The sequence below is a fragment of the Protomyctophum bolini genome (genome assembly GCF_963924005.1).
Source record: "Protomyctophum bolini genome assembly, chromosome: 15".
In the NCBI taxonomy this organism is placed as follows: Eukaryota; Metazoa; Chordata; class Actinopteri; order Myctophiformes; family Myctophidae; genus Protomyctophum; species Protomyctophum bolini.
In genome coordinates this window covers 12,320,119-12,464,297 of record NC_137876.1, presented here as the reverse complement: position 1 = coordinate 12,464,297, position 144,179 = coordinate 12,320,119, and the positions used below count along the sequence as shown (strand labels likewise).

The following is a 144,179-nucleotide window of genomic DNA, read 5'->3' as shown; positions in this document are numbered from 1 at the left end:
TTCTAGATTTGAGATCTAGCCAGTTGAGGGTCTCATACATGGTACAGTGATGGGTCATATAAGGACACCTAAGTATGAATCTGCAGAGGATATTGTAAGTGACATTGAGAGGATAGAGGTGTGTTTCAGATGTATTTTGATAAACAGTGTCAGTATAGTCTATTATTGTAAGTATTTGTTGTGTGATAATTATTCTTCTGACCTGAAGGGTGAAGCAGTTAATGGATCGGTATAGAATTTTCAAGCTGAAATTAACTTTTTGGATAACAGAGGTGATATGGGATTTAAATGAGAGTTGAGGGTCGAGCCGGAGGCCTAGATATTTGAATTAATCCACCTTTTCCATTTGTGTGCCATCTGCAAATGTGATAGATAACGGTAGGGGGGTTGGTCGTGTGGAGAAAAGCATGCTAAAGGATTTATTTTTATTTAATATGAGCTTGTTGAGGTAGAACCATTTTTGGACTGCAGCAAAGTCAGCCTGTAGTGAGCACTGAATTTGGGTATAGTTCAACTAGCCAATCTACATGTTGTGAGCTTGTAGACTGGCCATTTTAACTATTCGAAAATGTTTTGCAAAATAGTAAAAAAGGCAAAGAAGTTTAGGGATAAGGGGTTTAGCAGTGACAAAAATGGAGCCCAAAGTGTGTTTGTGGGTGGACCGCACTACTGCAAGTGCTGCCAGTTCACATATCTTAAATAGTCTTCTCCAACCAATCACCAGAAGCAAGGGCGGTTGGCAGCCAGCAATCAGATGATGGTCAGCACGTGGAAGTGAATACTCAGACTCACACTAAACCAACCCACACATACACTGACACAAAACCCGCACACACTCTGCCACACAATCACACCATACTCACACCCGTAACAGGTGTAGAGAGACGGGAAAGGTGGGAGAGTGTGTATGGTGACATGAAGCTAAAGCCGGCTGGTCTGGGAATCTAACGATAACTACACTGCCAGAGAGCTATAGAGCTTATGTGGTACATGCCCTCACCCAGCTTTACCTTCTTTACCACTGGTAAAGAAGGTAAAAAAGTTAGATGTAGCCAGTGAAGAATTGCAGCAATAGGATGATTCTGTATAGTCAGAGGTAAGGTTTCCTACAAAGTCTGATGTAATTTACATATCCTATCTAGGTTTTCTTTTTGTGTGTGTTCCAAAAATAAACACATGATTGTGGTGGTATGACTCATATATATTAAGCATCAACTGATCGCAAGAAAACACTAATGTTACTACCACCGAATTGTATATTTTTGGCCAGAAACAGACTGCTCTGAATCGTTTACGTTGTGCAGTCACTCGTATTTGATACAGATACCTTCTGCTGCTCAGCCTGGTATTCCTAAACGTGACCTAAGTAAACTATACTTGAACGGTTAAATCTAACCGTATTCCTAACTTTAACCTAATTTAACACCTAACCCTATTCCTAAACTTAAACCCAGTAAAACTATGCCTAACCCTAAACGTATTCATAACCTTATTTTCAGTAAAACAAGAATACAAGAACCGCCCCACCGGTCGGCGCGAGGTCAGCGGAAAGAAATAAGGGCGACCGTGTTTTAAAGGTGAGCATTCCTGTTACCTTCAGAGCCACCTCTCCGACAATATTGTAGAGACAGTTTGTTTATTTTTGGACCACAATGCCGATATGAGACGATTTTAAGATGACCCAATGTTATTCTCCATACACGTCCGTGACCCAGGGGCTGAACGACTGACGTCAGGACTTTGGTACTCAAAGCACATCACCACATAAGCATCAAGGCATTTCATGTATGGCCATGGTGTAAAGTGGCTCCATGATGTCATGCATGCAGTGCAACTTAATGTACCCAACAAGTGTAGGAATGTCACCCACGTCCGTCCTCATCCCCAAAGGACATTCATCTGCAATGTGGTGGACCTCATGTCGACCACACAGACCCGAGTCTCACTTTGAGCTTGCGTTCTTTCATCCTTGTTTATCTCTCTCCTTTTTGACATCGGCGCATGACTAATGATTTCCAGAGGTGAAGACTCATTTCGATGCGGGAGGCAACCGGTGAGACCACCGAACAACCCTGTTAGCATGACATTCCCTGTCACAGTCTGGCTGAGAAGGGCCTTTGTGCGACTTTTAACATGGTGACACCACGGTATTGTGGACAGAAGAATGTGTGGAGCCTGCGCTGCAGAGGCGTGGAATCTTTTGATGTCAGAGACTCTTTTGTGTGGAAGGCTTTTAATGAGCCAACCTGACTCATTATCGGAAGCCGCGTGGAGGAACCTGACATGACCACACCACGGGACCGCCTCTCCTCACCGCTCTGAAGCCACAAATTACAGCAGCTTAGCCCCTCGCTGAGCTCTGGGGGGCCCAACCTCATCGCCCTCCCTAATGGCTCCCGAGGGACTTTAACGGTTGTAAACAACATCCACCCGGGGTCGGCCTAATGGGGGATGTTTTTTTGTAAAGCCCTTCAAAGGGGGCAAAGTGTTGTGAATTCAGGATACAGTTTTTTATCGACCAAGCATAAATATTCAGTACGTTGAACACAGTCTGAGGCGGCGTTCTGCACCTGCAGCACCGCAGCTCTCTCCTGGGTTTGTTTGCAGCATTGCAGGTAATCTCCAGCCCCTGTAAGGTAGAATGAGCTCCCGCTGTCATGGTCAGATGTCGACACACTTTTAATTAGACCCTGTGTGACGGCTCGGAAAGCACCGAACTGCATCAGCAGATTCAAGTTGGTTTATTTCACCCCTTTCATACGTTCACATTCAAAGGATGCCATTACCTAGCTAGGCCGTCGGTATACTACGACTGACCTTTTAAAAAGTTTAATGAACTTTAAGTAAATATCTGTTTCGTCTCTTCAACATTGTTATTATTTTCTATTTCAAACTTGAGTGCAGTGCAGTGACGGTTTAATTAACTCCTCTGATGTTTGGCTGCAGCACAAATGAATTGAGGATAACTCAAACCTTACAAGTTATACATTAAGTTCTAATAGGAAACATGACACACACACTCTCTCTCTCTCTCTCTGCTTTATCACTTCTCTCACCTTACTCTCTTTCTCTTGTCCATACACATTATTTTATGCTGAATGATAGGAAATGTAATTGGTAACCAAAAACAAAACAGAACATTCACTGTCCTCCAATGACAATGCCACGCACCAAATACATGTGCCATGAGTCACGCTACCTGTCGTCACGTCGCATTTCTTCCCTCCCAAATCCCGCTCCGTTTTAAAGGTTGACCGTTAATTAGAAACATTGTGACACAGCTGAATGTTTACAGGAATGCAATGCGGCACACACAATCAGATTGTAATGTCATTGCTGGCAATGTCCTTCCTCCCTGTGTGGCTGAGATAAACTAGCGGTTCCCAAAGTGGGGGTCCGGGAAGCCGATTGTGTTAAACATTGGCTTTTCTAAAATCTTGATTGATTTTGAAAATATGGTGGGTGGGGGCCAAATGCATATAAATGTTGGGGGTCCTTCACAGGAAAATGTTTGAGCACACATGAAACGTGGCACACTGTCAGATAGCAATGTCATTACCGGCACAGGGATGTTACTCCTCCCTGCATGTGTGAGTGAGATAAACTAATCCAGCCCACATCCTGAGAACTGTGGAACTTGTTTGGGGGGGGGGGGGGGGGGGGGGGTTCCATGGATGTCCGCTTATTATAAACGACTTTGGGCTTGTTTTTCTGTAAAGATGCTTGTAAATATTGGTACTGTGGTTATGGGTTGTGTTTTTTTGTGTGTTTTGATATTCTACTGTTATAGAATCTATTTTATAGGGGGTTATATGTGACCATACCATTAACAATATATAGCATGTGACGTGTCAAACTACGGGGTTTTCATGATTCTGAATCCATTCAAAGCTAATTCCATTCCAAATGTGCTGACGGCGTTTTGTGCAAAACTAACACTAACACAATATTTTAGGCCAATAAAAAAAACTTTATACCAAATGTCCCAGTATTTCCAATTTCTGCTCCACTACATCTCAGAAGAAAATATTGTACTTTTACTGCACTACATTTATTTGAACATGTTAGTTACTAGTTACTTTGTAGATTTTGATTATTATTACAAAACATACAGTAAACACTTCAGCCCTGTATACATTTCGGTCCAATTTAAAATAGCAGATCTACAAGCTCACAATGCGTTGCGATGCATTGTGAGCTTGTAGATCTGCTATTTTCAAAAGATTTGTATACATTTGAAAACTTGAAATGAGACATTTCACACGCAATTGCGGACTTGTACTTGTAACAGAGTATTTCTACATTGCAGTATTGATACTTTAACTTAAGTAAAACATTTGAGTACTTTCTCTGCCACTGCCTGGCGCCAGGCCCCGTGGTGAGACATGTCGTTGTGCCAGGGTCTTATGGCGAGGGCACAGATCGACTGGTGCTGTTAAAACTGGAGCCGCACCGGGATGTGACAAGTGGACACCATGTCACATCATCATGCCACACAGCCGTCAAACGTGACTTTACACCTTCATGCCAAGTGGTGGTCTGGGGACCGCCAGGTGTGTCCATCATCCAGCTTGAATGGAGCCAGTCGCACCAATAAGAAATCGCACACGTGACTCAAAATGTGATTGTTTGCATCTCTGTGGTGTGTGAACTCAGTAGGCCTGCTCTTAACACATATTGAAGTTGACTTTAACTCCAGTGGTTAAGTTCCAACCTTTTCACTCCGCGGCCCTCCAAAATGTGAACTGGGGACGTTGTCGTGTTTGCCTCGGTTCCACAGATAAATAAATACCAGATCTACAAAGCTTGAAGATTGGCTATCTGAGAGATTAACAAAAAATAAAGAGAACAAAAAAAGAAACGTAAAAAGTTCTGCCCGACAGCAAAGACAGCTTGGTACGTTCCACCAGGAAATAGCCGTGCTCCTCTAGTCTAGACATTTATTTTGTGTCATCTCCCATGAGTCCCTTTGTTTCCTCCATTTGCACACGTTGTGCTCTATATTGCCTCAAACCAGCCTTGCCATATGGCTGAATTTTCACAGATGTGCATGCAAATTGCGGTCGTTCACACATGTATAATTCCGCTGGTCTTATGGCGAGCACTGCTATTGGAGGCGGCGAGCAACCTGTGAATGTGCAAGCAGGGAGCATGTAAGGGATACGGCATGCTGTTCTTGTAAATTCTTTATTAGGGATTAAGCCCTCTGAGATGTATAGCAGCTTGTTTTCAAGTGTGTCCTCAAAATGCTTCTTTGCCACCAAACCCACTCTCCACTCCACTCCACTCTGAGCTAGAACTGTCCGACATGCATTTATATCTTCCAGGTTAGACTACTGTAATTCACTTTTCACCTGTCTCAACAAAACATCCATTGACAAACTGCAACTGGTTCACAATGCAGCCGCCAGATTACTCACCAGGTCAAAAAAGTCATGTCACATTACACCCATTCTAGCCTCACTGCATTGGCTCCCGGTACAATACAGAATACATTTCAAAATCCTCACTTTCACCCACAAAGCACTCCACGGCCAAGCCCCTGCCTACATCACCGAACTGATTCAACCCTACACAAACACACGTTCACTCCGATCAGCCGATCAGCACCTCCTCGTGGTCCCCAGGACCAGATTAAAAACAAAGGGTGACCGAGCCTTTGTAGTGACAGCCCCCAGACTGTGGAACGCCCTCCCCCTGGACCTAAGAACTGTCCTTTCTGAGGCCTCTTTTAAAAAACAATTAAAAACATTCATGTTCAGACAGGCATTTGGTCACATATAATCACTGTTTCTACTGTTTGTGTTTTTATCTGTGTGTTTTTATTGTCCTTTTTGTTGCTATGTTTTTTTTCACTGTTGACCCTGTGAAAATGGCTGCCTGCTGTTTTTATAGTTTTAATTTTGTACTATTGTAAAGCACCCTGTGCACTCGTGCTGAGAAGGGTGCTATATAAATAAAGGTCATTCATTCATTCATTCAAACCGTTTCAGCATCCTCAATCATGATGACCTGAAGCATTATATACACTACAAGAGAGAGAGGGAGAGAGCAAGCACGAGAGAACAAGACAGACAAGCATCTGTGTCATTTCAGATTTTTGCTATATATACACAGCACATTGGTTGGCTATTCAAAAATAGTAGATCTACAAGCTCACAGCGTGACACTTCGTGCCGTGCTATGAGCTTGTAGATCTGTAGATTTTTGAAAAACGTGAACATTTTGTGCATTTTCTGGTCCTTGACAGGAAAGGTTTGAGAACCTCTGATATATAGCAACATTATACTGTATACTATAGGTTGTACTTCAGAAGACATTTTGTAGAATCGGCCTGCAGGTCTTATAATAGTAATAAATAATCCACAGCAGAGAGAAAGAGAGAGGGATCATTAGACACTCACCACCCCAGCCTCAGTCAGTCTGTTCATAGTGCTATACAGGCGATACAGTCAGCGGTATCAGTGCTACAGTATACCGCCAGGCAGGCGATACAGCAGTATCAGTATCAGATGCACAACTATGAACAACAGACTGAAGGGACCGTTTCCATAGCCAGGTCATCCGACTGCTGAACAGACACTGAGCGCTGTCTGTCGCCACCATGTCGGTCTTACATGCTCCCGTTACACTGCCACTATAACTGTGTGTCGTCACTGTTGGGCAGAAACATCGCATCTCCATATTTTAACCTTTGGTGTGTGTTTTTATTTCTTTATTTTATTTTTTCTTTGTAAGGTAATGCCCTGCCTCAGTGGTTTTCAACCAGTGGTCCTTGAGGGGGTTAATTCCAGGTGGTCCCCAGCCAACTGATGGAGAGTTGGTAACCAAATGGACTCTTTAACTCTTCAGAGTGTAACATTTTTATTAATTATTCTTAACCTTCTGCATTACTTAATTTACGAAAACTCTACACAATTAGAGCATGTAGAATATTTGTACCATCAATACAGCATGGAATTGTGGACAAAATCTTATCCAAAGACAACAAAATATGAATTGGATCTGAGAGGCTAAAATCTCATCAAATGGTGGTCGGTCGGTGGCTCAAATGTCAAATAAATAATGTACCGTGATATGAAAAGGGTTGAAAACCACTGCCCTACTTGATCATGCTACATTGAGTCACACAAAAGCATCAAAACAAAAGCAGCCGATCTACTGCAAGCTCGAAATGCGACGGCAAGCAAACACGCATGTTTGGCTTGTAAGATCTGCTATTATTGCCATTTTGTTTTTATTTAAATCCTGAAAAGTACAAAACAGTTCAGTTTTGTACATATGAGGTTTCCACCCGACAGAGACGATGTGACTGCGTATAGATAGCGGTACACTCCAATTTCCAGAGAAAGAGAGAGAGAGAAGTTGTATTGATTGACGGAAAATGTACCCGGACGGTTTCGCTTGCAGCTGAGACCTCCTGATATCAGCTGGCAGAAGCATGACGCTGTTGTAAATATTAAAAGTGACACAGTCACTGATATTTATGGAGGTTGACTCCAGGCTATTATTCCAAACGTGACACTGGACTTGTCGGTAGTTCCAAAATGCTGCACCGAATCACACAGGTGCGCCGTGAAACACATTATTATTACAATATACAACTATAAAGTCTATTTTTTGGTTTACAATTCAGGCAGTACTACTCAGTTTGAGTGTGTGGGCTGGTATCCACACAGTACAAATGTTGATGTGTAAATTCAGACGGTAGTACTCTATTTGAAGTGTGGTTGCTGGTATTCAGACGGTAGTACTCTATTTGAAGTGTGGTTGCTGGAATTCAGACACACAGTCACTCTTAGAAGCGAAACTTAAACATATAGGCCTATACTTGAATAACTACTTTGAATCTGGGATCACTATTTTGGGTATGTCAGGTAAAATAATAAGTTTGTCAATTCACTACGACTTGCATATTGGTATTATCTTGGGCACAAAAAGTTTGCAAAGCACTGCTCAATCTTTAATTAGCATCTGAAATAAGTCAGCATGGTTTATTGATGAGGTTCTGTTTCCTCTGGTGCCGTGGGCTAATTGGGGTGCATGGGTCCTGCTGGGAAGATACGCTGGATTCATTTTGGGATATATTCAGTGGTGGAAAGTATAACTATAAGTACATTTACTTAAGTATTGTACTTCCAATACTTGATTGCTACTCTGCTACATCTCGGATCCAAACATTGTACTTTCATTCCATTACAATCATTAAAAACTAGCGTGAGCACTGTGCAGCGGGCTGCACACATATGAAACCATACTGGCTCAACACCATGAAGCAACGAAGACAAAAAGAGGAATAAAACAACAAGACATCAACACCATCAACAACTCTGGGACGGGACCGGCAAAGCAAAGTTACCATGTTTACCCAGGGTAACTGGACTAAGCTCAAGAACTTGTTTACAGCCAGGCCCTGCTCATAGAACATATCATGGTAGAGGTTCAATGCCTTGTCCAAGGGCACTTCAGCGGTGGTAATTTGAACGTGCCGGTCCGGGGATACGAACTAGCGACCTTCCGATATCAAGACCGCTCCGCAAACCGTTTGGCCACCGCTGCCCCAATGTGTGTAATCTGTGGCCGAGTCTCCCTCTCGCATAGTGGACTAGCCTACTGTAATTGCACCCGACCTACTGTTGATTGCCTTACCAACTCCATCAACACCACTGAATTTTATCTGGTCGATCTAAAACCATATTACCGTCCATTATCACATTATTATTTTCAGAATCCGAATCCACTTTATTGTCACATCCACAGATTTACAAAGTGAAAGAGTGGGTGAAATTCGATTTTTGTGCATATGGTTCCCATCGTAGCAACCTAGCAACAAAAATCTTTGAGTATCTTTGAGAACTGAGAAAGTAGTGAAAGCAGTTAATAGTAAAATCATGTGTCACTAATGTTGACAAAGAAATCCAAGGACCATGCTGTGTAGGACAACACCTTGTATTAAATAATCTCAGACATGGACTCAAATAATAATTAAAAGACTGAAAAAAGTATTATGTTGAGCTGTAATGATGATACCAAATTCCTAAAATGAGTTCATGTTAAATCACTGCAAAGAAAGAAAGGAGGAAAGGCTGTGTATTTGAAGTCTGATGACGCGGCTTCGATCGTACCACTAGAATAGCCGTGATATTCTATACATTTTACATATTCCATATATGGCACACACATGCTTTTCAGAGTATAATTCTAATTTGCAGCGCTCCATGTGTATTCAACCAATAATTAACTGCTGAGACTTGGGGTCAGCTGTGACTTAACGAACACCTGGTACCGAGGCTAGCTGTGACTTGATCGTCATCTAATTTCAAGTTGGGGCAGAAAACATTGTAATTAACGACAGTGTTGGCTGACATAAAAGCACTCGGCATCGACCAGGCATGAGGTGGCCATGGACCATTGCCGGTGGAAGAAAGCCATAGCGAGAATCCAGTCCAACCTAGTGTTGCCTGGAAAGCTGAATAAATTTAAACCGATGATGCTCGGTTGATTCTCACTTTGAAAATCTAATTCTGTACCAGTACACTCAGTATGTGTCAGCTCAGATCCGTGATATTATTAAGCGTAAATGGAGTCGTAGCCTGGGGTCCACCCTATGCTTTCTATGGCATAGGCAGCTCCCGGCAGGATCCGCCGGGAGAATCTAGACGCAGCTGCGCGACATGAGACTAATTAATTAGAGCGACAGAGAGAGAGAGAGGGAGGAGTGTGTGTGTGTGTGTGTGTGTGTGTGTGTGTGTGTGTACGTGTGCGTCAATTTAACAAAGGTGCAGACGATCAGAAATCAGCAGAGAGTGATCGACGTTTGTGCTACTCTATGCTGAATTGAAGTGGACTTTTGTTTCTCCCTGGAAATAAAAACGTCTGGGTTTCCCAGGCTAGTTACATAGTGACCCAGCCATGAAAGAGATCTTCCCTGCACTACCCACCTTTGTCAATAGGAGGGCACCTACCCTACAGATAGAATAGAATAGACTAATGCGCAGTCACTTGCCACCAAACTCTTCCTGGCTCCAGAACTAACACCACCTGCACCACGGGGTAACATTCCCTGTGGCCATTGCACTCATTGTGCCAACTTTCCTAAAACAAATGCATTTATTGATGTGTTCACCAATCACACATATAAAATCAATCACTTTGGTTTATCGCCTTGAATGTCCCTGTGGGTGTTTCTACATGGGGAGAACAAAACATAGATTTAAGGGCGGATTGTAAGTAACGGCAATTCATACCAATAATCCCAACTACCCGATAGCTGTCCATTATCATGAAAAAGGGCACGGTAGCCCCTTCTCTCTGAAAGCCACAGAAGCTATCAGTGACATCAGAGGCAGCGATAGACTCAAAAAACCTCTCGCCATTTGGATAGTAACTCTAAAAACCACAATGTTTCCTGGCCTAAACGATGAGGTTGATGAGGTTACCGGTATTTATTTTTCCCTTCGATTTTCCTTCATGTTTTCGTAACAATTATTTTATTGTTCACTTGATGCTGGTCACTCTGGGTGCTTTTTGATTTATTTGAGTAATTTGTTTGTCATTAGATCTATTTGTCATTGAAATGAAATATGTCATTGAAATTAAATGATAATAATGTAATAACATAACATAATTGGAACATCACCTGGAGGTATTTAAGGGTGACTGATTAGCCAAGCTGTTAGATAGACCATGACGTTGAAAGGTGAGATACACAAATGAAACAAAACTCACCAGCATGTAGTTTGTGCTTTGCTTTGCCAGGTGTCGCTCGAAGCAGTCTGTGAAAAAAAGTAAAACAATAATAATGATGAATAATTTTAAAATAAATTAAATCAAATGCCTGGTGGCTCAGTCAGGACCCGTTTAATTTGAACCAGTTGAAACATAGCAAAATCTGCTTCTGCTCAGGAATTGTGGATGGTGGCTCGCTCGCTTGCGTGCATGCATGCGTGCGTGCGTGCGAGCGAGCGAGAGAGCCATGGTTTATTTACGCTCCATCCATTCTCCAGGTCTATGGTGTTACTGAGAAGATGGTGCAGATGATAGAGCTAGGCAAGCAGCAAAAGCTGGACTCGAGCCAAGTTTCTGACAATGGTGAGATTCTCGTGGCCGTCCAATAGGGTGATACACTGGCCCCCTTCCTGTTCCGATCGACCATGCTCTGAGACTCGCAATCAGTAGCAGGGACGAGATACTGTTATTCACGTTGGTCCCAAGGCAGACTAAAGTATGTAGAACTAGTAGGAAATCGAAGTTTGAAATCTGTGGGCGAGCCCACAATAAAGTGTTACAGTTACTAGAGTCTGGTTGCCCTTTGGGCAACCACACTAATAAAGTGTTACAGTTACTAGAGTATGGCAACCACACTAATTATCATAATTAAATAACATATATTTCATGAACTAAAAATAAATTCAATGATTCCTTTCTAAGTAATTTGAATAAATGAAAGAAAAATCCATACATTTTATTTAGAAGACAAATGTTTTAAGAGGCTGTTATTTTCAGTTTTCACTAGTCTGGTTAGTGGCAAACTTTCTACTCGAGTTAAAAGGTTTGGGAACCAGCTGGTGCAGAGCTTAATCAGCACTCCATGGCATGACTGTGTCACTTGCTGACAATAACTGATTTAACACCACCACCTGCACCACGGGGTATCATTATCAATTAGGCATATAGTTCTCCAGCCTTGAGATGTCACCGCAAACAGTACAATATCCTTTTGACTTTGAAACTTTTTGTGCCAACACCACGCTTGAGTTTGATAAGACACACCAACGTGGATTAATTGATCTGGTATACAGAGACTTATCGTTGTCCACACACTGCTGTGCACTGCTGGCTGCCTTCCATCCCTATTTTATGTCGGAGCGGTCGAATCAAAATGCCAGCGTTCAACTGTGAAGGCTGACAGTTCCACTTCACCCCCCCCTTATATACATGCACACCTTGCAAGCAGGCGTCTGCAACAGGTCAGGGGGACGCTAGAGATACTACAGACAGGCAGACAAATCTTTGTAGATCAGCTCTTTTCAAGCTTGTAGATCAGCTCTTCAAGCTTGTAGATCAGCTCTTTTTGTTTTGACGGTTTAAGATCTTTTTTAAGACCCCCCCCCCTCCCCCCAATCATTTCACAAATAGATATATTTGCATTGTTTTCCGCATTGTGGGCTTTTTGTGAGATATTTTCACTACATAACACCATCGTACAATGAAGGATAACATAGCAAGTGGTTAGACCTACAGAATGACCTCAAGCATGCTGAAGCACAAATGGAAAAGTGGGTTGTGCTTTTGGCAAATTGCAGTGAAATATTGTCCTTTGGACATTAAAGGTCAAAACCTTGTGTATGAGATGGAGAGATTTTAACTTGAAACGACAGATACAGGACAGATACAGTGACAATTCAACAAATCATAATTATGAAACCAAAACTCGCTACAGTATACCGTTAGTAGATCCACCATTACGAATTAAAGGCTGTCGTCAACTTGATAACTTGATAGCACAATATTGAATAGAAAGCAATAGCCTACTTGCTGTATTTGCTATTGCACTCTTTTATTTTGAACATAATTTATCAGAACTGTACTAAATAAAATGAACAGTTTAAAATAAATCTATGCGGGAGGCGCTCTTCATAGCATGATATATCCTTGCGGTCGGGCAGAAACCTCTTATCTCCACATTTGTTTGAGCTTTCTCATAAATGAATGCCCTCCTTGATCACACTACAGTGTCAAACAAAAGTATAAAAACTAGCAAGCTACAACCTTTAACCCATTCTGACCTGGCACCCATTTTGGTGTTAGCATCATGTTATGCTTTACCTATTGAAAAATAGCAGATCTACAAGCTCATATCGCGCCACCGAGTGGCGCGATACGAGCTTGTAGGTCTGCTATTTTTGAAAAATTCGAAGAACGACTGACATTTTTAGAATCTGATCTCAGGTCAGAATGGGTTAATCAGACCAGTGTGTGTCCCGTGGAAACCTCGTATGAATCTGATCTCAGGTCAGAATGGGTTAAATGTGGCGTGTGTGAAGCGACGCAACAACGTATTACAGTATGCCCAGGTTATCGATCCGCTGCTCTATTTTTGAATTTGAATCCTGAAATGTAAACGTTTTGGACATACTGTATGAGGTTTCCAGCCGACAGAGATGATATATAGATGGATGTCTCTTGCAAACTGTAGTAGTAGGATAACAGGGTACTGACGGGGTACCCAGGGTCAGACATCAGAACAGTTTGAGAACTTCTGCTATAGGCCTACATCAGATCTGAAAGTGGGGTCCTTGAGGGGGTCCCCAGCTATCATAGTTGAACCAAATTGGTCTTTAATTCAGTGTACAAAATGTGTTCTCTCTGTTTTCGATTGTGAAAAGGGGCATTACAAAAAACACCAAAAGTTCAAATTACGTCTTACAACTCTGTTCTCTTTGGAGTGATCACAGTAGGATATAATATCTTTACTCACACACTGTGCTTGTAAATGATGTTTTCCGGGTTCACAACTCACTACAGGACCAATATCCATCCAACCATTACGAATAAAATCGTAATTTAAAATTGGGTCATTTTTACGGCCTCTCATTTAAAACAGCATGCACCAACATCACTCAGAGGACCAATTACAGCTCATTAACTCTGAAACCAAACAAGGATTTTGAGTGTTTTGTTTTGGGGGAAAAAACGATGACATTATAAGCAGAACAATTTAGCTATAGCTCTCATGAAAGTGTGTTGAAAAAAGTATAAAACCACAGGAAAACTGTGTTTTCCATTCTCCTATAGGCATTTGAAGTACAGCCTTTCCTGCAAAATGGACCATAGCAATGAGACACCCCCTCTCATCAGTGGAGAACTAGAGCAGAGAGGAGCCCATGATTGCAAAACATCCCCTGCTGCAGCATTCACAGTGGTGGAAAAAGCACTCACATTCTTTTACTTAAGTAAAAGTATCAACACAATGCAATGTAGAACTACTCCTTTACAAGTAAAAGTCCCGGAAATCTACGCAAATGTACAAAGTACTCATGATGCAGAATGTCCCATTTCAAGATTTCAAATGGTCGAAATGTATATAGGGCTGAAGTGGTTAATGTACTTTTTGTAATAATAATCAAAAGCCAAGTAAATAGAAATACTCAAGTCCAAATACCTCCAAATTGTACTTACTGTAAGTAGAGCACTTCACTTATTAGTAAATGTTACTTTTCACCACTGTTCATTCACAAGCACCGTGAAAGGGCTTACGGTATATAGACAAGACAGCCACAATGGGATGTGTGCAGTGACTCACCTGCGGCGTGAGTCACTGAAATGCACAGCGCCTTGGAGGATTTCACACATTAAAAACGGGCCTTTCCATCAAGGTTGAACATGACACAGTCAAAATGGAATAGGAAAAAAAGAAAATGTCCCAGGGACAGACACGGGAACTAATCTCACCAAGGATAATCATGGCGTTGGAACGTTTGAGAACTCATGGACCCAGCGGTCACTACGTTAACCCATTAAGACCGGAGGGTGATTTATACAAGATGCCTTCTAAATCAGTAGTTTTTCGTGCCAAGGACCACCCAGATGTACCTATAGTTGGCCGCAAACGTCCCATCTGAAAAGGTGTTGTGCCATGCAGCCCCAGAAGAGATCTAAATGATCCAGAATGTGAAAAATAGCAGATGTACAGTATAAGCACACAGCGCTGCACGAAGTAACACACTGTGAGCTTGTAGATCTGCTGTTTTTAAACCGCTATTCTAAAGAGTTTTTTTCTGAAACACTTCCAAAATCTAAAATGACATGGATGCTTTCCCGCTTTTAGTGGCTTAATACAAGAAGAATGAATTGGGAATAAATGCAGTCCCTCATATTGGCAGTAATTTGATGTCCACAGAGAAACGGTCCACAGAGAATGATTTATCATAATCCCTTTGGTTTGTAGGATCAATGTCTCACCTCAGAATGAGAGAGGCAGATGGGAGAGGATACAGCAGGTGGGCTGAATAAGAGTAATATACGGACACGGGAAGCTCCATGTCAACGACTCCATCACATAGTTATATATAAGGTCCGTCATGACAGCAGGATGGCAGGCAGGCAGGCAGGCAGGCAGGCAGACAGACAGACAGACAGACAGACAGACAGACAGACAGACAGACAGAACGAGTTTGAGTAATTAATATTGAACGGCCTTCTCAGATGAGCCCCCCTCTGAAAAGGTGTTTTTTTCCTTGACATAGTGGGAGTTGTTCTTATCGGCTGTCGCTGATAAGATTTCACTGCCACACTGGCCCTTAGCTCATCTGGAGCCTTGACACCCTTCTTTGTGGCCAATAAATCAGAGGGACCTGCACGACTGGACAACCTGATAGGGAGTCTGCACATATTGTCCACAATGTCCCATCTGCCTGCCTTAGTAATAGTTAGTATGCACACCAACACACAGGCCTATGTCAACACGCTTGCCTAAACAAGGACATTGGCGACGGACACTCAAGGGTAGGCGAGAAATGTAACACCGCTCATTAGACAGTGATTATGCAGATCCTCTTTCAGCTCTGGCCAATGATATTTTGAAGTTGCGTTCTTGTGTAAGTGTAAGAAACTTTTTCTATCTTGAATCGGCTTTTGTATCTTTGATCGGCTCCCTCAGAGACTTCTTACACTAGTTGTCGGGAGAACACTACTTGTCAGAAGAACTGGTACTTATCTCTGTCACAACACAAATCGCTCACACAGCTTGTGTGCTCCACGCACGTCACATGAACACAGTGTCCAGACAACACGAGGTCATGGTAATTGACATAGGAGTGTCTGGGGAGGCGTTACCGTGTTGGATGTCAGCCGTAGAACCACAACAACATAAGCAGCTCAATCACGATACATCCCGTCAATCCGACATTAAAGTTGCATCAAAGAGGGACATGGGACTTATCCCATTGCTACTCTGTCATGTGAATGCTTAATTACCTCATTGGCCATTGCAGTGCCTCAGTGACGTACTGTACGTATGCGGTAGATGCCGCTGAATTTATACTCTGTGGTACGACGGTGTACTATGTCGGGAAATAGCCGACATAGAAGCTCACAGTACATCGCACCGTGATGCGAGCTTCTAGATCAGCTATGATGACAGAAGCATACATGTTGGGCAGACAATCACTGTGTTATTCATGAGGCTAACATGGGTTTCCCTGAAAGGCATGGATTCAGTACTAGATACCGTTTCTTTTCTATTTGGCAAGAGTGGCCGCTTGGGAACCAGCAGGTTCATGGTTCAATCCCCAAACTGAACCACTGAACCCCGGCCTAAGCATAATGCTCCCGTCGGTGGACAGGTTTGTACCTTGCACGGTTGCCTTCATGTCACGGTCAACGTGTGGATATAAAACGCTTTGGCTGAAGGCAGCTATAGAAATGCAGGTCCTTTAGCGTTTAATTAAAGCTAAAATTCTCAAAAGTTTTGTTTAATTTTGTTTTCTTCTTTGCTGCAGCAAATTGGCAGAGGCAGCTAGAAGGCAGTGCGGCTAGAGTGCCAAACAAAATATAACTCTCCTTTCAGCCTGGGGGATGAAAGGGAAGGTACCTCAGGGGGAACGCAGGCCCAGGTTTCAGAGAATCAATATCTCAGCAAATAGATTTTTAGACACCATCATTTTATAGTGCAGCACAGGGATTCACAGACTTTATCATTTTATAGTGCAGCACAGGGATTCACAGACTTTATCATTTTATAGTGCAGTACAGGGATTCCCAGACGTTTTGAAACCCGAGTCCCAAAATGTAAATGATCTGTATATGGCGAGGACCCACACGTACCAAAATACTGCATGAATTTCTTTTGAAAAATGTTAGACCATCTCTAGGGCATTAAAATGGGTTGGTCCCATTGTTTTGGAAGCGACCGCGTTTTCTGCCCCACGAAGGGAGGGGCTGGAAGGAGCTCCGCGGCTTGTGATTGGGTGAGACGTGCCGTCAGTGGGGTAGGGAGCTTTCCGCTGTGTTCATTGAGGATTTACTACTCTGTGCCTATCGGATCGCAACTCGAACGGGGACGAGTCGGCTCAAGCTAACTTCGCAACGTCAGACACGGCAACTATAGGGACGGTACCCCTCCATCACAGTCTAAAACTATAGGGACGGTACCCCTCCCTCCATCACAGTCTAAAACTATAGGGACGGTACCCCTCCATCACAGTCTAAAACTATAGGGACGGTACCCCTCCATCACAGTCTAAAACTATAGGGACGGTACCCCTCCATCACAGTCTAAAACTATAGGGACGGTACCCCTCCATCACAGTCTAAAACTATAGGGACGGTACCCCTCCATCACGGTCTAAAACTATAGGGACGGTACCCCTCCATCACAGTCTAAAACTATAGGGACGGTACCCCTCCATCACAGTCTAAAACTATAGGGACGGTACCCCTCCATCACGGTCTAAAACTATAGGGACGGTACCCCTCCATCACTGTCTAAAACTATAGGGACGGTACCCCTCCATCACAGTCTAAAACTATAGGGACGGTACCCCTCCATCACAGTCTAAAACTATAGGGACGGTACCCCTCCATCACAGTCTAAAACTATAGGGACGGTACCCCTCCATCACAGTCTAAAACTATAGGGACGGTACCCCTCCATCACCGTCTAAAACTATAGGGACGGTACCCCTCCATCACTGTTAAAACTATAGGGACGGTACCCCTCCATCACAGTCTAAAACTATAGGGACGGTACCCCTCCATCACAGTCTAAAACTATAGGGACGGTACCCCTCCATCACAGTCTAAAACTATAGGGACGGTACCCCTCCATCACAGTCTAAAACTATAGGGACGGTACCCCTCCATCACAGTCTAAAACTATAGGGACGGTACCCCTCCATCACAGTCTAAAACTATAGGGACGGTACCCCTCCATCACAGTCTAAAACTATAGGGACGGTACCCCTCCATCACAGTCTAAGACTATAGGGACGGTACCCCTCCATCACAGTCTAAAACTATAGGGACGGTACCCCTCCATCACAGTCTAAAACTATAGGGACGGTACCCCTCCATCACAGTCTAAAACTATAGGGACGGTACCCCTCCATCACAGTCTAAAACTATAGGGACGGTACCCCTCCATCAGTCTAAAACTATAGGGACGGTACCCCTCCATCACAGTCTAAAACTATAGGGACGGTACCCCTCCATCACTGTCTAAAACTATAGGGACGGTACCCCTCCATCACAGTCTAAAACTATAGGGACGGTACCCCTCCATCACCGTCTAAAACTATAGGGACGGTACCCCTCCATCACAGTCTAAAACTATAGGGACGGTACCCCTCCATCAGTCTAAAACTATAGGGACGGTACCCCTCCATCACAGTCTAAAACTATAGGGACGGTACCCCTCCATCACAGTCTAAAACTATAGGGACGGTACCCCTCCATCACAGTCTAAAACTATAGGACAGAGGACAGACGGTACCCCTCCATCACAGTCTAAAACTATAGGACAGAGGACAGACGGTACCCCTCCATCACGGTCTAAGACTATAGGGTGAAAGTCCCTCTTTCAGGGCAGAAAACTGTGTTGCATTTGAGAACCACAGGTGCAGCATATCAAGGGTCTGAACAATAGAGGACAACAGAGGCAGTTGGAATGGAGAGACATTCTGTGGATCAACTAGATTAGTTTAGAAATGTCGAATATCGAGGAATATCGCCAGAATGAAGTCCTTCCTGTCAACCGTGGACCTTGAAAAGGTCATGCATGTCGTCATCTAATGAATCAAGCTTAGATGACTGTAATTACCTTTACTCTGGCCTTATAAGAAAGCAACACCATCTCAATCCCTGAATCCCTGGTTCAGCGGTTCTCAACGTTTTTGGCTGGGGACCCCTGGAAATGCTTTGGCCGTGTCTCGCGACCCCCGGCCCGCCACCCTTCCCACCCCCAATACAAATTGACCGCTACAATAACCTTAATAATAGCGAAAATACATCATAAATAAATACTGAAACCAGATATTAATCATTAAGGAAAGTGTATGCATGCCCTACTATATGTAAACTCTTAATTTCCATTTTTCCAGCCATTCAGTTGCAAAAAATATATTTTATTTAAATTTTGTTTTTTTTGGGGAACCTCCAAAATAATTTGGCGACCCCCTGGGGGGTCACGGCCCACGGGTTGAGAACCCTTGTGCTAGACAACTAATATGAAACATGGCCATATCACAGCCATCATGGCTGCTCTCCACTGGTTGCCTAGGAAGATTCAGAAGTGATTTTAAGATTTTACTGGTCACTTTTAACCAGTGGTGAAAGTACTGTACTTAATTACAATTTTGAGGTACTTTAACTTTACTTGAGCATTTCCAATTTGCAATACTTACGGTATACTTTAACTCCACTACATCTCAGAGGGAAATATTGTACTTTTACGTCATTCAATTCAATTATTATTAACAGCTCACGGCGTTGAGCTTGTAGATCTGCCATTTTCAAAAGATTTGAATACAATTTCATACATACATAGGATACCTTGTGAAGCAGGACATTCTGCATAATGAGTTATTTTACTTTTGGTACTTTAAGTATATTTTGATGCCAATATGTTGTACCTTTACTCTAGTAGTAGTATAGTGTTTAAGTAGCCTAGTATTTTAGTTTATTAGTATTTCTACATTGCCGTATTGATACTTTTACTTAAGTAAAAAACTACTTTTTCCACCTATAAGCCTCTGCGTGGTCGCTATAGATTGCTCCTCAGACTTGCCTTGTTACCCGGGGTGATCAGTCTTGGCTAAAAGAGCCTGCAAAAATCAGTGTCATCTTTAAAATCACTTCTGAAAACACACGTCTATATGTTAAGTGTTTATTTGCCTATGGCTACGGTTTCATAACTTCTGCAGCGCATAAAAACAGAGATTACGGCTATGTATTCAAGAATGTAAACGAGATGTAGATGCAGTGAAGTTATGCGTGTTTACATGAGAAACACATACCCTGTAACTTCACATTTACTGGCCCACAAACACCAGTAATGTACAGTTAAAGTATGCATGACTTACGCCCTATGGGGTATTCTGCCAGAGAATCACACCTTGTTTTGTTTGCACGTTGTAACTTTGTTTAGAAACGTGCTACACAAATAAATTCATCATCATTATTTATCATAATTGAATAAGATTAACGAGACCAAGGGACTATAGAAGCCCCACTAGCAGCCCCTAGAGGCTGTGATGTTCCTTTTCATCCGATGCAAATGTTGGGCCGAAGGAAAGTCCATGGGGTTCATCCTGCAATTTTAAGATTATGAGAGATTGTGCACAAAGCTGACAGTTTGGCCCGAGAGGGTGGTGCTAAAAGGAAATGTCAGGGGGTTAATGTTATTGTTAACGTTAACAATATTCAGGAGCTTCATAATATCCCCTGTAAGTACATTATAACACCTGCCTCTCTCTCCCCTCCCCTATACGTTGCTGAGACTATATTTTAGCATTATTTTAACGTTCAATTATGTATTTCAGGTATTGTTGAATGACAATACAGCTGCTCAATCGCAAATAAACTGGGCGGTGTACTAGCCTTGCATATAGTTTAACAAAAACGTTAAAACTAATACTTGAAGACGCCTCATTCGGACGACTTCTAGCCTTCTCAGCATGTGAAGCTATGGTAGCCACAGCTCGAACACACCCCAACCTCACACCACTGTCTTTCACTAAGTAAGACAAGGAATGTGCCATTTTATAGCAACCTTAATGCCCCTACTATATCAAAGATTTACAAATATCTCATATAAAGACCTCCTGGGCTTTGTAGCACTAGTAAATGGGCCTTATACATGCCATTCACTCTTTATACCCAACCTCTTAGGAGACCCAGATCATTTCACGCTTGGTGAATTCACTTGTCACTCCTCCACACATTAAACAACATTAGGAAACAAGCTTAAATAAGCAACTATACTCTTTCGAAAAAGCCCAAAATGCCGCAACACGCAACTACCAATGACTTTACAGAAAAACAAGCCCAACGTCTCTTTTAAGCAGACTTGGCATTGGAAACACTGAATGTAACTCCCTGTCATGTGTTACTGCTTGAACAATGCTCACGGGGGCTGATCTTTCACCAGCGTGTGTGAATGCACAATTGGGTCAGGAGGAGATAGCAAGGCAGGGCCCTGTGGATGACAGACACATGCAATGTGTGACTGTGTTGATGTCACCCCACTCTCTCTGACTGAGGTCTGGACCATGGTCCCCAGGGGCCAATTGGAAAGGAGAAAAAAAGGGGGAAAAATAATTTATAAATATTTCAGTGCCCATCAGTGCCCATACCCTTGGTGGGGTTGGCGAAATGGCCTTTCTGTGTGGAGTTTGCATGTTCTCCCCATGTCCCCTAGGGTAGGTACCCTCATTAAAAATATGCAGTAGTCCTGGTCTCTATGCGGCCTCCCCCTGGCCAGCCGGGGCGCCTGATGGAGGGGAAAGGAACTGGTTGGAATAATTTTCAACCGGGGAAACTCCCCCGTCAGGTGAAAAAAAAGTAGCTCGGACTCCTCATGCATTGAAGGAAGCATGAGAACAGTCCGTTGCTCTCCCCAGGTTGGCAGATGGAGTGTAGACCCCAGGATTACATTAGACAATTTACACCGGGTGATGGTGTAAAAAAATGGTTACAAAAATTGTGGGATAAAAAAATAATAATACATATTGTTTTTGCCATTTCACAATGGGGCTGTGGTCAGATGGTTTGGGAGCCCTTAACTCTCTCACCATCTTTCCATGTCGCTCTGTCACTGTGATATGGAGATTAATGAGTCATTTCTTCTGCCTTTTATAACAGACTGCAGACTGGATTATTGGAAATCCATCATTGGTGTGTTTAAATGCCAAAGGTCATTTGATCCATTTAACTTCCATCCTTCCGTGCGTGGACATTACTCATTTATTTTTAAAACCACTGATCTGTTTTCAATTGGAACACCTATTGGCCAAGTTAATAATGCATCCCCTGGTCAATATCTCAAATAGACTTTTGTAACATAATCAATAGCTGACACAGCAGAAGCTTGGGAGGTGGAAATTCATCACCATGAAAGCGCTTCCGGGGTGACATGTGAGTGAGCTCGCCTGTGCTCGCGTATAATGTGCGCGTTTATATTTGTGCGTGTACTCTTATAAAACGATATGGCCGCGCTGTAAACTTTGTGCCGGTCAGCGATTCATCGTCGATGATGAGCCCCCAGGTGTCTTTCCCTTTGGCAGGTTGCCTGGAAAAGGCATTAGATTACACAGATCAGTGTGGGGTTATACAGCACTGGATTGGGACAGATGTGGTGGACGGTGGTGTGTGGCAGGGCTTTCATGAAAACCAGTCACATCGTTGTACTCAGAGTTGTACTAAAAGTACTCACATGTTTTAACTTACGTAAAAGTATCAATAACGCAAGGTTACAGGTAAAAAAGTCTGGAATTCTACATTTACAATAGTATCTGTATCAAAATATACAAAGTACAAAAGTAGAAAGTAGTCATTATGCAGAATGTTTTCAAAAGTATATTTTTTTCTATTTTCAAATGGCAGAAATGACTAATGAATATAGGGCTGAAGTGGTTAATGTATGTTTTGTAATAATAATCTAAATCTACCAGTATCTACAATATTTGCCTCTGAGGTGTAGTGGAGTAGAAGTAAAGGTACTGAAAATTAGAAATACTCCAGTGATACCTCAAAATTGTACTCGAGTACAGCACTTGAGTAAATGTACTTAGTTACTTTACACCACTGGACAGCTGAGGCAGGATTTTCATGAAAACCATGCAGTCACACCATCATTACTAAACAGCCCTGACCTACTTGAGGATGACAGAGGCCTTTTATCATTATGTCATTATGTCATTATTACGCCTAATGCCTAGATGGAAAGCATAGGAGGACGGAGGGATATGGCCGAGCACATCTCCAGGCCACTGATCCATACGGGGACGGAAGGTGCAAATGGCTATCCCGGCCGGGGGGCCTGCGTTGAATCAAAGGAACGAGTCCAGCAGGGGACGTCACCGTGACATACAGAGCGTACTTAGAGACCGGCCTACTTAGAGGGATTCTAAATATTGACGGCCTGAACGGAATTTAACCGACTTTCAGTCACAGTATACACACGGGGTAATACGGTAATCCTTTCAAATTAACGAGCTTCATATCTACGCTGCGTTTTGCCCCTTTGGGTGCGAGCCAATGCCATTTACTAGATGAGGTGTGTGGGGGGGGGGGGGGGGGGGGCAGGGGGGAAGCACTGCTCATATCCCACCATTCAAAGTGATGTATTATTGCCATGTGGCGGAGCTAGCACTGTGTCTCTTTGATGATTTGGGGGCAGATCATGTGGTTCAAGACTCATCATGGCTTTACGGTGATAACGCCCTGGCTTCGGACCAGGCCGCCAATCTCCTAATGTCAGACAAAATGATTCCCCCATCAGTGCACAAACTCTCGCACGCTCGCACGCACGCTCGAAAGCACACACACACGCACGCACGCACGCACCACAAAGGTCCCGGTGGACAGTAGCATCTGCCGCTTCAGCACTCTGCTTATCTGGCTATGCCAGGTTAGTGCCTCCATGCGACACGGGGCCAACAGTGATGTTTTGTTCTCTACAGATGTGGCTGTAGATACTGACACTGCCCCCCGCCACCCCACTACCACCACTACCACCACCACCAGAGCCTGTTCAATTACTAGAGAGGGTGACGGGGTGATAGCCACAGCCTCTTTCCTTAAGAGACAAAAGCCATGCCACGGGAGGTAATCAACTGCCTTGTACTGCGCGACACTGCTGCCATGCTTGTTACTGCAACGGTACAGACAGGGGAACACAGGCACACACACGCACACACTCCTCCGTGCACATGCACGCCAATACGAAAAAGTAAAAGCCGAAGTTCGAGGTGCTAGACTGTCAGCTTGTTGTCAACATGTCCACACCTTCCCCGTGCACCCCACCTCCCATCGGAGCCACCCCTCCCACCACCTGCTCCCCCTCCCTCCCTCCCTCCCTCCTTCCTCCTCCTACGCTCCCCTCTCTCTCCCTCACTCTCTCTCCCTTTCTCTCTCTCTCTCTCACTCTCCGGTCGGAGCTGCATGCATGCTCACTGTCCCGAAACGTGATGAGCCGTTGAGCCCCATGGGAAGTCTCCTGGCAGCCAGCTAGACTCCGCTACAGTACATCTGTGGCCGTCAGCTACAGTGAGAGAGGCGGGGGGGCAGCGGCAGCCCGGCGAACAGCAGCAGCAGCAGCAGTATTATTAGCCTGTAGTGGTAGTGGATCAACTTTGGGGAACAAGTATCTTCTCACATCTTCTTCAACTTGGCTCAGCGTTCATCCCACTGAACTCCCTCTCTCTTCCAGGAGGACATGTGAACAGATACGTTCAGACTCACTGAGGAAGGTGGTGGTGGTGGGATTGCCGCCTCGCCACTTGTGGGTACTTTTCCTGGAAAGCGAGACCGCTCCCTTGACCGACATGCGCTTTTCTTTTGGGTTCTTTTAAACACGTGAGACGGACCGGTCCTGATGCGGCGCCTCTGAGCAGGGATGAATCCCACCCTTTGGTGTCCTCCATCCCTTCTTCCTCCTTTTCCCTCCTCCTCCAGACCCCTACACCGCTCCCCCTCCTCCTCCTCCTCCCCCCCCTCTTGCTCACACGTTTTTCCCGGACGCCTCCGGCATGCCGGGGTCAAGGCAGCGGGATTCGTCATCCACCTCGGCGCGGTCGGAGGGACGCGGAGGGATGCTCGCCGCCACACTTGACCCCTGAGGCTTCGGAAGGCGAAAACAAAGGGATTAATTATGAACTCCGCTTGCCACCTGCTCCCGTGCGGCGAAGAGTGTGGGATTTGATCAAAGTCCACGGTAAGTACGCGTGTCTTTGTTCTCCGTTGGCTGAAGTCACCGAAGACCTCCATACGGTCATAATTGATTCAATAGGCAGGGCTGTTGTTTTATTAATGCACTTGAAACATGGCCTTCATGGGTGGAAGGGGGGGGGGGGCGTAAACAGTAACATGTGTGCACGTCTGCACGAGTGCATGCGTTTCTGGAAAAAAAAAGTCTGTGCATCTATTTTTAATATGGCCCTTTTTACAGTAACGAGGGCATCAGAGAGGAAGTGATCCAGAAAGAGGGACGTGTGTCTGTATGCCGTCAGAACACGAGGGAAGTATTCAAAGTAATGTGATGTGAAACATAGAGGCTGCTGTGTATGTTTAACACGGCTTCCATTCATTCTGGTGGGACTCAGCAGTATAGCAGAAAGCTACTTCAGTGGTATTTCATGAGTGAAACTTTACAGACCAGGCTATAATTTAACTCTTGCTTTGTATAGTTATTTTAATATTTCTATCTCAGGGATATACTATGGTCACTCAACACACTTACTAGGTTTTTACACTACGTACTACTGTACAACTTAGTAACTTCATCTGTATTCTAACTGTTCTACTATAGCTTACTGGTATCACATTTTGTACAGTCTGGCCCCATTCCAGTGCTCATACATGTATGTATGTGACAGATACAGTTTGCTTTGATTACAGCTCTACTTACGCTGTTGATGCCTTATGTGTGTCATCTCTTCAGCCCTGTCATTCGTCTCAAATCCTGAAATGAAATGAACCATTTAAGATTAAAATTTGTTTTCATACGTTCCACAATTGTGAGTTGTTTTTCTAAGCCCCACTTCGTTTTTATATTTATATGAAAATCAATTACAGACATTTCAAGCATTTTCTTTTTGGTTGTACATAATACAAACTACCTGTGTCTAAAACCTTTCCTTTCCCATTAGAGAGAGAGAGAGAGAGAGAGAGAGAGAGAGAGAGAGAGAGAGAGAGAGAGAGAGAGAGAGAGAGAGAGAGAGACGGATTAGGCACTGAAGCGTGATTTTAACAAATCCATCCCATGTTGGGGCGATCAAAGGAATGCGAGAGACTGCCTACCGGGCTATCAAATATTCTGAACAGATCCACAATGCAGTAAACACTTGTTAAGCTTAGTAACCAATGTGACATTAGGGCTACTAACAACCTTCTGTCTGCCATTGGGACGTCCTTTATAAGAACACTGAATATCAAACAGTGGTGTCTGAAGAGACGTCACGGTTGAGAATATTGCTCCTGGCTCTCCTTGTGCATACAGTAGTAGCATACTGTATTACACATTATGAGCTATCGCTTTGTGTCAAGCTTTCTCTGTCTCAGTTGATTTCCTCCATGTTTCATGTTGAAACATTGACAAATTGAGCAATCAGTCCGAGATGGAGAAAGAGAGTGAGATGTATATGTAGTAGTATGTGTAGTGCATGCGTGTAGTCACGGTGAGTCTCCATGTCTCCTTGCTTACATGTCTCCATGTAAGCAAGAAGGCCATTGCCCACGTGCCTACTAAACAGCCTAAAAACCTACCCATATTCTGTCTGCAGTGTGCCTTATTCTTGCACACAGACTTGCCAAATATTGACTGTAGAAATCATAATAGCACATGTATTTAAATGCAAACTTACAAGGCACAAGTAAATCATTTGCGTTTGTAGATTGTGGAATGTGTATGCATCATGGTACTTGAATTCAACAAATACTTTTGAGACAAATCTCTCTCCTTATAGTATATAGAGAGAGATATGGGGACATAATAACCAGTACCCGAGTACAATTTTGAAGTATGTGTACTTTACTTGAGTATTTTTTGCAATACTTTTACTTCTACTCCACTACATCTCGGAACCAAATATTGTACTTTTACTCCACTACAATGTATTTGAAAGCTTTAGTTACTAGTTAATTTGTAGAATTTGATTATTATTAAAAAACATTAACGACTTCAGCCCTATAGAGCACCGAAGTCTGACATCACTTTCAGTAGAGGGCGTCAGTCCCCAGTTTCATGTATTTGTTTAGCTGCATTGAAATCCCCATTGAAGCGATTTTAGATCGCCTCATATAATTTGAAAAATAAACATGTCACCCCGGCCACTTCACCCATATGGATATGAAGAATCAACTGACTGAGAGAAAACGCTAATGTTTCTGCTGCTGAATTAGTTAGATTTTCGCTAGAAGCAGACTGTATCATATATGAGTGACTGACTGTTGCAAACGATACAGAGACACCTCCCTAACAATAACGCCGAGACAGCTTGTTTATTTTTGGACCACAACGCTTATAGTAGACGATATTAAGATCACCCCATGTTATTCTCCATAGAGAAATTACTTCCGCGAACCAGGGGAATCGTCGGGATGAGCGAGTTACGTCAGGACTTCGGTGCTCTATAGCCTATACATTTCGGCCATTTGAAAATCTCTGATCTACAAGCTGCTTATTGGATCATTATGCTAATAGAACAGTAATGCCAAGTTCCTCTCCATTATAATTGCATTAGTATTATCCTGTGTGCTGTTGTGTGCAGGCATATGAACCATAATCGTAACGAAAGAATAAGAAAGCTTATTAGTCCATGGCACAATGGCGTCACTTGCCAAAAAGAACAGAACAGAAAAGAACGCTCCTAATGATCATCCTAATGACAGGACGCATGGGTGCGTGCGTGGCGGCAGTGGCTCACGGGTAGAGTGGCCGGATGGGAACCGCGAGGTTCCCATCGCGGACAAATGGGACAAATTACAGTATTCCATGTATGTGTATGTACTGTACAGTAGTTGGCAATACTACTACTATTGCCAACTACATACAGTACTTTTATATTATATTATATATTATATTATATTTATATTATATTCATACTGTACGTCACTGTATTGCATCAAATAACTGTGAGGTTTACAAAGTCAGCCACTCTGAACTGATACAGTGGTCAGAGAGTTTGTGTATGGGGTGATGTAGGTTGTATGGCCATTTTGGTCAGTACATTTATTTTTTGTCAATAACAAATAGTATTTTTTTGGGTGAACTACTCCTTTCAACTCTAAGATCGAAATGGCTATGAACCTTGACCTTTGACATGGATTGTGGATACCAAGTAGCCTGAAAGAGACCTGTGTTTTTCTGGGCATAGAGGGGCGGGATCAAACAAGCGCTGGAAACCGACACAGACTTCCTATGGGTTTCACCAACCTATGAGCCTGCCTCGTCCCACCCAGCCGCGGTAATGTCTTGAAGGTCCACCACACTGACGTCACCACATTTGGATCGACGCCCCTCTGCACTCTTATTGGTTATTATTGGTCACTCCCACCCATATGCCACCTTTCCTGCTGGGCTCGCCCAGGCTTTATTTGTTTTAAACGCCTGCAGGTCGGCCTGCAGGTTGTACGTCTCTAAATGTTTTGATGAATTGAACATGGTGGACTCTCTTGTAAACAAGTGTAATGCTTAATTGGGTCGTCCACTCACAGTTGTATTGAGTTTGTGCTTGAAATGTACTGTAATTCTGCAAACTGTAAATAAATATTTCAATCAATCAATCAATCAGTCGCCGAGGCTAGAGAGACACCAAGAGACTTGGGCTAAGACATCCTCAACTTCACATATACTGTAGAGCAAGACCTATAACAAGGCTTTACAATTCTTAGACACCTCTGTTCCACCATGACCAGAGGGGAGAAGTAAGTCATTGTTGTGGCCTCCCTTGGGTCGTCCTCCAGAATGACAGTTATGCAGCCATCTTAACCATGGGTCACTGGGCTGACCGACAAAAGAGCCATGGGGTCCAAATACAGTATAGAGCACATACAGTATAGAGCACATGGCGCGCCATGGAGACAAACATACACTGTGTTCTCCCTCTTCTTTGTCTTGCTACGCCTCTCTCTACCACTCTCTCTTTCTCTCACACACACACACACCTCCATTACAAGTAAAATTCTGGAAATAAGAATTTACTTGAGTAAATGTAGCAAAAGTAGCTACTTTTACTGAGGTCAAAACAAGGTTTATTCCACGGCCAGTAGTGTCATGCTCGTAGAACGCAGTACCACGCCGTGGTACCAGTAAAATTGTGACGTGCACGCGCAGGTACGGAACGGAATGGTGCACGTGCGTGCACGCTAGAACGCGTCCCCCTAGATTCAAGAGAAGAAGCACCTAACTTCGCATCACCAGACTTCCCAAGACGCACCAAGTACCCCGTCCTATTTTCACACCGTGTCTACAGTAAAGTACCGTGCCGAATTCAAATGGCTACTACTTTGCATAACAACAGCTTTAACTGTTACCTGAGTGCAGGTTCTCATAGTATGAAACACAGCACAGCAGTATTGCTCCAGTAGGCTGCTTGTGTTGCTCTGCATTGATTGGTTTGATTGATTATTGATCATGTATTAACAGTTTGCAGAATTACAGTACATTTCAAGCACAGCTCAATACAAAATACTGTTAACTGCGAGTGGACGACCCAATAAAGCACTACACTTGTTTACAAGAGGGTCCACCTTGTTCAATTCATCATACCATTTATTTTAACCCATTTTAGGCGGGAACCCCTTTTGGTGCACCAGCACCAGCACAAAAGCCACTACCCAGGCTCCGGACAGGGCCCCACATCACCCCTAAATCTCCATATATGGAGCTTGCCTGTTCTGACATCCCAATGGTGTTCTGACTTGTCTGACATCACCCCTGGTCCGGACAGGGCCCAAATCCATATCACCCTTAGATCTCCATATATGGAGCTGGCCTGTTCTGACATCACAATGTTGTTCTGACATCACAATGATGCACAGCCTCGCCCTTAATTTGCCAATTGATCACCCCCAACGGGCACTGCAACCCTAGATCTTAATAGAGCACCGAAGTCCTGACGTAACTCGCTCATCTCTTCGATTCCCCTGGTTCACGGAAGTAATTTCTCTATGGAGAATAACATGTGGTGATCTTAATATCGTCTACTATAAGCGTTGTGGTCCAAAAATAAACAAGCTGTCTCTGCGTTATTGTCTGGAAGGTGTCTCTGTATCGTTTGCAACAGTCAGTCACTCATATATGATACAGTCTGCTTCTAGCGAAAATGTAACTAATTCAGTAGCAGTAACATTAGCGTTTTCTCTCAGTCAGTTGATTCTTCATATCCATATGAGTGAAGCGGCCGGGATGACATGTTTATTTTTCAAACACAGTTCTTATATGAGGCGATCTAAAATACCCCTATGGGGATTATAATGCAAATAAAAAGTACATGAACCTGTGGATTTGCACCCTCTACCGATATTGACGTCAGACTTCGGTGCTCTACAGTATATATGAAGCTGGCCTGTTCTGACATCACAATGTCGCGCGACCTCGCCCTTTATTAGCCAATTAATTGATCACCCACCAACGGGCACTGTTAGCAATAGTAATGACATCAGGGATTTCCATACTATATACAGCATGGGCACAAAAGGGACACAAACTGACATGTACAACGGGTAGTGTGACAAAGCCCCCGATGACTCAGAACATAACAGAACATGTAGATTCTCATTGAGGCCTTACTTACAGTAATATCGTGAAGGCCATTCTGATTGAGGCCACCGCCTAGTGAAGACACATCACATTCTCGGGGCGAAACTCAATTTGCTTGTTGAGGGCGAGAAGCTATAATCTTTTCACCACTTTGAGGCAAAGCTTTGGCAATGAATCATAGAAATGGCTGGTCTATAATGTGACATTCGCCTGGGAGTGTGGCCCCAATACACAGACAGACAGATCAAATCGCACTCAAATGTCTAGGCTGAACTCGGGAAGGAGGCTAGACAAAAGCCATGCAGTAACTTTATCTCTGTTTTTTAATAGCTATTTACTCCTGGAACAGACGGCCTCATGTGTATTCTCCTGTTATTGTTGATACTACACTCCAAACTATAACGGAATGTACTATTTATAGTGATTCAGCGGTTTTAGCCCACAATATCTGAGTGTACCATTAAAATAGAGTTAAAAGAGTTTACAAGCTATTAAAATGCTTGTCTGCACTGTGTGTGTGTGTGTGTGTGTGTGTGTGTGTGTGTGTGTGTGGGGGTGCATTTATAATGGTGCATTTATATAACGCTTTTATTCAAAGCGCTTTACATAGATTGTGCATTACATTCACCCATTCATACACCGATGGCAGCGGAAACCATGCAAGGCACCTACCTGCACATCAGGAGCAATTAGGGATTCAGAGTCTTGCTCAAGGCCACTTTGACACCAAATCTGGGGGAGCCCCGAACCTCGCGGTTCCCATCCGGCCACTCTACCCGTGAGCCACTGCCGCCACGCACGCAGTCACGCACGTGTGTGTGTGTGTGTGTGTGTGTGTGTGTGAGGGCATCATCACAGTCATCACTGAGTCAGGAGCCAAATTCAACAGCTCAAGCATTCGTGCGTAGCTGTCATAACTAATTCATTGCTTACCTGGCACTGAGCACACTGCCATAGCATCACGGCCCACCTTCTTTCTCTGTAATGTAAGAGAAAACACACATGCAAAACTTGTCACAAAGCTATGGCACAAAACTTTAAAATGTGTAAAGATGGAGTTTATTTGTACAAGGCAGCGGGGCCTATAGTTATTCCACTCTCCATAGGACGCAGCTTTACCACTGTCTGTTCACGGAGACCCGTGTGGTCGCTTGAGTGTCGATGAGATGTTTCAACGATGCATACAGTAGCAGTAGGAGACTGCGGAAACGTGTGCGAAGCGGCGTTAATCAGTGTTGCCGTTAAGTATTTTTTATAAGTTTTGGCTTCTCTGAAATTCTCTCTCACGTCCCATGTACCGCCTCCCACGACACAACAGCATTAAAAACATCCAGCATGTATGCCGTTGGACGTGCAGCTCCAGACGCGGTGCGGGAGGCGGGACATGGGAAGTGAGAATTTAAGAGAAGCCAAAACCTTTTTTTTTATATTAAAAATACTTAACGGCAACGCGATTAACGCCGCTTTGCACAAGTTTCCGCGGTCTCCTACTGCTGCTGTATGCATCGTTGAAACATCTCATCTCCGTGAACAGACAGTGTTAAAGCTGCGTCCTATGGAGAGTGGAATAAGGGTTATGTGTCCCCATGCAGAAAAACAGGAATCATAATCTTTATTGTAATATCACAGATTTACTGTCATGGTGAGTGAGGAGTTGGACACAAATGCAAGACGACTGAGGCCGGAATAGATCCAACGCAAGGGGTTTTTAATAATGAAGGTTGACCAAAGAGTACTCACATTAACATTTGAATGATGAACTGTCCACACATAACAGGGGCGTGTAGACACAGTGGACCAGCTAATCAACACAGGGATAGGCTAGAACACAAACAGGACACAGATGACTAGAGTTAACAATAATCAGGTTGGTTAGACAATGAATAAAGACATTGGAGAACCTTTTTTTAGATGGAATTATCACATAAATAACATGCTGCCACCGTTAAGGTTAACACATGGCTCCAATTCAAAGTGCACAGAGAAATATTAAGAGCATTAAACCTCTGAAGCCATATACATGTCGGCATATGCCAAATGGCAAAATAGACAAGCTTGCAATATACATTGTGAGCTGAGAGGAAGGGTCAAAAAGGACTTTTAAATACGATTCAATATATTAAAGAGATAAGAGCTCTAAAAGAAACCTCAATAAACTGTGGGAATATTGTAGAATGATTGTAATGGTGCACACTTGTCACATGTCGGGGATATTCTCCACAGCTATGAGATCAGGATTTAATGGGGCTCCATTATACAGGAGAAACAGGAGGATATCAGAGTGACTTAGCACCAGAAAGCAAGGTTCCATTTCACCTCGCCATCAAATCAGTAATGGACTTCTGCTGCTAAATAGCTAAAGTAGGTACTTACGTTGCGAGAAAAGATAACAGATGAGAGTCAGATGTTAGGTACCATCTGGCTTTATACCGGTGGAGAGACGGGGACATTTTTGACTGACATGATATGAAATGTCACACCGCAATAAGCCGAAGGAGCAATCTCGGAGTTGTAAGAGGACCACCTGTGGTGATCATTGGAATGTTATTTGTGTGCCCTCCGGCTGCTATTGGCTGTCCCACGAACCCAGCCAGAAGAATGCAAAATGATTAACAACTAAATATATTGCCTGACTGATGCCAAATGTTGGTATTAGATGTTGATTGAGATTTTGGAGAGTCCTACCGATTACCTATTTTGACTGATATTTTACAAAGAAGTGCAAAATCAATTGTAATCATTTAAAAAAACTCCTATTATCTATTTGATAAAAGTTATTCAAAGATAAACAATTCAACAATACAGCTGGCTCGCTGTAATAAAATGTAACCTTGAGCCTCTTCCTGTCTACTTCCTTCCCACGTCTTACCACATACTCTGTTCCATTTAGTGTAGGAAAGTGGTTCTCAAACTTGTCTGTATGTGCGGGTTCATTTGGTTCCAATTGTACACTCTCTGAGTTGCACACCCATACAGAACCCCCTCAAGGAACCTAACTTTACGTGTTTCCAGTGAACCAGCATGCACAATATCAGCACCCTGACTCGTCTGTTTCAGACGAGTCAAGGTCTCTCAAGGAACCCTGAGAGACTTCCTAGAATGTACAGTGCAGAGTAATCTAGTAAGAGAGTGGCGACACTAGCGTTGACTCCCATTGTAACATGTCAATGGGATGCGGAAGTGCTCATTCTATCTCAATGAGATAGTTCCAGCCACAGGAGCAATGTTTGGAACTATAGCCCATAGGCACCCCGCTTTGCAGCGAGATCAAAGCGTGTCGCTACTCTCCTACTCTACATTCTGGTGCAGTGCTACTTTTGCAGTTGTTTGTAAACGGTGTGCCAACATTGTGACATCAGCCTATGAACTATATATGTTTTAAATGTACTGCAGCCAGCCACGTCGAGTCTGTGGGGGCTATGGGGCTATAGCCCCCATGAAGAATTAAATAGCCCCTTTTAGCCCCCATGAAGATCTTCGTGGACATTTTATATTTATACATTACAGATTTTCTGGGAATTATTGACCCTCTGTGAATCTGTCACAGTCGCAAACTATTTACACATGCTCTGAAATTCCGAAAATGTGAACCTCTCCGCCAGCTGTTCAGAGGTGTTAAAAGTACTCAAATGCTAATCCGGTTTCTTTTGTTTTCACCTAGCCAGGTATTATATATGCCTACAGTACAGTGCCCATAGGCGGCGGGTGTGTAAAGGCTAGGGAAGGCTTAGCCTTCCCAAACATTATGCTGGGTATTTTTTTTAAATATATATAATATATGTGCGCAGCATTATATAGAAGGCTATTGTGTGTGTACTGTGTGTGTGTTGTTGCTGCTCCCTGGTGATCGGGTAGGTAGGCTATACAGCAACTGGCCTAATCAGCATATGATTGGCTACTATTGGTATGTCTGTAAACCTCGTCCGCTTCCAGTCGCTTTGTAGCAAACAGTAGCGCGCGCTGGTTTGTTTTGGGAAACAACAAAACGCAAAATGTATTTTCCAAGGCAAAGATAAAGTAATTCAGAAGAAGAAGCTGTGACTCGGCTGTCAGAACTCAGGCTAATCAGTCGTTGTCTGTGTATAGGCTAATTCATTGGTAAAAGTATGCTAAATAACTAATTTTTAGACCATTTGGGAAATAAATAAATCCGCGGCGGCGGCCTCGCTCCGCTCGGCTCCCTTCTCTGCAATTCTGTAGCCTACCCAAACTTCCCAAAGTACCAGTGAAAACATCAACTTATTTTTTTCCACCGCTGCGGGGGGGGGGGGGGGCTGCGGGGAGGCGGGGCTGCGGGTACTGGGTAGCCCCCATGAGGATCATCAGAACTCTTCGGGTCTGACTGCAGCATATCAGTAATTTGTGCACACAATTGTTCCATTATAATTAGTAGTCACTCGGTCAATATCAGTCTATATCTATATGCTTCACTTTATAGTTTTAAACTACCAGATTTTCAGCCCTTCAAATCTAGTCAAGATTGCGCTGATCAAGAGCAATGATCACAGACACAAGTGTTAAACACTGCTGTATGTTTCACCTATGTGTGAATTTAGTGTTTTTATTTTGGTGCGTGTGACTATATTCTCATGTCAGACAGATCCCTGAACAGTGTTTGTGCCAAGTGTGGTGCAGTTTGGAGCATGGGTGTGCATGTGGCCCCTTGGGAGCCCTGCTGGGGGCCATGGCATGTTGCCCTGATGTGTGACTGTGACCTGATCTCTGAACAGTAGTGTTTGTGCAGTTTGGTGAAGAGCAAATTAGCAATGGTGCATTATGTGACATCCATCCATCCACTGTCCACCAAGTTAACCACACATTATAATAGACCATTTTTAATCTAGGATATCACATAAACTAAATCAAGCTGTAGTCTGAAACAGGTGGGCCTACAGCAAACCATTGCTCAAAACATGCAGTGTTCTTTTCTTCAGTCAACAACATTCTACAGTGAATTTCAAGTCAGCCATATGAGCTGTGGCTTTCAAGCACCACATATTGTCCTTCCTTCTCGTTTCCCATCCATGTAGCTGTTCAAACACATGGTTATAGTCGCACCAAACAATTCAAGCTTCAGAACCGAAAATAGCACATCCCCATTTCGTCCGTTTGCAGATTGCGCACTCCCGGCTACTGAAATAATTATATGTTATATGTTCTCAGAAATATGCGGTTTATACACCACTTAGATTAAGAAAAGAAGAAAAACAAATTGGAAAAAGTAGCGAATACATTACGTTATACTGACCTGTGTTTTAATGAGCCACAGCTGTTCTTGTTGCTGTCTGAGACCAGTCGAGCAGAGGTGAATTATTTCAGAATTTAACTTGGCTTTTCTTTTTAAGTGATGGTGGAGATCTCAGACTATTTCTTTTCGCAGATAAGTAAGCCTGGGACCGAGGCTACAGACTATTAGAGTAAACTTTCATTTGAGTGCTTTGATTCATTTAGATCCAAACAGCACCGAAGTCTGACGTCACTAGAGGGCGCCAATAGCCAATACACAGGTTCATGTATTTTTTTATTTGCAGTGAAATCTCTATAGGGCGAGTTTAGGTCGCTGAATATAAGAACGGTGTTCTAAAATAAACCAACCACCCCGGCCTTTCTGTCAGGGGCGTGGCTGTGCGTTGTTAATGATGTCCATTCATATTTGATACAGCCAGTTTCTGGAGAAAATGGAATAAATGTGGCCGCAAAAGCCTTGAAACTACATGTGAAGGCAATGTCGCTGCTAATATACGTCACGCCCAGCTGTCAACACATTGCGTTCCTGAGATTCCTCGTTGACGTAAACTCAGCTGGTGGTGACTCGACTATACTAACCACGAAACATTAAATATCAATAAAATAAAAATAAACGTAATTAACATTTGTACATTTCCACCTTCAGTCGATGCTTCATATATAGCCTATATATGAGTGAAAAGGCCGGGGTGATCGGTTTATTTTTCAAACACAGTTCTAATATGAGGCGTCGGCGATCTAAAATCCCCCTGCCCTGGAGATTACAATGCAAATTAAAAAGTACACGAACCTGGGGACTGACGCCCTCAACTGACAGTGACGTCAGGACTTGCCTACAACACGTACAGTGAATGTGTGAGTGAATGTGGTTGATCACACATTTTTGCTCAAACACTGCCACCCAGTGGCAATTATCCTCAATGCATTACATTAGTTTATGAGCATAACTGCCAACCCCAACTGCCAACCCATATGCGTTTTGAAGGACTGAGTGGAGACTCCTTTCATTTTACTATTTCTCCTGCACCAGCATTTCTTCTGCATTTCTCCTGCATGACTTTTTTTCCTTTCTTCTCTTTCCAGGAAACTGTGCTGAAAATGACCAATCAAATGAACCGTCTTTGGGATATAACGTCATAACAACGACATCGAGACCATGGAAGTCGTGGCCATCCAGAACGGCAGCGTGAACGGCAGCACGGCGCCGGACATCCAGCTGGCCACGACGCACAGCCTGTGGGAGGTCATCACCATCGCCACCGTGTCCGCCATCGTGAGCCTCATCACCGTCGTGGGCAACGTGCTGGTAATGCTCTCCTTCAAGGTCAACAGCCAGCTGAAGACGGTGAACAATTACTACCTGCTGAGCCTGGCAGCGGCCGACCTCATCATCGGCGTGTTCTCCATGAACCTGTACACGTCGTACATCCTGATGGGCTACTGGGCGCTGGGGAACTTGGCCTGTGACCTGTGGCTGGCCCTGGACTACGTGGCCAGCAACGCCTCGGTCATGAACCTGCTGGTGATCAGCTTCGACCGGTACTTCTCCATCACGCGGCCGCTGACCTACAGGGCCAAGCGGACGCCCAAGCGGGCCGGGGTAATGATCGGACTGGCCTGGCTCGTGTCGCTCGTTCTGTGGGCTCCGCCTATTCTGTGCTGGCAGTACTTTGTGGGGAAAAGGACCGTCCCGGAGAGGCAGTGCCAGATTCAGTTTTTCTCTGAGCCTGTGATAACGTTTGGGACGGCGATCGCAGCCTTTTACATCCCCGTGTCAGTCATGACAATCCTATACTGTCGGATCTATAAGGAGACAGAGAAGAGGACCAAAGATCTGGCGGAGCTTCAGGGGATTAACTGTTCCACAGACACTGGAGCCCCCCAGCCCCAGAAAACCATGATCAGATCCTGTTTCAGCTTCAAACTGAGCACAGCTGCTCGTGACAGGAACCAAGCCTCCTGGTCTTCTTCCAGTCGCAGCAATGCAGTCAAGTCAGCAGTCACCACCAATGATGAGTGGTCCAAAGCCGATCAGCTGACCACTTTCAACAGCTATGCGTCCTCAGAAGATGAGGATCGCCCCGTGTCTCCGGGGGCCTTCCAACCCCCCTACCGGAACCAGGCCTCCGGGACCACCAAGAGTGCAGCGGGCAGCGAGAGTGAGCAGCTCAGCAACTACGAGGACGACAGCTTCTTTCACAGTCCCCCCAAGAGCAACTCCCAGAAGAGTAAGAAGTGTGTGTCCTACAAGTTCAAACCTGTTGCCAAAGACCCAGACGGCCAGCAGCAGAGTAGCGACAAAAACGGGGACACCAAAATGGCGCCGTCGACATTCTCCTCCGCCGAGTCCATGAGCGCGCCGTCCACCTCCTCAGCATCTAAACCCATGGACACCACGCTGAAGAACCAGATCACCAAGAGGAAGAGGATGGTGCTGATCAAGGAGAGGAAGGCTGCCCAGACGCTCAGTGCCATCCTGCTGGCCTTCATCCTGACGTGGACTCCGTACAACATCATGGTGCTCATCTCCACCTTCTGCTCCGACTGCATCCCCGTGTCCCTGTGGCACCTGGGCTACTGGCTGTGCTACGTCAACAGCACGGTCAACCCAATGTGCTACGCCCTCTGCAACAAGACCTTCCAGAAGACCTTCCGCATGCTTCTGCTCTGCCAGTGGAAGAAGAAACGGGTGGAGGAGAAGCTCTACTGGTGTGGGCAAAACCCTGTGGTCGGTGCCAAGCTGACGTGAACTCTCAAAACGTTGACGCACGTAGCGTTGAGTGTGTCCATTACGGGTCCATTTGGTTCAATGTGTACAGTTGTACACTCTCAAGAGTTACAGACCTGTGAGGGTCCATTTGGTTCAATGTGTACTCTCAAGAGTTACAGACTGTTATGATAAGAGATAAGACTGCCCCCTGCGGGGAGGCAGGTAGTTCTATAATAAAGATGGCTGACTGATAACACCAGGACCGGGTCTCTCTGAATATTATCATAATATTGCATGGTGTCTTGCGGGGAGGCAGGTAGTTCTATAATAAAGATGGCTGACTGATAACACCAGGACCGGGTCTCTCTGAATATTATCATAATATTGCACAGACCTGTGAGGGTCTTCCTCAAGGAACCCTGAGAGATCCTGGACCCCACTGTGAGAACCATATGATAAAGGCTAAAAATCAGTATACAGTATGTTACAAAGATCATCCTGGATCTCTGTACTTGAAGCATTGCCGTTAGATGAGAACATCAAAAGTACAAATATTGAGATGGCTGTACAACGTTGTTCTTTACTCAATGAGAGAATATTACAACATCGTCCCAATGTCACCACCGACACAACTATTTCAAAGGAATAGGAAAGGAATATGAAATACTCATTTATATGAAGTTCTAGTGGTCGTTGTATGCACAAAATGTCATAAAACAATACAGTACATACTGTTTATTTCATTGTGTAAGTGTTGTGTTTGTATTGACAATGCACATATTGGTATAGTACTATTGTATTTTGTTACAGTACAAAGGGCTATAAAGTGGTGTTTTTGTGTCAGAGTGTGCTTGCTAAGTAAAGATTGTAGCTCTGATGATTAGCAACGCCTTTTCCACACGTGCCATTTCTAAATGGATACAGTACATTTGGTTTTCCCTTGATTAATCTTTGCCCCAATTCCCCAAACACATTATCGCAAACATTTTGCCATTGGCAAATATAATTGATAAAGATGTCATTCCTAGATCACTCTCAAAAGAGTTAATCACCAGGAGATCTACTGGTTTAAAACTCAATTTTTTAGGTTTTAAAATATTTTGCATTTATGTCTGTGTGTTGGTTAAAAATATAGAACCAATGGAAAGTAGTAAAAAGCACTTTGGACGAAAACTCTACTGAATCATCTTTGTGTATTTGGACTCCATCTCTCCCCTCTCATGTAAGTCATTGACAATATATAAAGTCACAACACCAACTTTGATGAGGCAGTATTGCTTTGTTTTCCAAATATGTTTTCTTCATTTCCTGAAAAATTAATATTTTGGAGTTAGGTGGTTTCTTCCCGACAGCAAAGATATATAGAAATTGCCCAAAATAGGGCTGCCAGGGTAAATGTGATTTTCTAAAACGGGTAGTCCCAATACTTCATTCTGATTGGCTGGTTACCGTCACGTGACCGGTGTAAATTTCACCGATAACCCACTCCTTCAATCACTTTGTATCATCTTGCAGCCTTGTAGCTGAACTGGGGAAGGAGAGCGCTTGATTGATTTACAAACACATGCCGTGCGGGCGTCTAAGCACCGCCCGGCTCATATGACTGTGAATGTGTGGCTCCAGGCAGCCCCGTAACAATATCAAGCGCTATTCTCCCGTCACATAGCCTACTTGCGAGCACAACAAGGAAGTTATGTGGCTCGCTCTGGTAGCGTAAAGCGTAGCTACTTTTGTGAATTCAATAGTTTTATTAGGTTAATATGGTACATATGTTTGTAACCGTTTTAGAAAAGCAATAAGTCACTCGAGGCCCCAGCTTACCGGGTATTTTACACTGGCTGCGGGGTAGAAGACCCTCGGCTGCGCCTCGGGTCTGCCTACGCCCCCAGCCAGTGTAAAATACCCGGTAACCTGAGACCTCTCGTGGCTTATTGCTTAAAACTAGAATCACAAACCTGCTAAACAACAGCAGTGTTTACATTTTCCCTGGTGTACCTTAATCAATCTTCTCAATGATCTGTAAAGTCCTTTAACTGTGTTGTTTGTTCACTTGTGTAATAAGCTATGATGTCATGCAACAATTCACCTGTGATAAAAACAGAAATCTGCACGTGTACGGTAATTTTGGAAATGGAAGAAGAGGTTTGACGGAGGGAAAAAAAGAGCTTCAAAACCAACTGCTGCGGTCCAGCATTTTTATCTTTTGTTTGTGATGAAATCAATTGATTCTTGTCTTCTTTACAGTATTTTGTGATCATGTCTGTGTATTTCTGAAATAAATGTAATGACATTTATTGTCTCATTCGATGTCTGAAAGATGTCATTTACACAAAATCACTTGAACGGGGGCGCATATACTGTACCACAAATGTTCCCAGGGCCAGAGTCAAAAATCCCCCAAAAATAACAAAATTAAAGTAAAGAAAATAGTCTCTTCAGTGCCATCTGTGAAAATAGTAGCTTGATGCACACTGCACAGTATACTTGTTGCCTTATCCAGCAACCTTCCCTTGTCTGTGCCAAACCTCAATGGGACTATAATATTGTATTCGGTGGAACAGTTCCTCATTGATAATAATATCAAATTATGTTTTTCTCATTGTCTTTGTGAATAAATAAGGCCAAACCAATTGCCGACAAGCATCCATGCTGCCCTCTAAACCTTAAGCAATAGCAAATCAGGGTGACATTTAAGTATATTTCTATACAGTACAGTATTTCCCTGATCTTCTGTTTGTCCCACATTTTGAAACATTTTTATCAAACACATTGGCAAAATAAATTAGTAGAGGAAATATTTTATAGATCACTTAAGTATGAACATATCACCATGAAATCTACTGATCTAAACTTGAAGCCTTTTTGTAACCTGGTGTCATTTTCATCTTGCTAGCGCCACTATTCTGGGGACTTAACTGATTGATTGAATACTTTATTAGTCAGAAATGTACAGTCAAACAAAGTCCACGCGGTCTTGTTTCCATTCAGGTCTTGGGATATTCAATTCATAATCTTGACAAATAACAACAAAATTCAAATCAAAAAAGAAAAAGAAAAAAGAAGACATGTAAGAGAAAGAAGTACAGGTTGGAGGAAAAAGGGGGATATGGTAGTCAGGGAGGGAGGAGCGATTTCCCTTTGGCCTGCTGGAAGGTGGATTTTCAGGCCTGTTTTAAAGGACGCCAGTGCATTTGTTTAGGGGAAGGAAGGGGGTCAGGGCATTCCACATTGAGTGCAGGTAGTGCTGTAGAAGGAGAATTTACCCTGTTTTCAAAGTGGGTGGTACCAGATCGTTGTTTTCGCTCCCTCTAGTCATGGTACTGTAATAGTAGTATTATGGCTGTGGGTGTCGCTCACTTCTTTTGAGGTAGTTAGTCAGGTATGCAGGTACAGAGGGCATACCATAGCATAGAGGTTAAAGTTGTATTTACAATTTTAAATGTCAATCCCAATTTCCATTGCTTAACTCTGTCTCCTCCCTGAAGCCACCCTGTCAAAATGGGTTGCTAAAAGATGCGTCATGGGCCCCAGGCCGAGACGTAGTTGAATTCGTTTGTTTTGGGAGGTTTGGAGTTTATAGTCAGCGACATTGAGATGTTGGAGAACCAAGAGGTACAAGCATAGTCAAAGGTGGGTTGAATTATAGGGCTCCAGCTAGAGTCCTGAGCACACTTTTGACCAATTTAGCCAGTGAAAATGACTTACTTGACTTAATCCTCTTTACCCCGTCGAGGGGCATAGGGCGTCCACCAGAGCTCTCCATCTCACTCTCTTCTGGGCCTGCGCTTTTGCTTCCTGCCAGCTCATTCCAATGTCCTTTAAGGTCCTGGAGAGTGGAACGTCTCCAGGTGTTTCTTGGCCTACCCTGTTCCAGGGCCTGTGAAAATAGCAGATCTAAAAGCTTGCAACATGTTGCAGCACAACACAGATTGTCGATCGGCTATTTCCGGTGAAGAGATGTGTTGAGTTGACTGAAACAATGAGTGGGTTTTAACTAGGTCACAAACATGCAGAACAACTTGTGTTGTTACATGCAATGTAAGGTGGGTGGGAGTTTTTCTGAACACATTATACTGTATTTGTTACAATGTACATATATGTACATTACAATATTACAGCTATTATTTCCCTAGGCTTGCCATAATCAATCTTGTCATATTCACATGCATTTATTAATGATCTGTAAAGCACTGTATGTGTTTTATAAGTGTATACGTGTAAGAACTAAGCTATGATGTAATGCAACAATTTACCCATCATAAAACCTACAATACTACAGTATGTTGAAATGACAGGTGACAAACAGGTTCAGGTTCAAACAGGTTAAAAACAAACTACATTCATTGATTTAAATTGTTAAAGTCTGTAATCTGATTACTTCACAGTAAACTGTGATCAGGTCCATGTATTTCTGGATAAAACGTGATGACGTTAATTGTCTCTTAGCAGACGTCTCAGCAAAGATAACGTCGTCATCAATGCACACAATGTGTATCATCATCACACATAAGTTGATCCATCTTCGCTGATTGCCGTGATAACGCTGTCCTCACAGCTCATCTTTCATGCACTCCCCAGTGGGGATCAGCTTCACCGTGTCCGTGGGTCTCACCATCATCCAGGCATACTTGCACAGGTGCTCCTTGTTGCAATCCTTCTGCCAATAGATGACGTTCCTGCGGTTGAGGTTGGCGCCAGCGCAGGCGTCGTACCACCAGCCACCGCCCGGCACGCCTTGGAACTCCAGCTTGGCACAGTTCTGGAAGTAGTTGTCGTTGTCTCGGTCCTTGGTGGTGAACTTCTGGTTGTCGTGCAGGTAGTTCTCCGTGTCCTGTGTGAGGGCGTCTACCGCCGTGCCCTGGAACAGCCCCAGTCGCAGTCTGTACGCGGACGCCTCGTCTTCCACCAGGAACGGGTCATACTCTCCCATCTTAGTGATTGCGTTTTTATCCACTAGTTTGACTCCAAGTTTATAGCGGCCTGGACCCTGGGTGAGCTGGTGGAGATGCTCGTTGCCCAGCCAGTGGTCCCCGGTGAGGACCCCGAAGCCCTGCTTATATTCAGTCCAGGAACAGTCAAAGTTGACACTGCTGTTCATGGTGATGTGCTGCACAACTGTCCAGCCGCCCTCCTCCATGGCACAGTAGGCTAAGATGGTGGAAGCACCTGGCCGGATGAGGTATATACCATCTCTGGCCTGGCCAGAAGACACCATCAGCATTTCATGACAATCCCTGGGCAGCACTGTTGAGCACAAAACCAATGAGACTGTATTTGTAAAATGTCCATCAACCAGGAAAAATTGCATCTAAATGCTTACAATGCTCCATGACTCGTTTTGAGCTTGTAGATCTGCTATCTGCAGTGCAAAGCATTAGGTTAAAAAAGCAACATTTAAAGTGTCAATGTTTTTGGAACAGTCTGGCCATGGTAGGCTAGGTCAAATATGCTTCCAAGTCTCGAGTCAAATTGAGTATCAAAAAACTGTCAAGTCTTAAAGTAGAGGAGACTCTACAGCCATGATAATCAGACTCCATCAGATGGAATAACAACACGTATCGTATTTCATATCAGTAAGAGTTTTGAGGCCACACCATGGAATTTGACCCCCGCATTGAGAAGAAACCAGACAGTGATGTCATAAAGGACGTACAGCAATTTAAAGGCAAAAACATTACTTTATCACACACCATTATCTAGATCAGGGTTGGGCAACTTTGAAGATGTAGAGGGCCAGTATATTTCCACACTCACTCCAGAGGGCCACATTGCATATTTCTGTCGCATCAAAAATAGCCGATCTACAAGCCCAAGCATGTCACAGTGCGACACATTTTAAGCTTGTAGATCAGCTATTTTAGAAATCCTGAGTTATTTTTTGCTATTTTTTAATTGGAATCCTGAAAAGTAACCTTTGCGTTTAATTTTTAAACTAAAGTTTTAGTTATGTTAACAAATACATTGGACATAAAAAAGACAATAACATTTTAATACTACTCATAGTCATTAAGCTACATATATAGACTGAAGTAATTAGAGCAGGTCATGTTTACATGTTTGGAATTGTAACAGTTGAAATCCATCATATATTAGTATTCTGATATAATTAACTTGAGGACAACATTAAGTGACGGTGGGGGCTGCAGTAGACAGAGCACTGCCTGTATGTTGTCAATGTGATATGAGTCAAACCTACCATACAGTATCTGTTAACATACAGTACCTAATTCACACATCATTGCGTAATGACATGTTAAAGTTAAACCCAGACAAGTTGCGAAATACACATTTTATTTCCATAAAAGAAATGTAGGCATATAAAACAAGTGAAAGTGACGGAAACAAAGAAAAGGCTACAACGGTACCTTTCATTCCCTGATTGAGGACAAACTTGTTATCCTCCGCAGGTAGGAGATGGAGGTTCTCGGCTTGGAGATGCTCAGTATGCACCCCAGTAATCATCAACCAGACTGCCGCTCGCAGCCAACATCTCAGACTCCTCATCCTTGTCCTACAGTCAAACCAACATCATAATATAAGTAACATAGTACAGCAGACCACAAATTTATCAGAATCATTTATTTGTCCATTTCTCACAGTGACAATTTTTTTTTAATTGTGCTGAACATAAATGGAACAAAATTTACATTTACAAAGAATGCATTCAGAATCAGAAGTGCCCAATAAGGCACCTTGCTCACCTTTTGCGGCGCCACCAGTACGAGGTGGCACAATCGTGTAAATAATCTGCAATGCTCTGTGCCGGAATCTTCTCCCACGCACATATACACACACACTGTGCTGGGAAGTGGGAAGCGTGCGTGCCAGAGGGGAAAACTAGGTTACTACTAGAGTGCTGACGTTAAACTGAAGCGTCCACACACACACAGATGCATGCAGTCCCTACCTACCCACACAGGACTCTGTAACCTTGTCACGGTTGGACTTCAACCTCTGGTTCATGTCACAATGCACTGGAGACACACCAATCCTCTACTTATCTATGTCAACCCAGATTGTAAACTCATATCTCTGTTTTTCCTGAATGCACTTTGGGAGCATTCTGAAGTCCAGTTGTGTTTGAGCTGCAGGGGTCTACATGACTGCACCTCAGTGAAATTAAATCTACACACATTGATTGGTTAACCTTGCTTTATATATATTGCATTAATAAACCAAGTGAAGTGTGTACAAAAGAAAATGAGAATATTTAAGACATTTCTAGTACAGTAGGCTGCAGTTGGCTATACAGAAGGTTGACATGTGTAACAGTATTATATAATTACACAAAATATGATACAAATAAGTTCTTCTACCTGACTTAATTCTCCATGGTTCATGTGCATAGGAATACATAGTGCATTAAAGGTCACAGCTCCTTTAAGTCTCCTCCTTTTGCCCCCTGTATAAATGTCCTGCGACACCTCCACCTCTTCCTTCTGTACTTCCGTCTTGGAACGAGGTGGGTGTCTTTGTTGATAATAAGAATTGTACTTGCAAATTGATTTATACAGTGTTTGTTTAACTCTGTTTAGAGAGGAGTTGTTGCACTACTAAGAACTAACGTGGAGACGTGTCTGTTGTTATTCTTTGTCAGGTATGTTACGTTTTATTATTTGTTGTGTTACTGTCGCTTGCTTCTGTACTTCCGTCTTGGAACGAGAGAGGAGTTGTTGCACTACTAAGAACTAACGTGGAGACGTGTCTGTTGTTATTCTTTGTCAGAATAAAACGTGGTTTCTAAAGAGAGTTCTGGGTCCGTCTGTCCATTCAACACAACGCAGAGAGACAGATTACACCGGTTACACTTGTATACAGTATAATTTGCATTGCACAAATAATGTGTAAATCAACATTGCCTCTTGATAGAAGGATAGTAGTAACCTTAGTTTTGGTGTTGCAATTATCAATCTACTTTGTTTGAGAAGGAAAACAAATATTGAATACAGCACAAACCATGAAGGACAGCATCTGCATGTTGACTTTCACAAATACCTTGGACTTTCTGAGACATCCACAGAGGTGCATGATGATCAACACAGCGGCACAGCCGTCAAGGGAACATACAGTATGCTGATGAAGAGGCCTAAAGGCTCATACATAGTCTGGATTTTCGGTGGTTAGGTGACCACCGAACTACAACATGACGTCACGAGCCACGGTGAAGAGCAAACAACCACCACCGCTCCAGCCCTTCTCTCTGTTTTTACTCACCACCGCTCAACGTTATTTCAGCTCCAGTGGTCAGCTCACCACCGGAGCGGTGGTCACCTCACCACCGAAAATCCAGAGTATGAATAGGCATTAAGACTCCTTACAATCAAATGTCACATCACACTTAAAATTGTATTGCACAATTACAGTTTATGAATTCTAAAGTCTAAAGTCTAATGTAAACATCAAATGCTACATGTAATGTACTGATTCACTCTGCAGTGGAAAAGTACTGATTAAAAAAAACAGACAAGTACAGTACAAAGACAGTACAAAAGACCAAGGCAGGTACAGTAGACATCTTAAAAGGCATCCTTTTCTATGAGGTACTGTAACAGCACTTCCAGTTTAACCAAGATAGCATTTCTACAAGCTCACAACACGTTACAGCATTTTGTGAGCTTGTACAGTAGTTCTGCTATTTAAAAATGTCCCGCTTATAATGACATGTGCAAAATAGAGACCCCACCTTGAAAGTGGTTAAGAGTCCTATGTTGTAGTTCTACTATTTAGAGGCTGTTACAAGTTGAATGATCCACTATCTCACCTCTCGTCAGGTAAGTTGTAACAGGAAAGAATCAATGACCTGGCAGAAAAGATTGGGAACATACTGTAAGACATGGGCATGTTTGCATGAGAACATTTTCATAGTTAATCCAAACTGTACATATAATATTCATTCACCTGTGCCATGTCCCCTGCAATTCCTGGAACAGATTTAAATGAAGGCTCCTGTTGCCACAACTCCAATAGTAGCTGATTGAAGACATGGAAGTTTCTGCAAAAAGCAACACAAGGGTTGATAAATGAGGAAAATAGACATCTCTTTGGTAAAGGTAATAATATAAATATGGTGACCATGACACGTACTTATCCAGTGAATGATCAGGAAGCCCAGAATGACCGCTTGCTCGAAGTTCCTCCCACCAATTTTTCAAAACAGACTTAATCCATATTAAGCCCACTGTATGATACCTGCAAATAAATCTAGTTAAAGTTTGAATCTATTATCCTTTGTCTCCCTCTCCTGGCGGAGAGAGGTAATTGCAACAATGTCCAAACCGAAAACTGTTGTGCACATCACAGTCTGCTTCAAGTAACAATATTGGCAGCAGGGAGACCAGACCACCTCCAGCCACTGCAGATTTGCTAGCTACAGCTTGGTTTTACATTTTATTCATTCAAATAAATCCCGGTTTAGCTTTTAAAAAGTAGTTCACTCCAAAAAGTACTTATTTTCTATCAATTACACACCCCATGAAGCCTAATAAAGATTAGATTATTTAGTTTTCCAAAATATATAAATATGGTGACTAGCGTTCCAAAATATACAAATATGGTGACTAGCGTTCCAAAATATACAAATGTGGTGACTTGACTTGAATGTCTGGACCTACATTTTTCTATGCCTTCTGGTCGTACTATTTCCTTTCTCCTGAATATTGTGCCCTTCCATGAGCACCGGTGGCTTGAGGGATATCATTAGCGCTCCTGTAACTTCTTCTCTTCTGTGTTTAAATGTTATTCCATGTATTTATGTTATATATCTGCTGTTCATTAGATTACTGAGTCGGTACAGAGCATATAGTACTCACTCTTCATATGGATGGGAGAGAACTTCCTTAACCAATGGAAAGAGGTCAACACAGTAGCCAATGGTGAGGGCAGGAAAGTCCTCAATAAGGCTGTAACAAAGTTGTAATTAAAGTCACTTTTTACTCCATCTTTAGCTCAGTGTTTCTCAAACCTTTTCATGTCAAGGACCCCCAAATTAATACAGTATGTATTTGGCATCTGAAAAGATTTTGTGCCAGGGACAAGATTTGTTGTATGTGTTTCAAAAGTATTTTTTATTTTTCACATTTCCTCAGGATTTGACAAGTCACAATAGTAGATCTACAAGCTATCTCGCTGGGGCCACCGCTAGAACACCTGGGGGTTCCCGGAGTCCACTTTGAGAACCACTGCTTTAGCTGAGAAACTCCACAAAGATGCAGAACGCCTTACCTTTTGGTTATCACGGGCAGAAAGTCAACAAACACAGCAATGTCTTGGACTCTGTGTGGAAGTAAAGTGATGTCACAAGATGTTGAAATGTGAGCACAGTCAGCACACGGACCGAATGTCAAATGACAGCTAAACAGGATCAGCTTATGACTTACCTCAGGAAGTACATCAGCAGTTCTCCGGCGTTTCTTTTCCACAATGTTGTAGCCACTTTCAACCTCAGGCTCCTTCCAGAGAGCACATCAATCATTGTGCTGTGATCCGACACCAGCTGAAAGACATGCATTGTGCGGTTGGGACACCTTTTCATGACTGATAGCTACATGGTAGGCTCACAACAACACCTGCACAAATAACACAAACAACGCCCTTTTTCTGATGTTATATTTCTGACAGTATACCTGGACAGTAATGAAGTGCATTTACTTGAGTACTGTACTTTACTTTACCGGTATTTGTATTTTAGTGTACTCATGACTTTCACTCCACTACATGTCAAGGCAAATGTTGTACTTTTGACTCTACATTTCTAGGAAGGAGGGAAAGTACATTATGAATGAGCCACTTAAGCCATATTTCAAATATAAAATAGCAGATCTACAAGCCCACAACCTTTTTGGGCTAAAACATAAAATGGACACTTTTGAGTATTTAGACTGGAACCCTTCAAGATGCGAACCCATTTTGGGGATGTTATTGTTATATTTTTCAGAAAACTTCGGTCAGGATTTAGAAGGCGTATTTAGATCTGAGTCTCAGAGTCGGCCTCAGTCCTAAATGGGTTAAATGATAATCAAGTACAAATATGACAACTTTCAATTGTAGTCGAGTGATATTTGACCAGGCGTATCAGTACTTAGTCCAACACTGATTTCTGACCTCTGTGAAGGGGAGGTAGTCCGTGGGTTCAGAAGTGCTTCCGCTGGCCGTGGCGTGTTTAACGTGGATGTCTGGTGGGAAGTCCCAAGGTTCCATGGGGAAGATCATGTCCTGCATGCAGGACATGTGGTTCTCCTTGTCGGCCAGATCGCAGCTCCTAGCGGGCGCAGGCTGCTTCTTCCACGCCACCGTCAAATAATGGGTCTTCCTCTTGCATGATACCACCCGCTTCACTCTGCCAGGGTTGTTGCCAGTCCGACCCACAGGGTTTCTATAGGTACTGTAGTACAGACACGTATAGGGCAACAGTTTTAATTTGAAGGACACCCCCCCCCCCCCCCCCCCCATTTGACATGATTATCCCTGTGACGTACAATCTACAATGTAACTTCCTAGTGTTAATTTAACTCTGGGAGTGTACAAATGGAACCAAAGGGAACCGTAAAGTTCCATTTGGTTCCATTTGTACAGACCCGTCATGGTCCATTTGTAGCCTGGAATCCAGACATATTCGCTCTGCCTCCGTCTGGATTCCAGGCTAATCCATTTGGTTCCTGGTCCTAACTATCAATGATTTAGCTTGGGACCTCCTGGAACACCTCCCGCCCCAGGACTCCTGGGGATCCCCAGACCTCACATTGAGAACCACTGCTTGTTTGACATTGACAAAAAAAAACAGCTCTACCTTTTTTGGCTGGGCTCCTTGACGGGATCCTCTACTGGGGGAGATGTACATGCCCCAAAGCGCTACAGACAACAACACATCAATACAAAGCAAACATGACTATTTGCAGAGAAGGATCAGATGTCTAGATAGATCATACATCACAGGCGTTGTCTGTCATGGTATGGATGTAGGTTAGGGCATTGTATTAAAGCCACCTACGTAAGTGCTCACCTCCTTTGTGTTCCTCACATGAGAATAGCTGACTTTGTAGAGGCCCCTCTCCTGCAGCAACGCATCTTCAAAGTTCTGATACTCTGCTTCACTGCTTGAGTCCATAATAGACCTAGAAAAAGATGCGTTTCCAATGAATTCACCGTAACTTATACCCATTACCCGGGGCCGATTCTAAAAATGTCTTCTCCTATGTTGCTACAGTATATCAGTGGTGCTCAGAACCTTTTCATGACAAGGACCACCAAAATTACATGTAGGCTATAATTGGCCATGGAAAAAATAATTTTTCCAGGGAGCCACAATAAGCAAAGATATGAGTAAAAAACGGTTCGCTTTAAAATATTCAAATATTTGCACAAATTCTCAAAAATGTTCAAAAATGACATACCGTATATTTGCTATTTTTGAATAGCCAACCAAAGTGTTATATCATAAACACAGTATAATAAAAAAATACACAGATTACACGGTTTTAATGGGTTAATACGATACGATGTTACTTAATTATCAGCTCACACTGAAATGTCAGCAAATACAGTTATTAAAGTTATTAAAGTTATTAAAAGTTATTCAAGTTATTAGAAGTTATTCAAGTTATTAGAAGTTAGTTATTAAAGTTATTAGAAGTTATTAGTTATTAAAGTTATTAGAAGTTATTAGAAGTGATTAGAAGTCGCCAAGTCAGGCACGACTCGGCTACGGATAAACGGTTGAAGATGGATGGATGGATGGACGACACTGACCTCATCTAACCCTGGATAACCATACATGGAGAAGACTGGATCCTCACCTAGATCTGCATATATGGAGCAACTCTACATCTTACCTCAAACCTCAAACCCTTAGATCGAGCTGACCTGTTCTGACATTCCATATGTTGATCCTACCTCACCAGTCCTTCCTGTTCTGACATTCAAGTTCCATAGTACATAATTCATTCCATATGTTGATCTGATCCCCCATGCCAAAGCGCCAGGCTCCAGCACTCGCCCAGCAGTCTGCCGTCACCCAGGCGGATGCGTGCTCGCGACCAAATATAGTCTACCATCGTTAACTAATGTCACGTGTTAACTAACTTGAACATTACAATTATTTTTTTTATTATGGTGATTTCAACTGATTTGTTCTCTACTAATAATCTCTTTGGTTACCTTTAATTTGACTTAGCCTACTGCTTTTAACACTGTAAGTTAAAGCTATATTCATTTGTGAACACAGTAAAGTCCTCAGACATCAGTAGGTGAAATAAAAACATAGGAATAAAACTGAACAAAACTCCATTACCCACAATTCACAGCGCTTTGTTTAGTTTTTGGTGACGCAAATCAGGAACTGTAGTGTGCAGTTTAACCAGCTCGGTTTGTTATGGTTTGTTGTGAGTACGTAACGTTACTTATTTTATATTCACTACTTTGTTCATTGTTTGTCAAGTCGTGTTTTTAGAAAGATCTCGCTATATTGTTATCCGCCATTCTGTCACGGATCGCCGAACGTTTTTTTAAACGAACGACCGAGCTGTGTAATATCAAAGTTGTTGTGTGGTGTAATTCAAGCTGTCAAAACAAATGCACTCCAGCGCTATTAGGTGTCGTCGCTTGTCAAAAAGATCTGCACTCCTGCGATGATGATGTCTCTGCAAATATTTGCAGACACATTTGTTGCAAGTCTGTATAGTTCATAAAATGATGACCATGTCAATTTGATGTATAGTCGCTCTGGAGAGCGACTAAAGCATCTTATAACTAAACGATAAGTAAAGTATTGGCATAATTGGCCCAAAAAAATTCTACTCAGTATTATGATTATGAATGCCCCATTTGAAGTTTGTGAAATATAGTCTCACCTGGCCTTATTTCTGTTCTGTCCTGACTCCTGATACGCTGACAGTTTATAATCTTTGCAGTTGAGTTGTCTGTTTCCCCCTCTTGCTTACTGTCTTGTGGTGGTGATGTGATGAGGAAACGGGCCATTTACTGATCACCGCACACACACCACCCACCCCCCTGGCCACCCATGATGATGATAATAATAAAGACAGCTATTCATCCATGACGTTAATAATGCAGTTGTAGTACTGTGTGTGCATCATGCGCCCTCTAGCGACTATGCTTCTGGTGCAAAATACAAATCACAACAGCCTCATCAAGGCAGTCACTTAAGTTGGACGTGTGCGTGTCCTGTGCTTTTTACCCAATGCTCACTGGAATATACTATAATATCACAATGTAGAAATACAAATAACAGTCACAGTCTGCCGTCTGGTATTCAGAACTTACTTTAGTGAAAGTACAAAAGTATTGGCATCATAATATACTTAAAGTACCAAAAGCAAAAGTAGTAGTACTCATGCAAAATGTCCCATTTCAAGTTTTTCTAAATGTATACACCTTGTGAAAATAGCAACAACAATTAACGGTTGAGTGCTTGTAGTTGTAGATCTGCTATTTGTATGTTTAGTAGGCTAATAATAATCTAAATCTATAAAGTAAGTAAACTAAAGTTTGTTAGTAAAAAAAAAAACTCACAATTTTACTCAAGTAGTAGGCCTACCTGAGTAAATGTACTTTACACCCCTGCCAATGCTAATGAGGTGTATGGCTCTGGCCTGTAGGCTGGTAGCCGGAACACTGGGCACAACCATGTTTTTCTATTTTATGATATTGTCCATTTTGTTCCATTTGTGCACACTCAGAGATAAATAAGCACTGAAGATTTGACCGTGTAGGTTGGAGTTCCAGTAATGGTTTATAGTTCGGTGATTCTCAACCTTTTCAATTTCAAGGACCACCAAGTTTGATATGCATTTTACATTGGGCCACGGACCCCCATTTCATAAAAAAACATCTACTGTAGACTGTAAAATCCTCAGTGTTAAGTTAACTCTGAGTGTACAAGAGAGCCTTTACGCTCCATTTTGACCCCTGGTGGTCCCCGGACTTGAAGCAACGCATGTTGAGAACCAGCAGGGACTTAAAACGTACACGTCGGTCAGAAAGCGGCGATTGCCCATGCATGCGCAGCTTGTTGTAGTGACACTTTGACAGCCCATGGTTGCATGTTACCCTGTGCTGAGTGTGCTGTTGAGTTTAGTCTCTGCTGTTTCATCATTCTGGCTGACTGATTTGTTTTCTTCCGATCTGAGTCAGAGAACAAACACAGAGTGTGCGTGCGAGTGCCAAAAGGCCATTGCTATAGCATCATTGCCCTGCGCCCTCTCCAAATATAACCTATAACGTGGACAACTTTCTTTATCTTGTATATACTCAAACATACACGACTTTTAAGATTTCATCATACTTTGTGCGGAACATAACAACACAGTGTCACTCCAATCTCAGCCAGAGGTCATCATTGGCACAGTAGGCGTCACACTAGTAAATTCAGTCTGACAATCTTCTTTTTCTCTTTGGAATCAACAGTGGGGGAGTGTGACATCTGCTTTAGTTCTGCTGCTTTTTAAGTGCTTCCCATTTACAGACCGTTGGGCAAAAGCGTAAAAAATGCGAGAGCCAACAATCTGTCTTGACAGACTATCTTTTTTTTAAGATTTGTTTTAGGCTTTTCTGCCTTTTTTTTATAGTATCAAGTGAAGAATGACAGGAAAGAGGGAGAGAGAGAAGGGGAGAGACATGCAGTAAAGGTCGTTATGAACGGGACTCGAACACGCAACACACTGTCAGGCCAACATTGTATTGTTCATTTTACATCAAGAGCAACCCATCATTACTCAGTAATTTGTTTTACAGTGCAAAGACAATAGGACATACCTATACCTATACATGTTGATTGCCTGCATGTGTGCAGAACACATGCACGTACAGTATATATCCACAATCCTCCACCTACACGTCCTGTCACTTATTTCCCTTTTTGTTTTTACACATGGCTACCCTCCCTTCAGTTCCTCCCTCCCCCGACCCTCCAGGTTGGTTCCATTATGACGACAACTAAGAAGACATTTCAAAAAATAGAATATAACAAAGCAAAAGTTAATGCACTCTCCACGAAGGATCGATGGAAGAGTAGCCTACCATTAGATGTTATATTGTCTCATGAGTCTGCGCATAAAATGCAGCCTCTGCTGAACTTAGAAGATAAAGTCCTTTGTGTTTTACTATTGTATTTGTAATGTCATCATCTAGCTTTATTGTAATATTGTTTTATAGCGTATTTTGTATACTTTGCTGTCATCCTGTTTTATTGGGAAAAGCTTAACACCATCTAAACAGAGACAGAGTCCACTCATCCAGTTTTTAGGAAGTCGATATCATGTGATAGTAGATGAGATCGTTTTTAACTCATTAAGACCTGAGGCTGATTCTACAAATGCCTTCTAAATCAGTTCTCACACTTTTTTTTTTAAAGAGTTCAAAACTAGCAGATCTACAAGCTCACAGCCCGTCACTTCGTGCTGAGCTGCGAGCTAGTAACATCTATTTTTGAATAGCCAACGCTGAAATCTAAAGTCCATGTGGATGCTTTCCCGATTGTAATAGGTTTAAATCATGTGACTTAAAAACAGAAGTGAGTTGTTTGTTGTGTGCCTTAACAGGCACACAACAGTCCCGTCTTAACAGTACTGTGTCCTTGTGTTGTTGTCCAGTGTCAAGATGTCACCTCTTTATGCTGCTGCTGCTGCTCTGAGCCTCTTTGCACCCCTGTTTGCTCTGGCCGTCCCCCCCGTCCGGACACAGCCAGAGCAGGTCCACCTGTCCTATCCAGGTAGGTCTCTGATCTTACTTACTTACTCAGTGGTGCAAAAAGTACATAGTTATTATATAGTTAAGTTATCAGAGTTTCAGAATCTGACTGGCTCTGCGACTGTCTGAGGAGAGATTTTCCCACAAAGCTATTAAACCATCAAATATTAGAAGTTTACCGTACCTAAGTGGATTCTCTGTCTCTACAAAGGTTAAACACATGGTAATGATACACTGTCTCTTGGCATCTAGATAAAAATGCGTATCTCGCCAATACTCGGCTTAACTAAGGATTGCTGCATCCTGCCAAACGCCAGATCAAAAGCACCACTATTTAGGCAACATCACCTTCTTTTTTGTGAACTTTCTCTTGGCTTACATGAGTGCATTTGTAAGAGGATCCACTGTAGGCTAATCAATCTAAGGTTTGACCCAAAATAAATTGCAATAGTAATCTTTCAAGGTTTTTTTATGATCCTTAGGGTCATCCAAATAACGATTGTTAAAAATAAAAAATGTACTGAAAAATTGTGGATGATGGTAAATTGAGGGGTTTTTACCATTAAAAACCTAGTACCTATATATGGCAAACATTTCTACTTTCTACACTACAAAAAAATTGGGCAAGTGGCTATGGCCGCATTTAGCCCAAGAAGTGTTTTTCGTGCAAAACTAATGCTTGGATCGTATTCAGAATCATGAAAACCCCCTAGTTTGACACGTCACATGCTACTTAATTTAAAGCATTGAAATCTTTGCCTTATAGGTTTTTAATGGTACCCAAACCCTTTCAAACCCTGAATTTACCATGATTCATAATTTTTCAATACAATTAATTTTTTAGCTTAGATTGACTGGCCTGATCAGTCTGTCTCACACACTGAATAATTGGGTCTTTTTACCAGTGTCAATCCAGTCATATTTAGTTTAGTTTAGTTTAGGAAACTAGTTTTAGTTGCCTAAATATCATCAGATGACTTGTCTATAGTTTTTATTTGTTGACGAAATTGTCAGTATATAGTCATATTTTCGTCAGTGAAAAAAGGTTATTCAACGGACATTGTTCGTCATAGTTTTCACTGCTTTTTTACCTTCCAGGGATACCAGCTGCCATGGTGGTCACCTGGACGACCTTCGATAAGGCAGAGAGCACAGTGGAGTTTGACTTGTTGGGAGGTCGACTCTTTGACATGACCGCCACGGGCAACGCCACTCTGTTTGTCGACTCGGGGTTGGAGAAGAGGACCATGTACATCCACAGGGTGACGCTCACCGGCCTCAAACCTGGCGCCACCTACGGTACGGTTGGGTGTGATATTGTGCACTACAGTTGGTTGCTACTGAGCTCGGCACAATGGGCTCTACGCACACAGAATAACTCTTCCTACTTCCGGGCTGCTTCCCTACTTCCCTCACAGGTGTTGCAGATGATACTAATTAAGGCTCTGTTCCATTTAGTGTGGTTCTCAAACTTTTCTCAATTTCAAGGACCCCCATAATTCTTGAGAGTGTACAAATGGAACCACATGGACCCGTACACTCTCAGAGTTACAGACCCGTACAGGGCCATTTGGAACCCACTCGAGGACACTTTGAGTCTCACACTTTGAGTGTAGCAGAGCAGTGTTTTGCAAAACACGCACAATAGCAGCACCCTGACTCTGTTTGACAGAATGGAACAGAGCCTTCATTAGTATCAGCGGTAACACCTGTGTAGGAAGTAGGGAAGGGTTCCGAGTTCAGTTCTTTCCAAAATGGCGCGTGTGCATAGAGCCCATATTCCTTTTCATTTGTCTCTGATCTGTCCAACAAATCATGCAAGTCACATGCATCACTTCTGTGGTTTTCCACTAGGGGCAACATCTACTTAGCTTACCGGTACACACTATTCAGAGAGGAGACAAGACCAAGCGTATTTCCAGTTATCCCTTCTAACTTTCCCCATGTCTGTCTTTAAAAAGAATATTCGTCCTTTGAATTGACAAATAGTTCATTATCAGTGTTTCTCAAACGTTTTCATGTCAAGGGGGTCATGTATTGTATATGTAACCACCACCTGAAAAACTAAATTGTGCCAGGGACCCTCAAGCAAGATTTGCATTGTTACTTGTTAAAATGTTTCTACTCTTTTACCTTAACCCATTTAGACCTGTGCTCGATTCTAAAAAACACCTTCTAAAACCCAACCTAAGGTTTTCTGAAAACCTTAAAATTCTGCAGCAAAAGAATATGTTGCTATACTGTATGAGACAGAGGTAGCTCCTGGCATGAAAGGTATAACAACGTATAGGTTACACCAGGTCAGTATAGTACTTACGGAAATGTACCTTAGTTACTTTCCACCACTGCGTTTTTCCACAGGCTTGTCATTATTGAACAACGGGGCTACTATCGTGCACAATTCATACAGAGAGCCTCTTACTTGCATTGTCCGTGTGTGTTTCGCTGCAGTGTACCACTGCGGCAGTGACCTCGGCTGGAGCGACGTGTTCACGTTCAGCGCGCTGAACGAGAGCACGGCCTTCAGCCCCAGGTTTGCGCTCTACGGGGACCTGGGCAACGAGAACCCCCAGTCTCTGGCCCGGCTGCAGAAAGAGACCCAGCTGGGCATGTACGACGCCATCCTACACATCGGTAGGTAGGGGCCCGTCACCATTACAACATTTTAAGTTGACGATTCGTTGTCGCACAAATAATTGCGATTGACGATTTAATTGTGTTGCATTTGCGTTGAACATTGGAACGTTTTACAATTTGTATTTCCGTTTGCTGTTTACGCTTCGTAATCATAAGTTGCACAGGGCAGATATGGTAAATAATTAAATGTAACAAGAAATCACTGACACATTTAATACTTTTTCATATACTTTTCTTTCCAAACAATTTACAAAATCATTTAAAAAATACAAGCCGCCCTTAGCTTGTAGGTCTGCTATTTCTGCTATTTTTGAAAAATGTTTGAAAATGTATGGACATTTTTCAAACAATTGACGATTATGCAAAAATTATTGCGATTATCTCAACTAATTGCGATTAGGCGATTATGTAATAATTGTGACAGGCCTACTGTACATATCAGAGAGACAGAGTGGTCACACATTTCAACTGTATTGCACATACAGTACAGTTTATTGCATTGTGTTAATGTTCTAATCCAGTTATTGTGATTTTTTTATGTTCAAGGATTTGATAACATTTGCATATGATTTCAAATTACAATTACTGTATATTTAAATGTATATTTAGAATTTTCTAATAACCTGACCAAAATAATCATTAGACATGATTTGTGCCAGAATTCCTTTACTGTGTGTCCATGTGTTGTAGGTAGGTATAGAGATAACAGTGAAATGCTGATCAAAGTAGACATTCAGTAGTCATTTAACTGTGGAACCCCCTCTATCTCTGACCCCCTAAGGCCTATTCATACTCCAGTTTGAGGTGATGAGGTGCCCACCTACCACCGTGGTTAGTAAAAACAAGAGATGTGTTTTACAGTCTATGGTTGAGGTGAGCGGTGAGTCGCTTATCACCGTGGGTCACCTTATCACCTAAAACAATAGCCTCGGTACCCAGGCTTTTATTTTCGTTCTCCTAATGAGAACGGCTCCTAATGAATGACCCATGAGATCCACTGTTCTAATCCACATGATTTTGTGTTTTTAGGGGACTTTGCCTATGACATGCATGAGGTATTTCACTTTCAATTATTTCTTCTTTTAAACCAATATCATGAGCTACTGTCGAACAGATACATGGGGGCAGTTTGGATACATGGGAGCAGTTTGGGAACTCTGTCATCAAGGGCTTATTCTTTAAAAGCTAGTGAGATATCCACCTCATTCCACAATGACAGATGAGATTAAGCCTCTTCTTCACCTCTCCAGACTTTCTCTGGCCTCCCCGTTATTCATCAGCAGAACAGACGAAGGCCCACAGCTGTGCTTAACGCCCCAGTTATGATTAAAATGATGGTGAAAAAAGGCATTAATCCTTTGGTGAAAGACGGGGAGTCACCCAAGTAGCTGACGGAAAAAAAGGAACATTTCAAACATAATGAGTCTATTAAAGTCCCAATCGTGCATTTCCTCATTTTGAAAACATAAGCTGCCGCCTGTGATATTACAGGCATAATATATTCCGGTCATAAATGACAGATATTCTATTTCTCAGAAATCAAGGTTTTAAATAGCTGTGTGGCTGCACCATTCATATTTCTTAATTTCTTTGACATAATAGAGAAAAACATGGCGGTGGCGGTGGCTGGATGGTAACCGCAAGGTTGCCAGTTCGAACCCGGGCGCCCCCAGAGTTGGTGTCGAAGTGTCCTTGAGCAAGACACTGAACCCCTAATTGCTCCTGATGTGCTGGTTGGTGCCTTGCATGGTTTCCGCCGCCATCGCTGTATGAATGTGTGTGAATGGGTGAATGTAATGCACAATCTATGTAAAGCGCCTTGGATAAAGGCGCTATATAAATGCACCATTTACCATTTACATGACAAGATGCCGGGTCAACATTTAATCACCATAATTCATGCTTTGCTCTCAGCTGGAATGTCTAAAGTCTGTCCTTCTGGCCTCATTGATATTATAAATAGAAAAACAGAAAAAGGAATTCTGTCTGGAAGCTCATTAATGGCAGTGAAACCTGACAGGACAGCCATGGACCGCACCGTGTTTTTAAAACGCCGAAGCCGCCATTAGGATCGGGGGCGGGAGAAATAATGGCCTCTGGTTTCATTGAGGTTTACTTGGTATGCACATGGGACATTCCTTAAGCCTTCTGGAAAAATGACTTACTGGATTCTTACAACAAACTTGGCAGAACAACAGTGGCCAGAGAGAAGAAGAAGAAAGAACAAATGCATACTTTTCCTCCCAGTCAGCGATAAATCTGAGTCCTATTGAATAGCACTAGGTATCTCTGACCATGTCATGTCCTTAAGGGACTGTCATTTGTATTGGAATTCTTGCATTAACCCGTTATGAATCCGGGAAAGGATCTACGTCACTTTAGATTTTAGCGTTGGCTGATCGCAGATCGTACAAGCTCACAGCGTGTCACTTCGTGCCACACTGCGAGCTTGTTGTACATCTGCTATTTCTGAACATTTTTGGGAGGGAAACGTTGAACCATTTTGAATTACGAAAAACTATTTACAAGGCATTATTTTCTAGAATCTGCCTCAGGTTAAAAAGGAAATGAATGGCCTGATGAATGTGTTCCAGGACAATGTGTTACTGTACGTTCAATACGCCCTGATGAATGTGTTCCAGGACAACGCCAGGATAGGGGATGAGTTCATGAGGCAGATCCAGTCCATCGCTGCATACGTGCCCTACATGACCTGTCCTGGGAACCACGAGTCTACATAGTAGGTCTCCCTGTCTCTGTCTTTGTCTCTGTCTTTCTCAATTGAAATATACAGTACCTACTAGAAGAACGAAATGTGCAAACAAACAGAGCTTGGCACATTGAGCTCTCTCTCTCTGTTTCTAACTTTTATCCTGTCTTCCATCTTGTGTTTATAAAATGAACTGACATTGATGTGCATGTGTAAACAACACACACACGGAGCACACATTCAGGGCTGGGATGTTAAAGCCTTAAAGGAAATGTTGTTCTAGAGTGTTTAGAAGCTGCAAGTCAACATGGGAGCCTTCCTGACTCCCCTCTGCTCCCCATTATAGTCAACATGGGAGCCTTCCTGACTCCCCTCTGCTCCCCATTAGCCCACGTTTTGCTTTGCATTTAGCGCCACATGCCAATTGTGGAAAGTAACCAAGTATATTTACTCAAGTACTGTATTTACTTAACCCATTAAGACCTGAGGCCGATTCTACAAATGCCTTCTAAATCAGCATTTCTCCCTACTGATCTGCTGATCTAGATCTGCTAATTTTGTAAACGTCTAAAATGACACGCTTTACCGGGTATGGGTTAAGCACACTTTTGAGGTACTTTTACTTTACTCGATTATTTCCATTTTCATTACTTTTATACTTCCTTTATACTTTTGTACTCCACTACACTAATCTCAGAGGCAATTAATCTTGTCATTTTTACTCCACTGCAGTTGTTTTGACAGGTTTGTATTTGTATTGATGCCGATGCATTTGTTCTTTTACGCCACGCATATCGATCATGTGAGTTTACTTTTAAACCGAATATTTCTACATTGTGAATTTGTGATATTGCTTAAGTAACTTCTTCCAACACTGCCTTACATTCCACGTGGGTTAGATTACGTCATTGTACGTATTATGATCAACAACAATGTTTTGGGGGGCGCAGTTAGGGCACAGTATTTCATATTAGTGGTTTGGTTTCATTTTACGCCCTCAAGAGTTAAATTATTGTTAAACACGTGCATTACTTAATTCACCAGAAGTCCACACAATTAGAGAATATAGAAGAAGTATTACTTTGATCAACATTTGCCTGTTATCTCTCCTATGGTACCGACATCAATACAGCATGGAATCGTTATGTATCAAACGATAACATATATCCACCTCATTCCACAATGACAGATGAGATTAAGCCTCTTCACGTGCATGTGCGTGTACGTGTGTGTGTGTGTGTGTCTGGGTTGAGACTCAGAAAAACAACCCCTCCTGGGGCGAACCACAACTTTTCCACTGCAGAAAACACTTTGGTCTGTCGCACACCATCCACGGTACCGTTGGAACACACATGGGAGCTATTTTGGTCTCCAAAGGGCTGGATCAACCTCAGGGACCGCCAACATCTAAACAAGTCGACGCTCTCCAAAACAAACCAAATTAAAACAAACACTTTAAAAAAAAAGTGTCTCGCTTAAGCGGTCAGCTCGTCCCGCAGCTCTCCTTGATCGGCCCGCTCGCTCCAGACAGTAGCCGGTTGGGCGTCTGAAAACCGTGCAGTTTGTTTGATCATTCTCGCCACATATAACAGGCGTTCTCAGACTTGTTTTCAAAATTCAAGGACCCCTCAGGTTGGTATGCATGAACCCTTAGGGGGGTCCCCGGTTCCCGCTTTGAGAACCGATTTTGATTTCCAAAAATGTGTGTGAAAGCAAAGACAGGAGGGATATACGGTATATACACACTAAACAGTACTAGCATGAGCTACTAGACAGGGGTCTATGCATACCACTGGTGTGCAAGCGTGCGCCCGTGCGTGTGTGCGCGTGCGCATGTGTGCAGACTTCAAAGCAGAAAACAACCCACATAATAATTTCCATTGTTTTGTTCAAGTTGCTTCCTGTTTACCAGGACATGCAGGTAGGCCTGCAGGTACGGTAGGCTCTTCTCCAGATGCTGCATCATATCCAGTATCCACCTGAACATCTGCTGTGCGTTTCTAAAGCCATGAGGTCAGCCGGCCATGCTTTGACCATTATGCATTATGTTTCTTTTTACCTGTATGGCAGTGGTTGGTCCTCAAACTTTTAACCCATTAACCCTAGAACACATAAAACATCCTTGTTGTCACATCCTCACTAAACTCACTGTACCCAATGTGAAATATTCCATGTGCAGCAATACATGCTAACTTGAGGTACTCTTCTTTAATATTTCATCATCATATCATATATATCTATCATAGGGGGGCAAAAAAAATATTTTTTATCCAAAATAAGTTAATAGCACAGGCAGACTCTTCACATACTAGAGCATGTCTGAAATAAGTGTCAGAGCTGAAATCGACATGTAAATATGAAATAAATGCTTAAACATGTAGCTAGATGTAATGTTAGTCCACAGAAGTGAACCTTTCAAGACATTACTCTATAAGCCATATCTCCAAAACTGGTGGGTCAAACTGAACAACCAATATGTCAATTTGAAGCTATGATCCTGCTTTCATACGACATGAAAAAAAAAAAAATTAAAAAAAAAATCCAATGGCTGTCCCTCAGTCAAATTTGGCCACATTTATTGTCATTGTTTATATAAACTGTAAAAAGTGTCCTGCTGGGCTTCTTCGGATAGGAAGCATGACACATAAATAAATCAATAATCAATCAATCCTGGGACATGTACAAATGCCTTCTAAACCAGTAGTTCTCCAACTTAAAAATTTCAAGATTAAAAATGTTTTAAGATAGCAGATGTACAAGCTTGCAGCATGGCACGAAGTGACATGCTGCGAGCTTGTATATCTGCTATTTTTCCAATAGCTAACGCTAACATCTAAAGCGACACAGATGCTTTACCGGTTTTGATGGGTTCGTTTCAAGGACCCCCATAACTCTGACAGTCTCTCGGAGTTATAGACCGTGGTCCATTTGGCACCCCTCATGGACCCCCAGTTAGAGACGCCTCAAGTTCACCCATTCACACAGCGAGGGCGGAGGGCAGCCACGCAGGGTATACAGTCCCGCTCACCGGGAGTCTGTGGCTCAGGGACGGCGGGATCGAACCGGGAACCTTCCGATTCCCAGGCGACCCGCTCTATGCCTCCCGAGCCACTAGCCTATACTACGTCACTCCTTCGTGAGAAACCAGCCCTGGGTTTACCAGATGCATAACGTGTGTCTTCTTTATAGCGAGATAATATTTGAACCCGTTCCAGAGTCAATTTCCGCCCCTTTGGTTCCCCGATATCTTGATCAGTGTTTTCCAATCCAGTGAAAGCAAAGCCTTTTTTCTTTAACGTGCTCAGGGGGGCCTCTCAGATGTGTAATATCCTGTGGATCAGCGTCGGGGGGGTTATCGAAGACCCCTCTCCCCTTTTGAGTTGGAGTGGGTTTAAGTCGTGTTTAGTGTCTGTGCACTGTACATCACGGAGGATCTAAAAGCGACTGATCTCCACACACCACGTGGTGTTTGTACAGCCCGCGGCAGTCGCCGTCGTCCCGGCCTCGCGTTGTGTAACGTGCCCACCGCCTCCGCCGCCTGGCCTCAATTAACCCGTTAAGACCGGAGACCAGATTCTACAAATGTCTTCTATAAGAGTTTTCTGATTAATTTTAGTTGCTATATAAGTGGTTCTCTTACTTTTTCCATGTCAACGACAACAAATGATATGTATTTGGCTGTCGACCGCATCTCAAAATAGTTTGAGATTGAGTTAAAAATCCATTTTACAAGAATATATATTCAAAGATTTGCACACATTTTCACGATTTTTGCAAAAATAGCAGATCTATAAGCTCGTAGCGCAGCACGAAGTTACTGCTACGAGCTTGTAGATCTGCTATTTTTGAATAGCAGATAATCAAATCCGATCTGTTATTTTTTAATAGTATAGATAGTCTAAAACTCTAAAATAATGCTTTATAGCTCAAATCTAAAATGAACACAGATATGCATTCCCGGTCATAATAGGTTAAGGCTCTGCTAACAGTAGCCAGTTTTTCTTGGCGCCGTCACCTGACATCAGAACGTGATATGGAGACACGCTGGCTTTCGCTACATTACATAACCGGAGCTGCTCTACCACTTCTATACGTATGCCACTGTATGTACTGTACTGTAATGTACTGTACGTGTCTGCGGTATACTCTATAACCCGTTCAAGCCGGGAAAGCATCTGTGTCTTAATCACTTTAACCATGATTTTATACTTTGGCTATTCAAAAATAGCAGCTCTACAAACTCGTACTGCGTCACTTCGTATGAGCTTGCACAGATTTGCTATTTTTGAAAAATCTATATTTTGAGATGGGCTCGGCGGGCAAATCCATATAATTTTGGGGGACCTTGACATGAAAGAGTGTGAGCACCACTGATACAAACAGTACAGCAACATAAGATCTCTCAGAAAACAGTTACAAAGACATTTGTAGAATCGTCCTTAGGAATAGGTCTTACTGTGTTAAGAATTCAAATCACCATGCAGCTGGCTTTTGCCTCTCTCTCTCTCTCTCTCTCTCTCTCTCTCTCTCTCTCTCTCTCTCTCTCTCTCTCTCTCTCTCTCTCTCTCTCTCTCTCTCTCTCTCTCTCTCTCTCTCTCTCTCTCTCTCTCTCTCTCCTGCTCTCTCTATCTCCCTCACTTTCTCCCTTGCTGTCTTTCCAACCTCAAAAAACCTAACGGGCAAAAAAATAAAAGGAACTGAAACAGGCCCGACCGCAAGAGTAGTCAGTCAGCAGCATACCAGCAGGATGAGAGCAGCAGCTCGGGATGCTAAGGCCCCCCCAGGCCCAATCAAAGCCATCTTTGTTCCTGGGGGACAACATACGTATAATAGCTCATCTGGCCCTCGGAGGCGATGGGAAGTGACCGTTGACATTTAGGAACAATCGGGCTGCAATGTGAGTTGGTGGGTGTCATGCTTCCTGATGCCAGCTACGCAGTGAGATGCAGATTGTGACTGTCCATCTCGTGAACTTCCAGACTCATCATTCAGATGAATGGGCAGGTCCTGTTTCATTGGTTTAGCCGCAGTGGTGAAAAAAGTACTTAAATGTTTTACTCAAGTAAAAGTACGAGCAGTAGTAGTAAAAGTACTGGGTGACAAAATGAAACTGAATCCAAGAAAATGCAAAGTTATACATGTCACTGGCATGAGACAGAAACCGGCCCTCCCAACACTCTCCATTGACCAAACATAGAAGTGTGTGAAACAGTAAAGGTTCTGGGGGTCACCATTCAAGCTAACTTGAAATGGGACAGCCAGGTGGACTATCTGTTGACCTCAGACAATAGAAAGCTCACATTCACACACCAATGGTGGAGGAAACCATGCAAGGCACACAGGCACACAGGCACAGGCTGTTTCCCTACTTCCTTCACAGGTGTTACCGATGATACTAATTAAGGCTCTGTTCCATTTAGTGTGCAGTGGTTCTCAAACTCTCATTTCAAGGACTCTCCATGACTGAGAGTGTACAGATGGAACCAAATGGACCCTTATCATAAGGGTCCATTTGGTTCCATTTGTACACTGTCAGAGTTACACACCTGTACGGGGCCATTTAGAACCCACTGGTGTAGCAGAGTGTTTCCAGTGAGCCAACATGCACAATAGCAGAACCCTGATTCTGTTCATTTGACCAGAATCGAACAGAGCCTTCATTAGTATCATCGGTAGCACCTGTGAAGGAAGTAGGGGGTTCCGCATCTTGCTCAAGGACACTTCGACACTAACTCTGGGGGAGCCCGGGATCGAACTGGGAACCTAAGGCTTCCGGTTGCCATGCAGTCACTCTAACCCTGAGCCACTAGGCCGCCCCTGGCATACACTGTGGCAAGTGATAGCTCTTCTTGGGTCTCGTGTCTAACCACAAGGTGGGGGTGTGGACCCAGGAACACATTACAATTGTTCCTATCAGTGGACTCAGTGGTTGAGATATCAAGCCTTGTTTCCATTCTGGACATCACACAATGGTGTTTGGATTACTATTTTTGTGGTATATTACCAGTGGTGGAGAAAGTACTCACATGTTGTACTTGAGTAAAATTATCAATACTGCTAGAAATACTAGTAATAGCTAGAGTATTTCTAGTATTTCTAGCAGTATTGATAATTTTACTCAAGTACAACATGTACTGAAGTACATGTTGAACATGAAGTGAATGTCCGGAATTCAACATTTACGTGAGTAGTATTGGCATCAAAATGTAGAAAGTACTCTTTATGTCTAATTTCAATTTCTTATGTATAAAAATATTTTTAAAATAGCCGATCTACAAGCTCACAATGCGTCATGATGCGACACATTGTGAGCTTGTAGATCTGCTATTTTCAAAATATTGTTATACATTTGAAAACCTTTCTGCATTATGAGTACTTTTGGTACTTTTAAGTACATTTTGATAGTGATACTTTTGTACTTTTTTAATCAAGTACATTTTGAATTCCGGACTTTTTACTTGTAACGGAGTGTTTCTACATTGCAGTATTGATACATTTACTTGCGTAAAAAAAACGTGCCTTTTTTTTTACTTTGCTGTGTTTATTGCTGACCTCACGGTCCACAGAGATCAGCGCTCTCATTAGCGCTACACTTATTCAGCATTTACAAAAGGTCTCAATCTCTGATCCTTTGACCTCCGACCCCCTCGGTTCTCGGGTTACCCCTAATACTACATTAACCCTGACCTTTAGAGCCTGTACTATAATATACTATTATAATATATTTTGAATCTCCTGAAATATTCATTTCCATTAAAAAATATATAAATTTCATCATCATCAATCATTTTAGAAATAAAAATAGTGACAATAGCAGCTCTGTGAGCTTGTGACGTGTTGTTGCAATGCCTAAGCTTACAGATCGGCTATAGTACAAAGCCTAAAATATAAGCAGGAATGCATTGTTTTATTTCTGTGTTCCAGTGCACAAAGCCAAATACACAATTAAATCATTCATCACAATTATGTGTACTGTATGTACAGTATGACAATTAATCGTCAACACGATCGCCGTCCCAATCTCTGACTTACATAAGAGGGGAGAGCAATTATTCTCCTACAGTATGTTAATACTGCCAGACAGAAAAATGGCTCCGGACCTACTTTAATGGGAACATTAAACACAGTAAATAAGTAGAAGGGCACTGGGGAACATTAAACACAGTAAATAAGTAGAAGGGCACTGGGGAGAGCTTTCCTAGAAAGACTTCCCTCCTTTGTGCTGCTAGGTGGCAACGAGTTTGACCAATTGCAATATTTGGATATGGCCGCGTGGTCCCCACAATAACAGAAAGCATCCGTGTCATTTTCGATTTCTTTGGCTATTCAAATATAGCAGATTTACAAGCTCACAGCTCGTCACTTTGTGCCACGTTATGAGCTTGTAGATCTGCTAGTTATGATAACCCATGAAAATCTTTGCAAATCTTTTAACCCATTTAGGATGGGAACCCCTTTTGGGTTTTTTTAACCTTTCAGTCCGGGAACCCCTTTTGGGGTTAAATATATTGGAATAAATATTTGAAAACAGGTCAGAATTTAAAAGGCATTTTTAGAATCGTCCTCAGGTCTAAATTGGTATATATCTTTAAAGCAATTTTTTTGAACTAAAATCTTTGCTTCTGGGGGGGTCCCTGGAACAAAATATTTTGAGATGGTGGGGTCGGTGACTCGATGGCCAAATACATTTGATTGATTGTTTATTTATTTTCGTGTCATGCACACCTTATGCCCAACCCTCATGGGTTTTAAAAGACACCATTTCACAATTGCAATTACAGCATGTTTTATATTACATAATTTATGCATATAAAGCATGTTTATATTAAATAATTCATTATATTACAACTCAGATTTATACAAAGTACTCTGTCTTCTTTCCCAAGCTTGACAGATAAAATCTGTTACAACGAAAGTCCCTTTGGCAAAAATACATATAATTTTGGGGGTCCTTGCCATGAACAAGTTTGAGCACCACTGTTATAGCAATAGCAACATACGTTTTTTCAGAAAACTGATTTAGAAAAGACATTATTTTGTAGAATCGGCCTCAGGTCTTAATGTGTTTTTAAGTGGTTACTGTAAGTGCCTAGCTCAGAGGCACTTCAGCTGCGGCTGCCCTGACAACTTACACCTCATCTGCACAGGCACATTGCAGTATCTGTACGCAAGACACTGTATCCGCTAAGACACTGTACCCGTACACAAGATGTAATGTAACAATAAAGTACAACCTTGAAGGAGCGAGTGTTCCGACAGAGAAAACCTGTGCTGATATGGAGCTTCGGTCATTACGTTTGCGACGTAGCCTGAACCAATGAAATGACCAATAAATAGTAGTGTGTACAGTAGCAGAGGCGATGGCGGTGGTAGATTGTAGGGTTGCAACTATTGATCATTTACCCGATTATTCTCTCGATTATAGTTTTCCGATTAATCGAATAGTTGAGAATCGATTATTTTTGATAAAATTGATTGATTGATTTTTTATTATAATCAATTACATTGATTTGTTTTGATTATCTATTGCACCTCTATAGTACATTGGAATGATTATTACCACAAGCTTGGATCTGGGGACAGCCAGTGGTGGGAAAAGTACTCACAACTGGCATCAAAATGTACTTACCGGTAAAGTACCAAAAGTAAAAGTAGTCATTATGCAGAATGTCTCACTTCAACTTTTGGGTCGCACACACCAAGACTGCATTTCAGTCATTTATTCTTGCATTTTGGACAGGAGACAAACATTTCGGACACTGATGAAGGCTGGACAGCCGAAACGTTTGTCTCCTGTCCAAAATGCAAGAACAAATGACTGAAATGCAGTCTTACCGTTATTTATGTGATATGATTTTAACGGTTAACGCACCTTAAGTCAGAGCGCGGTGGTCACATGAAGAGTTATCATTTCAAGTTTTGTCTTGATGTCTACATAGTGAAAATAGCTGATGTACAAGCTCACATTGTGTCGCATCGCCACACATTGTGAGATTTCAAATGGCCGGAATGTATATAGGGTGGTTAATGTATAGTAACTAAAGTTTTCAAATAAATGTAGTGGAGTAAAAGTACAATATTTGGATCTGAGATGTAGTGGAGTCTACTCCCACCACTGCATTCCTCCTGTATCTAGTGCCGTTTTGAAGCAGATGCCACCATATCCTTCACTATCCACTTTATCCAGTGATACTTAACAGCACAGAGCAGGACTCCACAGCAGCCTGGACGTAAACCCAAGAGGGGACAGCTTACAAAAGAATGGCACCCAAAATAGACGGCAATTTTAAGAATAGCAGGTTTGTTTGGTCTTTTAAAGCCAACCTGCAAGGACTGTCAACTGTATTTTGAATAGTGTGAACAGTCTGCCTCGCTTATGAACTCTGGCGTAGGCACCACAAAATGATAGAGGGGGCCGAGGTTTGTGGCGCTAATTGGTGTTGTTTTGATATCCAAAGGCACGCAGATTGTATAGCCACTGCATCTAATTAGCTCTCTCTATCTACCTCTCTCTCTCATCTTGTTTGCCCACAGCAACTTCTCCAACTACAGAAGCCGGTTCAGCATGCCAGGCCAGACTGAGAGCCTGTGGTACAGGTAGGAAAAAAAGAGACAATGCTGCACTTCTCCAGTGATATGGTATTTGAGCTTTTAGTTATTGGAAGAACACCCTGCATCAAAAGTACAGCCAGACCCATAAAATACTGGCCATTATTTGGCTTCTTTGGTATCGGCAATTATGCAGCCGATGTGTCCCGATTGTGTAAGCATTGCCATCCTTTGTGATGACGTGGTCCACCGGCCAATCCTCCCTGAAGGCAATTTTTTATATAGAATTCTATTTTTGAAAAAACTTCAATCAAATCGAAGTTTTTAAAATGGATTGGTTTCGCATATTGGACAAAACATTGGTCAAAACATCTGTACTCTAGTGGTCAAGGTACTCTCCAAAATCGGGTTCGGAATCGCATATCTCTGGCATCGGTCAGACTCTGAACAAACATTGGTGTGAGCATCAAACAGAGCTAGGTAAAAGAAAGCATTATTGCACCAATGCCCACCCACCTGCAACCCCCCTTTTTAGTATCATGTGAAAGTTTACCATACCTCCCACTGCATTTAAGTAGCAATTAATGAAGCCTGGCTGCCCAGGATAACTGGCAGCAAGGAATAGTGTACCCCCCCCCCCCCCCCCCCCATTAGTCCTTCTATCTCAGCGATGTAGAGACAGTGTACAAAGGAGCTATACATCCAGCGGGTTGACTCATAGCTCACTACAGGAGCTCGTTCTCTCAGGGAGTAAGATAATATCCTGGTTAGACCACAGGCCAGCTGAGCTGCCCACTCTTCAATCCTCGGGCCCGCTCCCAGACAGGCCTGTTGGCTGAGGGCCCCCCTCCCCTCCCCTCCCCTCCTCTCCCTGCCTCTCCTCGCCTTCTATTCTCTTCTCTCCCCTCCTCTCCTGCTCCCCCCCCCCCCTCACATGGAGCAGAATGGCAGGAGGCTGAGGTGCGCTCCATGCCAGAGAGAGAGGGGGGGGGGGGGATCTGAGGTCTTATAACACCTATACCCAAAGAAACGCCAACACGGTACGTGCTGAAATCCTGGGCCCCCCTGATACCTGGCCTCCTGGGGCTCCCCTTAATATACTACTACTTAAACTGACACGTTAAACATAAGGCATGTGCCAATTCCACCGTTTGATGTCCAAGAACACGCAAGTACGAGCCATTTCCTTTAATATAGCAATTTCTAAAATGCAACAATTGCTAAATTGTCTTGCATTTTATCTTAAGTGTATACTAAGCAAGAATATTGACCACTTAAAATAGCATGAATATATCAAAAACAGCATATAAAGTAAGTAGTGTTTAACCACCTTAGCATTCCTATTCGAGGCATGTCACAATAGGCATACTGTAGCAAGCATTCGACAAAAATGGATGTTCATTATTTTGTCAAAAATAGGCGAACATTTGGCGAAAATAACTGCTATTCTCCCTATTTGGCATACGGCGAAGCGATGTATATAGCGTTTAAGTGGTTAACAACAACCAAACAGCCAAAGGATCCGGGAGCTTTCACTCAAGAGCTCACACTCCCATTATCACATTAGAATGTATTTGATAAGCTCCTACTTCTAGCTCGGAAATGTCTTTTAATTAACCGGATAAAAGATAATGTGAGTATTTTAGCCGGATATCTCTGGCGTGTTCCAGGAATCCTGTCCAACTCTCATGGGCCCTTCTGAATCATATAACCCACTGCTGTCTGCACTCACGTTCCCATCCAAATGTTGCACAAATCTTAAGCAAAGTTCCAAAATGGCAATAAAACTAAAATGCAAATCAATGCATGTGAAGTTCTGTTACGTGAATATATGCTGAAGTGGCGCAACAAGGGTTACACAATCAAAAGAGTGTCGGTCAAAAATAAATGAACCGTTGTGGAGATTCTAGGAATCTAACGTTCCTTGAAGAACAACAGCCCTCGGGCAGTGGTGGAAAAAGTACTACATTTACTGCAATCTAGAAATACTCTGGTACAAGTATAAGTCCAGAATTCAACATTCACTCGAGTAAAAGTACAAAAGTACAATGGATCGCGATTTGCGACGCATTGTGAGCTTGTAAATCTGCTATTCAAATGTCCGAAATATATATATATATATATATATATATATATATATATATATATATATATATATATATATAGGAGTGAAGTGGCGAGTGTGCTTTGTAATAATAATCAGATAATCATCTACAAAGTACATAGTAATTAAAGTTTTTAAATAATTGTATTGGAGTAAAAGTACAATATTTGCCTTGGGATGTAGTGGAGTAGAAGTAAAAGTATTGGGAATTGGAAATATATACTCAAGTACAAATACCTCAAATTTCTACTTAAGTACAGTGCATAAGTAAATGTACTTAGTTACTTAATTTCCACCACTGCCCTCAAGTCCAACATGTAGACATCACTGTATTCCATACAGCCTACATATGACTAAAAGAGGGCATGCAAAGTGTTATTAACAGCAAAAGAGGGCTAACATACAGTAGAAACATGTCCCCAAATAATCGGTTTATCACCCTGTGTTGCTTGTTCCTCCTCATCAGTACACAAAACTTTCCACCGTGGCAAAGCATAAGAACCTTTCTGCGATATTGAGCCACATCGTCGTCATTTCTGGTCTGTCCAGTCTGGAACTCTCGAGCGTAAATGGTAAATTAGCATAAAAACAGATGGATGGCAGCCCTCCTTGTTGACCCACACATTCACAGATGATGAACTGCAACAAGCCCATACCTTCAAGGACTTTGCCAACTCACAACATATGCAGAAAACCGTTGCCAGACGATGATTTACAGGCACAACTGTGAGATACATGCAACGTGCTGGTGGTGAATCACTTGATCTGGCCGCGCATCAAAATCTAATTAACACGCTGGTAAAGTTGTTTGGATGCTGCACACACAGGCAGGCGGCGGCTTTACAACCGTGTTTTCCACGGTGTCAAGGAAGGGAAAATGAAGCCTGTGCTTATGGGTATAGAGTATTATGCTGGTCTCCATGCGGGTCATTGCTGTGTGTTATTCTTAATGGTGTGTCCACATTGCACACAGCTGGAACGTCGGGCCTGCCCACATCATCTCCCTCTCCACCGAGGTCTACTTCTACCTCGAGTTCGGCCTGGAGCTCCTCTTCAGGCAGTACGAATGGCTGAAGAAAGACCTGGAGGTGCAGTGCACGCCCACCACCACAGCCAATAGGCTCTATATGCACATACTCCATTTAGGAAATAACTCGTCCTACTTCCGCGCCTCTTCCGACTTGTGAAGAGGTGTTAAGGACCCCCATAACTCTCAGAGTTATGGGGGTCCTTACAGTTTGACAACCACTATACACTAAATGGAACAGAAAGAACCTTAATTAGTATCATCGGTAACACCTGTGAAGGAAGTAGGGAGAGTTTTGCTGTGTGCATATAGAGCCAATAGAGTACCAGAGTCCTCCTGACGTCACTCACTAGTGAAGTATTTTCTCCTTATGGAAAATAAGATGGGTCATCTTAGAATCGTTTCATATAGGAATTGTGGTCCAAAAATAAACAAACTGTCCCGGCGATATCATTTACTCATCAGTCACTCATTTGATAGGGATACAGTCTGTTTCTGGCAAAAAATGTATTAATTCGGCGGCAGTAACATTAGTGTTTTCCCGCTGGCAGTTGATGCTTCATATCCATAAGAGTCAAACCGTTTGACACAAACACAATTCTTATATGCTGTGATATTAAATTCAGAAGGGGGGGGGGGGTGGGGGGACCCATACATTATACGTCAGACTTTGGTGCTCTGTTATAACTCTCTGTTCTTCTCTATGACCTACACATACATACACACTTTATATTTGGCTTTCTATTTCTCCATTTTAATTATTCTTTCTCTGAGTGCACTCCTGCCTCCTTATACCTCTTTCTCCCTCTTTATCTACCTAAATTCACAAGTGTCTCTCTCTCTCTGTCTCTCTCTCGCTCTCTCACACACACACACACAGTTTACTGTCCACTGTTTTGTTAACCGAGCAGTGAGTGTGTATCTTACTGAGAAGACGATGCACGTTGTTTTGTCCCTCCTCTCTGCCAGGAAGCCAACAGGCCAGAGAACCGTGCAGAGCATCCGTGGATCATCACCATGGGACACAGACCCATGTACTGCTCTGACGACGACAAGGACGACTGCACCACGTTTGACTCCTACGTATGTCCTCTGTCTGTCTGTCTGTCTGATCTAAAGATGGTGATACGTTGATATGTATTTGGCTACGGACCCCGTCTGAACCACTGATCTAAAGATGGTGATACATTGATATGTATTTGGCTACGGACCCCGTCTGAACCACTGATCTAAAGATGGTGATACATTGATGGCAAAAATGGTACGGCAAATCTTGCTGGAAATATGTTTTCACTCAATAATAAGAATATGGAATGCAATTAGCCAATGTGTGTCCAAAGTTACTACTGGGCACAAAAATGCTCTCTGTAATTAGCTCATTAGTAATCGGTCATAGTGGCTTCCCGGAACACAACACATAAAATACACGATAAACTGAACATAACCCAGCAACATTTTTTACAATAAACAAATAACAACGACATAAACCCCACAATAAAAACCATACAGTGTGCGTGTACGTGTACGTGTACGCTCGCATGCCCAAAAAATACTGGGAACTCCCTATTCTGTCCACTGCAAACCCCAGGATGTATTTATTTAGCTGTTGAAGTAAATTAGTAAAGTACTTGGCGTGCCTATTCTGAGACAAATATTTGGCTAAAATAGCTGATCTACAAACTCACAAGGTGGATTATAGAGCCCTGGGGACTCAACTAAGTATATGGTTCAAGTATATGGGTTCAAGTAAGTGACTTACTGGGTTCAAGATGTTAACCAAACAGGCCAAATACATAAGCCTAAAAGTTTATAAAATTCCACTGTGTGATTAAATAATATCCTCCTTTAAAGGAGAATTCCATGCTAGAAGGCTTTCTTAACTTTATGTGTAGTTATGTCCACACCAAAGAGGTCCAGGTGTTATTTTGTGCAAAAGTGCATTATTGGCTATTTCCCCTACTATAAGTCCTCAATGGGGGTTGGGTTTTTGTGCTAATTCGCTTAATCGAAATAAGTAGTAAAGTGTGCGGCTTGGGATACTATTTACATTATGAAGAGAGGATATTGATTTTTGAGCGATGGAAATAAGCGAATTAGCACCCCAATGCCCCATTCAATGCAATTCAATTCATTTCATTGAGGGCTTATATTAGGGGAAATAGCCAATAATGCGCTTTTGCACAAAATAACACCTGAACCTCTTTGGTGGGGACGTAACAACTACAAAGAAAGGTAAGAAAGCCTTCTAGCATGGAATTCTCCTTTAACCTCTTGGCTCTTTCAAACAGTTTTGCCAGAGCTTCTTCAACTTTCGGATCGCTCTCGTTGCCAGCAATAATTAACAGAAATAATAGACCGCAGTTCCAAGCCAGCACTGTGGACTATAGTACAACATCCACTGTAGGAGGGTGTGTATGTATATTATTGCAAAGCGCTGTGCTGTTCTATGTGCCGTATTTATCATAATTCATTTAAATATGCTCTAGCGTAGCAACCACACGTGTCTGGCATGTTCAAGTCCACCAGACACGGCGTATACAGTATGAACCGGTGACACTGCTGTATATTACCAGTGTCTGACAGGTGTGGAAACACCCAAGGAGGCAGAGAGGGTCCAGTGAAACTGACGCCATGCACTCACACCCCTGAAGAGTGTAAAGCCTGATTTATAATGGATGATTTATACGCACCAATCTCACAAAATGTCACATTGCAGCACGTTGTGAGTTTGTAGACTAGATTTTAACTGATGTGTGAAGCATAAACCGCTCTCGTGACAACAGACATTTAATGATAAATAATAGCTCTTGTCTTTATAATATGGTAGTAGTTAAGTTAATGTTACAATTTGCCTTCACCAAACTGTGCCGAATGCACGAACGTTTAGCTTTATATTGGCACGTCTGCCTAATTGTAAATCGTAAGTGTAACTCCCGAAGGCGAAGAAGACAAAGTTCCTTTTTGTTTGAACGAAAGTGAAGTCCTGGGCAAAGTATTAACTCTGTTACATAAAGGCATTAGTGGGGATTTGTTTTTCGGGCCGTGGCGCAGGACACATTAATTGCACTTTGGTAGACGGTCTCGCCACTAGGCCCGCGGCCCAGTCGGTCCTGCGCTCGCTGCAACAACCCTTAAAGTCACGTCGACCGGGGCATGCTGCTGTAATCACTGCAATTTGGAGGCAAATAGTTTCCAGTCGGGACCCTATTGCTCTAAGAGCGCTTGGCACCGTCGCCTGGGTGAGGCTGGCACTTAGGCAGGATGGAGCTTCACCAGGATAGGGTTTCCAGAGATTAACGCATTAAAACCGGGAAAGCATCCGTACGTGTCACTTAGATTTGAAGCACTTTAACCATTCTTGTATACTTCAATATATACAAGCTTAATTGTAGATCTGCTATTCTTTAAAAAAAAATCTTGACATTTTGTGCAAATCTTTGAATATATACATTTATTTTTTTAAGCGAACATTTTTAACTCAAATCCTTGCTTCTGGGGGTTCCCCGGAAAACTAAATATTTTTAGTTGGGGCTTCGCGGCCAAATACATATATCATTTTGGAGGTCCTTGACATGAAAAAGTTTGAGAACCACTGATCATCACAGCATATGTTTTTTTCCAAACACTGGATTTAGAAGTCATGTGTAGAATGGGCCTCAGGTAGGGGTGTAACAATATAGTAATGCTATCGAAATATCGATTTGTAAACAGCAAATATCGTATCGTATTGTTTGACTTTGTATCGAATCGCTGTTAAAATGTATCGTTACACCCCTAGCCTCAGGTCTTAATGGGTTAACGCCAGCTCAACACTGTCTCTCTCTCTCTCTCTCTCTGTTCTGTCACTGCAGGTCCGACGGGGTCGTAACGACACCAAACCCCTAGCTCCAGGTCTGGAGGATCTATTCTACACACACGGTAACGATAAGTCTGGACGATCTATTCTAAACATACGGTAATGACGGTCCCTGCTATAGGACACACTGGGACACTACCTAAGTAGACATTTACTTACGTAAACATAAAGGACCCATCTTCAACCTTTTTTAAGTATCAATGCTGCAGTATAGAAATACTGTTACAAGTAACTTCCATAATTCAAAAAGTATTGTCATCAAAATGTACTTAAATTACCAAAAGTACTCATTGTGCAGAATGTCTCATTTCAAGTTCTGAATGAAAGTGCATAATGCCTCTCAATGTGGCGCATTGTGCGCTTGTAGATTGGCTATTGGTATGTACCGGTATGTATGTTAATAATCAAAATCGACAGAGTAACTAGTAACTCAAGTTTTCAAATAAATGTGTAGTAAAAGTACAATATTTGACTCTGAGATGTAGTGGAGTAGAATTGGAAACATTGGAAAAGTACAAATACCTCAAAATACCCCCCCAAAAGCGAGTGACTCCACTACATTTACTGTATAGGAAGGGGACTCTTGGAAAACAAACTTACATTACAAATGAACCACCTAAGCCCTATTTCAAGTATAGTGGAAACAGCAGAAATTGCATAATTTGTACTTTTGAATGCTTAAGTATTTACTGTCGTCTCTGTCGGGTGGGAACCTCATGTCCAAAACTGTTACTTTTCACGATTCAAGTTCAGAAGCATCAAAAGTAGCAGATCTACAAGCAAGAAGTTAGAATACGAAGAAGTTTCTGCCCCGACAGTGACAACGACATCTCTGCTGCATGATGAACTCACAGCCCACGTCCGACCAGCTGTGTGCTCCTAATAGGTGTAAATTTGCATGCTCAGACAGGCGAGGGTTCCAGCGCTCCGAAGGAGCAAATCCAAACACACATCATTTATTACAAAAGCAGGCCCTCGGTCTGGCCGTCGTCCCGACAGCCCTTATCCAAATGTTTTTCCCGTATTACGTTTCTCCAGACCTTTGTTTGTTGCTCCGAATAGTTTTGCCAGTTGGTGTCATGTTTTTTTGGTGGTGGTGGTGGTGCGGGGGAGTGTATTTTAGGTGAGAGTTCTCTCACCTAAAAGCACTCATTGATTGCTGGACAAATCCAAGGGGCGGTTAAAAGATATGAAAAGCGTTGTTGACTTAACCACATAAGTGTCAGTAATTAGTGTTTCTGTCTTGACGATGGTATTAGCACAGTGGCATGTTTTGCTCTTACGTCATACTCTCTGTCGGGGAACTAGGGTTGAGACCATAGTCGTTATCGTTCATCAACAATAAGTTCTCATGTTGCAGATATTTTAATTCATCGTGAAATTGTCCCGTCACACACTGGACCTGAGTTGGCTCTGTACTCCTTCACCCCGTCTTCACCGAATCTCTAAAATAGCCGATCTACAAGCTCATAGATCTTGTATTTTTGCCTAATGTTCTCCCCAGAACATAGATGCTGAGGTGCAACGTGGATTATAAAAAGTGGCATTTTAAGAGCTTTAAGCTTAAAGGACAACTTTAGTTTTTTTCAACCAAGGTTCATGTTTTAGGTTGTTATTAGAGAAAGTAAAAGATGAGTGTTATTTTATTTTTTTCCGTTTTAGGGATTTTAGGGGGCATTCGAGCATGGGGCTAAATATGTATTTTTTTACAAAATGTTATAGTGATTTATTTTGTTATTATTTACTATAGTCCTACTAGCCCCAAAGAAATTACATCTGGTCACAAAAGATAACGGGATCTACTGAATGTGTCAAACTGACACATTAAGCCTATGACACGTGTGGCTTCCCCCAGTAGGCTACCTTCACATTCAGTAGATCCTGTGAACCTCTGTGGCCAGATGTAATTTCTTGGGGTCTAGTAGGACTATAATAAATAATAGAAATACATATTTAGCCCCATGTTCGAATGCCCCCGTCCCCCTGTCAAAAACAGCTAAAATCCATAAAACGAAAGAAAGCAGCAATTGAATTTTTTTTTACATACATCTTTTACTTTCTCTAATAACAACCTAAAACATGAACCTTGGTTGAAAAAAACTAAAGTTGTCCTTTAAGCACATACAGTCAATCACAATTATTTTAGACACAATAATTGTGACATTAAATTGTCATATTATCACCCCATCGCTATTGGCGAGTATGAAGCAATAGGTATGGATGCCGTGTGGTGGCTATATTCAATACAGAATGAAAGTAGTCGTATCGCTGTAAACATGTGTCTTTCACAGGGGTGGACGTGGAGCTGTGGGCACATGAACACACATATGAGAGACTGTGGCCCGTCTACGATGACAAGGTCAGTTTCTTTGTCCATGACTGCTTATTCCACTTTCCCGATCTGATATATATATATTATTTTTTATAGAACACGTTTCGTTTATACCATATAACATCAATAGTACAATATCCAAAATGATATGGATATAATATTGATACTAGGGATGTCCCAATCACGTTTTTTAGCTCCCGATTTCCGATCACACGGGACAACCCTAATTATATCCATGTGTTGTCAGTGTTGGATCAGTCAGAGACTTTCCGTGTTGTCCCTCTAGGTGTACAACGGGAGCACTGAGCAGCCCTATGTGAACCCCAAGGCCCCGGTACACATCATCACAGGCTCCGCTGTAAGTACTCTCACATCAACTCCCCGGTACACATCATCACAGGCTCCGCTGTAAGTACTCTCACATCAACTCCCCGGTACACATCATCACAGGCTCCGCTGTAAGTACTCTCACATCAACTCCCCGGTACACATCATCACAGGCTCCGCTGTAAGTACTCTCACATCAACCAGTCTCCACTCTCACAACGGCACAGTGTTGATTTTGACTAAGCTATAACGACATAACACTATGACTACATATATTGACAATTCCGTCAACGAATGAAAACGAAACAATTTTTTTACAGAATGACTTGTGGAGAAGAGATCCCATAGAACTAAAATACGTCATCATGGGCGCGCGGCGCTAAGTGATTTCAGATCACGGGCCACCGAAAAATCGTTTTAGTCGACTCAACTTTAAGTCGACTAAAATCTTATATTTATTATTTTGTTAAAAATATGACTAAAACTTGACAGAATTGTATTCAAAAGACTATGACTAAAACTAAATCAAAATGTGCTGTCAAAATCTACACTGCTTTCACATGAAGCAGTGACAAACATTGTTGTGCAGGATAGACTCTTTGCAGCAGTTACACTGGACAGGAAGCTACACCTGCTGCATGGGACTCTGTACAGACAATCTTATCCTCACAACATTGTAACTCTGAATGAACTATGGTGAAATCTATTGAATCCTCAGATGCCTGTTTGCAAAATGTTACGTACATTTGATCATTTTAATGTTACTCAAACCTATGTTTCCTTGTTATGTTGTTGGCTTTTCTTTTGCATGTTTTGTTATCGCTGAAACTTGGCGTTGCTTCTATATACTCTTGGCCAGGACGCCCTTCCGTTAAAAGAGATCTTTGTTCTCTGGCGGCGACAAAACCTGATTAGATAAAGGTTAAATACGAATCAAACACTTAAGTACCGCCTCACGACCACCTGCCCCGTTACATTTCCTTGACGTGACCGTCAGCAATGCAGAGCATGCGTCCTCAATCAAGCACATGTGCGTTAGTCGGTGGCGGCGTATCAAAGCAGTGCAGCGGACGCGGCCCACACCACACAGACGCTCGCACAGCCACAGCTGTAAATGTCACACAAGGCCCTGCGGACGAACGGACGGAGCTCATGAGAAGCATGTGGCTGAGCGCTAACAGCTAACAGCAGACGCACTAGACGCCTGCCAATGAATGTCTGTGTTGTTGTCCATGCGGTGGTCAAAAGTACACTCAACCCCCCCAGTATGCTTGTAGAATGTAGATACTCCTGGCCAAATATTACTCAGCTTACAAGTGAAAGCTTCTCAGTCAAAATGTTGTTAAAGTACTGGAGTATTGTTTTGTTTGTTTAATGCTTTAAGTATTCTAAAGTTGAATATTTGTCTTTGTATTTTTTGACTTTCACTCCACTACATTTCAAATATTGAAGCAAAGTGCAGATGCTCCAAAATAATTACTTAATTGTTAGTACTTTGTTGTGGTCACTGCTCCAGGGCTGCAGAGAGAGGACTGACCTCTTCAACCCCAACCCCAAGGAGTGGAGCGCCTTCCGGAGCACCGACTACGGCTACACCCGCATGGACGTGGTCAACTCCACCCACCTCTATCTGGAGCAGGTCTCTGACGACCAGGTGAGCCCCCACAGGCGCACGGAAGCATGCGCATGTTGCGACATATTTGGGCAGCTCTCAGTTCCCAAACGTCTTTATTTCAATGGCCACCCATATCTACACATTTCCATTTGCGCACTGTCAGAGTTACAGACCCGAAAGGGTCCATTTGGAACCCCCATGAGGATCCCTGGGTCCCACAGTTGAGAACCATTGTTTGGTTATAAATACTACATCACTGTTTCCCAAACAATGTGTTCCATTTGTCGGTCAAGGAACCATTTTAAGTAAAAATCCCTTTTGTCCGTTTCCTACATTTTTTGAATTCTTTCGATTTTCAAAAACTAAAAGATCTATCAAAAATGCTGTGAGATTGTAGATCGACTTTTCACTAGCTTGGGTCCCTGAGAAGAAATACAAGTTCTCTTTTTGGGTGTCAAGCTAAAATGATTGGGAACCACTGTTCTCAAAATGAGAAGTCCTGAGTCCAGGTGTGCCTTGGGATTTTGTGGCAACCAAAAGTGTATAATTTGTTTTTAAATGTTCTATAGTTTAAAATCTTTGCTTTAAAAAAAATGTTAAAACATTTTATTAGGCATTCGTAATTCAAAATAAATGTGTGCACTGTGATAAGATCATAACAGCGATAACAGGTATTACAGAGGCTACTTTGCCTGCATATGAAAACAGGTGTGCCTTGACAATTTTGACTTGCACTTGGGCACAATAAAACACTGATATTATAATCGTTCCGCATTTTCTCTCTTCTTTTCTACCCAGCATGGCAAGGTGATCGACAGCATATGGGTGGTGAAAGAAAAGCATGGCATCTCTGCATGGATTTGAAGACTGATTTGAAATGAATCATTTTACCAGAGATTTAACAATTTGCCAAGTAAAACTATGATATAGTTATAAGGTATGGTCATAGTATCTACTTAACAAATCCAAGTACAGTATATCCAAGTATAAGCTATGCACTTTAAAACCTAATTCTGCTGTATGTTTTTGCTGCTATCAGACCAATCATAAGAAACCACTTTCCTCCTGTAATGGACATGATTAGGCCACCCACATTTCCAACACATTTCAGACAGTTCAGAGACTGTCTGAAACTGTCTGTCTATTCTAATTCATGCTGCTGAATTTCCCTCAGGATATTGGCTCATGAAATGACAGCCTCGTGAAATGGAAGCAGACAGCGTTTACAATTCTATTTACAGTTCTCCTTGCACCGGGGGCACCTAGGTGGCCTACTGTAGAGGTGGCATACAGTAGAGGTGGCCTCCAGCGAATACAACCGTCAGTGTTAACTTAAGGCCAATGCATACTACACCAAAACAGGCACAATTTGTTCAGTTCAGCTGGCCCAAAAACTACAATGTGACATCATTCAGAGCTTCGGTTGGGTGGTCTCAGAACTGACTTCAGTTGTTCAGAGCCTCCGAGATGTTGTGACTGACTATCCCCAAACTTTGGCCAGTGTGTATGCTACGCGTTCAAGCCCAGCCAGCTTCAAGTCTGTCAGCAGTGAAGCGTGTGAAAAGCAGCGACAGTTTGGAAGAGACACGAGCCAACATCCAGGAGGTACAAAAACACCTCTGAAATATCTCTCTAATTGACCATTCATAAGCAAAAACTATGGCTATAAAGGGGGCGAAACCCTCATACTGCCGCCAAAGATTCCCCATAGCGGGGCGTTGTGATATCCAGCAGTGCTGGCTGTTAGTGTACACACTGCTTGGCTCGAGCCACAACAGTGCGAGTCACGGTCTGGCTTTCAGAAGACGGAGGTGTTCTGTGAAGGTATGAATTTCCATTTGCCTGTCAGTTGGGTTTGGTTCCCTGCCAGAACAGTTCTGGTGGAGTATGCAGCTACCATAAGAAGGTGGGTGCTGCGCTGGCGAGAGATCATGTCCCTGCCACTGCATGTGACAAGACACTGTTCAATTATCATCGCTCACTATCAAGTTGATAGATTTTACTACATGCCCATGGGTTCTAAGGGTATAAATGATTATTTATCATGGTAGGGAGGGGGGACATTATGTGAACAAAGTGCAAAGTGCACTACGCTCTGCTGGTAAAACTCTGCTGGTAAAACACCTGACACGCTCTGCTGGTGTCAGGTGAAAAGAAGCACTGGTGAGTTCATCGTGTGTTTGGGAGGAGACGTGGTTGTCTACTGTTTTTACTGAAAGAAATCATTGAATGTTGTTTTTAATTCGTGATTTATAATTTTTTTGCTTTTTTGGGAATGTTTTTTGAAAATGTTTTGAAATAATAGTAATTAAAAACAAAATGTAGGAAACCAAAAATAACCTGTACTGTAGCTCAATATCCTGTGTTACTTTGAAGTCTTTGATTAAGTGATGGGCCTGTTTTGCATTTTGTCTTAAATATATTCAAGTTGTCTTTTTTTTAATCTTCAGAACAAATCTTCATTCATTCTCAGTCCAGACCGCTGCAATTTCTTACAACTGCAGGTTGCAAGTTGTGACTATAGTTGCTTTGGTATGGACTGGGCTTTTACTTTGGTACGTAAAGTATATTTTGATTCCAACACACTTTGTACTTTTGCTCGAGTCAAATTATGAATAATAAAAGGTAATTTCTACAATGTGGTATTTCTACTTTTAGTATTGTCCAGCCTTACAGCTACCGGGGGAGGGGGGGGGGGTGTGGGGACAAACCCACAGACTCACTTTATGGAACGGCGGGGAGGACTGTGGCTTGGACGGATGCTGAGGTATTAGAACGCATTGTTCCCTGAGGAGAGCTGCTCGCTCCGTGACTCAACGCCGCTATGGTGATATTAATTCTTAATAGCTGTATATTTTAGCAGCCATGGCAGCAGCGCTGATGAAGTTTGGCAGACAGAAGTGTAGTGTCTGCCTTCCTCAGTAGTACAGCTATAAACGCCAAAGTCTAATCATCATTGCGCCTAATCCTGTTGTCTTAGAGAAGTATATACAAAATCAGCAACTTCATAACAATCCATTCATGCCGGGGTTTTTTTTTATCCTGAAAAGTAACAGTTTTGGACATACAGAATCTCTGTATGAGGTTTCCACCCGACAGAGACGATATACAAAATCAGCTACTTCATAACAATGCAGTCATGAGCTAAGCTACTGTATACAGCTTGATCTACACCTATTTTACCCAAAGCCGTGTAAATTAACATGAGTGCAGGCATGGTTAGGGCCCCCTAAATGGAAATGGAACCATTTGGCTTGTAGCGCCATGCTCTGTCTGTACATTGAGCAACACAAGACAACTGGAAAAAAAGCTGAGATTTATGGGTCTATGATGCGGTCGCTACATGTATTCCCTGCCAAGTGGATGAATAATAAGTACAGAATCAGAATACGCCAATACGGTAGTCACTCGTGATGTCTTTACTTTGTATGGGCACATATCACACTCACATGCCTTTGGCTGGCTTCCCTACTGGTAAAGCTGCAGTCCAGAAGTCATATACTGTACACCCCTAATATTAAATCAGTGATTCTCAACCGTTTTAACTACAAGGCCAGCCTGATACATTTTTTTAAATCTCTGAGATCCCAGTCTACACTGCATAATCACAAGTGTTATTTTAACTCTGAGAGCATACCAATGGAACCAAATGGCACGGGTCCATTTGGTTCCATTTGGGTCCATTTCCATTTGGGTCCACATTTGTATGCTCAAGTTACACACACTTAACTTCTAAAAAGGATCCCTGGACTGGACCCCATGTTGAGTTTGTATTAACTGGGAGGGGGGTCAGTTTGCTCTCATTTTGTCCTTTTTTCTCCTCCGTGAGTTGACCAATCAATCATAACTTGCACATGGGCATTGACTATAATTGACATAATACAGGGAATAAGGAAGCCGATATATGTCAATGTCTTGGTTTTATTGGTTGTTAGTTGGATGTCAGGGTGACATCACATTGTTACCCGGCATCCCCAGGTATGACTAGTTTCTATGAAAACGTTATCTTAACCAATCTGTATGGCACAGTATGTGAATATAATATAACGAGCACACCTTCAGTGATTGGAGGTTGTCTCCCTTGCCTGAGCGGTAGATATTTGGTCTCTCGAGTGGGAGATCCGGGTTCGAATCCTGGCTTGTTATAGTTGCAAATAGGCCTACCCCTCTCTGTTGGGAGATTGCGGATTGCAGCTTTAACTGCCAAGCCCACACAGGCTTATTGTAAAAGGAAGACCCTAACCCTAGCACCATGCTTCCTTTGACACCGATGCGATGCCGTTTCAGTACAAATGTGCAAAAGGCACTTTATCTGTATTCATTGAAACTATCACCATTATTTAGCATTAAAAGGTAGCTGGCTCGGTAAGTGACTGTGCTATAAGCGCTGAAATAATTGCTGCCCTTTAAAAAGAAACGCCTGTTGTATAGATGCACATAAAAATGCATGTGTGCTCGCAGGAATGTGCCATACACTTAAAGTGTAAAATATGGTCACCCCAAATATACATAATAGTGTAGGCCTACATTGAAATGGAAACACATGGCCTACGTGCAAGAAAACGTCACTGCAGTGTAGAGTTACAGCTTTCCAGGGAGAATATATCTGTACTTAAGAGTTCAAGTGTGTCACAGCAAACAAAGGGCATATGGGAGGGGTGCTCCACCACAGTGACAAAATGTATATAATCTCTAGTGAATACTGTAGGACAGTTGTAGACTCTTGACAGCACAGTGTTGCATGCCGTCTGTCTGTCTGGTGGGCCCTGGTTTCCCCCGGTCCGCGGGCGTACGGCTTAGAACAGACTGTATACAAAATGTAATGTTTCAAATTCCTTGGTTTTCCCCTGAAGTTTTTTTTTTGCCTACTGTACTAGAAACAACAACTTTTTATATCTCTGCAGTTAGGACAGTGTTTCTCAAACTTTTCTGGACCAGGAACCCACTTGGAAATCGCAAAAGCGGATAGGCTACTGTGTTAAGTAAACAGATGGGTGGGCATTTTCAGCGCTTGTCAATCAATCAACAGTGTTTGGATCAATGGAACTAACGTACTATACTTTAGCTTTTAGCAGTGTTTTTGCCACATTTATAGTTTAGGTCTTAGCGTTATTATCACAATCAAAACTCTTTCCTTTTCCTGTTATAGGGTGTGTTCGGAAATAGCACACTGAGCGCACTGTGCAATGCAAACTAATAGAGTGCGCTCCGGTGCGGTATTTCCGAACGCACCCATATTATCATTAAAAGCTTAATGTTTTGAGCTTGTAGATCGGCTACTTTTGCTGTTTTTTAATTTGAATCCTGAAAAGTAACAGTTTTGGACATATGAGGTTTCCACCCGAAAGAGACGATAATAAGACCACAGACCTAGTTTCAACTATGAGAATTGTACAACAAAACAATACAAAAAGTCAAAACAAATAACAGCTGTCATATTGTGGGTATTATGCACAAGTACAGTATGTACAGTATGTACTGTACTATACAGTATGGCCAAACCACTGACTATTACACACACACAACTGTCATGGCAGTCGCAGACATGATGGCACGATGTACATTTACAATTCTTCCGTTCAACAAAACAAGCATAGCGTCGCAGCAGCACACTCTTCACGATCAACACGCGGGTTCATAAGGGCTCGTCCTCTGCTTCCACTCTGGGCCTCCTCCTCGTAGTGTGGGTCACTTAATTGGTATTTTGTGACACGTGCGTGCGTGCGTGCGCTGGTGGGGGTTAAGGAGAAAGGTGCCTTGTTGGACAGGGTTAATGCTCGTCCAGTTTGCCTTGTCTCAAATGATCTGCCTGGAATTTGTCTTGTTAGTTCTCAACACCTGGGGCACCGCAATAGAAATCATTAGAAGACTGCTGGCTCTCTAGTGTTGATTTCGTTAACTAAAACTATGACGAATTTTTTTTTCTCGTCTATACCTTTTTTCACTGACGAAAACTAAGCTACAATGACTTAAACTAAGAGTATATACAGTATATTGACAATTTTGTCAACAAATAAAAACTAGACGGTCAGGGAGGGACTAGTGGAGAAGAGATCCAGTAGATCAAGGTCATTTTATGCTTGGTTGTGCTCGGGTGTTGCGCTCTGCAAATATCACATCTACTGTACAAGCTCAAACGCGTCGCATTGTGAGCTTGTACAGATCGGCTATGTTCAGCATGCAACCAAGTGTAAAATCAGCCATTACGACGCCATCAAGCCTGACAAAATAATCTGTAGATTCAGTCAAAAACTAGAGTAAAACTAAAACAGTAATAATATATCAGAATGCTGATATATTATTGATTTCAGCTGTTACAATTCCAAACATGACATCCTTGAATTACTTCAGTCTTCAGTGATGCTTGCGGAACTCGACTACGTCTCGTTCCTGACCTCATCACTGTTGTGGCAATAATCACGTTAAACCACACCCTCTCGTGTAATATTGCTTAAATATAGTGTCCCTCTCCAGCTTCAAAGTTGCCCACCCCTGGTTTAGGACATAATCTTATTCAATGGCAATTCTATAGACAAACATGTCCTCGTCCCAGGCTGAGAGGGACAGTACAGATGTTCGTAAGACCACATAAGTGGACGTCTCTTACTCTATTAAAAAACAAAACAAAAAAAACAGGCCAGACGAGTCAGCATAAACCACTTAGAAGCCTCTTTGGCGATACGCTGCGGCTTACCCCACTTTGTTTATGTGTTTTCCAAAAGACTCTTGAATTCTTGCACTCAGAGAGGCAGCAGCTTCCCTAAGGAGGCAGCCAGGGGGAGAGAGGGCTTCTGTGTGGTATTTCAGCCCAACAGGAGATCCAGAGGCAGTGCCTTGATCACAGGGGCAAAGCGTGCAGACAGGGGACACGTGTAATGAATTCAGGGTCTCACATGTTGTTCCTCCGGGAGATTTCCTCCTCCTCCTCCTGCCCAGAAGCCCAGCAGATCTCTCCACATTCTTCACTAAACGGACTTAAGCCCCGATTCACGCTCTGTTTGTGCGCCGGTGTCCTACACGGAAGACACCCGACCTGCAAGCTCACAACGCTCTGTGGACACAACGCGTCGTGAGCTTGTAGGTCGGATATTTTCGGTACCGGCATACGACGATGTATAAATGGGGCTTTAGGGGGATAGTGAGGATGTGGCATCGGCCTCGAAGAGCACAGCATGCATGCTAAACCGCACCGAAGTACATCTGAAGCAATGTACAGTACATCAAAAATGATTTGTGATGTTTAAACTTACACCAAAGCGTGTGATCTTGTTCAAAAACAAATTTCTATCCCTGTATGTAAAATGTAAACTGAAGTGTGATTAGACATGGGGGGGTTAAGGAAAGCAGGCCTATGTGGGAGGCAAAGCTGGCCCGGGTCAGAATAACATCGCTGGGGAGTCGGACACACCGTCTAAAGACCCGTCACAGAGATACCACAATGGGACAACCAGCATGGAGACCTGAGGCCGATTCCACAAACGTCTTCATCTAAATCTAAAACAGTTTTCTGAGAAACGTATTGCTACAATCAGAGGTTCTCAAACTTTTTCAGGTGAAATACAAAACTATATGTATTTGGCCATGGACCTCCATCTAAAAATGTTTTGTTCCAGGGACCCCCAGAAGCAAAGATTTGAGTTAAAAATGTTTGTAGATCTGATATTTTCCGATAGCCAAAGAAATCTAAAATGCTTTCCTGGTTTTCAGTGTAACAACAGCGTGGCATATGAGAAAACTTACATTTACATTGCCATGGCAAATGGCCATGGTGACCACGGAGCTTGGAGTCATATATTGTCTCAAAAAAAAACATTGATGTTGTTACCATCAACATAAGCCCATCTGTACAGACATTACAGAATCCCCCCAGCAAACATCAACCCCAGAGACAGACATTATGGAGAGCTATGCTGCAAAGTAGCACTGTCACAAGAGTTTTATTACCATCATCGAGCCTACACCAACACTGACCTTTAACACGGTATGGTTATTTACTTATGTGCTGTGGCAGTTTCCATGCGGTTCTTCTGACCGCAAGCACAGGAAAACTCCGTTGTGGGAAAAAGTACTACATTTTTTCAAGTAAATGTCCCGAATTCAATGTACTTGAGTAAAAGTACAAAAGTATTGGGTTCAAAAATCAAAATGTACTTAATGTACCACAAGTAAATGTACTCATTATGCAGAATGTCCCATTTTCAACATCTTTTGAGAATAGCCGATCTACAAGCTCACAATGCGTCGCGAGAATGTAGATCGGCTATTTTCAAATTTTAAATAATAATCCAAATCTACAAAGTAACTAGCAACTAAAGTTTTCCAATAAATGTAGTGCAAGTACAATGTTTGCCTCTGAGATGTAGTGGAGTAGAAGTAACAGTATTGGAAATTGAAAGTAAGTACGAATACCTCAATTGTACTCAAGTACATTGAGCCCACCGTTCAGCTTGTGGACGCATGCGATATCTGAGGAACGTTTTAATGCAATCAGTGCCCTCCCTGGTCAGTGATGCAGCAATGAGTGAGGGAGACATTACAGTATAGGTAACCACCTCCGCTCCACGTCGGTGGTTAATCAACATAACCAAGCCATACATTATCCCTTACTTAACTGGAACTAAATCAGGAACAGGAACTAAATCATTATTACAGGAGTTCGGTATCATGATCTGTGACACACAATTTTACGGTTAACAATTAAGTATGCCTCTCTAATTCTGTATCCACCGCTTCCTGTGCCCTCATGAAATAATGTATGCAATCTATGCAATCTATAGTATGTTTCTAGATTGTACACATTGCAAATACTGTTTCTGGCTTGTACACGTTCTCCTTGCGGAGGAGAATTATGTGCTCAATATCAAAGTGAATGTACATTTAACTGTGGAAGTGTACAAATGTAAAAGATCTCACCCGTGTGAAATAAGTGGTGCAACTCCGTGTGAGGGTCCCCAGGGGGGTCCCCGGAACTTCCAGACAGGGCGGCCTGGTTTCGGCGAGCCGCCCTGGTTTCGCCGAGCCGCCCCGCGTCCGAAACAGAGTTTCGTGTGGGGGTCCCTTTACTGTACTATACTATACTGATACACCTGGAATCATCATATATACGTATGTGTGTGTTAGGCTGCACAACAGTGACACTTGGTTTTGAAAACCAACCAAATGCTATTTCCGTGCTCAGACACAGCCAGCCAGGCAGCCAGGCACACACAAAGCTCCTTAATGAAGTGGTTGCACCACTTCACCATAGACTCTGAGAGTATACAAAAATGCAACCAAAAGGACCCACATTTGTGCACACAGTTAAATTAACACAGTGGACCTTTACTGTGTGTAGGCTGGACTTTGCTGTGTAGTCAAACTTTTACAACGAGACTTAGTCACAGTCTGCAGGATAAGCACGGTGTCCTGTGTGCCAGGGCAGAGTTTCAACTCATTACTGTCGATTCTCCACACTGGAGGACCATCGGCTGGGAGCTGAACGATGACGTGGTCATGCCATTAGCTGCAGTGGGCCATGTCTCTATCGGTAGCTACTAGAGGTCCATGTTTGGGTCTATAAACAGTGGGGTAGAGTAACTTATTACCCTAGTATTTTCACTTTACAGTACTTTACATCTACTCTACATCTCAGAGGCAGATATTGTACTTTTTTTACTCAGCTATTATTTGACGGCTTTAGTTACTACTAGTTACTTTGCAGATTTAGATTATTAGCTTAATACATTAGCAATACATAAATGAACCACTTCAGCCTATTATATATTTTGGTTTTGGCCATTTGAAGATATAAGCTCACAAGCATTGCAACATATTGTGAGCCTGTAGATCGGCTATTTTACTGCTCTACGAAAAAAACAGTTTACGATCTGCTATTTTCAAATGATTTTGTATACATTTTGCAGATTGACACATTTTGATGGCGATACTTTTCTACTTTCATTAAAGTTCATTTGAAATTGCCGGTTTTTACTTAAAACTGTGTATTTCTACGTTGTAGTATTGATACTTTAAGAAAAACTGTAAAATACTGTACAAATAGCTGCCTCCTAACTAAGACAAACCTCATCCAGCTGTCTGTTCCATGGTGTCTCCGTTCTACAACGTATATCTGCTGGTTTGACTAAAACATACAAACAGAACAGCCTGAACAACACAGTGGAGATCTGTCCTGAGATTATCTGAGTGAAACAAAGAGGCCTTCAGTTCTTTCCGTAACTCAACAAATCCTCTGGAAAGGCTTCAAGCAACTGGACGGCAAACCCACTTTTACCGTCAGGGCGTCGTTACGTTGTCCCGCTTGTAAAACTAACCGCCGTTCATCCCCTTAGCAATACGAATATTAAATGCTCCATAGGTCATTTGTTTTGATTAATTTCTTATTCTTTTTTTGTATCTATTTTTTATTTATTACATTATTTAACCCTTGTTACTGTGGGGAATATTTAATTTGATGTTATTACACATTTATCTCCTCCGTGTATTTGTTTGTATGTTGTATGTAAACCGTGTTCCTCTGTTACAAACCGCTGGAAACTAATTGCCCCTGGTGGGATTAATAAAGTACAGTATGATGTCCAAGTCACTGGTTCTCAACAAACGTCAGGTCCGGGTACCACCAGGGAGTCGAACCATATACCGTCTGTAAACCATTGCACTCTCAAAATAATACTGAAAATGTTACAATGTAGATTTGCATGCATATATATATATATATATATATATATATATATATATATATATATATATATGGTAAATGGTGCATTTATATAGTGCCTTTATCCATGGCGCTTTACATAGATTGTGCATTACGTTCACCCATTCACACACACATTCATACACCGATGGCGGCAGAAACCATGCAAGGCAAGGCACCAACCAGCATCAGGATCAATTAGGGGTTCAGTTAGCACTTCTGTAGACTTAGATAGCATTTGAAACAGACTTATAGCATGTTATGTAGACAGCACTAGAATTGCATTGTATATAGTCATAGCACGCCATAGTACATATGTATAGCATAGTAGTATATATGTAAAGTTTATACGTATAAATTTCATTATATAGATATTCCACTGTTACTTTCTTAGCTTACGCATGTTTCATGATGAATGTTTTTTTTTTTATGTGATGTATTCCCATGCTTTTGTTCTTGCTTAATGTAAGTCGCTCTGGATTAAGAGCGTCTGCTAAATGCCTAAATTGTAAATTGTAATTGTAGTATATATATATGTCACACCTGTGTGAACTGAGCGGTGCTGCTCAACAGTGTGTGACCCCAAACAGACATACTGTACATACATACTGTACATATGGCCAGTCATTGGAGCAGTTAGGCACTATTCAATAATAATTATCTTTTCATTTGCACACTTTCAGAGTTACAGACCTGTAAGGGTCCATTTGGACCCCTGTTGGGCCCTGGACCAGATGCTGAGAATCAGTGGCACTTAAGTGCAATGAGCCTGTCTAAACAGTACAGCGTTGGACTCACCATACTGCCAATGACACATGGCCTGCTTTGCTGGAACAAGTGAGTTTGAGCTACCTTGTAATGCCTCTACAGTCTACAAGGTAGCTTGTAGAGCGTGCCTCTAAGAGGCACATGTGCACATACTAGGGCCCGACCGATATGGATTTTTGTGACTGTAAGAGCCATTTGAGCCATGCATTTATTCTGTGCTGTCATTGAAGGACTTGTCAATCAAGGCCTTGGTTACCATGGTTACAGGGAGGGGTATTTAACTCTGGTCCTAATCAGGTGCAGGTGTTGCTGACATGCAGAGGCAAACAGTTTTTAGACTGTGTTTGGAGGGCTCATTGTCTAACGGTATATTCTTTTGACTTATATGTTTATTTACATATGTAAAAGTATAGGGCTTTGGCAGCTAATAAATATACTTCAACTGAATGGACATGTTTGGACATCACTTTCTGGAGCACACGTCATAACATCAATCCTGGCTGTTGGCAACCAGACAGTAACGCCTAATAATGGGGTTTAGGCGCTACAGTGACCGATATGCAACAGATGGAATGAAAACAGACCTTTTTCTGTGTGGATTTTGCAAAGCATTTTACCAATTGTGTAAAGGTACAGTACAGACAGCTTCTTTTTTAAACCAATGACTTTATTCAAGACATTTTTTTAGAGTAGTTTGAAGTGACACAGACACACTACTGCAGCACCATTGGCATCACAGACAAAATAGGCTGAATTTCAAATGAACTAATACGAGATAAGGAGCCCTGACTGAGGTATGCATCGGTATGTAATAAGTTAACGATACATATCGGTAGACATTTCACCGATACGATATGACCCGATATGCCAAATGAGGCCATATCGGTGATGCCCGATATACTGGTCGGGCACTAGCACATACAGTAAAATCCTAATTATCCACTTTAGCCATAGTTTATACTTCTTCTCGTCTTGAGATTATTTTGAGGAAAACGTTCATCTACAGGCCCTAAACAAGGACGCTGGGTTGAATTTGACAATATCACGGCTAATTTGGCTCCGAGACGTTTGCTGTGTGGTCAAATCAATCGTTTGCTTGGAAAATGTCTTTTGGAGAACACAGGGTGCATGTGGTGCCATATTAAGTGCTCGTTGCTACATGCTGATACAATTATGTCCTTACACATCTGATTGTGTACTGCACAGACAAAGACAACAATCACCACTAATCACTGCTTTTACTCTCATCCCTAAATCAATGCAGACCACATATTAGGATCCTATTCTCTCTGACTATACGCATTGTGTCGTGCCAACGGTAAAATACATCAAACAAATGGCAGGGCAGGGCAGCTGGCTCTTCTCAAGCCTCTTTCATCCCATTAAAACCGGAAAAGCATGTGTGTCATTTTAGATTTGAGCTATTCACCAGTAAGACGAGAAGCGACCTTGCCCTTATAGGGCCAGGTCGCGTGCACACATCCGCCTAGGTGACAGAAGACTGCTGGGCGAGCGCTGGCGCTTTGACATGGAGGGTCAGATCAACATTATGCAATGAATTCTGTACTGACCATATATTATGCGTGTCTTGAGTGTACAGAGTTTGATGAGGTCAGATCAACATACGGTATGGAATGTCAGAATAGGTCAACTCCATGGAGACCTAAGGCTGGCAGCGGGGCACATCACCGTGTCTTGCACCACAGATAGCCGATCTGCAAGCTCACATATCTGCCATCGGCGAGACCAAGTACAAATGGGCCGTCACAGGTTGGCACCGTTGCCCAGGCCAGGCCCTTCACGGAATGCAGCAACACCACAGAACAATGCCAGGCTTTATATGTCTCCCTCTGTCCCCAATGTCACCCATCATGCCAGGCAGTCTCTCTGTCCCCTCCAAACCATGGTTACCGTTGTGTGTTCTCCAAACAGGGGGGAGACTTCTCATTGGTGGACCCGTTGCTATACAGTAAACAGCCAGGGTTGGAAATGAGTACCAGTGTAAGTACTGTTGCTTGACTCAAATATGAACAGAGTCGAGTTAGAGTAAAAGTAAGATTACTTGTGGTAAAAACTACCGAACTTGGAAGTACAGAAGTACAGTAGCTCTTTTTGAAGACTACCAATTACATTGTTGCAGCATATCGTTGCTGTCAGGCAGAAACCACTTAACTTTTGTCATAAGTCAACGCTATTGAACACCCTTTACTGCTGTGTGTTGGTTAAAAAAACCTCTTAACTCCATTGGACCCACAAACTGTCTGCTAAAGCAAATAACTCCACCACCTCTCCCCCTCTCATGCAAGTAATTGACAATATATATATGTAAAGTCACAGTACCAACATTGATGAGGAAGTTAATAACGTTTAGAAGATTTAGAACACTTTCCTGGGGGTCATGTGTGTAATATGTGGTTTTAGAAATATTTTAGATTTTAGCAGTGAGCCCAGTGTCTCTGATGTCATGGACACTGGGCACACTTGCTTCTCGGACTACAATTCCCATAATGCTTTGGTGCACTGCTCCTCCTTGTGGATAGGGGGAGGGCTGTTTTTGGGGTCACATAATCTCTATAAATCTCTTCTCTGAAAATAGCCGATCTGCAGCCATGCATGCAGTGAGCTTGTAGATGAGCTATTTTCGGAGAACAGATCAATTATGGTGATTACCAATCTGGAAAGACAAGAAAAAAACGGATGATCTACATTATTGCTAGCCTACTAATGGTATAGTGTACAATATATTAGTATATAGGCTATAGTATAAAGAAAGGCAGCACAGCCGTCCCTCTCAGGCATGCAGGTCTGACTGCACAGTGCACACTGCACGCACCACGCATGGACCTCGTCAAAGTGCTTCGTCTTCTTGGGTGGGTTTACTGTCCATATTCCTCTATAAACGACCTGTTTTCACTCTTTCTAGTTCCTCTTTTTCATACTTTTGTATAGCCTGTATGTGCAATGTTTAGCGCTGTGCAGGCAGCCGGTGAGACAACATGTAGTCCAGTAAGTAATTGAGCCCAGTGTCCATGACATCAGAGACACTGGGCTCACTGCTAAAATCTAATATATCTAAAACCACATATTAGACACATAAAGACCCCCAGGAAAGTGTTCTAAAACTTCTAAACATCATTAACATAATTATATTTTTTATATAAGTGTCCCTTTCAAGCGGGTGCTATGACAATGCGTATTGCATACTAGGTTCACAACTTGCATCGTTCCCAAGTAGGCTACAGGTGGCCGACTGGCACTGCAGGTCTAGTTATAACAAATAACTGTTCAGAATGTACAGCTTGGTACTGTATAGGCTGCAGAACCAACACACAAACATAGCCAGTGCAAAACGTATGCTTATCAACGCCGGATGAATATCAGCTACTGCCATCGGTTAATGTCAGCTTTTTTGCCAACACCGATATGATAGTCTAGTTTTTATTCATGACGAAATCGTCAGTATATTTAGTCTCAGTATTAGTCATCAGAGCTTAGTTTTTATTTTCTGTCCACTGGTACAGATAAAGGAAGAGCTTTAAACGGCCCACTGTTAAGCTGTGCGTTTTGGAGATGTGACACAGCAGAGGTCACCACTGGGGGAGGGGCGGGGTTTAACTACTGGCACAGCAGAGGTCACCACTGGGGGAGGGGCGGGGTTACGTGTGACTACTGGCACAGCAGAGGTCACCACTGGGGGGAGGGGCGGGGTTTACGTGTGACTACTGGCACAGCAGAGGTCACCACTGGGGGGAGGGGCGGGGTTTACGTGTGACTACTGGCACAGCAGAGGTCACCACTGGGGGAGGGGCGGGGTTTACGTGTGACTACTGGCACAGCAGAGGTCACCACTGGGGGGAGGGGCGGGGTTTACGTGTGACTACTGGCACAGCAGAGGTCACCACTGGGGGGAGGGGCAGGGTTTATGTGTCCCGAGGAGCGGTAACACAAGACGCCTTGTGAACGTCTCCCATTTGAAAGCCATTTAGATAGGAATGAGATGATAAACACTCATAATGTTCTGTGTAGGCCTGCCTTTTAAACCAGCTACAGTCTCCCTTTAATATATTGCCAAGTGAGAGCGAGTTCTCCGGGAGTGTCAGCGTCGGTCGGGCCCCTTGCAGGCACGTGTAGACAGCACGCTTCATAACACTGGGAGACAGACAGACAGACAGTAGACAGCACGCTTCATAACACTGGGAGGGAGACAGACAGACAGGAGGGAGACAGTGGGGGGAAAAGCACTCCCATTTTGTACTTGAGTAAAAGGATCAATACTGCAATATAGAAATACTTGAGTAAAAGTACTGGCATCAAAATGCACTTAACCAAGAACGTGGTATTCCGTTTTATTCTCCACCCCCCGTCTGTAACAGAACGTGTAAATCCGTCTTTCTTTATCTCAACCACCGCCACCCGGTACGGTCAAAACATTATTTATGATTATGCTTCCTCTGCTTCTCTCGGGGACGGCGACTTCTGACAGCAGCAGCATACCTATAGCCAATAAGAGGGTTCCTTGAAAGGGGCCAATCAGCGTGTTTCTTGTTGGTGGGTGGGGCGTCACCAATGGCGGGTCTCTATCTATGCGCGGACATTGAATAGAATCACGCGTCTAGCGCAGCCTAATGGTCTCCTATGAATACAATATTAAGGGGGCTACACTTCCTGGTTGACCTGGGATCTCTTCTTCTACTGTGGTATTTCACGCATTTGACTGGCTCTGGCCTCACGATCCCACCTATTGTAACGGGAGGGCTTGGGTTAAAGTACAACAAGGAAAGCACTCTCTATATGCAGAATGTCTCATTTCAAGCATTCAAATGAATGTACAAAAATGAAAATAGCCGATCTACAAGGTCACAATGCGTCGCATGGCGTCACATTGTGAGCTTGTAGATCGCTAATTTCAAATGGCTGATCATAGGGCTGATGTGGTATATGTTTTAATAACCAATATCTACAAAGTGACTAAGTAACAAAAGTTTTCAAATAGTCAAAGTACAATATTTGCCTCCGAGATGTAGTGGAGTAGAAGTAAAAGTATTGGATAGTGGAGACGCTCAGGTAAAGTACAAATACCTCAAAACTATACAGTACTTAAGTAAATGTACTTAGTTACTTTCCACCACTGCTCCGCAGTGGAGGAAAACCGCAAGCCTTTTGAGCATTCTAACCACTCCAACCCTGGCGTCACACTCCCTATTTTGGGGCATGTTATTGTAAAGCGGAAATTTTTCACGCAAATTCTAAAAAAACAAAACAAGCAATTCCAAAGATTTGGGAAACTTTCCCAGAATTCCTTTTTTTTTTGCAATTATGAATATACTGTATGTAGGGCTTAAGTGGTTAAACAGCCTGTATTTGACAGGACTCTCACCTCTAGCGCTATAGGCGAGCCCAGCGGTGCCCAAAGGAAACCATTTAGGTCTTTAAGACTGTTATGACAAGGGCATAACCTGCAGACATTAGGCCATATTTCAACACCTTATTTCCCGCTGGGAATTGACACGGGATCGCTCTGCTTCTTCGAGCTATATGGCGCTGTCCACCATACAGAGAGAGAGAGAGAGAGAGAGAGAGAGAGAGCAGTGGCCATCAATGGATCCATCAGCACTCTGAAAGGAAATGTCAATAAAAAGCGTCTGCTATAATATTACTGCTGCCTTTCTCTTATCCCCCGAGGAATGTTTGGCACACCACGACTGCTATCTCACGTCCACTGACGAGTTAATTATGTCGACAGAAGAGCTTTGGTCTCGGCTGGCTGGCTGGTGGGAGGAGGGCATGCAGTGATGAGCAGTGCAGCAGCACTAAAGACGACAGACTCAACACATTCAAGAGTACACTCTATGGGCCCTGGTCCTGCATGGCCAGCAGGTCATGCAGGAAAGCGTGTGCGTGTGTGTGTGTGTGTGTGTGTGTGTGTGTGTGTGTGTGTGTCTGTGTGTCTGTGTGTCTGTGTGTCTGCATGCGTACACGTTTGCTGTAAACGGTGTCTTTGAGGGAAAGCGTCTGGGACTGCAAAGTGAGAGCAAGGGAGGGAGGGCCATCTCGGTCCTCGAAGCCACACAGATCAGGCTGTGAAGGTAATCATCATTCTGTGAGCCGCGGGTATCGGTTTGCTCCCTGGGACGGTGTGATCACACCAGACCGGTCTCTCTCGCTGACAGCGAGATGGTTTGGGAATGTTTACGGAGAGGCTCGGAGATCCAGAGGAATGGGCAACGTCTGCTTCTGTTGCACTGGTTCTCAACCTTTTCAGGCCGTGACCCCCTCCCCAAAAATAATCCTATTTTGACTGGGGATCCCCAACCACCACCCCCCACTCTGACAAAGCTCTGACAAATTGCAGTTGAGCGGCATTACTTTTTATTTTTTTATTATCGGTTCGATAGATATAGTGAAAATAGCAGATCTACAAGCTCACAACACCATTGTGAGCTTGTAGATCGGCTATTTTCACAAAGGATTATTTATTTTACAAAGACTACGTATTTTAGAAAGGATTATTTGACAATTTGGCAAATGTTAGACCAGTTGTTATAGTATAGTTTGTTGATTACTTTTGATGCAGTAATGGTCTTTTTTCTTTCTTTTCCTTTTTGAGGTATAAGGCATTACTTTACTGTCATCTGGGGAGAACCCTGTTCTGCACCTATGAAACCCTCCTCCCCTTACCAGCCTGTCTGAATCTGACTGGCTGGCTGGCTGGCTGGCTGGCTGGCTGGCTGACTGACTGACTGACTGACTGACCACCAAAACACAGATGTCTCAGTTCACAGAATACAAAATAATTCTGAGAATCCGTTGTTATAGAGACACCTTGGTGTCCTTGGCCTTGTGACACGCCAGCCAGCGCCGGACCCAGACAGACAGCTATGTCCCCCTGTCTAGACCCAAGTGGCTACTTCCCATCCCGTATACATGCCCGGGCCATCTGGACGCGTTGGATAATTTTGGTTAGAATTTCACAAAAACCTTTTTTTATTCTTCTCCTCGCCTCTCTTGGACAGAAGTCGCTCCAGATGTAAGAACGTTTCTTTGCGGGTGAGTCGAGACATGACTGCGGCACAAAATAACACTTGTGAATCGGAGAGCGGCCTACATAAGAGGTCGGTTTACTTTTATATACAGGTACTGTATATGTTACAATAACATTGCAATCGCTGACCAGAGATGATGATGGAAATTCACATTACAAATTAAGACAATACACAACAGCAACAACAACAAAAGCGACCAACCAACCAACTCTGCTATGCTCCTTTCTCCAGATGTTCCAAGTTTCTGCATGGGCTGATTTCGCCACAAAGCCGAGCCGAGAAAAGCTAACAAAAACACGGTCGGCCGTGTTTTTCTACCTTGCAATAAGCATGTTTGACTGTAGCCATTAAACCTAGACGTGGATTCTGGGCAGATCGGCACAAATCATCCCGTGGGCAGGCAGGGAGCTGGGCTTTTGTGTGGCCACCGGTGGCCACTGGAGGAGCTTGTTTAAACAGCCCCAGACTGAAAGACTTAATGACCACGCTGACAGCCGGCATACAACATGTGAAGTCTACTGAGGCTGATGTGCTGTGGTCGAGGAGGGAGAGAGCGTGCCGGGGGAAGAAAACAGGGGGAGAGGTGGTGTTTGTGGCTGTGTGTATTCCCAGTGGTGTAAGGTACATTTACTTACAGTAAGTACTGTACTTGAGTACAATTTTGAGCTATCTGTACTTTACTTGAGTATTGCCAATTTCCAATAGTTTTACTACATCTCGGATCCAAATATTGGATACTTTTACTCGACTACATTTATTTGACAACTTTGGTTACTGGTTACTTTGTAGATTTTGATCATTAATTACGAAACACATACATTAGCCACTTCAGCCCTATATACATGCAGTGCATTTTGGCCATTTAAAAAGAGTCGATCTACAAGCTCACAATGCGTCGCATTAGCTTGTAGATTTGCTGCCATTTTCAAAAGATTATACAACTTGTGAAATGGGACATTCTGCACAATGACAAGTTCATTTTGAAGCCAATACTTTTGTACTTTTGCTCAAGTACACTTTGAATCCAGGACTTTGTAAAGTATTTCTATATTGCAGTATTGATACTTTTACCGAAGTAAAAAATGTCAGTACTTTTTCCACCACTGGTGTTTCCCGCTCCTCTTATGTAAGCTCCAGGGGGAAAGGCAATGCCTGGGGTATTCCTGTCCAAAACCCGATGGATGGCACTGTTTGTTCTCTCAGAGAACCTAAACCCACACACGGCACACAGGGGAGGTACACACAGTGCTGAGGCTGCAGCTCCGGCTGTTTTTCTTGCCACCTCAAACCTGCGCTGCCATTCATTCCGATGTCACCGCAATTAAACCTGCGTGTCTGTGAATTAGTCCTCAGCACGAAGCCGGACTTAAAAGTAGGGCTTGTGAAGCCTCATTTATGCGTGTCCCACGCCAGGGATATTATTCTGGCAGAAATCATTGAAGGCATTTTGTTCAGGAACAGCGAAGGCCGGGGTGGGTCTCCCCCGTCTCTCCAGCTCTTTAGTAAACAGAAAATAAGTCAACTTTTCTGGTCGGGATACGAATTTCATTCAATCAGGAGAGATGCAATCATACAGGATACAGGACAAACAAGTGCAATTGGAAGTGATGAAAACATCACTTCCATTAGACACAATTGGAACAGGAACACTTAACACATAACACTAGTCACTGCACTATACTGCTGTGACTGAACAAACACTATATAGCTAATACATGTATATAGTTAAGTTCTATATCAAATAATATATATATATATGGAATATAATGTAGTAGTTTGATTGATTTCCCTCCCACCCCTTGAACTGTTCACACGCGGTGGACACGTGCTCACCATGCAGAGGTTTAGGATTTCGAAGCACGTGCGGATAACAACAGCGGCGGGCGGCCAGGGCGGGATCCGGAGTGCAGTTACACAGAGGATCCGGAGTGCAGTCACACAGAGGCACATTTCAAGACATTTTGTTCAAATCATACCAAGAACGTAACTTCTTTTTTTTTTTTTTTTTTTTTTTTTTTACTACAAGACGATGGAACGGAAACGATGCATCGAAACGAAGTATCTGAAAACATGGAGGGGAATAATCCTGTATAGGGACGCATGAAATAGCTCCATAATGTAATTTCCGTCCGGCTGTGACCTGTGCCTCCAACCGTGACCCCGTGATTGGATACTACAGTAGTAATCACAGAGCTACTGCATTCCTCCTCATGCAGAGAGTTCAGAAAGGCCACGTGGTGATCAGAGGAGCCACTGGAAAGCCCTCTCGGGACTCTTTATCTGATAGAGACAGACTGGGTCTGCAGCCGTGTAAGGTTCTGATCCCCCATAAGTCGGACCATGCAGGCCGAGGCAGAGCAGAGGGTCCGGATATCAAATGCATTTCACATCCTCGGCACACTGCCAACACAAGATGTCTGCCTTTCCCTTATCCCTTCATTATACCAAAACCTGGCCCACACAGTAGTCCAAGCATCCTATAGTCTCTTCTCCATCCTGGCATATAAGCTGACCCCCGACCATGAAATGCACAATTTAACCTGACGAAGACCTGAGGCCAATTCTACAGGTTTCGTTTCGATTTTAGTTAAAAGTGGAAGTTTTATAAAGTATATCTCTGCTGTCTGGAAGAAACCACCTGACTCCAAAATGTACATTTTTCAGGAAATGAAAAAAAACATCCAGATCAAGTGGACTTAGGTGTTTTTTGTCAAAGCGCTTTTTAAATACTTTTCATTGGTTAATTATTTTTTGACGGGTGTTCAATAGCACTAATTTATATACAGTATATATATTAAAAACATCTAAAGCTCATAGGCACAAAGTGGCGCATTATGAGCTTGTATATCTGCTATTTTTTTAATAGCCCAAGTATAAGATAACGGTTAGAGTTCAAATCTAAAGTGCCACAGATCAGTTAAAATGTAGACATTTAGCAGACGCTCTTAATCCAGAGCGATTTACAGTAAGCAAGGTAAACACATAAGGTAATATACATCAAACGCATAGAAATAGTAATCTAGGATCATACTGTAGGTAAACCAAGAACCTATTATCAGTTTAAACAGTATATAAAAAGAATCTGTACATTTAAACTATACAAAATAGATGCCAGGATGCCATGTCCACACACACACACACACACACACACACACACACACACACACACACACACACACACACACACACACACACACACACACACAATTAAGCGGTCCATAACAATATGCAAAGAATATTATTCCTTGCATCACTTCTTGTTGCCTATGTTTTGTTGGATGCTGGTTGGGGTTCATTTATTCAGATCTTGGTAAATTCATAGCATTTATATGCTGTAGCGCTTTTATCCAAAGCGCTTGTGCATTACATTCACACACCCATTCGTACACCGATGGTGGAGGAAACCATGCAAAGCACCAACCTGCTGCACACCGGGAGCAAGAACACCTAGACCTGCCCTGCTGCCATTCCACCTCATTGTACATTCAGAAACCAAACATTCTTCTTATTCAAGAAGAATGTACCTGGCAACGTATCATAGAGTGACTCCTTTGCTTATATTTTCATGGATACAGAAGACGACTTTCCACAGAAATAAAAAAAGAGAACTTGCTGTTATTCCTTTGAAATCCGTAATATCCCCATGCTTGATGTGTTAGAAACACTACACCAGGAAAAAAGGTTCCCCTCGGCGCACAATGGAAATGTGTCCTCATGCAGTGATGCTGCTCGCTGGTCAGAAACAGTGTCTTCAAATAAGCAACAGCAATACTTCAAATAATGACAATTTAATTTGTTTATGTTGCTGATTTATGTGGACATTCTTTTGGATTTGGTTCCATATTTGGAAAGCAGAACATTAAACTAAGCTAATAAACCGTTCAAGCCTTTATTGCCATCGTATTTTCCATCAATAAATATGGGTTGTTTCTTTTGGGGGTCGTTAACGAAAATTGATTATAAATCTCTCCATCGCCGATGATGTATTCTGTGCCGAGCCCATCTCTGTTGAATCTCACAATGAACCTTTCCCCTTCCACGTTGAAACTTCAGCCTTTCTGGTGATATCGGAACAAACCGCTGTCATCATGATTATGTAAAAAACCTTAACAGCTACCGCAACATACCACTGACCAAACTTCTGACAAAAGACCACGTTATTGGCCAATGTTTTTGCATACATTTTGCACTGAAAGTGTAATGTGTGCCTTCAGTCCACTTATCACCTTTTAGCATTGGTAGCGCTAATCATAGGAAGAATCCATTATAAATTTGGAATTTTGCAGAGCACTTCCAAAGGAAACTGGACGAGCTTGAAACAGTTGTGAAAACAACAGCTAGGACAAGTCTTGAAGTAATCATTACAGACATGCGGACGCTGCAGGTAGTAACTAAAACTGTTGTTGCACAAGATGATGTGGTCTACGCCTGCTTCACACATTTATAATGCAAATGTATGAAGGGTGATCCAAGGGAAACATACGCTATTTAAAAGCATTTAAGAGCTGAGGCCGTTTCTACAAAATGTCTTCTAAATCCTAAACAGTTTTCTGAAAAATGTTATGTTGCTATACATCAGTGGTGCTCAAACTTGTTCATGTCATGGAACCCCAAAATGTTATGCCTTTGGCCCATCACAAAACTATTTCCGTGCCAGTACCCCCCCCCCCCCCCCCCCCCAGAAGCAAAGGTTTGAGTTTTAAATGTTCGCTTTCGTTATATATTCAAACATTTGCACACATTTGCACGATGAAAGAATAGCTATATAGGTATACAAGCAATATATCTGCTAATTTTGAATAGCAAAAGTATGTTATATGCCAATGCGTGCTACTGTATATCTAAAATGACACAGATGCTTTCCCAGTTGTAATGGGTTAAACTTTAAAGCCATCGCTGTATGTTATTCACGGTGGTGGAGAGTATTACTCTCAAGTACTGCATTAAAGTACAATTTCGAGGTACTTTTTACTTAGTATTTCCATTTTTGACACTTCATACTTGTACTGCACTACATCTCACAGTATTGTACAAATGTCAATTATAGTACTTTTTACTCCACAGTTTGAAAACTTTTGTACTGTAGCACGTTATGTTGCACATGTACATTGTGACAAGATGGCCACACGTCGCGTTGCAACACATTGTGAGCTTGTAGATCTGCTCTTTCCCAAAACATTTGAACGACGATTGAAATATGTTAGTACTTTCACTTTGGTACTTTAAGTATATTTTTTGATGCCAATACTTTTGTACTTTTACTCAAGCAAATGTTTAGACGCAGTGCAAAGTATTGCCACATTGCAGCAGTGCTTTTATTTAAGTACGCCGAGATGCGTTGCGATGGTCTGCGAAAGCTTTCCCCACAATAACAGAAAATAAAACGCGTATAGAACCCTCAAATCTGCAGACGTCCCACGGCTTGCCGTGCAGACTTCACGGTCTCTGCACTCCAGATTCCATTCCAGCCTACATATGTACGAGGGTTAAGATGAAATGCTTTTGGAAGAGAAAGGACGCTGGCTGTCCTTCCCGCTGTGAAAAAGTCAAACGTTTATTATGATGAAACTGTGTGGAAATGTGTTTCACTTTATCCCAGGGAGGTCACAGAGCATTCATCCTCGGCCCAGCGGTGTGCAGCAACACCACGGCCCCCTCTATGATAATAATAATGTCCTCTAAAAGCTATGAAAAGTGCAATAACATGCACGTCGTCTTGTTGTCTTCACGTTCTTGGTTCTTGGAGTGCACGCGGTGGGTGGAGCGGAACGCACACACCACACGGCCTTTTTATTTGGCAGCTAATGATGTCACGTTGAGCGCACGTGACGGCCGCATTTGGTGCATGTCGGATTGTCGGTGCTGTCGGGTGGAAACGTTTTCGAAACAAAATGTCAAAACCGTTACTTTTCAGGAAGTGGAGAAAATGAACGTCGAACCAATGTACAGTACCGGTAGTTATTATTGCGAGGTGTTGTGAGCTTATAGATCTGCTATTTTCGCCGTTTTTGCCTCATTATTTGACAATACTTGGCCAATGTTTGACCAGTTATTTTGGAATAGTTTGTCGATTACTTTTGATAGGTTGAGAACCCCTAGATTAGGCTATAGATATAGAACATTAAGTAATACAAATCAGCCCCACCTTTACCAGCTGTAACATTAAAGTGATGGACACATTATTGCATTACACATTTCAAACAATCCAATAATATGATTGGGCCATTCTGCATGGTCACTTTTACAATCAGTGTAACTGTAAGGGCATTGATTCCTTTTTTAATACATTATTTTCCGAATGGTCAACATCCCAGAGCAAGGATGGAAATGATGCCGTCTTATAATGAGCATTTGTGAGGACCATTTCTTTATGAAGATTCCTTTATGTCAGAGTACTTTGATTCCTTTACGTCAGAGTACTTTGATTCCTTTACGTCAGAGTACTTTGATTCCTTTACGTCAGAGTACTTAGGCCGCAAACAGTCTCTGCATTTCCACTTTGAAGAAACTCTGTATATCAAAGACTATATATCTTAATATCACTGTGAGTTTTTGTCATAGCCAAAACTATATAAATGATGTTATAAGTAAACGTCAATGTGGTTATTGTGGTAGCTTTTTGATAACATTCGAAGCGGGTGTTTCATATCACACGTTGCCGTCAAATCCCTTCAGTGCTCTAGTCTTTGATTTGTCTGCTTCAGTTATACGCTCAGGAACAGCACGACGGTTCGGCACGACGGTGAGATATTTCTGTCATGTTTGGTTTAGTGCTTCCTGTTCCGTGATCCAAGTGTCCACACTACTCTGTCCTGTCTGTACGGTATGTAAACTGTCAATGACTGAACTGGCTTTTGTTATTTCTCCCTTTCCCATACCTTGCACTCCCCCGTTGGAAACAGCACGGCCCTACTCGTAACCTGGGAAAGGTTGAGAAAGGATGCACTATTTTAAAAGATGGCGGAACTATAAGGCCACAAAACCCCATTACTCTGGTGACGTGGAATAGCCAGAAGACTAAATGCATGCCCCTTCCTTGAACTGAGTTTGATAAATATTAGTCCATTAATGCTGAAAATGAAAGCCTGTCAAAGATCACACAAATATAAAACGAAAGATTGCCTAACCAAGGATAGACAAAACAAATTATCCGCTGCGGATAATTATCCCTTCTCTGCATCTTGTATTTGTAACTTCAGCCCACAAATTAAACCCACGAATCCCATAAATTTTCTGATTAAGGAAAACATGAGTGAACACAAGCATTATGCAACCATGGCCAGAAGATGCGAATGGACTTGTAGTAGTAGTAGTAGCTCTGGTCCATGTTGTTGAGAACTCCCAAAGCTATGGACCATGTGCATAAAGTATGTCTATACAGGACATGTGCAGTGATCATTTTGGGCTCGTCAGCACACACTCTTGTCAAGTATACACACCTGATGTGAGCGGCTCTCTGGTCGTTCATGCTCCGTCGTAAACCGGTGTCGCTCGCCTAGCACAGTGACTGTCAGACTAAGCTTTTTCATGTCAAGGACCCCCAAATTGACACATACTCTGTATTATCCCACGGACCACCATTTGAAGAAATATGCCAGGGACACCCATAAGAGAATGTCAACTACTTGCAACCATTATCCTCAATTTGCTGTTTTGTTGTAAGGAGTTGCGACTAGTTGTATTGGTGCGGTCTGGCCTTAATCATGAGTGTTAATTTAACTCAGAGTGTACAAATAGAACCACATTTGTTTCCATTTGTACACTCTGATCCCCCTTAAGGACCCCTGGGGGTCCCCAGAACTAGCTAGCTCTTAATGAGTCAGACTTATGAGCTCAGTTTAAACTTGTAGGTCTTGTAGACTTTTGCCGCACGACACAGTTGTACAACTACAACTAAGTAAGTAGGCTATAAATTGGGCTTTAGAGTTCCGTCCATGTTTGTGACACAGATCCAAACAGCAGTCAGTCACCCAGCCCTTCAGAGCTGTGATTCACCCCTTTGTGCTGCATGACTCAAGGCTTGTTTCCTTGCCTCCTCTCTTATTGTGTCGTCCTCTCCCTCCTGCTGCCTCTCTAAGGAGTTGTGATTGCCATCTGGGCCCTGTCCAGCACGAAGAGTCCTCCCAGCCATCAGCTGTGGGATAATGCTGTTAGTGTCCGCATCACAACGGTATGTGGACACGCACTTTAAGACCTAATAAATGCACGGATAGTGAACACAATACAAAACTATACCCCCCCACCCCCCCCCCCCCGGTTGTGCAATCAAGCCACACTGCTTCTGATGCAGATCTACCAATATGCAAATAATTATTTTTTTTGGAAGTCCAGAAAATCGACTCTTTCATGAGGTGGCATTCAGACAACCATCCTGTGAGATGGTCCCACGTTGACATACTGCCACGTTCAGCTGAAACATCACACAGGTCCTGGTCCAAAAAGGTGCATGGGTTCAGTGCCAGGTGTTAGGAAGGGCCAGACGATGGGGGGGGGGGGGGGTATAAGAATGAGGTGTTTTCGGTCATCGGGGGTGGGAAAATGGCGGGAAGATGAGTTCAGAGCTGCAGATGTTCAGGCTCGTTCCTCCGCTCCGAGGTCTCCCATGCGTTCATCTGGATCCACATCGATCAGAGCAAACCGGCACGGGTTCAGATGACGCAAAGGCATGGCTCCGCCGCGGCACCGCTTTCGTCAGCCCTCTTTCTTCGCTAATCTCATCTCGCGGGCCTTGTCAGCGCAGCACGCAGTATATAAAATGGGGTGTGAGTCCATTCCCTGGCTACGACAGATCCCCCATCCACGGTTGATAGGAGATGGCCTCAGAGTATAATGAGAGCAAATGTGGCCGCTCCTATACCCGAACGTCCATTAACCGTTGGGATGACAGTGAGTTTAATGCAATCAGATAGGACTTTAATGTTTGGATGCCAAGGCCAGAAAATAAAAAAAGTGACAATCAGTACCCTTCCGGGTATGATGAAGATGTCACGTGCCGCATATACCCTCTATTCAAAATGATTCAACACTCCACAAAAATAGCAGATGTACAAGCTCGCAGCGCGGCACGAAGTGACATCTGCTAGTTTGTACATCTGCTTTTTTTGAATAGCCAACGCTAAAATAAAAACTGACATGGAGGCTTTCCCCGGTTCTAACGGGCTATGGTTCCGTCTCCAGAGGATGCTATAGAAAGGCTTTCCTATAGTCTCTTCGTGAGCCTTGAACTCATTTCCTCGCGTGTTCGCCCCGGCGTGCGCCCACCACTGAAGCAGGTAGTAGGGTATAATAAAACTAGAATATAAAACCAGTCACTGAATTTAAATGAGAGGGAAAGTTAAAGTCTCGGCCAGTGAGCGAAGGCATGGTGTCGTCCAGGCCCCGGTTTGGGGAGCCAAGCACTACAGAGCAGAATGGGTGGGTGAGCCAGGGAGGAGGCGCCCCAAGTCTCTCTATCCCACAAGACGCAGAAAAGTTCCCCTGAACCTCATGAACCCTAGCATCGTGTTATGGGGGGGGGGGGGGGTGGGGGGATTTAGACACTCACTCGCCTTGCAACACATTGTGGGCTTGCAGATCAAACAAGCTGAAAACACGTCTCTTCATGGCCTGGGCCGTGGCTCAGTGGTCCAGGCACATTGGCTGGTAACCCAGTCTGGCAGTGTGCCGCGGGTTCGACTACCGATCCCGACGGCCTTTACTGCATGTCTCTCCCCCATCTCTCTCCCCATTTCCTGTCAGCCTACTGTCTGTCCCTCCATAAAAAATATAAAATAAAGGCAGAAGCCGCAAAAAAAACATTAAAAGAAAAAAAGAAAAACAAGTCACAACAAGCTAGCGGATCTGCTACTTTTGATGATTTTGCGTGACACTTTTGATGTTTTTTGCGTAGCATGATCCAAGTAGGGACCCCTTGGTTGTGCGGCTGTACAACCTCTAAATAAGATAAGAGAGTCCCAAAGGGTGTGCCGTTTTTGAAACAAATATCTGGAAACCCTTTACTTATAATTATATAATAAGATAACAGAGACCCTACGGCTGTGCTGTACCGTTTGTAAATTAGTGAAGAGAGACCCTACGAGTGTGCTCTTTGTGTGTGGAACGAGCTTCTACATTTTCTTTCCTGCCTTGATCTCCTAACCCCCCTTTTCTCCTTCCTTTCTTAGTTTTCTTGGAGAAATAACACGATGGGAACTAGTAAACTACGCACAAAAACTAATTTCACCCACTTTTTTAAACTGTGATGTTACAGGGCGTTCTGATAGGGTGTTCATTTACGGAAAAAACACAAAACGTTACACGGAGATGAGAGGTTTCTGCCCCGACACTGCAGCTAACGTATAGTACGGTTGCCCCGTCGTCGTCATTCACACCAGTGGGCCAACCTTGGCCAGCCTCCAGCTATGTTCCATGGGGCAGAGTAGCGGTCAGTACGGAGCAGGGGCAGTATTATAAAATGATGGCTTTAGCATTACAACACAACCCACAGTGGTCCTTGTGGGTTGAGTCAAGTCAACTTTATTCATTTATATAGCACTCTTGAAAAACCCTAACAGGAGTTGAGCCAAACTGATTTACAGTACAGGCCAAAGATGACCAAAGAATATATATATATAAATAAATAAACATACTAAATCATAAATAATCCATGAAGTCAAGCCTAAAATGGAAAACACATGAATTGCTGTACAATTATGAAGTCCAAAGCAAAGTAGTAATATAAAACGAATTATGGGAAACCGAATAAAACAAACTAAAATGATGTAAGAGGTCATTCAAATGTATTGAGTGTGACTACTGGGTGTGCAGGACTGAATATGTCACAAGACACTGATCCACGATCAATATCTGAATTACTTTAATCTATAATGGACTTCCCTCACTGTATGTATAAGATCTGGACGTTGACACCATTTGTAGTAAGTAGTATTCTTAGTTTAATCCACACAAGATACGATTGCAAGTTTGTGTATTTCAGACTACGGGTGGATACAGTATTTCTCTTGAAAGAAGCGGGATTGTTCGCAAAGGCATGTACTGTACTGTACCGTACTGTACGGTATGCATCAGCTGGTGAGTGATTGTCTCTGCCGTTCTATGGGTCATCTTATATTGGTCAACCACCTTGCAATACCGTTTAGAACCCTCACTCACACAATATATTGTTGCTAGGAGAAACCACTTCTCTCCATATAGAGGGTATGCGCGTGACATCCTCATCATATCTGGAAGTCATGCGGGAATGCCTACTGAGTGGCAAGAAATGATTTACCGTGTGTGTGTGTGTGTGTGTGTGTGTGTGTGTGTTCACGTGCATCTCTCTCTCTGTGTGCGTGTGTGTGTGTGTGTGTGTGTGTGTGTGTGTGTGTGTGTGTGTGTGTGTGTCTGGGCCAATCAGCACCAGATTTGTGACCTTTGTAGATAGTCTATTTTCACAATTTTAGAAGGCTCAAGTAATTCATTCATAATGTATTTTTGTATCGGTCCCGGGGGTCACAACAAAATTATCTTTTGGGTCTCAGCTGAGAACGTTTGGTTAGACATATAAATATAAAATGAGTAGTGGGTGAGATTTCCAACATGATCTGCCAAGTTTGGGAGCTGTACTGTAGCTGTCACGGTTTCTGAGATCCAGACATTTTTAGGAGAGTAGAATAAAGACAGTTAAGACATCGCCAAAGTCAACAATCTTTCGCCGTTTCCACCCCTAATGAAAACCTCCTCTCCTGATGCAATCCCACAGCACGGTTGGGGCTTTTCCCATCATTATTGTCATCCCAACGCTGATAAACGTTAGGAATGCACTAAAGAGGATGAAACATTGAGCTATAATTTTCCTTTATGAATGAAATCATAAAGGAAAGTACAATATTCCAGGGGAGGCCATAGCTCAATGGGCACGGATTTGATTCCCGGGCCACGTGTCGAGGTGTTCATGAGCAAGAAAACTGCTCAATATGATCACCGGAGCAGCCAGGTCAAGGCGATGCTGAAACTGATTAAGTCTACAGTACATAATATGTGGGACCAAAGTAGATGTCATACATATTGCTGATGTGTTTACATAATGCTATACCTACACATAATGTGTGCTATTATACAATAATTTACTTTACTGTGTTAGGCAGATTGGTCGTGGATAATTACAATTCAGTTATCTCTGCTGCTGCTGTACACATATATTACACACACACACACACACACACACACACACACACACACACACACACACACACACACACACACACACACACACACACACACACACACACACACACACACACACACACACACACACACACACACACACACACACACACACACACACACACAGCCGTCACTATGATGACAGATCAGCTATGATGATAGATCAGCTATGATCATCATCAGATTTTAATCTGTTTGGCAACATCACTAACTTCTGTCCTGGCTCCATAGAAGTTGTCTAGATTAGCTTTCGCAGTGTATACCCACTCATACTATTCTACTATCGCAGGGGTTCTCAACCCATGGGTTGAGAACCCTCGGGGGGTTGCCAAATTATTTTGGGGGTCCCCAAATTATAAACAAATGAAAATAAATAAGATTGCAACTGAATGACTGAAAAATGGAAATGAATGATGATGTAGGGCTTTCATTTACGGAAAAAAACCAAAACATACACATTGTAAACTTGGTATCTACAAGGTTTCCACCAGGCAGTGACAATATCGTAACAACCAAATGACACAGATGCTTTCCCGAATTGAAAGGTAAAGCCTAACAATGTATTCCAGGTCTAAATGGGTTGAGAAACAGTGAATATGGTCAACAGATACGACTCATCTCGGTTCACGGGTGGCAGAGAGATAACAGATACGACTCATCTTTTTGATTTTCTCTCCCTTCCTGCATCAGAAGGAGGAACGGGAACCGCGTAAGCAACTCATCCTCAGGAGGCCTCGGACCACGTAAGAATCCTTTTATAGCATTATTACAGAAACAGAACGATTACTGTACGATGTTTGGCACCATTTGAGCCCGTCTTCAGCAACTGTGACTAACAATGATTAGCCCTGATAACATGAGCTCTCAAAGAAATATGGTCCGTGGGCGTCGTCCTCATTATTATATCAACACCGAGTCAAATGCTTGTGTTATGCTTAACATTGCTTTCCTTAGTAACCGATTAAGTAGCTTTTTAGCACAAATTGAGTTGGAACATTTTTCGAGGAAGTCAAGCGACTTGCCCGTTATCCAGCCCTGCCCTGAAAAAAAGCTGTTTATGGAAACGGAACAGTTTATGGCCCGAATCAGTAAACTTGATAATCAAAGAATGATGTTTATACCCTTTGGTGATGTGGGCTTTTCTCTGAATACTATGGCCCTCTCTCCAAGGCGAAATCTACATAACTTAGTATTTTGCTTTTGATCAGAAATGCGCTCGGTAGCATAAACACTTCACACAGTGAACGGAGTTGGGAATAACACGCGGTCAGATCCTCAGCGTTGATTTAATTCAGAGAGTTGCTGTAGGACTGTGCTGTGCCGTGTGTGTCGCATTTGGCAACTCATTTTAAGTATGATTAAATTGTATTCACATGCTATGTGGTTTACACTATAAAACTGTTATGAAACACTATTTGTTGTTGGTAAATTAATCAATCAATCAATCATCAGCTCAGCTAAGCTAACAAGTTTGGTTAGTTTACGCAAAGAGTACCTTTTGTTCTCCAGGCAAAAAGAGCAATGGTTTGATGCTATTTTTGGATTAGAACTACATTACTATAACTACAGTATGTCACACCAGGTCCAAGCCAGAATAAGCTTTAATGCCACAAAATGAACTTTCCATACCATAAACGTAAAAATGTACCTTAAACTAAAAACAACATTCGGGCTCTATCAAACACACAATTGGAGATACAGAGATACAGAGAGAATTCTGACTGGAAAGCAGAATGGGTCAGGGGCCAGAATGGGTCAGGGGCCGGGGAGCAGAATGGGTCAGGGGCCGGGGAGAGATTGATCGCCCCACTGACCATCTCCCAAGAATTTGGGGCTTTAATTTTCCACCGTGTCCAGAGGATAAATGGCAAGCGAGAGGCACCTGTCTAAAGAAATGAACTGTCAGCCGACACTGACGGATTCCGGCTCTCATCTCCCCTCCTGGCCAAAATAGAAAGGAATACGAGGATTCCTGAGCGTCTGCTCAAAAAAGCAGCACGCTGCGCGACACCTCGCCTATATCTCACATGGAGCGAGAGAGAGAGAGGATGAGGAGGGAGGGGGGAGGAAGAGGAGATGGTGCGAGACAGAGAACTGACCGTCCTGTCAGGGAGTGGAATGAGAAAACCAAACACCTGGGTTTAAACATTCAATACAGTGGAATCCACTCAAATGTAAACAACAGCCATGACAACTAGAGAAGCAGTTGTTCTATGATTCATTTTAGGCAGTGGTGGAAAAAGTACTCGTAAAAGTATCAATACTGTATCAATACTGGCCTGGGCCAGGCACCTTGGCTGGTGGTAACCCAGTCTGGCAGTGTGCCGCGGGTTCGACTCCCGATCCCGACAGCCTTTACTGCATGTCATCCCCCCATCTCTCTCCCCATTTCCTGTCAACCTACCTGTCTGTCCCTCCATAAAAAGTAATAAAATAAAGGCGAAAGCCACAAAAAAACATTAAAAAAAAGAAAGTATCAATACTGCAATTTAACTACTTGAGTAAAAGTACAAAAGTATTGGGATCAAAATGTAATAAAAAGTACTAAAAGTAAAATTACTCATTATGCAGAATGTGCCAATTCAAGTTTTAAAATGTATAAACATCTTTTGAAAGTAGCCGAAGTTTTTTCAAATGGCCGAAATGTGGTTAATTTATGTTTTGTCATAATAATCTAAATCTACAAAATAACTAGTAATTAAGAGTTTTCAAATAAATGTAGTGGAGCAAAAGTACAATATTTGCCTCTGAGATGTAGTGGAGTAGAAGTAAAAGTACTGGAAATTAGAAATACTCAAGTAAAGTACAAATACCTCAAAATGTAAATGTAAACTGTTAATGTAAACTTTCCACCACTGGTTTTAGGACCATTTGGTGACGGTTTAAAAGGAGGAAGAAGAAAAAAATAAATCAACTCTTTTGGTCTGAGAGGATGTTTGCCAAAGCGAGGTTGACCATCCACCCGGTGCTCCACATCCCTCCCCTGCAGGAGGAGAGCACAGCTGCATTGGGTTTGGTGCGGAACCCACTCTCTCATTCAGTCTGGCCAGCGGTTCCTGTACAGGAGATGGCTGGATTGTCATTATCCAAAGATTGCGCCATCATCCGTTTCCCGCACCACACGCCTATAAGCGCACAGTGGCTTTTCCGGCATCACAGACAGTCACACACACTCGCAGATGTCTGACAGGTATAATGTAATAATAAAACACAAGCGACGGTAAACGCTTCTCTCAGGGTCTTTGGGCTTTGGGCTGCCCCAAAATCTGTTACAAGTTTAAAAAACAATATTCCGGAATTCAAAATGTACTTGAGTAAAAGTACAGAAATATTGGTATCAAAATGTACTTAATGTACCAAAAGTAAAGTATTCATTATGCGGAATGTCCCATTTAAAAGTTTTCAAAATGTATAAAACATCTTTTGAAATACAATCTCACTAGATCGTCCATTTTCAAATAGCCAAATGTAGTGAGCTTTAGTGGTTAATGTATGTCGAGTAATAATAAAATCAAAATCTAGTTTTCAAATAATTGTAGTCGAGTAAAAGTACCTACAATATTTTCCCCCGAGATGTAGTGGAGTACAAGTAAGTATTGAAAATTAGAAATACTACACTAAAGGACTTAAGTACTGTACTAGTAAGCAGGGGTCATCACCATGTTGGCTTGGGATGGACATTTTTGTCAACATTCCATTTGTGCGACGGACATACAAAATGAGTGGACAATAATATGACCAGAAACACATAAATAGATACCCTGAATGACGATAACAGGTCTGTAACTCTGAGAGTGTTCAAATGGAACCCAATGGTCCATTCGGTTCCATTTGAACACTCTCAGAGTTAAGGGGACACTTCACCCTTTTTGCAAAAAAATATATGTTAATGACGTTTAGAAGCTTTAGATTACTTTCCTGGGGGTATTTATGTGTGTAATATGTGGTTTTAGATATTTTAGATTGTAGCAGTGAGCCTGTTGTCTCTGATGTCATGGACACTGGTCTCACTACCTTCCTGGACTACAATTCCCATAATTTTTTGGTGCACTGCTCCTCCTTGTGGATAGGGGGAGAGCTGTCTTACTGAGACAACATGTAGTCCAGGAAGGAAGTGAGCCCAGTGTCCATGACATCAGAGACAACAGGCTCACTGCTACAATCTAAAATATCTAAAACCACATATTACACACATAAAGACCCCCAGGAAAGTGTTCTAAAGCTTCTAAACATCATTAACATATATTATTTTGCAAAAAGGGTGAAGTGTCCCTTTAAGGGGGTCTTTGCAAATAAAACATTTGAGAACCACTCATACTAGTGGACTCCTAATGTGCCTTACTGTCAAAATAAATAATTGTCATATACTTATTCTGAAGAAAACCTGGAGACGTGACATTCAGTAAGTGGGTCTTGATGATCAAAATAAGAACATTATAATGGTGTGTAAAACATGGAGCGTTTGAACAGACACTGTAAATCTTGGGCCAAATCAGTGCACATGCTGCTTGCTGTGCTCTTCCCAAGTTGTCAGACCACAAGAGTTTAACCACTTTACACCCTATATATAGCATATACTTTGGAATCAGACAACTTTGCCCATAATGACAACCTTAAAACGGGGATGCCTGGTTGAAAGTGGACAAGATAAGATTAGGATAAACCTTCCGTCGATTCCCATGGGGATATTGTAGTGTCGTCGCAGCAGAAACGACATGAGTGAAAGACGTGACATGTAGGGCAGTGGTTCTCAAAGTGGGGTCCGGGGACCCCCAGCAGGGGACCCACCCAAGGTCCCCAGCTAAAGCAGTTGATACAGCATCACGATCATTTCAACCACTTTATCCATTTATATTCAAAAAGAGCAGATATACAAGCATAAAATATTTGGGAAGATCTAAATGATTTAGATTTATTTTAAACGCAACCTTTCTCTTCTGGGGGTCCCTGGCACAACACCTTTTCAGATGGGGGGGGTCCGTGGCCAAATGCATATCAATTTGGGGGTCCTTGACATGAAACTACTACTGAGAGACCATATCGCCTATATGAATAGATGTGTACACTGTACAGAATGTCAACAGTGGGAGACTGATTACACACACACACACACACACACACACACACACACACACACACACACGTGCTGTGTCCTGACAGCGCACGTACACTACATGCGCGTACATGTGTCTTTTGTGTCTATACGCTAAAAGCGCCTCGATGGAACATGTGCATTGCAGACGCATGAGTCGTGTGAATAACTCTCACACAATCCAAATGATTGTCGTGATGGACCAACGAGTGCCTCCCCTGCATGCGGATGACGACGATGTCCATAAAAGGACGGAGGGGAAGTGATGACGTCAGAGTGCAGCGATCTCTCCGGGCCGCCGCTGTGGTGGGCCGGCCGCCAGTGGAATCCTGGGAGATATGGGGGGGGGGGTGACGGAGACCAGCTGCTGACTCAGTGAGTCATATTTACCTCAGCTAGGGAGACGGGGAGAAGGAAACGAGAGAGAGCTGCTCCTCTCTCGCCTCACCCAGACAAAGAACAGACGCCGACATGAAGAACAGCTCCCCACCGACGCACGCGCGCACGCACACACGCGCACGTGCACACACACACGCACACACACGCACACACACACAGAAAGTAACTTGAGTGCATTTACTTGAGTACTGTGCATAGGTACAATACTCCAATTTTGAGTACTTTTACTTCATTATCTGTCATTATTTTATACTTCTAAATACACTACTTCAAATTAATTCATGCTCTGGATTTTGATTATTGGTAATGAATCCCTGGCCTATTTTATGACAATTGACAATTAAAATAAATAAATCTTGAAACGAGTGAAAAGGGACATTCTGCTAAATTGAGTACTTTTACAGTTGATACTTTAAGTATAGCCTATATATTAATGCCAATATGTTAGTACTTTTACTCAAGTACATTTTTGAATGCAGAACTTTGACTTGTGACTGTATTTCTACATTGTGGTATTGCTTCCAGCACTGGCCCAGACATACAGTACGCTGCCCCAGATGATTTGCTAGTGAAACAGCTTGTGCTGTGCTGTGCTGTGCTGTTCCCTTCATTTGGAACACTGCACTCGGTGCATCTTGCTATGGAGCAATAGCTTGTTCTAGAAGTTAATAAATCATCCGCAGAAGAAATATTAATCTTCAGGGATTCTCTAGAAGGCGTCTGCCAAAGCAGCAGTGACACACTGACTCAACTTTAGTCTGCTACTGCAACAGAAACCTCTCACTTTCTGTCTCTCTCATCCCCACCTCTCACTCTCTCTCTCACTCTCTCTCATCTGTTGCTACTGCAACAGACAACATTACAGAAACCTCTCACTTTCTGTCTCTCTCATCCCCACCTCTCACTCTCTCTCTCTCTCACTCTCTCTCATCTGTTGCTACTGCAACAGACAACATTACAGAAACCTCTCACTTTCTGTCTCTCTCATCCCCACCTCTCACTCTCTCTCTCTCTCACTCTCTCTCATCTGTTGCTACTGCAACAGACAACATTACAGAAACCTCTCACTTTCTGTCTCTCTCATCCCCCTCTCACTCTCTCTCCTCTTTTCAATTAATGCGTGTGCATTACATATTAGCATAGTATGTATGTATTGTATTGTATATGTACTGTATGGACCTCTCATCTCTCCTGTGTGCATGTAATAGCATAATCTATCTACTGTCTGTCTGTCTGTCTGCAATAATGAATTGCATTTTGTATATAGCGCTTTTCTAGGTACTCAACGTGCTTTACAATGGCTCATTCATTCATACATTGGGAGGTGTCTAACACGCGGCCGTATGACTGCATGGAAGGATCAATCATTGTGAACACCAGTAGATGACTTATAAAGATCTGTGTCACGTCGTGGCGTGGCGCCCCCCCCCCCCCCCCCCCCCCCCCCCGGGGGAGGACGGCCGCTGAACCCGGCTGAACCCAAACACGCCGGCTGAACAGCGCCATAACTCAGAGCCCCGTCTGACCTCACACACGGCCATGCCACACAGGGCGGTTGGTATGTTGCCCTCCCATCCCCTCTCCCATCCCTTTCGCAGGAAAATGAGTATTTCAGTAAAACCATGTTGTCTAAGCTGTGTAGTTTCATGGACGTATTAGAGGCTTTGACGTCTCATTGTGATTTCCCCCCCATCCCCATCCCCGGGGTCCCAGAGAAAAATCAGCATACAGTAGCATCAAAATCAGTTGAACCACTTTGGGGGTCTTTGACATGAAAACCTTTTGAGAAGTGTGTCTCACCCGGCGGCGATGTCTTTGAACACCACAAAGACAAGAGATAACCGTCTGGGGGCTCCAGCCTCCCACGAGTCTCCTGCACTGCCGGCCAGCCATAAATAAACCAAGAGAGTGCAGGGGGCCTGTGATCATGAACGTGAAACCTCCCTGTAGGTTTGTCCAGATCAGTGTCAGGACATGCATTAAGACATGAACCCTATTCTGGCCTTGCCACGCCATGCGTTGTGAATAAGAATCAGAACATTGTATTCAGATTCGGATTAATTGTTACTTCTGTAATGCTGTACATGGAAGAGTAAAATACCGCTCTCTGTAAATTCATGCGGTTCGTGTCACGTTAAAAACAACAGGCGTGTAGATTTGCTAATTTTGTCAAAACATTTGATGTTCGGAGATCGGAGATCATCAGACCTAGCATAAGAGCCTCAGTATTGGGTTTAAGTGGTTAATCATCATTGGACAATACACCGAAATGTCAGACACTCAGTAGCGCATCTTCTAAACGCCGCCCTGTGTGTGTGTGTGTGTGTGTGTGTGTGTGTGTGTGTGTGTGTGTGTGTGTGTGTGTGTGTGTGTGTGTGTGTGTGTAAGATTCAATTATGATAACAATCTGTCAACACTTAAATTCAGTCAGCAAAAGTCTCACGAGAGAGCCCGTCGGTGACGACTTTGGAATGGACCACCCACAAGATAAACAATTTAGTCTCAGTTCTCACAGACTCTCACTCTGAGCCACACTGAATCAGAACCCATATCATGGCAGCCAGCATGTATTTATATAAAAAAACACTTTCATCATCCGATGTGAGCAGAATTTAGAGATAAATTCTCCCAGACTGGCGGTGTATCAAACGCCATAGTTGCATTTACACATGACTAGACACACACACACGCACACGCCGTCTAGAGATCACATATATCAGTGGTTCTCAAAGTGGGGGACGTCGAGGTGGTCCCCAGTGGGGGTCCCCAGATAAATCATTGGAATTTAGGAACCAAATGGACCCTCACCCTTACAGGTCTGTAACTCTGAGAGTGCTCAAATGGAACCAAATGGACCCTTACAGGTCTGTAACTTTGAGAGTGCTCAAATGGAACCAAATGGACCCTTACAGGTCTGTAACTTTGAGAGTGATCAAATGGAACCAAATGGACCCTTACAGGTCTGTAACTCTGAGTGCACAAATGGAACCAAATGGACCCCTACAGGTCTGTAACTCTGAGAGTGCACAAATGAAACCGCATGGATATTGGGGGTCACTGAAATAAGAACATCATTTGAGAACCACAGACATACATTATATATTATGTGAGATGGTACGTACCGTTTCTCAGCCAGGGGGGGGGGGGCGTGTTCATCGGAGATACAAGGAAGCTGCAGTGATGATTCCAGTAGTCTTGCCCATATATGGCAGCTCCTATCTTCAGTGCCAGCTTGGAGAGCTGCGACCTTCAGTAAAACGTCCTTTAGAGCAGAAGGAAGGTAGGAAGGAAAGAAGGTAGACTTTAAATGACATACAGTAACAGCTTTGGCGGTGGACATGAGCTGCATGGAAAATGCACAAGGGCTTGAACCTTGAACCCTGACGGATTTGCCAACGGCGGCACCTCTGGAATGTCTGGTATGATTTGTATTCACAGCATTCCAACAGAGATGAAAAAAGAACAATCTGCTGTTTGTTAATCCGTCAAAGAACAAACAGGCCACTATTGTCGTGCGCGATGAATTATTAAGCCTTGTGTAACCAATTTAAACAAGACATCATTGGGTTATTGTAGAAATGAGTGGTCATACTGACAATAATAAGCATTATGACAATAAATTAACCACTTAAGCCATACTTTGTTGTATGCCGAATACGGATAATCACCGATATACAATACTGTAAAGCTGCCTCACAACATCAATCTTGACTGATCGTGAGCCTGTAGATTGGCTATTTTCATTGATTTTTCATTATTATTTTTAATAATTGAAATTGAATACTCCTTAGTCCTTACTTAGGGCTTTTGGTTTTATCCTTTTAGCATTATTGTATAATCGTACCTTAGTACTGTAGTATTTGCAAACTGTTAATAAAGTATTCAATCAATCAATCAAGTTATAAAGAAATACAATTCTGAAATGTTAGACTGAAAGCCGTTTTATCCTGAACATTATTTGCACCCTGGCGAATACAGGCCTACATCTCTAATTATGTTACGATTCGTTTACCGAAATCGGCATGACTCACAACTTATCAGAAAATGAAAGGGCTGGTTTAGATTATGCAAATCATCTGTCCCTGAACTTTCATGGAAACCGATTGATGCACAGAATTTCCAGACTGACGAAGTGATTGATCTCTTTTCTGATAAATGGCACCGCAATGGCAATAATGACGTTAATTGCAAAAGAATGAGCGAAGTCATTAACCAGTTTTTTGTTTATTGTAAAATTCCAACACCTTTTTTTTTTTTTATGGAAACAGCTCATCTGTGAGTGTTTTATTGTAGCAGCTGAAAGAATGTGAGGAACAATGGATTTATTTATTCTTTTTGTTGTTTTACAAAGCCATATCTGTTACTAGTTAACAACAGCAGGACATGGCCAAAGTCCAGTATCACACAGCATGGGAGTAGGTTAGCTTGCATGGACAAAAACTGTCCAAAGAAATGTAGTAAGTTAGTGAAGTATCTTAATGAAAAGAGAATTTAAACATTTTGGGTATAGAGGGTATGCGCATGCTTAAAGTGAATGGCACATCGAGTGGCAAAGCAACAGGCAAAGTGAGTTTAACATTATTTAATGTTGTTTAATGCAATCAAATAGGACTTTTCTGTTTGGATGTACGTATGGGCTGTCCAGGCCAGAAAGTAGTTTTTTGCCACTCAGTAGGCATTCCATGCATAACTTCCGGGTTTGATGATGATGTCACGCGCATACCCTCTATACTGTGTATAACATCATCATAGACAAAATGTTTCAAAAAAAGTCTTCTTTTCCCATTTACTTTTCATAAATAGCCACAAGCTGACAATATTGTAGTTTTTCGTTGTGCAAGGAACTTAAGGAAGTATATAGGGCTCAAAATGGTTAACCACGTGAACCCCATCCAGCATGCCTATTCTGGGGGGAACGGTTCCCCCAAAATAGCAGATCTACAAGCTCTACAAACAGATGAAGATGCATGGATAGATAGATGGATGGATGGATGGCGGGAATCCTCTAATCTATCTTGTGGGTCTCGACCTGAAAGGTTGTACCGCAGACTAGAGTAATATCACAGTGTAAAGGTATGTACTGTTTACCGCAGACTAGAGTAATATCACAGTGTAAAGGTATGTACTGTTATATATACACCGCAGACTAGAGTAATATCACAGTGTAAAGGTATGTACCCGCAGACTAGAGTAATATCACAGTGTAAAGGTATGTACTGTTATATATACCGCAGACTAGAGTAATATCACAGTGTAAAGGTATGTACCGTTATATATACCGCAGACTAGAGTAATATCACAGTGTAAAGGTATGTACTGTTATATATACCGCAGACTAGAGTAATATCACAGTGTAAAGGTATGTACCGTTATATATACACCGCAGACAAGATTAATATCACAGTGTAAAGGTATGTACCGTTATATATACACCGCAGACTAGAGTAATATCACAGTGATAAGGTATGTACCCGCAGACTAGAGTAATATCACAGTGTAAAGGTATGTACCCGCAGACTAGAGTAATATCACAGTGTAACGGTATGTACCGTTAATATAACACCAGCATTGTGAGTCTGGTTACTTTCCAACACCACAAAAATAGACCTGTTGGAAGTAACTTAAATTGATTACTGGTCCAGCCCTACAAGTTCATTGAGCACATATATTAAAGGAACGAATGAGGCAGCCTTAAGAATCCGTTTCAAGCCCCTATAATATACCTATGACATCATTATTCTGTTGATGCGGGTGTATTCATACAAATAGTTTTCACTGTTCAATATTGCGCGCAGCCATTACTCTCGACAATTACACAGCAACACCTCTCCTCATTCTGTCGTCCCTTCACAATAAAGTGTCTCCCCTTTACCTCCCAATGCCGCATATTTCACCCAGGTTATTAACAGGAAATAGGTTTAACTTAACATCGTGGGAGAGAGCAAGGCAGCAAGTGAGCGAGAGAGAGAGAGAGAGGGACAAGGGTGGCGGGGTGTTGACGGACGCCTGGCGGTCAGTCGGAGCTCGGAGGCCAACGAAGATTACGATGCAATGTGGTCACATATTGTTGGACACAATAATAGCTACATCTAAGAATAAATACTGATGTACACAATAACTGATTTGTAATATTTATAATCTGTATATGAAATATGAAAGACAACAATCAATACTATATACACCGGTATCAGATAAGAGTTTTTTTGAGTATGGAGGATAATACGCAATTTTGTCAGGAGGCAGTGTTTCACAACAGCCTATCAGTAAACACATATTTCATCATCTTTATTAGCCATGTCAGTGTTTTGGAATCCGCCGAGGGAAGGCAAGTGTTTGGCGAACGGACTGGGAGGACGAGGCCGGCCCTTCGGCATTGTTTCACGCATTACTGGAACATTTCTCCTCCGTTCCAGTTGCTTCCTGTCTGAGAATGATCTGCGGTTGACCAGAAAGGTCCCGGAGTTCTTTGGGGTCAGGGTGAACAACATTAATCTGGGTCACATGGGCAATCAATCAATATAATGCACTGTAATTAATGTATGTATAATGTAATATGCAGGGCAGGAATTTAATGTAATGTGATTAATGTGATATGCAGGGCAGGCATTTAATGTAATGTGATTAATGTGATATGCAGGGCAGGCATTTCATGGAGGCCATGGCCGCCGTGCACCCTCGGTTTGGCTCTGTGCCCCTCAAAACAGACTCGACTACACACTGCTGCCCCATATGACTGAATCACGTTCTCCTCTGCCTCTTTCCTGTCAATACGGTGTTGCACACACCACCGTCTTTTGTTGAGATTCGGAATTCTTACTGGCCGAGTGGCCAACATCACGTTAAATACTGTGCACATACTGTGCCAGTGGTGGGTTCCATTTCAACATTTGTAAAGATACCCCGTTTATTGTGTTCAAGAAAAGTATCCATCAATCAACAACATGCACTTTGTGCATACTGCTTTTAAGTTGGACATTCCCCAGGATGTACCGCAGTCTGTGTTCATACGGTCTTCGCGGGGGAACTCGCCTCGATTAGCTGCATGTGCCCCATTCGAATGTGTGGCAAAATGTGACACCGAGTCAACGCAGCAGATTTCACGTAGAAGAAAGAGGCTTTCTTTCCCTCTGCAGCTGTGGCTGTGCTCGTTGGCAAAGTGGGCTGTCCACGAGAGGAATCCTGGCCGCAATCTGCAAAGCCCTCTCCAGCTTGAAGTTTGAACCCTTAGCTATGATGAATGAGCTAGAAATGCTGTAACTCATTTTTAAGTCCCTGCATGAGACTCTCCAGAGACGACTTTACAATATTCAACCAGAGTCTGGTTGAATATTATATGTCTCGGTTACCAGTCCCATTTTTGTGTAATTGACAGCACCTTGTCACCTGCTTCAGAACTGACTCGAAGCAGAGGTCAATGCAAGGAATTATTTAAAAAATAGGAAAAAAATTACGACGTCGAAATGAAATCCCCAGAAGCTACTGAAATGTCACCGTTCTATTTTCCAGACCCGAAAAACCTCCGAATTGCTATTTGTGAATCGGCGGGGTATCTGCTCTGAAACGTGAGGGAATGTCAACAGAGACATTAGGCGAGTGACTCAAAGCCCCGAGACAGTGATAAAATCGCTTCAATATATATACATTATTGAAGCTATCCTGTTTAAAATACAGAAAGCTGGATTAAAACTGGAGGTCTGTGTTTATGTGAAGCTGCCGTTCTCCTCCTGTCATAGCTGTGGTCAGCCACAGCATTCCTGCCACTGATACACTTTGAGTCATACGTGCCGCCGTACACGCAAGCCGCAAGACTTGACTGAAAAAGGCCCCATGCAGAAATAATGGTTTCATTCTCCCCAGATGAGCGCGTCGCTCAACCTCCCAGACATGTTGTAATATGAAAAGGTGGCGAGGACGTTTGTTTTCACGTATGGTATTTCAGATATACAGAACCACCACATCGCTCTGATCGGCTGTGAGTTTTACTGAAGAGGGGTCAAACGTTGAGAGAGCGAATCAGAATGACTTGGCCTGTTGATCACCATTTATAGCAAAGAGAGAGCTGTGGTTCTCAAAGTAACTTCTACTCCACTACATCTCAGAGGGAAAAGACTGTACTTTTACTCCACTGCGTTTATTTGAAAACTTTAGTTACTTTGTAGATTTAGATTATTATTACAAAACATACAGTAACCACTTCAGGGCTATATATACATTTCGGCCATTTGAAAATAGCCGATCTACAAGCTCACAATGGGCCGTGATGTGACACATTGTGAGCTTGTAGATCTGCTATTTTCAAAATATGTGTACATGCAGTGTACACATTTTAAAACTTGAAGTGGGACATTCTGCATAATGAGTACTTTTACTTTAGGTACATTTAAGTGCATTTTGTTGCCAATACTTTAATTTGTACTTACTCAAGTACATTTTGAATTCCGGACTTTCACTTGTAACGAAGTATTTCTATATTACAGTATTGATACTTTTACTTAAGTAAAACATTTGACAATACTTTTTCCGCCCGTAACTGAGTGTACGAAATACAAATGGAACCAAATGGACCCTTAAAGGCCTGTAACTCAGAGTGTACAAATGGAGGATCTTATCTGATAGGCTTGGCTTTTATTCCGTGGCGTAGAGAACACGAAGGGAAAACTTGACAACTGAATGTCGTGACGTTAAAGACAGTGTGGTTTTCCATTTGTGGACATATACGTACAACACATTTTCCAAGGTGGATAAAAAAAGCGAACGAATGACCAATTAATAGTTCACACATCTGTACGATGTTTGCTCCTCCATCCTAGGAGTCTTCATGTCACGGACCCCCACATTGACTTTCATCAGGCCATGGACTCAGGCCATGGATAAAATAACGCCTAAGGTGGCATTCACCCCAGAATGTTTTACTGCGATTAAAACGAATCCTGCTGCGTGTTGTCGGAAAGTGCGCTTCGTTTGACAGGTGTGAGCTCATTCGAATTCTGCTGCGGATCAAACAATCACATTCTAGTTTGCCTCGCTTCCAAGCGCATCTGACTTTGATTCACTGCAGGTATGAATGCAATCCGCATCAAATAAAGGAAATTGAGTATGAGGAGTATGAGGAGTAAACACAGTTGGAGACGGAGAGGGCATATTTTACGCAGCGCAAAGATGTCCCGCTACCGTGGATAGATGTGGTCAAATGAGGAGACCGCATAAAAACACTGCAGTGTACAGAATATTCTGTCTGTGCATAAACATGGAGCGCTGTCACTGTGTGTGGGGATCCGATTGGGGATTTTCTTCATCTCATTTAAATGATCTATAAACTGTAGCTAACATGGCATATCGCGCAAAATAAATGATGATCGAATCATCTATGGAAGTACGTATTGTAAACCATTGTAATTCATGTTGTGCTCCCATCTCCACTGTGCCACACATAGTGTACCATATTACTCTATGGTATGTACCGTCACTGGTCCAAAACAATTACAGTACCCCTGGACTGTTTTTTGTTCTTGGAATGCAGCTTTTTTCTTTGTTTCACATCTTACAATAAATGCACTGTCCGTCCGCCTGTCCGTCCGTCTACGTCCGTCTGTAATCCATGTAACTCGAGAACCGTTCGCCTCACTGACTTCAAATTTGACACCCGCGTTCCACACCACCACACGGAGTGCAGTAGCTGGCCTCAGATAGACGGTTGTCCAGAACTACCACAAAAGGCTCTGCTCAGGCTCTGCCAGTGGACCTAATGAGCTTATTTACCCTCACCTGTAGAATTCCCAGCCTCTGCCTCAGCCAATTGATTGCCATGGCAACCCACACCTGCCATTTGATTACTTAACCAGTCCACTTTTCACAGTCAGTTTGCACTCTTCAGACACGGGCAGAAAGACAGTTTAAAACGGGTGCTATGACAACGGGTATTGCATACTAGGTTCCCAACTTGGATACAGGCTATAGTGCGCCAGTGACCCCCAGATAGTAGTATTTAGAGCTTCAGTGCCTTACTCAAGGGTTCACCAAGGAAGTGAACTGGCAGCTCTCCCACCACCTGCCCACACTCCACATTGTTGTCCACACTGGACTTGAACCATGGCAACTCTCAGGTTCCCAGCCAGCCAAGTCCATATGGATGGACTGAGCTACCGTCGCTCCATGTGTAATGTGTGACGATGTTCCACCGTGGTGGTGCGTGTGTGAAAGGGTCGATGACTCGATGTGAATTACACTGTAGTTGGAAGACTAGAAAAGTGCTAATTGCAGTTCACTTACCATAAATCGTGCCAAGGACGACAAAATTGATATATATTTGGCCGCAGACCTCCATCTGAAAAGGTTTTGTGCCAGGGACCTGCAGAAGAGTAGAGTTGTGTTAAAAAAATATACTGTGTGTGTGTGTGTGTGTGTGTGTGTGTGTGTGTGTGTACAGTATATTCAACACTGCACTGCGACCTAGTATCTGCTATAGTTTTAAGTGGATGGTTGTGATGGTGAATTAAATAATTTAGCTGGGGACCCCCTGGTACCCACCCAAGGACCCCTGGGTCCTTTTTGCTACGAATGGTAAATATCTCATAAGGGTATTGAGTCATTCACATGCGATGAGACATTTTTATTTCTGTAATTCAACACTTTTATTCAATTGCTTTCCTTTACTCACATTCAGTGACATAAAGTGATTTTAGTGGCAAAGGTTCATGATTTAAATGTAATTTTTAGTATGGTGACAATATATCGTATCCACTCTCCGTATGATTAATGTGCATTTGAACAAAGCCGACTCCTTTTCATAGACAGACTTTCATAGACAGACACTGTTATACTTGTGTTACTAGGCAATATGGAGACACATACAACGGACCAGTGACTATGAAAATAATATTACACATAGGCTTGCTTTATGTCATGTTGATATGACAGGACTTCATGGGCATATATTATGACCGCTACCGCGTTTACAGTGATAATAAATATTACATGTCATGATAAGTATTTCTCTCAATGAAAATAGACATAAATGTTGGTATTGCTGGCAGCTATTTTGACTCTATTTAAGACTTATTAGAATTATACCCGTTCCTTTTTTGAGCGGTGCCTCCGCTCTATTACGGAGCTATGTCCGTCCGTCCCTATGTCTGTCTCTGTGTCTGTATGTATGTCAGAGCACGAAATAGCTGCAACACCTAAAGTGGCCAGTAGAGTACAGCACAGAGTAAAGTGGCACAGAGTACACTACAGTACGAGCCCTGGGCCGTTCCTGGGGCTCTGGATGTTCCGGGGACCCCCGCACAGTACACTACAATACAGTACAAAGCACAGTAGAGTACAGTAACTATAACTATGTATAGTTGCACCGCTCACTTCATACAGGTGTGATTTTTTTAAATTGTTTTAAACCCATCACATCCCACGAGGGAGCTTCAAGTTTAAGCTTCAGCCATGCAGCTGAGTGCTGCCCCGACAGAAGAGCACATGGGGGGGGGGGGGGGGGGGGGGGAGAGCAGTTAGGGGTATAATAGGCAATATATAGGGTCTTAATTGCTCAGGGACACTTTACTCAGAGCTGGAATCGTACCTGGGACACTGACTGACGTTATGCTGTCAAGTCAGTATACACACTATAGGCTATATCACGATTAACATGATTCACTACAGGTGTCTATAGTCACACCTAGCTCTGTGTCCAATGAGGACCATGTGTGACTCCTTAACCCAGCCATATCCCCCTCTCAAAGTGGCGTTCATGGGGACCCTCAGGGTCTTTACCCTTACAAGTCTGTAACTCTGAGAGTACAAAATTGAGGGTTCAAAATATTGAGAATGAATCCATGGAGGGACGGCCATAGTTGCAGCTTTACACCGCAGCACTGATTAGCTAGTATCGCAACGCAAGGCTACTGATTAGCTACACCTGGCCTACTATGGATTTGTCTATATGGAGACTGGGTTTCGATCCAAGGCCATTCACCAAAGACCACACAGCAGTTAAGAACTGCATGAAGCTACTAGATTACAGAGCAAAGAAAACGTACTATACAGCGTGATAAAAAAGACCTCACATTCAGTGCAACACCATTATCTGCAGAATTATACAATATACAAATACACACCCTCAGTAGTACTTGCATAGTACAAGACAAATTAAAATACGCACAGTGCATGTCCATTGTGTCCTCCCTAGAGTCCCTACTGTACAGAACTGTTCAAATTCCACTATGACCATTTGTATACTCTCAGAGTTAAGGGGATGCTCGCAATAAAACATTTGACAACCACTTCCCGTGCCGTAGTAAATCAGTGTCATAGACAATCTGGAGACTTGACATTCAGTATTGGGTCTTATGATCAAAATAAGAACATTGTAATGATGAAGAGAACATGTAGCCAAGTCTTTGCCATATTTGTCCATACGGACTGACCGCTGCCTGGCAGCCTTTCTCACTGTATAAGGCCCTTCCACACCAAGCAGTCGATCTTGTTCAGACTTAAAACTGTCAGATTGCAACAGACTAGCATTGCAACAGACTAGCATTTTTATTCAGCACAAACCAGTCAGCACAGACCCGGTCGCTTGTTTCACTCACAGAATTTGGCAACCTCTCTGTATCCCACAACGAAGACAAAACACAAGCATTTTTTCACTAGCTTTGCTTTGGAGTTGATCGATTGGTGTAGGAATTGAGAGTTGAGATTGAGAATATGGTATCTAGTTCACACTATACAGTAGTCAGCCCTGAAACATGACGAGCAGACTAGAGATCCACTGAGTGGAGTATATTACCCCCTCGTCAATACAACACGGATAGCGATTCCTGAGGTCGGCAACCGACCGAACCTACTCGGTTTTTTATCAACGTCGGATTCTGACGCGTCAGGAAGGCGATATCGGCGGCAAGTGACGGGAGCTTGTTGGCAGAAGTCTCCTGCCGACAAGCTCCCCGACGCTTTCAAACTGGCCGACCGTCCGTCTGTGCTGTCTGGAGCTGCCTTTAAGGGAACTTCACCCTTTATGGGAACTTCACCTTTTATACAACCTGCCACTCTCTCTCATGGCCATTTTGATCATGCCACTGCCTCGATCTGCCAATCGCAGGCAGAGCCAAAGCCACTGTGTCTGCTTTGACTGCCGTCCACGTCATTAGTTTTAGGGTGCAGCCATGGATGTGGTGGAGAGTGATTACCTACAGTAGCGACATCATTGTGAAGTACAGTTTCCCTGCCTTTAAAAAAATCTTTACTACATTAACTTCTAGTGCTGTAATGCATCAGACTTATGTATGTTACAAAACCTTAAAACAAACTCCATTCCGAGAAATGCATTTATGTTAGTGGCTGACCGCTTTTTGGCTTCAAGTTAATGCAGAAGATCCATTAGGGGTCCATTTTTACACTCTGAGTTAAATTAACTGGAATCAGGATTTTTGCAGTGTAGCATGTTATTCCACTACCTAAACCACAAGCACAAAAAAATTAACTTATAGCCAAATTGCTCCGTGTGTATCTTGGAATAATTGGAGGTTTGAATATGCGTTGGGGGAAAGACTTTACTGACATTTTGATTAAACGGAAGGAAAGGATCATTTTCTAGAGTACATTTCCCAAAGCTTAGTGAAAATCTTATGTAACATAACATGCATCCCATTATATTCTCACTCACTCCCGTAGTTACAAGTCTCCCATATCTTCAGTAGTCAGGCCAATGCCGAGGACATTTTGCACGATGCAATGTTTTATTATTTTATTTTTGGAATAACCCATGGAAAAAGAAGATTTTTTTTAATTATCCATTAAGACATGAAACTGATTTTACGAATGCCTTCTAAAGCAGTAGGCCTAGTTCTCAAATATTTTCCTGCTAAAGGACCCCCAAAATGATATGTATTTGGCCGCGTGCCCCCATCTGAAAGGGACCCCCACCAGACAAGAAGATTTGTGTTCAAAATTATTAACACTTTCAAATGTTAAAACATATAGCATATGTACAAGCTGGCAGCGCTGTGAGCTGTTCTAAACCAATGTTCTAAATCGTGGAAGAGTTTTCTGGAAAACTCAAATCTAAAATGACGGATGTTTTCCCGGTTTAAATGGGTTAAAAAGTGGATTTAACCCCATATCACGGTTTTATTTCAGTATACTCAGTTTCAGAAACTTTATACATCCACATATGATAACAGCATCCTAAGGTTAGCAAGGAATATCACCTCTAATACTAAGCATGTGTTGTATGGAGAATATAGGTTGCTACCTTCAGGAAGGAGATATGGTGTACCAGCATACAATAAGGTCAGACTAAAGAGGTCCTTTGTCTACCAGTCGACCTTGAGGCTTAATCAGGAGATGTAGTAGCCACAGGATAATCTAAGCGTGGATATTGCTCTTGTCTTTATGTATGTAAATTGTCTTGTTCTTTGTGTTGTATATGTGTTTCTGCATACTTGGCTGCTGTGTCGCAAGACAAATTTCAGTGTGAACTGACAATAAAGTACTATATCATATCATATCATACCACCAGAGGTTAGATCGGCCAAAAAAAATAATGTACTCAAATAAAAGTACTGTTATAAAAATGAAGTAGCGTAAAAGTAATCCAAATAATATAATAATATATCAATGTGGGGGTCCTTGAAGTTTGAGAACTAACTGTGTGTGTGATGGAGAGCTGGTGGATTCCATACAGCCCTATGATCCTCCACTGACAAGGCCAAACCACAAGCCTCCTCACACTCACCCCTCTGAAAGTCACGCCGCTAATACAACAGCCACGCTGCGCTCACGTGTCATTATTCAATCACAAAATATTATGTTTGAAATGATTAATGATGGAAAGGTAGTTCCTGGAATATCATAGGGAGCTATGTTGTTGTTTTGAGGCATCGATATGTAATTTAACCTCCTGGTAATGAAAGGGACTGCATTTTATATAGCACTTTTATACAAAGCGCTTTAAAATGTATTTCACATTCATCCATTCACACACACCGGCGGCAGAGGAAACCATGCCAGGCACTAGCTCTGGTCCATAGCTTTAATGCCGTCATTAGAGCTATGGGACTGTTCTCTTCCTCCTACGCTCGCATAAATGCAGACCAGCCTCTCGTCTGTAGCGTAAATATAAAGAACGTTTTACCTACTCACCAATACTAAAGCTTAGTGGACACACTCTGAGCCCCCCACCACACGTATAAAATGCACTTTTGCATAAAGGGGTTTTTTTTCACCGGAAGGAAAAATCTTGTCTATGAGATTTTCTCTTGGCAATATCGGTAGAGGGTGCAGTGGAGTAACTAAAAGTTTGGGGGTTTTTTTCGGTGGAAAAACAATCCCTTTTCTTCTGGCCAAAAAGTGCATTTTATACGTGGTGGGTGGCCACTGGCCACTAAGGAAAGTAGGCTTTCCAATTACACAAGCCGCCTTGTATTGGTGATTAGGTAGTCTGTATTTCATGCCAGGACAGGAAGCAAAGCGTGGCAGAGCCTTAATGCAACGGAAGCAAAGGGCATTAGGGCTATGGACCAGAGCTAGCCAGGCACTAACCTGCTCACCGGGATTAATTAGGGGTTCAGTATCTTGCTCAAGGAAACTTCGACGGATAGCAGGAAGAGATGAGAATCGAACCTGGAAACCTCGGATACCAAGACGGCCGCTCTACCTCCTGAGCCACTTCCGCAATGTAAATTTACACTAATGATGCACAAGTTAATATTCTGACCACTGGAGCTTCAGATAAATCCCTCTTTGAATTTGTATACCAGCAGCAGCAGCAGCAATGAACTTGAGAACATATCAGCAAGATTGCACTGTGTCAAAGGCTTGTGCTGCACTTTTGCACAATTTACGATTTAGTTATTTTAAACTCATATTTTCATTGCTCTCAAGTTGTGCCAGCCTTACATGAGAATCGGATCGTTTTTATTCTCCAGGGGATCATGTGTTTTTTATCCCTTATTAATCGCATTCTTGTGATTGGGCCATGAGTGACCCCCATAAAGTGGAAGGTAATGTGATCATAAAAAGATTAAGAACTTTGATGTTTCCTTTTCTTTGGAGTCTCAACCAAAACAATGGGACCGATCCAAAGAGTGGTGTCTTTTATTTTATTTTATCGAGGATCTATTTTTTATTGCAACCACATGATGGAAAAAACGTTGAATTCCAGTATTGTCTGAGAGTGAGGCTGGCTGGCATATTCCCCGAAAAGTTCAACAAACTATGGAATAGCTCCTAGGCCTCAGACGTTACGTGCTTGGAGACGACCTGGCCACGGACTTCAGATCTCTGCATTATTAATGAGACCTTAGGCCGACCACAGAGAATGTCCTGGATGATCAAGAAGACATGATCTAACTCTTTCAGCCTCTGCGGGTCCATCCGGTCGCAGGTTTGCACTTCCACTGCACAGCCTGAAGATCGCTTGGTAATCCCATCCAAGATGCTATTGTGGTCAATGTCAACCACCATAAAGGCCCCGCAGAGCTTTTAAAGAGTGAGACAATTCTCACTTTCAGTAAAAACAAAAATAATGCTTTTCAGCGTAGCACATGTTGGAACTATTAGCTTGATTATTTGAACAAATGCAAGTCAAATTCATCAGCTGTTTGATGCATAGCATTTCATGGTAGATGCATCTCTCTCTCTCTCTCTCTCTCTCTCCCCCCTCTGACTTGCATCTCCGAGGGCTCGCGCTCCAAGAGACTTTGAAGCTATCAGTATCCTTTAAGTGATTTAGCAGAAGGAAATCGGTTGTCTACAGAGGTGGTTGCGATGCAGAGGTAATGTGCTGCTTGCAAGGTTTCCATGATCACATGTTCAAATCACAATAAATATGCCTGGCAGTTTGAGCCACCGAAGGGCTGAGGTAAAGGAGTCTGAGATGCGAGCCACGTGCGTGTGTCATTTAGAGCAGTGCTCCACCTTTCCAGGCCGTGATCCCCCCCAAAATAATCATAATTGAACTGGGGACGCCCCAAAATAATCATAAATGAACTGGGGACCCCCCCAAATAATCATAATTGAACTGGGGACCCCCCAAAATAATCATAATTGAACTAGGGACCCCCCAAAAGTAATCATATTTGAACTAGGGACCCTCCCCACTACCACTTAGAATGTAGGAGTTGAGGCATTACATTCTGTTCTGACTCGGTTCCACAGAATATTGTTAAGATAGCAGATCTACAAGCTCACAACGCCTCAAGAATGCGAGGCGTAGAAATGCCCGTGGTGCTCTTGAGAAAAAGCTGCAGTATGCTGCCACCACCAGGGAGGATTTAGGGTCCTAGAACAAAAGGGGGGTCTTCCTATTCATTGTCCTCTTGGGAGCATCCCCTGCTTCCTGGAGACACATGGCCTCCACATGTGAAGCCCTGTAGGCCTGCATGGCACACTTAACCCCTTGAACCCTAGCCTCCCTGTTCCGGCCCGGGGTGAACTTTTCGTACACAGTACAGTAAAGTACACATGCGCTGTACAAGCTCATGTGTCTGTCACAATGCAACGCATTGTGAGCTTGTAGATCGGCTGTTTTTTGGGGGCTCTATACTTTGAGTATAGGCCTAGTGTTTAAGTGGTTACAGCAAGGCGGTGCAGAAAGTCGCTGAATTACTGTACCTATACACGGTCGAGTTAGCCGATCTACAAGCTCACACAGCGCGTCGCTTATTTTCGCCGGATGTTTGCCGCAGGACAGGGACGTTGGGTTCTTAACCGTCACCGAGTGTCGCTGAGTAGCCAGGCAGCCACGATGTGTGGAAACAAATACATGTACTGTAGATGTTTGTGTGCAGAACATGCAGCAAAGGAAAGGCACAAAACTACCCCCGCCTACCATAAAAGTTCCAGTTATAACAATGCCAGAAGAGCAGAAATATTTTCATTTAGAAACCGAATCTAGACAAATCAATTTGGCCAACACAACTAACTGTGGAAAATGTTGCTTGATGGGAGATCCTGTGTGAGCGGAGCTGTCTAAAGCATGAGTGTTAAGCCCACCTCAGATAACTTCTCCCCGTCTTTCCTCCGGCCTCTTGTTGTGTTGACAGTTGGCTGTAGGTGCTGCAGCTTGGAACCGCATGCATGCATGCTGCCGCTGCTGCTGTGGAGGTATAGAGAGGCAAGCATCAGCTTTTTCCATGTGGCCGACAGACATTCCGACACTCCATCTGCTTTTAATATATCCCCGTGTCCAGCTGTTTCAGGCTTCTCATACCCAGACCCTCTCTCTCTCTCTCCCTGATCATTCCAACCAGGCTGTAAATATGAATGGATGACATTTCCATCATTGCTAGATGTGTTTCGGGCGAACACGTGAGCAAAGCCCATTGTGCTTGAAAACAGGGATCTTTTTTTCCCTCTCTCTCCATCTCGCTCTCTCTCTCCCTCTCTCCCTCTCGCTCTCTCTCTCCCTCTATCCCCCTCTCCCTCTCTCCCTCTCTACGTCTTGCTCTCTCTCTCTCTCCCTCCCTCTCTCTGTCTCCCCCTCCCTCTCCCCCTCTCCCTCTCTCTCTCCCTCTCAACATGTCTGCTCTTACAAAAACACTGTTTGAATTGAACAAAGGGTTAGATTGTTATATTAAATTCATATGCACAACCACTAGTGGAATATTAAGTCACGTTTAATCACTGTTAGAGTCTCTAAGACCTTTACAAGCCCACGTTTAAAGGTAACAAAACTACCACCCCCCCCCCCCCCCCCCCCCCCCCCCCGGATCAGGCAAGGAAAAAGTCAGAAGAAAAAGAAGAAAAAATAACTTGTGGATGGGGAGAAATGAAGAACCATCAGGAAGGCTGAATACACAAAGGACACATTCAACTTCAACGGAGCTCAACAAATCAAATGAAATTGTAGAAGACTTGCTTCGGGGGTAATGTCCAAGATGATGTATGCAAAATAATCATATTCGTATATTCACAGATCTGTCCTGTAACTATGCTATGCTACAGGCTATTAATGATAAACCATTTGTGTGTGCTGCCAGTCCCAAAGCTCAATTAAAAAGCACTAGTTTCTCTAAATGGTTTAGACCGCTATATTTACAAATGCTTGGATAATACTGAATGCTGTTAATTTTGCTTAATGCTGTTAACTTTGCTTAAACCTAAATAAGACTGTGTCGAAGGCAGCGAACCAGAGAAAGGCCTTGATTAAATTGCTGATTATGCTTTGCATGAGAACATAACTGCCTTTATAATTACAGCAGCATCCTGATTTGATAATGACTTGCAGAGCATCAAAGGATGCTGCGCACAGATGTTGGAGACAGTATACTTCCCTACACACGGACAGTGGTTGAACTACTGAAGTACTCATCTTTGTTTTACTCGAGTAAAAGAAGCAACACAATGACATAGAAACACTCTGTTACGAGTAAATAAGTCCTGTATTCAGAGTTTTACTTCAGTAAAAGTACGAAACTATTTCATGTACCAATGCTTTTTCAGGATTAGAAGATCTACAAGCTGAGATTTTCAATGAATTATAGTGGATGAAGTATATTTGCCGTGAGATGTGGAGTTGAGATAATAAAGAATACTATAAAAAAAATGGAAATACTCAAGTAGCCTACCTCAAAATTGTAATTAAGTACAGTCACTAAGTAAATGGACTTAAGTAAAAATATATATATATCTTTCCATCACTGGTGGGAAGTAACTTAAGTAAAAGTAACAATATTGCAATGTATAATATGTTACAAAAGTATTGGCATCAAAATGTACTGAAAGTACAAGTACTCTTCATGCAGAACTTCACAAGGTATATCAAAATGTATTAAAATTATTTGAAAATATCAGATCTACAAGCTCGTGCCACCATCCATGGGCTTCTAGATCAATTTTCAAATTGCTAAAGTTTAAATAGCGCTGAAGTGGTTAAATGTATGCTTTGTAATCATTCAAATCTACAGAGTAACTATACAGTATATAGGCTATAACGTTTTTAAATAATTGTAATGGAGTAAAAATACAATATTCGCCTCTGAGATGTATTGGAGTAGAAAGTACGGTATTTGGAAATACTCAAGCAACTACCTCAAAATTGTACTTCAGTGCAGTACTTGAGTGCTTACCGGTAAGTCACCTCTGTACACACACTAAGGACGCGACGTGAAGAAACACGTCACTTTCTTCACGCAGAGGAAAACGTGCTCATTTTCAATGGAGCCTGCAAAACAAAAACATTAACCACGTTTTTACTTTTCCAGTCCCGTGACAAGCAGCAACACATTTCCCCTCTGTGTTATTTCGTTGGTCTGCACTTCCGTTTGCTGCACGTGTGACAAAAAAAAAAAAAGGGAAAAGAAAAAGAAAAACACTGCGGTCCTGCAGCATTCGAGCATACAGTAAATGTCTGTAATTTGAATTATGAAATGAAATGATGCGCATCAAACGTTTCGCCCTGTCCCCTACATTTCCCCAACAGTTGTTGTCGGGCAGAAACCTTGTCTCTCAATATTTCAACTATTTGTCTTCCCCAGGCCGAAGGCATGCATGGGGAGAGTTGTGCACTCGGTCCATCCGTCCGTCCGTGTACAGCTAATCTCTGGCACCGTTGGCCCAGCCGATGCCACACTGTGCGCACACACACACACTCCCTGGATGCCAACAACCAACCTCTGCCCCAAATATTCCACAACGGCCTGTTGCAGCGCCACCATGAGGCCGATTTTTGCAAAACACATTCATTCATATTACTCATACACATTTTATCCATACATCACACAAATCGGTAACTACTATCTCTATAGTCATGTGATCAAGACTGGTCTGTTTGATTTCTCATAATCCAACCTGATTGGCTAAGATTGGCTTCCAAACTTTTCAGGAGTGGCCCGTTTTGTACAAAATGCAGCAGATCATTAACACAGCGTCCGATTGCGGTTAAACTGTGCATGCATATTCCCACTACACTGAGGAATAAATGCCAGTATGCCACTTGATATTTTTTCCAAAAACGCTCCTATCCTGGTGCACTTTTTCTAGTTATATTTTCTTTTTTGTTTTGTAAATGGTTGTCCTAAATGAATGCCCTCATACACGGCTGCCGGGGGTAATAATTGCCGAACTAAAAGTGCATAACTCATAGGGCTGTGACACGTCGACTCGTGAGCTTGTAGATCTGCTATTTTTGTCACTACAAAAATAATAATACATTTAAAAAGTGGTTAAGGTGTGTATGTGGGTAAACATTGAACAAATTAAAAGTATCATATATAGCTTGCTTGACTAAAATAATAACTACATTGAATCACGTTTTCATAGAACAGAATGTTGATGTGGTATCCCTTAATAATATGATAACGATGATAATAATAATACATCGTTTATATGGGGGGTAGGACATGGGAATGCTAGTCTGAAAAGGTGGGTTTTGAGTGTGGTTAATCCTGTGGTTCTCAACCAGTTTGAAGTCATGGACCTCCACCTGATGTGGGTTTGGCAGTGGACCCCCATCTGAAAAAGGTTTAGTACCAGGGACCTCCAAAACAAGAAGATTTGTGTTTACAAAGCAAAGAAAAATAATTCAAGATTAAAAAAAAAAAACATGCAAAATAGCAGCTGTACAAGTACAAGCTTGTAGATCTTATATTTTTTAATAGCCAACGTATATAATAATGGATAAAGTAGTGATCAAAATTATCGTGATGCTGTGTTAACTATACTCTTGCTATAATGGGACCCCCTGGATTCCCCCCTCAAGGACCCCTGCGGGTCCCCGGACCCCACTTTGAGAACCACTGAGGTTAATGTCTTTTCAGGGAATGCATGTGGCTTCGAGGTTTCACATGGGGGTCCGTCGGGACAGCAGAGGGCTTCATCCCCCCCCCCCGAAAATCTACCCCGCTCATCTAGACCACCTCCCCCCCCGGACGACGTCTGTGCACATTTTTTCCTCACTATGAAGTTTGTCCGGCTTAGAAGGTCAACATTTGGATTTAGAATCAGGATCATCTTAATGATAGATTGTCGGTATGATGACGGCCTGTAGGGAATGGTGTTTCGTTAAGGAGAGTTTATAAATCTTGTTCCCGAAATCTGGCGGACGGTAAACAGCTTGTCAGTCTATATACTTTCTAGTGGTTGGTTTTGGCCAGAGATGTTTCTTTCAGTCTCTCATGAGCTGCTGCTGAGCAGCCCGCTGCTGAGCAGCCCGCTGCTGGCAGGAGCCGGGGGGGGCTTTGATGATGGCTAGTGGTGGAAGAAGTACTCAGGTGTTTTACTTAAAACAATACCACATTTTAAAAGTAACAATACCACATTTGTGAAGTAAATATGCCAATATTCAAAAAGAAGAGTATACCAAAGTAAGTTTGTTAACCTTTTTTGAATATTGTAGATCCACCAGCTCACATCACAACGCATTGTAAGCCTGTAGACTGCATGGCTACATTCGAATAGCTGAAGTGTAAAATAGGGCTTAATAGGTTAAAGTATGTTTTGTGTTAATAATCTAAATCTACAAAGTCAAAATGTAGAAAGTACAATATTTTGCCTCATGGTATGTAGAGGCATTGCGAAAATGGACATATTCAAGTACTTTTACTCCAGTACAGGTCTTGAGAAAATGTAGCCTACTTAGTAAATTCACACCAGTGGTTCTCAAAGTGGGGTTCAGGGACCCCCAGGGGTCCTTGGAGGGTACTAGGGGTCCCAAGCAAAATAAGTTAATGTAACATCACAATCATTGCGAACGCAGTGAGCACTTACTATGATTTTAACCACTTTATCCATGATGTACTATTCATAAATAGCAGATCTACAAGTTCTACAAGCTCACAGCGTGTCACTTTGTGCCATGCTGCGAGCTTGTATCTCTGATAATTTAAATGTAAAAGGTTTTGAAAATGTTTAATCATTAAGTGAGAACCAGTGCTGTACACCACAGAGTGAATTGACTGAATGTAAACACCAGCGCCATTAAATGCCATCCCACCCATGCCAGACCACCCAGCACAATGACCGTGACCTGCTGTCGCTTCACACAATGCAAGTCATTCACTCTCCCAAAATACAACCAGCGGCTATGTTTTATGTTTTAGTGTGTGTGTGTGTGTGTGTGTGTGTGTGTGTGTGTGTGTGTGTGTGTGTGTCCAAAGATAATCTCACAAACCTCTGGAGTCTGGACCGACTGAATATTTACAAGGCTCACTAGGACAGACACACCCATTATAATTTTTTTACCCAGGGTAGTAGCTGAGCACAAGTGCTCATTTTCAGCAACGCCCTGCACACAGACACACACACACACACACACACACACACACACACACACACACAGACACAGACACACACACACACACACACACACACACACACACACACACACACACACACACACACACACACACACACACACACACACACACACACACACACACACACACACACACACACACACACACACACACACACACACACACACACACACACACACACACACACACAAAAACCTGGGAGCTGACCAGTATAACCACAGTCTTATACTGTTGGCCACTAAGCAGCTCCACTGTACTCCACGTATAAAAAATCATGAACGGATCCAATTGACGCTTTTATACCAGTGGTTCCCAATGGGAAAATCTCAAAACTGCTTGCGGCCACACATCTGACTCTAAAATTGTTTTGTACGCCCTTTTTCATCCCCGATTTAGTCATTATGCCATTGGTTCCTCCCCACACACATTTCTGTGTTGTCACTGCTGTGGTATCCTACTGATTCACCTGCCAGTGAGGAGCCCCCACCAGGAGGCGAGTGTTTTTCCTATAGGGGGGCTGGGGAAGGGAGCGCTTGTTTTACCCCGCTGGCTAGTAGTTGATAATGAACGCCCGTGTGGATCACACAGCAAATATCAGTCCCCTCCCCTCGAACATGGGGCAATTGTGTTCACATAGACGCTTGACAAAGCCGGTTGCACCACAGTGGATTAGAACCCACAACCTCTGTGATGGTAGGCAGGGACTTTACCACTGCACCACCCCCATCTGACTCCTCAGTCCTCCTAGCTTCTAGGGTACTCAGGTCATCCTCCTAAATGTTTCCCCTCAGCGAACCCACAGCCTACTGTTATAACCAAAGGTGACCGGGCCTTTTCACTTATTTCCCCCAAACTCAATGTTATATTATCATTAAAATCTTTGGGTTTTGACAATTATTTGGGGGCCTACATGCAATATCCCCACAATCCACAGGTTGGGAATTGTTACTTTACACCCATATGGCATATCCTGCGTAGTATGCAGGATGCGATAATGGTTCATCTGAAGACATCACGATCCCACCAATCACTGCATACTTTACTGTTATCTGCTGTTGAGCACCACTTTGTCCCGGCACGGTCAATACATAACGTGTACAGTAGCTGTGTACGTACGTGTGTGTGTGTGTGTGTGTGTGTGTGTGTGTTTGTGTGTGTGTGTGCATGCATGCTGTCTTGTATGGTTTTTATGAAGTAGTGTAAAGTGCTGTAAGTACATTTACTCAGGTATACTGTACTTAAGTATAGTATTTCTCAGTTCCAGTTGTCAGTACTTTTACTTCTACTCCACTACATCTCAATATTTTGATTATCACGAAACATACAGTAAACACTTCAGCCCTGTATACATTTCACATACAGTATAACTTGTGAAATAAGACAAGTCATTTTACTTTTGGTACAGATACTTTTACGAGACTTTTAAGGCCTATTCATACTCAGTTTTCAGTGATGAGGAGCATGCATAGGCTTTTACTCGTATTGATACTTTTACTTAAAGTGAAACATTTGAGTATGTTTTCCACCGCTGCCTTCATGTCTGCAGAGGCTGACCCAAAATAGCCCTTCATGCCATCATGTTGAGAGAGTTTGTGCTGATAGGATCTGGACTGCTTTGACCCCTGGCAGTCATCTGGACTATGGAAGTATGGGTCAAGCTGCCCTAAAGGGAAGTAGGTCTGCCTGACAAGACCCTTCTCTCTCAGAGCGCTCGCTGCAGAGGGACTGCATTCCGTTTTGGCCGCGTGCGTTTAGTTTTCAGACAGACTTAAGACTTTTTGCTATTATTTTTCTTCTATATCGTGGCCGTCGGGCAGCACTGTTGATTGCATATACTAAAACTACTGTACGACTAAAAATGTTTGTCGACCTCCCTTTTTCACTGACGAAAACTAAACAAAAACTAAATAAAAAATGACTAAAACTAAGATTAATATATTGACAACTTTGTCAACAATATATAAACTAGACTAAAAGGTTAGGGAGGGGCTAGTGGAGAAGAGAGAACTTAGAACTAAAAGACAAGTCTTTTCAGGCTTGGTTGCATGTTGAAAATAACAGATCTACAAGCTCACAACGCTACAAGCTCACGTGTCGTGCTGCGACGTGTTGTTAGCACATTGTGAGCTTGTAGATCTGCTATTTTCCAAACATTTAGAAGATTGCTGATTAATAATTGTAATACTAATCAAAATCTGCAAAGTAACTACCGGTAGTCACCTAAAGCGGTCAAATAAACGTTGTGGAGTAACATTTGCCTCTGAGATGTGTAACTCACGTATGATGAAAATGGAAACACCAACTCAAGGAAAGTAACGGTACCTTGAAATTGTACTTAAGTACAGTAGGCTACTTGAGTAATTTATGTACTTAGTTATTTTACACCACGGGTGCTTCATTATCATTCATTGTATTAACAAAACGGGAGGGGGCCCAAAACCTTTATTTTGTTTGTTTTTTTTTGCTTTTGAATTGGAGAAATCTCACTCCAAAGATCGTATATCCTGATTTATAGTGGAAGACATGCTCGGCAGGTATACATCCAAACCGCTTAAATCAATAATGCCTTGATCCGCGTCCAAGATGGCCTCCCAATGTTAAACTGTTCCACAGACCAGGAGAGGAGTGCAACAACACTGATTCTCAAGCAGATAAATTTGCCCCCCGGAGCAGTGTCAGCATATTTGAGTTGACAGCTGATGCACACAGGTCAAGTTCTCTAGTGTGTTTGGACCCCCGCCCCTTCAGTCAAACTGCTCAAAGACCCCCCCAGGCCAGGAGCATGCTGCATTGTTTGAATGGCAGAAACCTCTTATCTCCATATAGCCTAACTTCTTGTGCGTTTTTTTCCGTAAATTAGTACCCTACGTGATCGTACTACATATTAAAAGCATTAAAAGTAGCAGATACGCAAGCTCGTTTTGAGCTTGTAGATCTGCTACTTTTGCTATTTATGAAATTGAATGGCCTTGTTTCACTCAGAAGTTAATGTGTATTTGGCCATGGACCCCCATAGCCTGCAGGGATCCAGACTGATACGTTACGCTACATTCTGCATTTAGTTTCTCACTTAGAGAGAGGAAAAGTCCAATGTAGAAAATCAGTCTGGACTAACGGAAAAAGAGTCCCCAAAGCAGCTATACGTCCAAAACCCAAATATGTACGAGCTGCGTTCGCTTCCCGCGTTTGCCCGTCTTACTTGTATACATACATGTGGCTGGTAGAGAGGTTGTATACATGTGGCTGGTAGATGTTATATACATGTGGCTGGTAGATGTTGTATACATGTGGCTGGTAGAGAAGTTGTATTATGTGGCTGGTAGAGGTTGTATACATATGGCTGGTAGAGGTTGTATATATGTGGCTGGTAGAGGTTGTATATATGTGGCTGGTAGAGAGGTTGTATACATGTGGCTGGTAGAGAGGTTGTATACATAT

The 144,179-nt window shown here is 42.7% G+C and overlaps 4 protein-coding genes across 5 annotated transcripts; 2 read left to right on the top strand and 2 right to left on the bottom strand.

The window, feature by feature from the left end:
* Window positions 1-36,920: 36,920 nt before the first annotated feature.
* chrm5a (cholinergic receptor, muscarinic 5a) lies at window positions 36,921-38,477 on the top strand (the record flags this gene model as incomplete). Its single annotated transcript, XM_080783108.1, has 1 exon — window positions 36,921-38,477. The coding sequence occupies exon 1, from the start codon at window positions 37,038-37,040 to the stop codon at window positions 38,475-38,477; it is 1,440 nt and encodes a 479-aa protein (XP_080639234.1). The 5' UTR covers window positions 36,921-37,037.
* A 2,916-nt stretch (window positions 38,478-41,393) lies between these two features.
* On the bottom strand, window positions 41,394-46,810 carry LOC308329348 (fibrinogen-like protein 1-like protein). The gene is made up of 3 exons (XM_080783607.1): window positions 45,140-46,810; window positions 44,804-44,949; window positions 41,394-43,682 (listed from the first exon to the last, which is right to left on the bottom strand). Exons 2-3 carry the CDS (start codon window positions 44,940-44,942, stop codon window positions 42,988-42,990), a joined length of 834 nt encoding a protein of 277 aa, XP_080639733.1. The 5' UTR covers window positions 44,943-44,949; window positions 45,140-46,810; the 3' UTR covers window positions 41,394-42,987.
* A 280-nt stretch (window positions 46,811-47,090) lies between these two features.
* LOC308329989 (KATNB1-like protein 1) lies at window positions 47,091-135,506 on the bottom strand. Its single transcript, XM_080784576.1, has 11 exons — window positions 135,481-135,506; window positions 120,618-120,757; window positions 50,437-50,548; window positions 50,224-50,285; window positions 49,539-49,818; window positions 48,815-48,930; window positions 48,660-48,710; window positions 48,248-48,337; window positions 47,523-47,627; window positions 47,337-47,430; window positions 47,091-47,238 (listed from the first exon to the last, which is right to left on the bottom strand). Exons 3-11 carry the CDS (start codon window positions 50,539-50,541, stop codon window positions 47,206-47,208), a joined length of 936 nt encoding a protein of 311 aa, XP_080640702.1. The 5' UTR covers window positions 50,542-50,548; window positions 120,618-120,757; window positions 135,481-135,506; the 3' UTR covers window positions 47,091-47,205.
* acp7 (acid phosphatase 7, tartrate resistant (putative)) lies at window positions 51,759-83,897 on the top strand. 2 transcript variants are annotated; one of them, XM_080784574.1, is made up of 14 exons: window positions 51,759-51,818; window positions 55,043-55,161; window positions 56,238-56,438; window positions 57,591-57,773; window positions 58,806-58,831; window positions 60,419-60,516; window positions 70,021-70,083; window positions 73,113-73,227; window positions 74,136-74,249; window positions 77,018-77,084; window positions 79,314-79,381; window positions 79,641-79,712; window positions 81,198-81,335; window positions 82,095-83,897. In XM_080784574.1, exons 1-14 carry the CDS (start codon window positions 51,805-51,807, stop codon window positions 82,158-82,160), a joined length of 1,344 nt encoding a protein of 447 aa, XP_080640700.1. In that variant the 5' UTR covers window positions 51,759-51,804; the 3' UTR covers window positions 82,161-83,897. The 2 variants fall into 2 exon arrangements, with proteins under 2 accessions (XP_080640700.1, XP_080640701.1); XM_080784575.1 differs by having other exon boundaries at window positions 51,765-51,814.
* Window positions 135,507-144,179: the final 8,673 nt, after the last annotated feature.

Excerpts from the sequence above, each read along its gene's own strand:
- LOC308329348 (XM_080783607.1), bottom strand. The coding sequence starts at position 44,942 with ATGAGGAGTCTGAGATGTTGGCTGCGAGCGGCAGTCTGGTTGATGATT. Across the intron at positions 43,683-44,803 it reads CCTCAATCAGGGAATGAAAG|TGCTGCCCAGGGATTGTCAT; the intron begins GTACCGTTGTAG and ends TGTGCTCAACAG.
- LOC308329989 (XM_080784576.1), bottom strand. The coding sequence starts at position 50,541 with ATGGACTCAAGCAGTGAAGCAGAGTATCAGAACTTTGAAGATGCGTTG. Across the intron at positions 50,286-50,436 it reads ATGTGAGGAACACAAAGGAG|CGCTTTGGGGCATGTACATC; the intron begins GTGAGCACTTAC and ends TGTTGTCTGTAG. Across the intron at positions 49,819-50,223 it reads AAGGAGCCCAGCCAAAAAAG|TACCTATAGAAACCCTGTGG; the intron begins GTAGAGCTGTTT and ends TCTGTACTACAG.
- acp7 (XM_080784574.1), top strand. Across the intron at positions 55,162-56,237 it reads GGTCCACCTGTCCTATCCAG|GGATACCAGCTGCCATGGTG; the intron begins GTAGGTCTCTGA and ends TTTACCTTCCAG. Across the intron at positions 81,336-82,094 it reads AGCAGGTCTCTGACGACCAG|CATGGCAAGGTGATCGACAG; the intron begins GTGAGCCCCCAC and ends TTTTCTACCCAG.